Here is a 107,450-nt window from a genome sequence, read left to right on the forward strand (position 1 = left end):
CATACTGTACTTTAAACGTACTATGTTGTTTTGAGTTTCGCATTGTCGTTCTTCTTGTTCTCTGCGGCTTCCTCTAGAAGTCTCCGAGCGCTGTTGCGGGGTGAGACTCCGTGGAGACGCGGTTACTGCTCCGTGCTGCATCCTGGGAAATGTATTCATTCTTGAACCAGCTGACTGTCAGTTGCCGGGTAAAGGACTACAGTTCCCGGCGGCAACAGGCGCGTGGCGCATGCGTATTCAGCGGATGGCTGTTAAATAGCGGCTGAGATTGGAGCGGGAGAGTGAGTGGAGGTAAAGAAAACATTGTAAAAATAATTTAACAGCAAAACGTATAGTATTAAACATGTTACTTTCCGCGTTTTATAAGTGGTGATGAAGTACCAAGGGCTCAAAACAAAGATTATCATGACGCGACTCAAATCTGGAAATGCCAGGGTTAATCTGAATTGTATTGAGATTATTCATAAAAATATAATTTAATGTATAATTCACCGAGGGGTCAATTGCTGCTGAGTTGCTTGTGTTTAATTTCACCGTTTTGGGCATTGCCATTTTCATAGCTCCATGTTGAATCTGGGTCAATGTGTTACTCTTACATTGCAGGCGAAGCTTTACCAATTCATTTTCCACCTCTTCCTGTTCGAACCCCTCTCCTGCAGGCACTTCCAATCCTTAAGGGAAGACGGGAGCACGCAGAACTGGAGAGTGGCCATTTTTCGGGGAACCTATGTCACAACAAAGAATTCAATCTTTCCCAATAGGTACTCTAGAAAAATGAGGGGCTTGCTAAGCTGGTTCCATTGGCGATGGGATGAACCAGGTTAGAAATACCTCAAAAAGAAATGGTCTTAATTTGGTTTTTGGTAGGTGAGATCAAGTGAATTGGAATCTCCTTAGAGATGTTAGTACTGTCTTAAATGGAGATATGGTGATATATGTTAATGTATGCTTCAATTTAGCCTGGTCTTATTGTCTTTTCATCTGCCTGAATTCTTTGACAGTATCTGGGTGATGCTGGGTTAGCCTCTTGACCTCTGTTGCGGGCCCAGGAAGTATCTCACCGTTTTCTCAGATCTGCTTTTATCTGACCTTTTGTTGTTGATGTAAAATGTTAAACCTTTCTAAAGTGCCATGAAGAAATCAAAGCATTTGAATCCAATAGGTGAGGGCTTTTGGTTTTGGTAAGTATTGTTTATTCAAGCATTCAAGTCTGTCTCCCCACTTGTCTTTGCCCTGTGATTTGTCGTCTTCTTAGCCCATCACCCGCTGCTGGACCGTAGCTCACCAGAGTCCTTTGCCCTGGGCTAGTTTTTCAAATTGTTCCCAGGTGTAGCCCATCTTCGAAGACCCCTTCTCTCTCAGGTATGAGTTCTTTGGAGCTTCTGTTGGCATTTCTGTAGCATTGGTGTTTTTATGTGATGAAGTTGCTAGCCCTATGCCCAGCTCTCCTCCTTTCAAAGTGCATTAGTTATCAAACAGTGTATAAGTTATACAACCTTGAGATTTGTTTGCTTACAGGCAGTCAGACCTGGGACCGTCCATGGCATAGTTCTGTGATTTTTGTATTCATAGGTGTATACTTTGGACATAGAAAGAAGGGGGAAAAGAATGAGTTACATGGTAGTATTATGATGATAGTGACTGGATCTAATAGCAAATGGACAAATATTAATGCTAACAGAATGGCAAAGTCAACAGTGATCCAGAAGGAGCAATATTGACTGTAAATGAAGCACAATGCAATGGAAGCAGTGACACTGCTTCAACACTGCAAACAGGATTAATGCAATGCCATGCTGCAAAATAAATACTTGCCTTCTTGTGAAAATCATAGAATCAAAATAATCTAAGAGGTTACCAGGACAAAAATTGTGAAATAAAATAAATATTTTATTTTGGAATTGGCCAGCTGATATTGTCCACGCTTCTTTTGGAAAGAAGAGAGGAGGAAGACATAAGAGACTGTAGATTCTGGAATCTGGACCAAAATTTAAACTGCAAGAAGAACTCATCGGGTCAGGCACAATCTGTGGAGGCAAAGGGTCTTAACCTGAAGTGTCAACCATCCCTTTGTGTCTACAGATGCTGCTTGACCTCCTGACTTCTTTTTTTGAATACCTTGCTTTAATTAGTCTCACGGTGTCCTCCAAGTGAGATTTGCAAATATTTCCTCAGCCTCTAGTTACAACCATGGATCCACTAGCTTTGACACCCTCTCTTTACCTCTTACCACTCTATTACTAGGGTCAGATCTGAAACTCCACATCTTGAGCAAATGTAATACCAACCTATATTTCAAGCATGTCCGTGTTGGGGTGGATGCTGACTCCAAATAAGGAGTAATGTTTAACCATTAGATATATTCCAAAGATGTACCAGTTATTAGGTTAAAAGGTCGTTGTAAGTTGTCCTGTGATTAGGATAGGGTTAAATAGTTGCTTGCTGGTCAGAGCCACTTGTTGGGGTGGAAGGGCAGGTTCTGCACTGTATCCCTAAATAAAATAGAATTAATCCATAGTTTTATCACTATTTGTTATTTTATTTCTTGGTCATTGAGCTGATAATTTGTACTATTTAATGTAAAAGTAAAAAACTGCAGATTCTGTATTTTAAAATTTTATTCTAAGTATTATAACTTTAGGACATTAATAGCTAAACTGTCATCATTTCAGCTGCTGTTTCTTTATATAATGGTTGTCACACATTATGCTTTACATTTCAACTTGAGCTACCAAGTTTTCTGATTTTCTTTTGATGTAGAAGGAGGTCACTTGGCCTGTTAAATCTCTGCTAGTTCTCAGTGTAATCCCACCTACTTCCACGTCTCCCTGTATCCTGTTTTCTCCCATTTAGCCATCAACTGGCCTCTTCACCACCAATTTCCTTCCACCCACATGGACAATTAACAATTCACAGTAGCCAATTAACTCATCAGAACACTTGGAGGAAACCTGTGAGGCCACAAGGAGAATGTACAAACTCAACAAAAGTTGTACTTGGACTGCAAGAGCTGTGAGAAATTGGCTCCACTTTCTGTCACTGTGCTGTCCCTGTACAAATAACTCTACATTGGCCATCCTTCATAATATATCCGCTCAGTCTAGAACTAGAGGGCACAGATTTACGGTGACAGGGAACAAAATTTAAAGGAGGTAAGTGTGGTGAATATCTTGAACAAACTGCTGAGGTGGAGGAGGGGACAGATTCAATTACAAAGTTTAAGAGGCATACTTGGATAGAAAAGTCCTAGCGGGACATGGATCTAATGCAGGTAAATAGGTTTGTGTATCATGGTCAGTATAGACAAGATGGGCTGGAAAGTTTGTTTCTCTGCTTTTACTTCTGTAACCTGTCAGCAGTTGTAGTGTGTTACATCAGTTGAGAGATTATACTGAGATGTGCCTTCAGTGTTGTCCCGTGGCTGGTTTGGGGACGTGTGACATATCAGGTAGTTGAAGATCTCCACTTTTATGGTCTGGATTTTAAAAAGATGGAATTCATTCAAAAGACTGGGTATCTTGGTTTCTGTAGATGAATCAGACAGTGCATGTGAAGAGCAGATCTTGTTTTATTGATGAGCTTTAGTTCAGAAGAAACAATAGAGGTTTTATTTCCTCCATAACAATTAGTCATGTTAAGGTGAAATTTTAATGAGATCCTCATGGAATTCATTGTGTGAAGCCAGTGTCTGCTTGCTTCATGAGGTTGAAGTGCGAATATATAAGATCTATTCTTTCTTTTTACAACATTTTTATTCTGAAAACAAGATTTACAGAGTACAACACATAGATACATCTCAACATAACTTGTGTACATTCATATATTGTAATAAAATTGATCAAAATGTTATAGCATAACACATAAAGGTATACCACTCTGTAATCAAAAATTTAAAGATAAGTCATACATCATAAAAGAAATTTTTTATATAAAAAAGTCAACCCCCTACCAACTACCAAAGAAAAAAGCTGATGGATGACAATGGATAGTTAGAAAAAAAAACATATTCACTTAAGAAGAGAAGATAAAAATATACATAAAAGTATATGTAAACTTTATAAATTGGAAAAGTAATTTAGGAAAGGTCCCCAAATATCATAAAAAGATTGTTTCGAATTTAAGACTGAGCAGCGGATCTTTTCTAAATTTAAATAAGACATAATATCACGTAGCCATTGAAGATGTGTAGGAGGGGTAGACTCCCTCCATTTAAGCAAGATTGCTGTTCTTGCTAAAAGACAGTAAAAACTAAAACCTGTAGGTTAGCAGTATTTAAAGTTATATCTTCATTTGCTGTAATACCAAACAAGGCAGTAAGGGGATTTGGGTCAAATTGGACCCTAAAAAGTTGTGAGAAGGTATGAAATACTTCCCGCCAAAACTTTTCAATTGTAGGGCAAAACCAAAACATATGAATTAAAGAGGCATCAGCAGAGTTGCATTTATTACAAAGTGGAGAAACATTTGGGTATCTATTCTAACTGTGGACAGAACCTGGTTATTAGAGAATAAATGGATTTTGAATGCAGCTTGATTCAAGCCTGAAATAAGAACAAAATATGGATTGGAAGGATTTCTCATAGTCTGAGAAATTAGACATTCATTTGTTTTCTCTTTTGGGTAATGATGAAACCTGTGGTGTGTTTTCAGCATTTTTTAATTTTGAATATATATTCGAAATATCAGGTAGTACTAATAAAGATTCTCTCCCTCTTCCCTTGATTTATTTGTCTCACAACCAAAGCTGTTAAAAATATGACAAATCATATTCTTACCAGTGACGTTTCACTTGGCATATAGACCTAACTCAGAAGTTACAAAGTGACCGTTTCTGGTCATGTGATTACACTCCTCACTGCAGTCACACAAACTATTCTTGAGACTTTTGCCATTCAGAAGGCCTCCTTCTAAGTTGTGGTTTCTGTGTCTGATCCCTGTCCAGTAACTCTTATTGGGAAGATTGCGCATGCCGGTATTGTGTGAGGATAGCAAGTGTTATCCTCACATAAGCAATACTCTCTGTATCCTGCTAACACTTATTATTTGCAGTCACTTGTAAAATATTCTTTTTGGATGAAATACTGAAATATTGATCACTGAACATAACCTACCGGATCACTTTCAAGGACTATTCAACTCATGTTCTCAGTATTTATTTAATATTATTTTTGTATTTGCACAGTTTGTCTTCATTTTTTGATTGGTTTGGTTGCTTTTTTCATTGATCCTGTTGTATTTCTCGCTTCTATTGTGAATGCCTGCAAGAAAAAGAATCTCAGTATATTTTCTGGTGACATACATGTACTTAGATAATAAATTTACCTTAGAACATTAATAAGTTTTTGACAAGAACAAGCCATTTAGCCCAACAAAGTTTGCCAAGTTCCTATTCACATAGTGTGTTGAAATAACTATTGAGTTTCGATTTGAAAGTCTCTAAGGAACTATTCTCAACTACACAACTAGGTAGTTTGTTCCATGTGTCCACAACTGGCTGTGTAAAGAAACACTTCCTGGTGTTAATCTGAAATCTCCCCTTAACCAGTCTCCACCTATGGCCCCGTGCCCTTGATGATGGTATTCACTTATATCCTTATTAATTTTGAACACTTCTATCATGTTTCCTTTCATTCTGTGTTTACTTGGGCTAAAAAATTTAATTCTTTTCAATCTTTCTTCATAGCTCATACCCTACAGACCTAGAATGAGTCTAGTCGCCCTTCTCTGAACTCACTCCAGTGCCTTCATATCCCTCACAGAATATGGAGACCAAAATTGTACGCAGTACCCAAGGTGTGGCATCACAAGCGTATTGTACAGCTTGGGGAGAATGTCTCTAGACGTGAACTCCACAACTTTCTCTTAGCCTTCCTATTATCATTCCTGTGCATTGTCTGGATGTTGATAGTGATAAGTCTACCAGGACGCCCAGGTCCTTCCCATACAGTGCACTTTCTAACTTCAGACCAACGCCACCCCCCCAACTGAACTTTCAAATATAATGCTTCTCTACACCAAGGTGCTATAGATAAGGATGCAAGTCTGTGTGTAAATCCTAAGCAGGAATGAATACAAGTTTTTAGTTTACTTTTACTGTTTTTTGTCATTTTCTTCAGAGTGATTCTACGTCAATCAAGTTTAAACTAGATCTTTGAAAGGATGAAAAGTTGCTAGAAAATCGAAGGAGTTCTTCAATCGTTCAGCACAAAAGCCCAAGGGACCACTATAACAACAACTAAGACCCCAACTGCAAGGCTCTGCACATCATTGAACAAATGTTTATACCAGATTCTGTGGTTTGAGAGTGGCATACAAAGGATAGTGTTTCCTCACTAAAAAAGCAACACATATTTCCCTTTGTGCAGCACACATCAAATTAAATGGCTGCATTTTGTAATAAATTCATTGTCAGCTTCCTGTGCTGTATATGAGTTGGCTAGTGCTTATCGTCACTGCACATACAACAGGAACTCCAGCTGCACCTTCCTTAACTGTACAACCACTGAACAAGGCGACAGGAATTAATGCAGAAGACATTATATAAAAGGATCAAACTCCTTTCTTATGAGAGACTTGAGATCATTTGGCTATAAAGATGTGTAGGTTAATTTCTACACAAATCCAGATATCAGCTGTTGAAGAGTTTTGGTTTTGTCCTGTGCTGGTAAACTGCTACCCTGAATCCAAGGCACTTTGTTGAGAAGAGTTAAGAGATTCCTATTTTCAGCCTGTGCATAGGGAGCATATGGTTTGAAAACCTCTTCGGCATCCCTGAGCAGAAGCAACACCCATTGCCATAGGAACCTACAAAAAACAATGGACGGGGACCAGCTTTGTAGAACTGAGACGAGAGAGAAGGTATGTGAATCAAAGGGAGGGAATTGGACAGACACAGTACCTGACTTGGATCCAGCTGTGCAAATAATTACAGAATACTCATGGTAAAAATATCCTCTTAATAATTAATGCTGATCAAGAAGTAAATTGAGACAAGGTTACATTAGCCTACAATGCTACTGTGTGAGATAACTGGTGTAGTATCTCGTTGTTTGTAGATTTCACAGTGGTAGTGTATGCACTGTGAACACCAGTAAATCCTGTATTCTGCATGCATGTATTTCTGAGTGTAAGCATATTCATGCTATTGGGTAAAGCATGCATTATCAGATGCACACATTAATGTATCTAGGTTGTTGGTATAGTTCACATTGTTATGGCTCCTGATGCAACTTGCTGATATGATTTCAGGATTGAATAGCTTGGTATATGAAAAGCATCTGATGGCTCTGGGCCTGTATTCACTGGAATTCAGAAGAATGAAGGGTGACCTCATTGAATCCTATCAAATGGTGAAAGGCCTTGACAGAGTGGATGTGGAGAGGATGTTTCCTACGGTGGGAGAGTCTAAGAGCAGAGGGGGCAGCATCAGAATACAGGGACTCCTTTTACAACAGAGATGAGAAAGAATTTCTGTAGTTAGAGAGCAGTGAATTTGTGGAATTTGTTGCCACAGGCAGCCAAGTCTTTATGTATATTTAAGGCAGAGGTGGATAGATTCTTGGTCAGGGCATGAATGGATATGGTAGAGGTGGAGGGGGGTGGGGAAGGCAGGTGATTGGGGCTGAGAGGAAAAAAGGATCAGCAATGAAATGGTTGAGCAGACTTGATGGGCCAAATGGCCTAATTCTGCTCCTGTATCTTATGGTCTTGTATGGCAACTTGCATCAGTAGTACACACTTGTCCAAAGGTCATAAAGTTATGAATTGAAGTCTCCACCATCTTTCAGATGACTACACAGGACAAAAACTTTGTCTTCCTCTTTAAATCAAGTTGAGATATCCCAATTTCAATGGATAATGTGGGACTTTGAGATCTCTGGTTACCCATTATCTGTAGGCTCCAAGCTATTTCATTTCTGTGTGGGGCCCTTGAGGCTTTCATGCTTACCACTGTATTTTCCTACAGTACAAAATTAATTATATTTCAAAAGTCTTTCATTTTCTAAAGTGTCTTGTAATCTTTGAAATCTTATTGGCATAGAATGCTAGGGCTGAGTCTTGTAAATTGGGATTAGTATGGATGTGTACTCGATGACCAGTATAGGCAAGATGGGCCAAGACGTTTCTCTGTACTGTATGATTCTGATTCTAAATACAAATTCATTTTCTGTTACTACTTCCCACACTGATTCTAAATCCTATGCTTTCACTGTATACGTGATGTTACAGTATCTTACCTCATTATAGTATCCTTTTCTTAAAGCAGGGGCAAAGAGTGCGAATAAAGGAAGCCCTTTAGGTTGGCTGCTGGTGACCGGTGGTGTTCCGCAGCAGTTGGTGTTGAGATCACTTCCTTTAAATGTTATATGTCATGGAATTGATGACTAATATGAAGATAGGTGGAGGAGCAGGTAGCATTGAGAAAGCTGGGAGTCTGCAGAAGGACTAAGACAGATTGCCCAGTCTCCCAAAGAAGTGGCAGATAGACCACTGTGTTGGGAAGTGTACGGGCATTCACTTTGGTAGAAGGAATAAAGGTGTAGACTATCTAAACAGTGGTGGTAGGGGAGGGAATTCAAAAATCAGACATGCAAAAGGACTTGGGAATCTTCGTGCAGGATTCCTTGAAGGTTAACTTGGAAGGTTGAGTCAGTGGTGAGGAAGGCAAATGCAATGTTGGCATTCATTTCGAGAGGACTAGAATATAAAAGCAAGTATGTAATTCTGAGGCTTTATAAGGCATTGGTCAGATTGCACTTGGAGTAGTTTTGGGCCCTTTATCAAAGAAAAGATGTGCTGTCATTGGAGAGGGTCCAGAGAAGGTTCAGAAGAATGATTCGGGGAATGAAAGGATTACTGAGTGTTTGATGGCTCTGGGCCAGTACTCTCTGGTGTTTATAAGAATGAGGGAGGGATTTTCTTGAAACCTATCAAATATTGAAAAGACTGAATAGAGTGTTTCCTATAGTGGGGGATTCTAGGACCAGAGGGCATAGTCTCAGAATAGAGGGATGTCCATTTAGAACAGAAATGAAGAGGAATTTCTTTAGCCATAGGTTAGTGAGTCTGTGGAATTCATTGACACATACTCCTGTGGAGGACAAGCCATTGAGTATATTTAAAGTGGAAGTTGATAGGTTTGTGATTGGTCAGGATGTCAAAGGTTACCGGGAGAAGGCAGAAGAATGAGGTTGAGAGGGATAATAAATCTGCTGTGAAGGAATGGCGGAGCAGATTTGATGGGCTGAATGGCCTAATTCCACTCCTATGTCTCAGGGTCTTATTGTCTTCTCAACCATTTGCCCTGCTCCACTTTCTCTGCTACCTAGACTAACTTGTTTTCTCTCTTTCTCAGATCTAATGAAGGGTGTCAGACCCGAAGCATCAACTTGCTATAGATGCTGTCTGGCCTGCTGAGTTTTTCTTGGCATTTTCTGTTTTTTTTATTGCAATATTCTGTACTGCTTCTATATTCTCATTGTTTGCTGCACAGTTAAAGTTTATTATTTCTTCATTTCACCATAGATTCCCTGGGTTGTTCTGACCCTTATTTATGTAATATGATAGTCTCCTGCCAAGTTACATCCCGTTAACTATATCTTGTTCTTTTAACAGTGTTTCATACAGTAAACATTTCACATGTTGTTACTTGTAATCTCGCAAGTGTCAAGTATCTGACATCATCCATAGTTTCGCTACCTTGCACTGCTTGTATTCTGCTGTAGTGAGAACAGTATTTCAAATGAGAGCCATTTCAGTCTAAGCATCGAGCCTCACAGGCTTCTGCCCTTTAGGGGTGTTTAGGTTAGTATGATCATATGATTTCAGCATGAGCCTTTCCACCTATTTGCTGTTTTTTTGCTGCATTGTGCAATCTGAATATAATTTAGTTAAATTAGCTTGGCAAGGAGAGGTATTAGTCACCCACCCGCTTATACAAGTGCAAATGACTGTATAACTTGTTCTCTGCAGGTGTTGAATTTTCCTGGCATTGGGAATTGTGCCCCAGGCGCACTTCAAGAACAGCATGGTTACAAAAATGTACGTTTTTTTTTACTCGTAATGATGTTACTGCGAGTGGGGAGAGGATTGTCCAATGTTCAGTTGAGATTGGAATTAGGAATCGGTAGAGAGTAAGCATCAGAAATTAAATAGGATTTTGTGGTTATTGGCTTAGTATTCATTTGCCGCAGAAACAGAGGACTCAATTTACAATAGCCTAAAGATCTTCAGGTTTGGAAGTTAAGTGTTAAGCTTAACACCAGGGAGGGACTAAAATATAAAAATGATATTCAGTCATGGGAAAATGTGCATCATTAATATCAGGAGCTCAGTAGGATTCTGATTTATTACATATACATGAAAACATAAAGTGAAATGTGCCGTTTGCGTAACAACGAACACACCCAAGGATGTTCTGGGGGCAGCTTGCAAGTGTTGCCCCACATTCTGGTGTCAGCATAGCTTGCCCACCATTGCCAGGCAGAACAGCACAGAACAACAACAGCAAAACAACCCCGTTCATCCTGGCACACACTCAGTCCTGAAACTCCCAGGACTGGGTACATTCAGTCTCCAGTGGACTCAGACGTGCAGACATTGGGACTTCAACTTCTCCGCTGGGCTCGGGGCTCCAGCCATTGGGGCTCGACTTTCAGACTTCCGATTGACCTTCGGGGCACCCATCTTTGTTATCGACCCCAGGACGTGCCAGTGACGACAAATTAGAACCCAAACTCCGGGCCTTGAACTCTGGTCTCCCCAACTCGTGTACCTAAAGGTTCACCGGCCTCCGTGCCTCCTGCTCGTATGGGACTCCAATCCTGGAACCTGCCGGTGATTAGCTGCTCTGGGCGGGGGTGCAGGGGGTGGGGGGTACCAGCTCTTGTCTTCACTCATCTGCCAGCCCAACATCTGACCATGAATAGCCTTTGTCTCACATCCTGGCTGCTGGATAGACCGCAGAGCAGAGGCATAGGCTTCTACCTGACGTCTAACTCCTCTACATCCCTGCCCCTAAACCCTAACCTGACCCTTAATCCCCCTCTCTGCCCCCAAAACCATCCCTACAAGTCTAAAAATACAACTAAGTCAGTACCACCTTGGCTGTTGGGTTTAGAGGAGTACGGAGGCTGAGCTGAAAGAGGTGTTCAAAATTGTGAGCATGTTTGATGGGCTTAGACAGATTATTTCCATTTACAAGAGTATTCCAATTAGAGATCATAAATGCAACAAATAAATCTATGATTTCCTTAAACCAGTTGAGAAAATGTAAAAGTGCACATACACACACAACTGAGGGAGAAAGTGACAAAGTTTTTTTTTAAACTGGGTTAAATAAAGGAAAGGATGTTCATATTTAGTGTTTACAAAGTAACAGATCCATTTGGGCTGAATGGCCTAATACTGAATCATACATTTTATGAAAGGTGTGACAATGTTTTCAGCATTTTCCTTATGGCTTCTAAATTACTGACACATTTATCCACTTCTGTATCCTTTATTACACATCTATATTACTCAGCCACCACAAATTTAAAGAGTTCTGGTTTCAATAAACACAACCCTTAATTACGAAAACGTGTCAGCTATTCCTTACCTGGGCTGTCAATTAGCTGAACAAGAAACCAGTCAGCATTGAGCTATGGATGGAAGGTGAGAGTTGTGCTGTTTGATCTTGATGAAAATCTGTTTTCACTTCACTTTCACTTAGTTAGATCTTGAGATGTAATTCATCGGGACTCAGAGGCGCTAGCCAGCAGCTCCAACTTTGAACACGCTGTGTAAGGTCTGATCCTGACAAAGTGAAGTCCTTTCTCATTTACGTTTACAAAAGAAAGGCAATTAGTATTTTGTTAATTCACACTTCACTTCAAGATCATCCTCACTTCCTTTGTGCTTTCCATCTGTGAGTGCATAACATTTTTTCTTATGTACATTTCAGGGTCTGCTGGGTTTGTGTCTACGCCCACAGGTGACTGACGATGCGTGCAACGGGAAAGCAGTGCTGAAATCTATACCTGTGAGTAGAAAGAATTTTCCAGAATTAACAGCCAGATTGAAACTGAATCCATGCGATGGCTGCCCACTATCCGTTTTAGTGACTGGAGATTTATGAGATATTTGCTTTATGATTATTGTTGGTCTCATTCCAGATTTCTACATTGAAACACAATGGCCTTCTACAGTCTCTTACTGCAGGTGGCGATGAGCAGAAACACGATGGCAAGTCTTTAGTCCAAAGTCTAATATGAGCAATGAAAGTTGTTCTTTGTGAAGATAAATTTCATCAGAAATTTTGCTTCCCTAAAGTGCCAACCTGAGTTATGCTCTTTAGCATAAGCTCGGGAAAGATATTTTATCCTCGCTGGAATGGAAGCAAATTAGTTGGCGTGCAGGTAGTGAATTGAGAGAGATGGGTGAGTTATATTGTTTAATGTAAGTTAATGTATTACACATGGGAGTAGTGCTGAAGGAGTCAGAAAGGTTCTCTGGATTTTCTCCAGTTTACTTGCATTTTTCAGATAGTTTGTTGGTCCTCTGGAATATTACCTAGGTGGGGAGTATGACCATTGAAGTTCTTTGACCCAGGCTGGTTGGGCTTTATGGTCTATCATTGTCCTGTAATCTTGTGTATTATTGATATTATTTTATAAACATGAAAGAATTGAATAATGCAGAAATTATACTTGTAAATGTACTGATACAAGTTGGTTCAGGCAATGTGTTCGAAGTTATGTAGGGGAGATGTTTAAAAAAGCGCTTAGATTACCCATGAATTCTGAAGTGGGAAGAAATGGCTCTTGTGTACTCCAAAGGGATGGTTTTAACCAGTGAAAGGGAAGTGTTTACATTCACTGTGCCCTGATGCAGCGTTCCGAACAAGAATGTTGAAAATTCTGTCCCTTCCACAGAGGCTGCTTAACCCAGAGTTCTTCCAGCACATTGTTGCACCACGTTCCAGCATCTGCAGTCACTTGTGTCTCCCTAACTTTGATTCTTGCTGTTTTTATTTAGTGGAAGTGACGTTGGAGGTGCTGCAGGCAGAGGCTGAGTGGGAAGCTTTGGAAACAGCACAAAAAGGTGAGATGCCACTTTCTTCAGGTTGCACCTGTCTTCTATTACAATGGAAGCTGGTCTACATCACTGCAGTTCACAAGGGTTAGAACTTATCTCTTTAAATGTGTACTTAAAGGAAAAGTAACAGTTCTGTTTTAATCCCACAGCTCACAATAAATTGATCTATTTAAGAATATTTAAATGATTTTTAAAGCAGTTCATATTTGTGAGCTCAGAACTCACTAAATGATAGATGTGATGGAACTTCATTATATGTCTTCTACCAGCTCCGATGCAAAAGAGAAAATAAGCAAAGGAGCCTTGACCTCATAACTTTAATTGAACAAAAATGTTCAAATTCAGTCAAAATCCCTGTAACATGAAAAAATCTCAAACTTGTTTCTATTATAAACCTGAGAGAATGCACTTGGGAGTGGTGGAGGCACTGCCAGCAGTACTGTACATGTCGGCACAACTCCAGGATTATAGGAGTGATGCAGTCATAAATCCTGTTCATTTCCAGTCATCCAGTAAATGGGAAGCTTTTTGCTCAGTGGAATTTGATGTAGAAAAAATAAAGTCAACAGGAAACTCTTGGCAGAGATCACATCTTTCGTTGATTGGAAACCTAACTTATTAACAAAATATGTAGTTTTTTTTTGCTGTATTGACCATTTAACTGATTTAGTTTTTTACAGATACCACATTCACACAAGGTTGCTGGGTTAGTGAAGTTGTTTCTTCATCACAGTGGACCTTTAAGGATTATCCAATATTACTTTCATGGGCTAATTTTTTGCATTTGCAAATGCAGTTCCAAGTTTATTATCAAACCATATATTACTGTGAAATTTATTTTCTTGCAGCTTTTCACAGTAGAACAAAGAAATATAGTAGAACTAGTGAAATACTACACACACACGCAGACTGACAAACAACCAATACGCCGAGGAAGACAAATTGTGCAAATACATTTTTTAAAAAGTAAATAAATAATACTGAGAACATGAGTTGAAAGTGAGTTCATAGGTTGTAGAATCAGTTCAGTGTTGGGGTGAATGAAGCTATCCACACTGGTTCATGAGCCTGATGGTCGAAGGGTAATAACTGTTCCTGAACTTGTGTGACCTAAGGCTCCTGTATCTCCTTCCCGATGGCAGCAACAAGAGGAACATGACCTGGATGGTGAGGGTCCTTGATGATGGTTGCTACTTTCTTGTGGCTTTGCTCCTTTTAGATGTGTTCAGTGGTGCTGAGTCAAATAAATGTTGGTGGAGTGAATATTTCAATTCCCTGTTTTAAAAACTTTTACAATAGAAAGCTCGTATTGCACACATCAGTAGAATGCGGGGGAAAATACATCAACTCAGGAATGATTGCGCCTTTGCAGTATGCATGCAACAGTACACTTTTACTGGCTGAGTAATTTTTACTTTAATTTCAGAATTACCACTGGAGGAACGGGAAGGTAAGAATTTCCCTGCATAGATTCGTGCTGTTTTTATTCAGTATTAAGGCTAACTTGAATTTGGATTTGTGTGAAACATCAGTAGGTTTGTTGCAAATGTAGTCTGTCTTCTTTGTCCTGTAGGTCCAACTGACATCACAGGATCCACCCTGCTCATCTCCTTTAATGAAGCACTTCAGCATTTCCAAACAGCAGATCTCTATGAGTACAGGGTAAGCAGAAAGAGAAAAAGGGAAACTGAGTGCACAATACTTATTCCTTGATCTTGATGTTTCATTTAGTTAAGAAAGTTACTTTTTACTTTTATGCTGAGTTTTCTTTATTATAATAAAGCTTTGATAGAATACATGATGTGGCCAACATACCTCTTATCAACTATTCTGTACTGACAGGAGCAAGGCTGTTTTTAGGACATAGAAATCCATGAAATTGTGGAAGCATCTGTTGCGAGGTTTTTGCTGCTGCAGGTCATAAACGTTACCGAGAATGGTTGTTCTAGTCTAATGACAGTCGCTGAAGCCAAGCTATGTGTAAACAAAGTTGTATTTTCATACCCATGTTAAGACATATAACCATATAACAATTACAGCACGGAAACAGGCCATCTCAGCCCTTCTAGTCCATGCCGAACGCTTACTCTCACCTAGTCCCACTGGCCCGCACTCAGCCCATAACCCTCCATTCCTTTCCTGTCCATTTACCCATCCAATTTTAATTTAAATTACAATACCGAACCTGCCTCTACCACTTCTACTGGAAGCTCATTCCACACAGCTACCACTCTCTGAGTAAAGAAATTCCCCCTCGTGTTACCCTTAAACTTTTGCCCCCTAACTCTCAACTCGTGTCCTCTTGTTTGAATCTCCTCTACTCTCAATGGAAAAAGCCTATCCACGTCAACTCTGTCTATCCCCCTCATAATTTTAAATACCTCTATCAAGTCCCCCCTCAACCTTCTACGCTCCAAAGAATAAAGACCTAACTTATTCAGCCTTTCCCTGTAACTTAGGTGCTGAAACCCAGGTAACATTCTAGTAAATCTTCTCTGTACTCTCTCTATTGACATTGACCTGTCCTGATGTGCTTCATGGCCATTCATGCCTGAAGCATAGTAGTTATTGCTAAAATGAGAGAAAATGTGCTGTTCAGTTAGTGCACAGCAAGTACAGTATGACAACCAAATAATCTATGCTGATATGACACAGATTTTAGAATGTATCTTATTTATTTTCCAGTGGTTCTCTGGTGTGTTGGCCTTCATTAGTTGGGGGAACTGAGTACAAGAGCTGTATAAAACTCTGATTAGCCTGTACTTGGGAGTAGTGTGTTCAATTCTGGTGGCCTCATAGGAAGGATGTGGAAGCTTTAGAGATGGTGCAAAGGAGAGTTGCCTCGATTAGAGAGCATGTCTTATGAGGATATGTTCAAAGTTGAGTAAAGTTCAAAGTAAGTGTCAACGTACATACACATCACCATATACAACCCTGCAATTAATTTTGTGTGGGCATACTCAGTAAATCCAAGAACCATAATAGAATCAGTAAAAGACCACATCCAACAAGGTGGACAAGCAGCCAAAAGACAACAAACTGTACAAATACAGAAGAGGAAAAATCAGCAAGTTGTTTTGTTATGTCTCCCCTCTTGCTGTGAAATGAGGACACCTCTTTTTCCCTTATTAGGGAAACAGAGGGCCTGTGGTATGTTGAATTACTGGGTGAACGAGTAGTCTTTGGGGAACTGCAAGTCTGTATCTTTATTGATGCCTTGCTGCATGCTCGAGTGCCCAGTGGAGGGTGCCGATGCTTTTTTACTGGTGGTGGAGGGGTCGTTGCTTTGCTGCTTATGTGTGGGAGGGGGAGCGGGAGGGGGCTTTGATGTTATAACATTTAACTGTCATTCATTCTTTGGGGCACACCTCTGTTTTCGTGGATGTTTGCAAAGAGAAAGAATTTCAGGATGTATATTGTATATGTTTCTCTGACATTAAATGTACCTATTGAAAAACACAATATTGAGAACATGAGATGAAGAGTCCTTGAAAGTGAGTCCATAGGTTGTGGGAACAGTTCAGTGGTTGGGGTGAGAGAAGTTGAATGAAGTTATTCTCACTGGTTCATTCAACTTTACTTGTCTCATCACTGATCTACGTGTCTGTGGCAGTGCCTTCCGCAGATTCATCACCGTGCGGCTAAAGAAATTTTAAGGTGTTTGGACGAGTACAGTGAAGATGTTGGAGGTTTTTCTTTGGAAACAGATTTATAGGCCTGTACTCACAAACACAAGGAAATCTGCAGATGCTGGAAATGTAGGCCTGTACTGTTCTGTTTCATCTTTCTTCCTGGGGGTAAAGAGGGCTTCAGTTGAATGCCTCATCAAAAAGACAGTACTCTGACAGAGAAGCACACTGGCTAGATTATCGTGTCCTTTATTTGTTAATGTTCACAAGACAAACGGGTTGGTTTCAAGGTACATTAATATATATAATTAGGATAGAATTCAAATAAAGTGCAAAGTTGTGTTGACATGTTGAAGAGACATTATAGAAAGGGTGCTTATAGAATTTAATGTACAATACAAACAGGTTGGCAGATAAACTAATTGTTAGACAGAAAGTACATGTAATTTAAGAAGCTTTTATTTTAAGATTAAAAGCAGAAAAATCACTAGACACAGATCATGAATGCAGAAGACTTGGCAGAAGGTACAGACTTGAATTATAATTTGTTAAACATCTTTGAAAAATCTTTTAATTGTGCCATTGCAGGAAAAAGTTTGTGAACCCTGGTTTTCTGCATTATTTACTATTAAAATGTGGCCTGATCTTTATCTGGGTCACAATAATAGACAAACACTATGTGCCTAAATGAATAACACACAAACAATTGTACTACTTCTTGTCATACTGAGTACTCCATTTAAACAATCACAGTCTAGGTGCAAAAAAGTATGTGAACTTTGGGGTAATGCCTTCTACAAAAGTTATTTGGAGTCAGGTGTTCCATACAATGAGATGAGATTGGAAGTGTGCGTTGTAGAGGTGCCCTGCCCTATAAAAAAGGGCAGGCATACAAAGTCAGGTTACTGACAAATTGGTCTTCTCAAGAAAGATCTGTTTATACACACCATGCCTCAATCAAAACAACTTTCAGAGGACCTTAGAAGAATTGTAGAGATGTGTGTAGCTGGAAAAAGCTACAAAAGCATTTCTAAAGACCTGAGTATTAATCAGACCACAGGACACAGGAAGGAAAATTGTCTACAAATGGAGGAAATTCAGTACTGTTGTTACTCTCACTAGGAGTGGGCATCCTGGAACGATCACACCAAGAGCACAACGTGCAATGCTGAAGGGTAACAGCAAAAGACCTGCAGAAATCTCTAGAACTTGCTAAAGTTCATGTGTCCACTATCAGAAAAACACTGAACAAGAATGGTATTCATGTAAGGATACCATGGAGGAAACCACTGCTCTCCAAAAAAAATTGTTTTATATGGAGGAATAGTCTAAAATTCCTCCTTGCCATTGTGCAAGTCTGATTAGCAGCTACAGGAAACATTTGGTGGAGGTTATTGCAGCCAAATGAGGTTATTAAATACAAGGGTTCACATACTTTTTCCAGCCTGGACTGTGAATGATTAAACAACGTGTTTAATACAAACATGATAGGTACAGTTGCTTGTTTGTTATTAGTTTAGGCAGATTGTGTTTGTCTATTATTGTGACTTAGCTGAAGATTAGACCGCATTTAATGATTGATTAATGCAGAAAACCAGGCAATTGCAAAGTGTTCACGAACTTTTTCTTGCAACTGTAGTTCATTGGGTCTGTGGGTCTTTCTTCCCCACCCTTTTATGAATATTGGCCATTGGCCTATGGTATGGAAGTGTGCTACCCTTCCCAGATTGAGGAATAACACTAAATAAGATCATTAGTGTTATGAGAAGGAATGCAGGAGGCTGTGGCAGGATCTGCCCAGATATCTGACAGATAGTTCATTACTGAGAAATGTAGAATGTAAGGAAAGGGGGATTTAAAAAACAAGAATTATGGCTAAGGACATGTAGATTCAAGCAGAGCTTGCCTCTAACTAAGCTCACTCTACACAACATCCATTTAATCAGTTTTAAATTGGGAAATTGCAGGCACTGAACTTCATACTGATGTGCATGTCTGGAATTATCACCAATTTCTTTATCTGTTTGTAAAGGGTCTGAACTGACTAAGGCTGATCAGGCAAAGAGGATGAAATGAATCTGGGGGTCATCTTCAGTATTCAGTATATGGATGCCCTTAGGATCTCCCTCCCCTCTGAGGAAGAATACTCAAACATAAGTCAATAAAGAAACATTTAAATGCATTTAGTCTTGAGGGAGTTTGTTTCCGATTTCAGTTATCATTGTTCAGGGTAAGATTCAGCAGAGATGTGCCACGTGTTTATGGGGTTCGTAGAGTTTGGATTATTAGACTTTAATACTTGTAATACTTTGCAAAACTGGCAGGATCTGTAAGTTGTACGGGGGACTACCTGACCATTTTATCTGTAATTTACAGAAGAACATCCAGCCAACTGTACGCAGGACAGGATTTTCTGCCATCACCCATTTTCTCTTTGGCCCACCACGTTTGCACAAGGAGTTGCAGGAAGAGCGGGATCTGGTATTTGCAATTGGCCAGTGTGAGTACAGCCAGCAGTATATTTAATACAAAGCAAGATGGACTTTCCTCTGTTTCATTGAACACGTTAATATGATCATTCGGATTTATTTATCACGTGTACTCCTCGAAACATACACTGAAATGAGTTGTTTGCGTTAATAACCAAGAAACCTAGGGATGTGCTGGGGCAGCCTGCAAGTGTTGCCACGCATTCTGGTGCCGACATAGCATGCCCACAATATATACAATATCTTATGAGCCTCTTTTAAGAACTGGCTTGTGGGTAACCAGTGCTGGATTAGCAAGTGTCAGTGGGTATCAAGCTCTCGATGTATCTTGCATAACTGGATGATTAAGAAACTCAGACCTGTTCATGGGATCATTTGCTTCACAATGTAACCATCCAGAGATTTAAAAAATTTACTGAACTTTAAGTGATAAGTACCGTAGATTCCGGACTACAGAGCGCACCTGATTAAAAGCCGCTGGCTCTAATTTTAGAAATAAAATCAATTTTTTAATTGTAAAGGCCGCACCGGATTTTAGGCCGCACCGGATTTTCGGCCGCAGGTGTCCCACGTTGTAATATGAGATATTTACACAGAAAGATATTACACGTGAGGATTTTTTAACTTTTAATTAAATCCATATGGTAACAAAAACAAATACATATTGCAAATGCTTTTTTTCGAACCGTGCCCGTAACGCGGCTACTTTTAAATATACGTTGCGTATACTTCTTTACTGAACAACATTCCAATATCTCCTAACGACTGGTAAAAAATATATATACTGCAGCCTACCAGGAAAAGTTATTGTTCGCCTTTAACTTAAAAGTAGCGTTCGCTCCGCCGCTCGACCCCCTCCTTTCCGTTTATCGCAAACGGCATTTTTCCCACAAGACACCGCGAAACCGGGTGTGACGTCATAGCATCCCGCGATGTAGTACAGAAAACAAATATAGTTAAAACTCTTCTAACTTTAACTAGAAAATGAATTACTAAGCGAAAATATTATAAACTAAATAACTGCCATAAGGCAGCACAATGCTTCGAGTGTTTTCCATGTTGATGAGGGTGAGTACAAATGACTGATTTACAATAATTTAATTGTGAAAGTGCGCTTGATTTATCGTACAATTTCATTGGACCTCTGTGAACTACTCATCAATTTTATTGGTCTACTGTTACGAGGCAAAATGTTTACGAGGCGGCATGAAAAAAATCATGTATTAGCCGCTCCGTATTAAAGGCCGCAAAGTTCAAAGCTGTTCAAAATGTGGGAAAAAAGTAGCGGCTTAAAATCCGGAATCTACGGTACTAAATATTACATACATATTGTGTATTTTTAATGACTATTAACATTGTTAAACTGTACAAGGTACTGATGTGTTTTTACTGTGCAGGCTCCCTGGACAACAATCAGAAAGTTCACATTCGGGTTTTGCAGACAATTTACAAAAAACTGACAGGGGCAAAATTTGACTGTGCACGATATGGCACACACTGGGAGCAATTGGGATTTCAAGGTAAATGGAAGAAACAACTGCTTTAAATGGTGTAAATTACATTGTTTCCAATGAGATTTGGGCTGGTGTGTAATACACATCACTATGTATTAACCTGCGGTTTGGGTATATAGCAGTTTAAACTCCAGTAATATTTGGTCAGACAACATTTGGATTATCATGAGCAGTTTTAGGCTCCCTATTCAAGAAAGGATGTGCTGGCATTGGAGAGGGTCTTTAGGAAGTTTGAGAATGATCCCAAGAACGAAAGGATTAAAGAATGAGGAGTGTTTAATGGCTCTGACCCTGTACTCACTGGAGCTTAGAAGAATGAGGGGTCTGTTTCATGGAAATCTATTGAATATTGAAAGGCCGAGAGTGGACATGGAAAGGATGTTTCTAATAGTGCAGTAATCTAGGACCAGAGGACACCGTGTCGGAATAGAGGGATGTCCATTACAACAGAGATGAGATGACACATGATGGTAAATCTATGAATAGCTGTGGAGGCTGTCACTGGGTATATTTAAAGCGGAGAATTGATAGGTTCTTGATTAGTAAGGATGTCAAATGTTATAAGGAGAAGGCAGGAGAATGGGATTGAGAGGGAACGTAAATCAACCATGACTGAATGGTGGAGCAGACTTGATGGGATGAATGGCCTAAATTCTGCTTCTTTGTTCTATACTCGGCAAAGATGTGCAGCTGTGCATTTTGTTTGGCAGTAGTGTGTGTGATAAAGTACGTGATAGGAGAGACTGCAGTACTGGAACTGAGCAGTATAACAATGAGAGTATTGTAAACAGCAGCTTTAGGTGTGGACGTGCAATGTGCTTGGAATTTGTATTGAAGTTGGGTGTGTGACTGTGTAAAACCAGCTGTCTTATGAAAGTAGGTGTGCTGCTGCTTCAGAAATTCGATTCATTTCAAACTATGCCTAACTAAATTGTGGAAAACGCTTACACATGCAAAGTAGAATGGTGAAGAAGTTGATGTCCGTGATTTTTTTTTCTTTGCTGTAACTAGGTCGAGATCCAGGGACAGACCTACGTGGGACAGGGTTCCTTGGCCTGATGCACACATTATATATGGTGATGGACCTGAAGACTCTACCTTTGGCTCGGGACATTTACAAACTGTCACACCATCCGACACAAGTTAGTTAACATTCACACATTTTAACAGCTTAAAACTCGCGGATAATGAATTAGAATTGCAGTGCTCGTAAGAAATGCATGTCAAAGTTGCACAAGTTGCTCATTGGTGTGATACGATACCCAAACAAAACAGAGCAGGCTGTTTGTATGCTTAAATACACACAAAAACATTTCCTTTGCCCTCTCAGCACTGTGGAGATTGGAGATTGTGTTTTGGATGCTGGATTGGAGAGAAACTGCATCGGGAAGATCAGATGATTGGGAGTAGGAGAGAGCATGGCGGAAGGACCTTGGTGTAGGAATGTGGTAGCAGAGGAGCAGGTCTTGGTGGATGAAGGGGCTCGTTGTCCAGTATCAATGGACCCTAGTTTACCAAGACTAGTTCAGCAAATCCCTCTTCTCCATTTATGACCCTTTATTGTGTTTAAAGGCCCGTGCTGTTTGAGAAATTTGTATGTACTATAGAATTTTGTGTGAGTCATCAAAATAAGCCTGGATTGTATTCAGTGCACCAACTGAACACAATTTGCTTAAAATCTTAAAATATTCTATTGCAAAGCCCATAATATTGTTGGGCTAGAAAGATAGATAGATAGATAGATAGATACTTTATTCATCCCCATGGGGAAATTCAACTTTTTTCCAATATCCCATACACTTGCTGTAGCAAAACTAATTACATACAATACTTAACTCAGTAAAAAATATGATATGCATCTAAATCACCGTCTCAAAAAGCATTAATAGCTTTTAAAAAGTTCTTAAGTCCTGGAGGTAGAATTGTAAAGCCTAATGGCATTGGGCATTGGTACATGATACAAATCCTACAGCAGGGCCTGCAAGGTCTTGCAGTTTGCCTCAACATACATAAGCAAGCTTAATAAATGGAATGTGTTAGAGCTCTGTCAGCACGGTTTAAAAAGTCAGAAATAAAAGAAGTTGAAGAGTATAGAAGGGTTAGATTCTGTTACTGTATTAACTGAAACTGGGACTTGGATTTGGGCTCTTGCCCTGTGATGTTCTGAATCTCTGTAATGCTGCTGTGCAGTGATCTGTTGCTTATACATACTGAGAGAAATCTGGGCTGTTCACCTCCAGCCACAACATTTGCTTTATGATGTTGGTTGCTGAGGTATGTATCTGTGGACTTTTGTCTGGGTGTTCTAATTAGTTTGATGAATAATCTAGTTGGTACAGGCCATTCATCATTCATGGATAAGGTGTGGCAGTTTTATTTAAAAGTAACAACTTCTATATTACTTTCAAATAAATTTTTGCAAGTATATTTGTAACAGATCTGTACACTAAACTTAATGCACAAATACATTAGCAAATGAACCATTGATTTTAATTTCAACTCGGTGTGAATGATCTGTTACTCGCCAAATGTACCTCCATTATTCTTTTGTTAATGTTGTATTAGAACTGGAAGTTTTAGCAAACAGTTTTACAGAGTTGTGTGGCTCTGCTGTGACATTCCAGCTGGCCAATATTTCCAATCCTGGCTTGTGGAGAGTTGGCTAATATCAGGAGCGTAATTGTAAAAGTTGCTGCATATGGTTAGTGCTCAAGATCAGGGTAGGAACATTTTGCTCAAAATGTTTGCTCCCATTAAATGATTTCTGCTGGATTGTAACTGTGGCTATCAGGTGGGAAGACTGAGATTTGCCGTGGAGCTATACAGATAGTTCTATAAGCAGTTAGCAGGTAGGGTGAGGTGTTTCTCATTTCAAAAATATGTTATTCATAATATATGCACAGAAATTGTTTGGTAAATAAACATATGTTATTCTATCAATTCAATAGATTTATTTACAATGTGTCAATGCCACTTGCAGTTTCCTCCTGAGGCAAGGCTGTTAAGCAGAGCCCAGCTCCTCAGTATCCGTGAAGAAAGACAAATTGTTATGGTGAGGTGCTGGAGGGTGCTCAATGCCTGTGGGATTAAAGCCACAGAACAAACAGAGCAACTTTAGGAAATGAGAGAGTGAGAAAAGTTTTGAATTCCATACTTTCAAACTATTTATATTTAGTTGGAGTGACATGTTTGTTGTAGACGTGGTCAGTGGTAGAGTATTAAAACAATTCCAAATGTAATGTGTAGGAGCATGAGTATACCATCTGGTTCATCAAGCCCGCACTGCATTCAGTAAAATCATGGCTGACCTGATTTTAATCCTCAACCTTGTATCTCATTTACCCATAGTGACATTTTAACCCCTTGCTCATCAATAATCTATCTACCTCTGCCTTGAAAATACTCACTCTACTTGCACCACCTTTTGTGGAAAAATTGTAAAGACTCCGCGACCTTCTAAGGGAAAAGATTTTGTCTCGTGGGAAATCCTTTGTTTTAAAATAATTGCCACTTAGTTCTAGATTCTCTTTGAAGTAGAAACATTTCTATACACACCTGTTCTGTACTTCCCCGGGTATTCTATGTTTCAATTGAATTCTCTCTCATTCTTCTAATTCTTCCTGTCATTCCTGAAAAGGTGGTCTGACTTCTGGGTACTAATCTAGTAAGCGACCTTTGAACTGCTACTGCATTGTATTCTTCCTGTAGTAAGGAGATCACCTCTGCTCACAGTACTTAAGATGTAGTCTCACTGATGCCCTTTGTAACTGAAGCATAACCTTCCTGCTTTTGTATTCAATTTCCCTAGTATTAAACAATAATATTCTGTTAGCTTTCCTAATTATTTGCATATCAGCAACCTAGCCTTTTCTGAATTATGCCTCATTGTGTGTCATTGGCAATCTTAGCAATCATATTGTAACCCTTGCGCTCACCCAGTTGTGTTCGTCTAGGGGAAACAGCGCGTTTCACTACTTTTGGTACCAGCATCCAAATCAAATGAATTATAAAATGCTGAGGGCCCAGCATCCAATTCTATGGCATATTGCATATTACATTTGCCAACCAGATAAAAACCCATTTATAATCACAAGCGATTCTATGGATGCTGGAAATCCAGTGCAAAAATCCATTTATGCCTACTCTCTCTCCTATTAGCCAACTAATATTCTGTCCATGCCGATATGTTACCTCCAACACCATGAATTTTCACTTTCCACAACCGTACACACACTCAGAACTGGAAAACTATAGTAAAAAAAACAAAATAGTAGTTAAGTACAATGGAAGTTCTCCTACAATGAGTCTACATTTGAGTCATTTTGGGATTTCTTTTAGATGGTGAGTGTCTTGAATTTTTACTTAACATTAGGACTTTTAAAAAAATTACATACTTCTATTAGCTAAATAAAATTATAACATTTTGAATGTCATTCAGACTTATTTTGATCTTTATATTGATCATATTGCTTGCTCAGTCAATGTGTACAAACATGTTGGTCTGACAGTTTTATTTTTTATTACAGAATTTCCCTTTCTGTCTAATGTCCATTAATATCACCAGAATCGCTATCCAGGCTCTGAGGGAAGAATGTCTATCCAAGTAAGTGATTAGAATAACATGCTAATTTAACCTGGCCATTGATAGGTGGTTCAGAAGTCAAACTTCAGAAGGGAGAGAGATATTTCTTCAGGGAGTAAATTAACTTTTCTTGTCCTCCACATTATCCTAAACCACCAAGAACATAATCATTAAGATTTATAATTTGATAATTGTGTTAGCCATTTCTTAAGATTGATTATTTTTGTTTATTTTACTTGGAGAGAGGGCGTGGTAACGGGCTATTCTGGTCCACGCAGCCCAATTACATCAAAGTACCCAACCTACCTGCAAACTGTACATCTTTGGAATGTGGGAGGAAACCAGAGCACCCAGAGGCAAACCACATGTTCGTGGGGAGAACATAAGTTCCTTACAGACAGTGGTGGAATTGGCACCGTAATAGTGTTATCTAACCACTACAAAATCAACCATTAACTCTTCATTTGTCCATCGTTTATGAACTTTCTTTAACCAGTGAGGAATATATCTTGCATTTCCCACCCTCTGGGCATTCTGGCTGTAGAATGGCTCTCTTCAAAAACCAGATGATGAGGTGGGCAAATTTCAGAGTAGTTTCCGCCCTAGTAGTAAGGGTGGCTGGGTGCTTGACATTGGGAGTGATACAATGGTAAGAACTGGAGGCAAAAGGCAAAATATGTGGAAGATTCAGCTATACCATATTCTGAAAGAGGATCATTATAACACTGTAAAGTTTTGGGTGTGCTCTATCCAGTGTTTTTTTTGTGGCAGAGAATGTAATCGAAGACAGCAAGTGATTGGAGTCCTTAATGATTTCTATGTGGCAGCCTTCCTGCATCTTTATCAGATTTGGAAAACACAGCACAAAACCATCTCTGATTCAGGATTCGTTCTTAAAGGTGAGAAATTTTATACATTTTTGTTACATCTCTCCGAATCATATTTATACATAAAATGGTTTCAGAAGCATAAGATTGTAAAACAGTCAGCTGCCCATAAGAGGTGTGAGAAACTATGGCACAGATGAAAAACTGTCTTTAAAAAATATGTAAAATATTTTGTCCAATATACACTAGTGCATCAGAACTAACTTCAATTAAAATGCATTGGTATCTCTCTGACATTCCATGTTGACTTGCACAATTTTAAGAATACAAAATATCTTTCCTCTTTCTCTGCAGAGGTTGAAACATTTGCTAAAAAGAATCCAAAGCAACTGCTGAAAAAGTTGGAAATCTACTTGATGGAGCGACAGAACGGGATGGTCCTGTCCACGGACAAGGTGTCCCTAGCTACCAATCACGCTGGGGTGAGGCCAAAATCATCATCAGCTGCAAACACCAAAGAGATGAACTTTATGGGCGTGTGTGAGCTGGAGCCAGAGCCTGAGGCTGAGGTGCGGCTAATCTGAAACTAAGCGTGAGTGATGAAAATTGAGAAAGATCATCGACATCACCATGTGGCAGGGATGTGACATCTGAAAGTTTCACTATTACAGCATGCACTAAAGTACTGGACATTATGTAGGCTGGCATTAACCATACATAACAACATCAGTGCAGTAGAATCTTGGCTTCCCCAAATAACAGTGGCTTGCAAATGTGTAATTGTTGTAGGCTTGCTGTATTAGCTCATATATTCAGTGCTACTGTAGCTTGAACACTCAAGTGCTGTTTCCAGATAATGCTAGCACAAAGAAGCTTTCTGCCATCTTTCAAAACTGTTCCTCCATTGGAACTTTACCCTACTCAGGAGAGGAGAACATATATGTTCCTTTTAACAGTGATGCGGTCTGTGCTGGGCATAGTTTGAACTCTACTTTTTAAAGTGACACTAATTAGCTTTAATTCTGAATTAGTGCTGTCAGTAATGAAACAGAAAGCTGAAGGATGCAATAATATTGTATCTGTATTCTGGCTGGGCAAAATGATTGTGGTTCATATTCAGTTGAATGAGAGGATTCTTATTTCAAGGTGGCGCTCTCTCTCTCTTATCTTGATTTTTTATCTTAACCACACAAACTAGTTGACTGAAGTATTTGATGTAATGTAAGGACATGTGATACCTGACAGCCCTACATGGTTCTCCAGTTTCCTCATTCTGTAGCACTTGTTCAGACAGCAAGTCTTGGGCCAGGCACCAAACAGAAGACTGATTCTGAATGAGCTGAAAACTTGTTCAAACCCATGAATGTTTCAGAATTTCATATGAAGTCCATTTCATAGTTGCAAGTGACAGGCTAGTTGCATTTAGAAAATTCAGCAATGATCCAATCTTTGAGTAATTTTGCATCTTTATATTTCATAACTTCACATTTATTTAAAAGTAAGCTATTCAGCTGTGCAGTGTTGATCCTTGTTGTAGCATTTATCAATTTGTTTTTCGGTATAGTGTTCCCCTCCTCCAACACTTGTGAGTGCTAGATCAGACTTATGGTAACTCCACTATTCTGTGTCATTATTGATCAGTTTATGGTACCGGTAATGTTGGAACTTCCAAGAAATTTCATGTTAGCCTCATTTTTATTGTGTATGTATTTTAATATGTTTTAAATGTATTCTTAAACTGGACTGTTAGGCTATCAGAAACATATAATTGTTGCTTATTAAAAATTGTTAACTGAGGAACCTTCAATGACTTTGTACCTCTGGAGTGGTTGATGTTGAATTTCAGCTGTAGCTCATTTCATTTCTTCAGCATTTGGCAAGTTGCAGTACTTTCCTTGATTAGCAGTAAGCATGGCCCCTCAATACAGATTAGAGGTATGCAATATTTTGTTGAAATTTTTGTGAAATATTTGATGTTTTGAGGAAAAAAGAATTCTTGTCTAATTTTTTAGAATTTAGATTCAAAGTTTGTGGAGTATTTGTCCTTAAACACTGCAAGGTTTTTAAACATATCAGAGTCTGTTGTTTCCAACATGAAGTCATTCACAGGAAATTACAAGGTAGCAGACTGCTGTGTAAAATTTACCACCGCAAAGATTTGTGTTGCTAAAACTTGGTAAAGCCAGGCAAATTCTGCACATTACCGATTCTCAGTCTTAGGCTGCAAATTGAGGATCATCAGCAAGGATCATCAGGAGTAAGCTGAAGGAAAAGTAGGCATCACAAACTGGGGAAATGGAGTGAGACTGTGGGATCCCTCTGTTCTGGATATTAGTCAAGAGAGCAGGTCAAATTGCTGTTCCCCTGGTTGGATATACAAAGTGAATAACCATTTGTAGTTGCTGATTCTCAATAGGCCTACAGTGCATTCATTCCCTTTATAATAGTTTGAGCATTGGAAAATTGCTGTGTTTGTGATCATAAGTGCTCTTGTCCGACATTATAGTTGCAGTTTAATATTGTACCACAAGGTGCATGAGTTGCAGTTGACTAATGTGAACATGTATAGCTAGTGGTCAGCTTGGATATCTTTTAACTGTGCTTAAGACCTGGATATGCAGTTTTCTTCATTTTCATTCAGGAGAATGACATCATAGTAAGGTACTTAAAATTAGTTGTCATTGAACATGGCTGATCAATGTAGAAGGACAAACAATATAACCAGAGGGACTACTGTGCCCCTATAGCTCAGGAGTTGTTTTTCCAATCATCTCCAAGATATTTTGGTGTTGGAGGTAGTGAGGGAAAGAGCAATGAATCTGAACTTATTGCTGCAGTCAAACAGAGAAAATGCTAGAAATCATAAACACAAGATTCTGCAGAGACTAGGTGTGTTGAAATGCTGCAAGTGTTGTCAGGCAGTGGAGAGTGTTAAAAGATTGATAACTTTTAATCAAAACTGATATTGGAGATCTAAACGATGAAGAAAGGCTGAAGAAACAGTCATGTAGAGGGGAAAAAAAATCACTGTATGTAAATGATCAGTCCTAAGCTTGTGAACATTGAATAAGGGAACAGCATGAAGCTGGTAAAAGGCAGATTTGGAACTAGCCTGGATCACAGAAAGAGAGTGACATATAGAAGAACAGAATGAAAATAGCAGTGAGAGGTGACAATTGTCCAGGTGTTTAAGAAACTGGTATATGCTGCATTAAACATTTGAGGGTGACTCTGGATGAATGGCCCAAGATGGATCCAATGGCCTTCCTCACCAGCAGTGATCTTGGAATCAAATGGTACCTTTAGGTTAACAAGTTTCATTCAAATTGGACAGTCATATGAAATTTTGTGGAAGCTTCAATATTGTGACAAAAAGATATTTGGTGTCTTAGATGTATTGGACTAATATGCAAATCTTGATTAACGCAAGTATTTTTTAAACAAGGTAATGAAAATTTTAAGACCCTCTAGCATGTGAGAAAGGGTGGGTAGACCGTGGTGCTGATAACATCTTTACAGGTCAGCGCAAGTAAAACTTGTCCTCTAATACCAGCAGTACTGTACACATGCAAGTACCTTTGTGACTTATTGCATTGTAAGACACAAGTTTCATGTTTGCTTGCAGACCTCTGAGTTGTTGACTTAATGCATTCTGAACCACCTAATGTATTGTTATGTCACAATATTGTGGCTTGGTAATGAATCTAATGTTTTCCCAGTCGATCAAGAGATTTTTTTTTCACCAGAAATATGCTATTTCATAAATTTTTCTAAAAGGCCCAAGATCAAAGGAAAACTGAGGGATGTGAAAATCTAAAATAAAACCAACGTGCGATAGAAATTCACTATTGCTGTCAGTGTATATCGTTCACTTATAATAAGTAGGTGCAAGTTTAGGGATGTTTTAGATGTATAGTGATACAGCAGGGAAACGTCTCTTCAGCTCACCAATACCGTCCTGACCATCAGTCACCCACTTGCACTGATTCTACACTATACCTGTTTTGTTGTCCCCACATTCTCATTAACCCCCGCCCCCCACCCCAGATTCTATCATTCACCCACACACTAGGAGCAATGTCCAGCTGCCAACTTACCTACACCAAGCAGAATCCAGAACGTGGGGGAAACCGATGTGATCACAGGGAAAACATGCAAATTTCACTTGTGTAATGCCCAGGGTCAGGGACTCTAGTGCGGTGGGGCTCTGTCTCTCTGCTGCCCTAGTTATGCTCTATACAAAGTTTCTTTTGTCTTATCCTAACTTTTCATTTCTCTTCATTCTATTTCATCTGGACTTTTTACTGCATTGTTTTATTTTAGTTAGTGGCAGTTGAATTAAACGTATCCAATCTGGATTACAAACATCCAATTGCAATCCTGAAACATTTTGGATTCTTTGATATCGTTGGCTGTAACTAATTGGGGTTAAGTTGTACTTTCAAATGTTATGAAGTGATTCAGAACCATCCTATACATAAAGTATAATAAATTACTTCTGTTTTATTTCAGTAAATGACAATTGAATAACACATACTCGCGTATCCATCCTTAGAGCTTCGTTGCATTCTCCACACAGTATACTTTCCCACACAATTTTGTGGATATACAAATGTCTCCGTTTAGGATCTTACTCAAGTTGTAAGTACTCAAGCACTGAACACTGTGATATCCCACCAACTTTAGCAAGCCAAGCCAAAAACTACCCAATACTGTTTTCTTGCTGAAACCACTAGCTGTGTACCCATCTCTTTTTAAGCCCTTGCCTGTGGCACATTACATCAAGGAGCTTTGATGGCTATTAATTCCATTAATTTTTCCTCATCGGGCTTTGGAGAGGAGGCAGAGGAGAGGTTTTGAAATGGTAACACGCATGTGCTGCTTGCATTGTTTCTCTTGGAGTAGAGAAGGCCAGCAGTGTAGCTTCAGTAAAAATGTTGTAAACTCCGCAATTAGGTTTCTTCATTAATACAGCAATATTACAGCAGTTCTCAAAAATGCATTTTTGAATTTGTTTAAATGGGAAGTTTCCCTATAAAATGGGCAGGTAATCAAAAGCTTTAGCTGTGTGAAATTTAAAATGAGTGGGAGACTGTAAGATATTGTGCAATATAAGGCATCCACCTGGGTAAGAGAATGATTGAGAACTGCAGTAAAGTGGGCGTATGATGTGTTCAGAAACATTTAAATTACAGTTAAAGCTCATTATTTTTACGAATGTCGGCTCTCTCTAGTATGGATATTTAAGTTCTATAACATGGGTCTGAAGGGTAGAATGAGAACAAAACTCACTACAGAGTATAAAGCTTTCACTGGCGGTGTTGGTAGGGGAACAATGAACAAACAAACATACAAGATGCTTAACAGATAACATTATAGTGTATTAAAAAAGGCATGGTATTTTGTGAAGGCCTTTGTTACCAACATATATTAATCAAATTTGGTGACAACACTGGAAACAGCTGCACAGGAGATTGAGAGATGTTAGAATGCTAATGGCTCTGGTTTCCTGGAAGTGTGCCGCTCAGTTGTAGATCCAGTCTGCCTACATACTGCACACTTCTGCGCACTGGCCCCGGTTTGTGGTGAGCTTGGGGCAATTCATCGTTTGGGAATTGAGCCCTTGGCACTTTGGTATCAGAAATGGGTTCTGGATTTGAACAAGTTTGCAGATGGACCTATTGCTCCTTTACAACATTAAATGTTCTATATTAATTGTGCAGAAACGAGATGCATACTGAGGACCTGTGAAATGTCTGAAATTCTTTTTAAATGATCTTTGGGCTGTTGAGGTCACTGCAAGTAATGTGATCTTTGTTTCAAAGTTTAATATTTTATTGGCAAGTCTAATTTATCCTGTAGTTTTCCTTTGTTCAAATGCAGGTTAATTGATGTTTTATCTTTAAACAGGATTTCACTAATGAACACTGTGACTGGCTGTATTCAGGATGTAATATTAGCACTGTGGTTGTACTTGGGATGTCATGGAACATAAGCACTAAACATCTTTATTTTTGCATCCATTAAATTTTATGTTTTTAAAATAAAAAATCTATATGAACTGTTTCACAATCAGTAGCATTACTGTATCACAATAAAGAATAATTTTGGGAATGTTCTTCAGTGGTTATCTTGGAATGGACAGTTTCATCTTGGTTATACAAAGTATAGCTTCATGCATTCTTCACAATCTTACAACAGTGCATTATTTTAACTCGATATTAACAATTGCTCCCATTCTCAAGGGCATTTTGCCACCATTTTCAGCTTGCCTGGACCTAGATTTCATGTTTATAATTATCCATTTTGTCATTTAAACACTCCTGCCTTGCACCCGTGAAGACCTCCCTTTTCCTTTGCTCCCCACAGTCCACTTTACCTCAAGTTGTGTATGCTCCATCCCGAGCATTTTCTGGTTCTGATTCATGACATGAAACATTAGTTCTGTTTCTCATTCCATAGGTGTTGTCTGATCTTCTCGGTGTTCCTGGAATTTTCTGTTTTCTTTAAACATTTTACTTCAGCATCTGCAAAAAAAAATTATCTTTGTTTCTTGGATGCTTCTTTGTGACTTTGCCAAAATGAAGGATACATGTCATTTTAAAAAAATCATACAATATAATGTATAGCAGAGGAACAGGCCCATTACCCACCATGGCTGTGCTACCATGGTGTCAAATTGAATTTATCCCATCTGTTCTCATGTGGTTCATATCCCCCCCCCATTCCGTACATGTGCGTGTGTCTGTCTGAATGCCTCATACATTTTCGCTGCAGTATCTGCTTCTAACACCTCCCCTATTAGACAATTTCAAACACCGACCACTCACTCTGTTTAAAACACTGCCCCACAAATCTTTAAACTTTGTCCCTCTCACCTTCAAGCTGTACCCTGTTGTATTTGAAATTTCCAAATCCATGGGGTGGATTCTATGTAACTAATAATGCCTCTTCTAATTTTATAAACTTCTATGAGACCACCCTGCAGCTTCTAATGCTCAGGTGTACCAACTCTCCCTATGGTTAATGTACTCCAATCCAGGCAACATCCTAGTGAATCTCTTCAGTACTCTCTCCCAAAACCTACATATCATTTCTATCGTGTGGTGACCATAAATGAACAAAATTATTCAGATTTGGTCTAACTGAAGTTTGCAACACAACTTCCTGATGTTTGTACTCCATGCCCTGAAGGATCAAGGCACCAGAGTGTATACCTTCTTTATGACCGTTCTGTTGCCTCTTTCAGGGAGGTATGAACTTGCACCTAGGCCCTCTGAACATCCTGAGCGTGCTGCCATTTACTGTATTTGTTTCCCTTGCATTTGACGTACAGAAATGCAAAACCTCACACCATTAAACTCCATTTGGCATTTCTCTGCTCTAAATCTCAACTAATTTATGTTCTATAGTATCCTTTGACAAGTTTCCTATTGACAACTCCACCAGTGTTTGTGATCTGCAAACTTATGAATCACAGAACAGCGCTGGTCGCAGACCTCCAGGCAGAAAAAAATATTCCTCTACCACTACCCTCTGTCTTCTGTGACCAGGCTAATGAACTCTCTGTGGATTCTGTGCGGCTTAATCCGGACCAGCCTGCCATAAGAGATTTTGTCAAATGGTTTATTAAAGTCTATGGAGCCAACATCTTTCCTACCCTAATGAATCATCTTCATCACTTCCTCAAAGAACATGATATTTGTGACACATGGTCTCCCCCGCACAATGTGCCCTAATAAGATCATGCATTTTCAAATATCAGTATCCTCTGTCCCCAAGAATTTTCTCTGATATTTTCTCCACCACAGATGAAAGGCTCGCTGGTCTATTACTTCCTGCTTTGTCCCTGTTGCCCTGTAATACAAAGGAATAACACTGGTTATTCAAAATCAATTACTTCACCAGTGACTAAAGAGGATACAAATTATTCTGTCAAGGCTCCAGGAATCTTCTCCTTTGGAACCACCCAACAGGCCTTGGGTAGATTATCCCCTTTAATGCTTTTCAAGATACCCAGCAGCCATGCCCTAGGATATCAACATTCCCTGCCTATTCTCCTTGTCCTTCTCTATGATGAACATCAGTGTGAAGTTCTCATTAATGACTTAGCCCATTTCCTTTGGCTCCAGGTACTGGCTCCTTTGTCTATGAGTGGATCTACCCTTTCCCTAGTTACCCCTTGTTTCGAAGATGCCAGCACAACTTTCAGTAACGTCAGTGTACTTCATAAAAAGCTTTTGCAAAAAAAAATTAAGTAATTTCTTCCAACAGTGTGGTTAACCAAATTAGGTCCTCTGAGACTTTTGTTCCCACACATGGTTCAACACTTGCTCTCTTGGTCTGTTTTTATTTCTGTGCTTTTATGTTTATCTATCATTATATCTTGTCAGAAGCATGAGATAAGATGGCTTCTGTCAGTATTGCAATACTCTAGAATAAAGTGGTTTAAAAATGGATTTGATTCTGTTCCAACAAATCTGGATCCGTCACTGCAGAGATTCCCAGAATGATCAAGTGTGGCAGACCACCATAGAGCGTTTCCTGCAAATGGTTCAGCTTATTTTCTAAATAAATAACTGCTATCAATGGACAAACTTCTTTTACAATAGTCCAACCATGCACATTCAAATTGCACCATGACACTGAAAATTGATTTAGTCCAGTAGCCTGTAAGCTGGAAGCAGGAAAAAAAGTGATCATGAAAATTTTTTATTGTTACACAAATATAACTTGTCCTCTCAAGAGATTTTCCCACTTACTGTACTAACACTCCGACAGTTACACGGTTCCAGTCCCTAATCATAAATTTGACTTCTTGGTAACTATATCCCCTCCCACTACTTGTACTTCTTTATCGGTCCTGGAAAAAGCACTACCAAGATACAAGTATTCTCATCTTCCTGTAACACTGCAGGTGTTGAATTCTTCAATACCTCATTCATCTCAAAATCGGCTGCTGTGCTGACCATCTTTCTCAACAGGCCCAACCTTCCCTTCGGCCCTTGAGGTATTTGAAAACATGGGTGAAGATGATAACATTGATGTCTGCTTCCTTGATCCCCTTCCCACTAAACTCCTCGCCACCCAGCTTCTACTGCTTCCCTTTACAAAAGCTCTGCTTGCCAACATCAGCAACTGCCATGCTTCCCCGTTATCCTTCAGTGAACTTCTCACTAATGTCCATGTTCGATGTACAATGTACCTTTTGGGGTTGCTCAGGGAAGCTCTCTTGGTCCTTTACGCTTCTCCTTATACACGCTCACCCTAGGAGATGTCATTAGAGAGCATAAACAAGATTTCCACAGTTATGCTGACGACACACAATTGCCTACCTTGGTTAAGCCTGATGATGATAACACCTTATTTTCTCTTATTTCTGCAACAGACAAATGGATGAGCAATTAGAAGATAAAACTGAAATACTTCTGGTTGGTCCCAAAGCCAAAAGAGATCAACTTACCTTGTAAAATCAGAAGTAACTAGTCTGGGTGTTCTTCTTAATTCAGATTTGGATTTTAAATCCCTCATAAAGAAAGTGACCAGAGTAGCATTTCTACACTTGAGAAATATTGCAAAGGTACGTTAATTTCTATCACGTAATGATGCTGAGAAACTAAATCATGCCTTTATATCGAATGGACTAGATCACTGCAATTTACTTTTTACTGGCCTTCCAAAGCAATATATTGACAAACAACAACTCATTCAGAACACCACTGCTAGACTTTTAAACAAAACCAGGATGAGAGAATTTATCATTCCCATGCTAGCTACATTGGCTTCCTGTATTGAATCTTTTAGAACTGATTTTAAAGCTCTCTTACTTGCCTTTAAATCTCTCAATGGTCTGGGACTAGAGTACATCACAGAATTATTTTTGTTCTATAATCCTGCTCAAGCTCTTAGTTCTTCTTCCCTGGTCTCTTAGATCTAAATAATCTCCCTAAAAAGATTATTGGCAGGTCAGCTTTTTTGAACTATGCTCCTAAACTGTGGAATTCAATTGCTAAAATTATAAGGGATACAGACTCAGTTAACACTTTTAAATGCCAGCTCAAAACCAATTTGTTTAACCTGCTTTTAACTAACATCTTTTATTTTCATGTTTATTTTTATTCATGTTTGTACTTTTATCCCATTGTTAAAGCACTGTGAACTGCATTTGTATGAAAAGTTTTTCTTAATATCAAGTTACGGGAACAGAAGGTTGAACAATGCTGAAATACAAGTTCAAATCTCACCATGGTGTTCAGCAAATTTGTATTTTGAAATTTCATTAAATCATTTGTTCATAACCAGGTAGTCTCAGTAATATTGATCTGGCTTGGACGTGATACTGGACAGTCCTCTTTCAAACCCACTGAAGTGGCCTAGCAAGGCATTTAGTTTCATCAAAATCACCTTGGCAAAACAAAAAAGGCAGTATTATTTTAACATTGATTTCAAATAGCAAAGTTGATTTCAGCTCACTTAGATTTAGGAAGTTTCCCCTTGTAAACATAACATCTGAAGACAGGTGTCTAAATTGGAACAGTTATCCTGTGGACTAATCAGCCAACGGGACAACACTGCTATACTTTTAAAAATTAATGTCCCAGATTCCCTCAGTGTTATATCTGCATATGTCTTTTCCAAGGCAAGGTAGATTCACCAGAGCTGCTGGTGTAATGGGGTACAGGTGGGAGTGAATGGCCTTGAAAATCCTCAACATGTACTCCAGATCATATGATGGCAATAGGAAGATGGGGATATTAAGTTCCAGAGCTGTGAGGTAATGTTAAAGCTATATATGACCTTAGTTAGACCCCACTTGGAGTACTGTGTTCAGTTCTGGTCACCTCATTACAAAAAGGATGTGGATACTATAGAGAGAGTGCAGAGGAGATTTACAAGGATGTTGCCTGGATAGGAGAGTATGCCTTATGAGAATAGGTTCAGTGAACTTGACTTTTACTCCTTAGAATGATGGAGAATGAGAGGTGACCTGGTAGAGGTGTATAAGATGATGAGAGGCATTGATTGTGTGGATAGCCAGAGGCTTTTTCCCAGGGCTGAAATGGCTAACACGACAGGGTATAGTTTTAAGATGCTTAGAAGTAGGTACAGAGGGGATGTCAGGTAGGTTTTTCACACAAGAGAGTGATGGATATGTGGAATGCACTGCCAGCAATGGTGGTGGGGGTGGATACAATAGGGTATTTTAAGAGACTCTTAGATAGGTACACAGAGCTTAGAAAAATAGAGGGCCACATGGTAGGGAATTTATAGGTAGTTTCTAGAGTAGGTTACATGGTTGGTACAACATTGTGGGCTGAAGGGCCTATAATGTGCTGCAAATTTCTATATTCTATGGTCTATAAGGAATAAATGAGATTCTGCAGATGCTGAAAATCCAGCATGACTCACACAAAATGCTGGAGGAACTCAGCAGGTCAGGCAGCATCTGTGGAAATGAACAAATAGTCAATGTTTCAGGCTGAGACCCTTCTTCAGGATTGCAAAGAAAGGGGGAAGAAGGCAGAATAGGAAGGTAGGGGGAGGGAAGGAGTAAGAAGCTTGGAGATGGCAGGCAGTAAAGGTAAAGGGCTGGAAAAGAATCAGTCTGAGAGGAGAGCGGACCATGGGAGACAGGGAAGGAGGAGGGCACCAGGGGAAGGTGATAGGCAGGTGGGGAGAAGAGAAAAGGTAAGAGTGGGAGAAACTAAATCATGCCTTTATATCGAATGGACTAGATCACTGCAATTTACTTTTTACTGGCCTTCCAAAGCAATATATTGACAAACAACAACTCATTCAGAACACCACTGCTAGACTTTTAAACAAAACCAGGATGAGGGAATTTATCATTCCCATGCTAGCTACATTGGCTTCCTGTATTGAATCTTTTAGAACTGATTTTAAAGCTCTCTTACTTGCCTTTAAATCTCTCAATGGTCTGGGACTAGAGTACATCACAGAATTATTTTTGTTAGAATTATTTTCTGAAGAAAAGGGAAAGGGGAGGGGGGGAAAGTACTGAAGTTAGAGAAATCGATATTCATGTCATCAGACTGGGGATAGAGTATGAGGTGTTGCTCGTGCAACGTGAGGGTGGCCTTATTGTGGCAATAGAGGCAGCCATGGGCCAACTTGTTGGAATGGGAATGGGGATTGGAATTAAAATGTTTGGCCACTGGGACATCCTGCAGTCCCCCCAGATCTCACCAAAATAGAGGAGGCCACATCGAGAGCAGTGGATACAGTGGGCAACCCCAACAGATTGACAGGTGAAGTGTTGCCTCATCTGGAAATTTGGGGCCCTGAATGAAGCTGAGGGAGGAGATGAATGGGCAGTGTAGCACTTCTACCACTTGCAGGGTGAGAGATAAGTGCCAGGAGGTAGACTAGTGGGGGAGGGATGAATGGACAAGGGAATCATGGAGGGGACGATCCCTGCAAAATGCAGAGAGTGTGGTGGAGGTAAAGATGTGGTACAATCCCATTGAAGGTGGCAAAAATCATGGAAAATGATGAGCTGAATGCGGAGACTCATGAGGTGGTAGGAGAGGACAAGAGGATCTCTATCCTTGTTAAGGCAGTGGGAAGATAGATCAGGGGCATGTTCAAAAAATGGATGAGGAAGGGAAACTGTTTCTTTGAAGGAGTACGCCCTGGAAAGGAAAGCATCATCTCAGGTACAGGTGCAGGGAAGGAGACGAAGGAACTGAGGAAAGGGAATGGCATTTTTACAGGAAACAGGGTGGAAGGATGTATAGTCAAGATAGCCATGGGAGTATGTAGGTTTATAAAAGAGTAATGGTGGACAGTTTGTCTCCAGTGATGGAGACAGAGAGATCGAGAAAGGAAAGGGCAGTGTCATAAATGGACCAAGTGAATTTAAGGGCAGGGCGGAGGTTGAAAGCGAAGTTGATGAAAATGACAAGCTCAGCATGGGTGCATGAAGCAGCAGCAATGCAGGTATCAGAAAGTGCAGGAAGAGTTGGGGACATTACTGTGGAAAGCTTGGAATCTGGACTGTTCCACAGCCAACAAAAAGGCAAGTATAGCTGAGGCCCATGTTAGTGCCCATGGCTTCACCGTGAGTTTGGAGAAGTGGGAGGAGAGCCGAAAAAGAAACCAATTCCAGCAGATGGAGGAGGCTGGTGGTGGAGGGAAACTGGTTGAGTCTGTTGCCAAGAAAGAAGTGGCGAGCTTTAAGTGCTTAGGGACGAAGCATCCATGGTGAAAATGAGACCATCAGGGCCAGGGAATTGAAAGTTGTTGAGGAGATCGAGAGCATGCAACGTGTTGTGGACGGAGGTGGGAAAGGACTGAACCAAGGATGATAAAATGGAGTTTGAGGTACAGGGACATGATTTCAGTGGGGCAGACAGAAAGAGTGGGAGAAGGAAACCACCTCCTTCAGCTGCTGAGTTTGTCCTTCTCTATCGGAAAAAGTATCAAAGGCAAAGATGTACTCTGGATGGGACTTCAGTTGTTATAAATAAATTAGACTGATTCTTCAAAAATATGGCTGCCATACTGATGCACTGAAGAGTCCACTTGACCTGACTCTACTGATTTATCTACAACAAGAACATTCGTCCACGACAGGAATGGGAGGAATGACCAATTCGAAAGTCAACTGGGAGATCAATATCTATCTTTGCATAAAGGAGGGTCTCCATTGTGTTGTATGGCATTGATACCGTACTGAATTGATGCGATTCAAATCAGAAACAGTTGTATAAAACTGGTAATCCCTGGAAGCACCCTGGCTAACCAGTAGGAGCAGAAATGAATTCTCCCACAATAGGTAAAGTGCAATCTGCTCTGTTTATCACTACTATTACTATCAAGCCAGAAGACCAACCATTGAAGGTCCAAAGGCTTTCTGGAAGCAGCCTGGATCTCCCTGGAGAAACTCTACCATATGACTATATTGTTAATAAAGTCCACTGTAAATAGCTAGCATTGGTACTACGTTCCAACATATTCATCATCGCTATCTGCAACAAGCAGAGTTAAGGCTGAAATATTGGTCATCATTTTCAGCTAAAAATATCTTACGCCTTCAACAATCTGATGCACTCAACATTATATCAAAGAAATTAACCATCAGATATTGGTCATAGGGGTTCAACATTAAAAGACATTGTGTCTATGCTGCTGAAGACCTAGTTAGCTATATATACCGTATCTGGGAAATTTTCTACCTTGTAACCTCATGAATATCAAACCGTCTGTATAATTACAGTCCAATCACTCTTTTCTCAGTAAAGCAGATGATGTTAGCTTGTTAAGAGCGGCACTTGCTTATCGAAAATCATTTCACCAGTGTTCAGTTTAAGGTTAGTCAGAACGACTCTGCTTTAGACCTCCTTATAGCTTTTGTCCAAAGAAGGCCTTAACATCAAGTCTCCCAGTCCCGCTAGAGCTTTTCCTTGGAATCGTCCGTCTACAGTGTATGGCCTCTAACAAAAATTGTGAAATCCCTCACAGCAATGACTATAGAGAATTAGTTCTCAGCTCCTCTGTTAACAACTGATATAATCACCACCATCCTTTAACTTTTAATATCTATTTCTTTCACTGAGTATTTCCGTGCAATTGGCTATACTTGTCACGGTGAAATACTTTTTTCCAAACATATGCATAAATTCATGTTTTCCAAATAAAACTCACTCAAGCAGAAATTAAGCCATGAGTTTGTACTATGTGAAGTCATTGGTGTCACTGAGAAAGAAGTTCAAAATAAACTAATATCAAAGTACTTACAAGTCACCACGTACTACCTGAGATTTATTCTCTAGTGGGCATTTACAGTGAACAGAAAGAAACACAATGGAATCAATGACATGACAGAGATGGATAAACAACCAACGTGCAAAACAGCACGTTTATATATATGCAAATATAAAATGAAAAGAAAAAATAAATAAATGCTGTCTTGCCCTGCATCTCATCCATTTCCCAAACATCTGGGCTCACCCCATCTCCCAGCCACCTTAACAGTGGTTCTTCTTTGTCCTTAACCACCACCCCACGAGCCACATCATCCTCCACACCTTTCACCAAATCCATAGGGATCCTACTACCAAATATATCTTTACCTCCCTCCTCCACTTTCCAGTGATTTTCTTGTCCATTTGTCCCTGATCACTGGCTCTTAACCCTGCAAGCAGCCAAAATGCTACACCCACCCATTCACTTCCATTCTGAGCCCCGAACAGTCTTCCCAGATGAGACACTTCACCAGAGAATCTGCTGGGGATTCGCTCATTGTGTCCACTGTTCCTGATGTGGCCTTGTCTACATTGGTGGGACCCATCATAAAATTGGGGGACCACTTCATTGAGCACCCCCGCCAAACATTTTAATTTCCATTTCCATCTGACATGTCGGATCATGGGCTTTCCTCGTACCAAGATGAGGCCATCCTCAGGGTGGAAGAGCAACACCTAATATGTGGCCTAGGTAGCCTCCAACCTGAGGGTATACACATTGCTTTCTCCTTCCAGTAAAAAAATGTTCCTCCCCTTTCTTCTATTACCCACTCTGGCCACTCACCTCTTCTCACCTATCACCTTCTTGTGGATCCACTCTCCTCTCCTATCAGATTCCCTCCCCTCCGATCCTTCCTCTTACCCCTCCCGCCACCTTTTTTTTTATTCTGGCGTCTCCCCCCTTCCTTTCCAGTCGTAAAGCAGGGTCGCGGTCGGAAACGTCGACTGTTTATTCCCCCCAGCGTTTTGTGTGCTGCAATAATAAATAAGCAATAAATATCGAGTCCTTAAAAGGTTGTGGAATCAGTTCAGTGTTGGGAGTGAGTGAATTTATCCCCTCTGGTTGAGGGGTAATAACTGTTCCTTGTGGGACCTGAGGCTCCTGCACCTTCTTCCTGATCGCAGCAACGAGAAGGGAGCATGGCCTGGAAGGTGGGGGGCCTTGAGGATGGAAGCTGCCTTCCCGCGATGACGCTCCATATAAATGTGCGCAATGGTGGGGAGGGCCTTACCTGTGATGGACTGGGCTGTATCCACTACTTTTCATCGTTTTGTTTAGTTCAAGGGCATTGGTGTTTCCATACCAGGCCGTGCAGAAGTTTGTCAAAGTGATAGGTCATGTGTTTTGGATCGTAACTAACCCCCCCATTGGGGGCAAGACGTGTGAAAGTGATGGCGAGGCACTGGAACGGGCATCGCAACGGCGGTAACACTAATCACGAACCCCGTCCCGGAATCGGGGGGGGGTCAGGGTGGGGCCGGCGCACTGGCCAATCAGAGGGCGGGTCTGGCAGACTAGCCAATCAGAAGTTGGGGATCGCAGGCGGCCTGTCCAATGCGAGGGCAGCGCGGCCAGGTGTGGGAGTCCGCGTTGGCTGGAGGCGCCGGAGGTTCGCGCCCGGGAACGGTGCCGCCTGCCCTCTGGTATGAGTTAGCTTGGTGGCGGTGAGATGTGCCTGGCCTGGCCTGGCCTGGCCTGTGGGGGCCAGTGGCTCGCTTCGGGCCGAGGGGCTTGGGCTGGAGCGGAGAACGGGTTTGGGGCTTCGCTCTAAACGGCGAAGGGTTGGACATGGGGTGAAATGAGAGGTCGCCATTCGACATGTGAAAGGGTTGGGGGACTGTCCAGTGTTTGCTGTGAGGTGGGGCTGCAGCCAGAATCTGGGACTGACGGAGTGATTCTGGGATAAGATGCAGTGAAATGGGTGGGTGGGTGGATACATTCAAAACATTTTCAAAAAAATATTAAAAGCTAAGAATTTAGTTGAGAGTCATATTTTAAATATTACTTAATTTAAACCACAATATAGCAGTCGAATCGCTTGTTTGCCTGAGAGGCACTGTAAATGAAGAACCTTGGTGAGATATTAGTTGTCTGTTTTCCCAGGTTCGTCATTTTGTTTTGTGGAAGTGAGGTGTTTTAACTTCTGGCGGATGCAGTGCTATCCTATGAGGACATTACTTATGAGTAGTGCTTTTTTGAACAAAATAATTCAATTGAAAAGCAATTTTACTAAGCAAAACCTTCCTAAATGTTTCGCAGGAGAACTCTAATAAAACAATTTATGATTAACTCCATAAGCTTGGTAAAATGAGATGTTTTAATGAGTGACTAAAAAGCAGAGAATGAAAAGTTAGGGTGTGAATTCTGCACCTTAGGACTTTGGCATCTGAAAACAGTGGGGATGACATTCTGAGGGCAAGGCTGCCTCGGTGCCAGAGACTGAGGTCCATTCCTGACTCTGGATTTCACATTTTTTTCCTGTGGCTGCACGGAGTTCCTTGCATTGCAAAGATTGGGGCTCATGCTGTAACACACTGCCTAATTGTGGAACAGTTAAATTTAGGGACAGGAGCAATGCATCTTTTTGAAGATTAGATCTCTGAAGAAGACTAGAGGGAAGTGCATGGCCGTTGGTGGATTTGGAAAAGAAGATACAATTTTATAAATTATAACCATATAACAATTACAGCACGGAAACAGGCCATCTCGGCCCTTCTAGTCCGTGCAGACGCTTACACTCACCTAGTCCCACTGGCCCGCACTCAGCCCATAACCCTCCATTCCTTTCCTGTCCATATACCTATCCAATTTTACTTTAAATGATGATACCGAACCTGCCTCTACCACTTCTACTGGAAGCTCATTCCACACAGCTACCACTCTCTGAGTAAAGAAATTCCCCCTCATTGTACCTTTAAACTTTTGCCCCCTAAATCTCAAATCATGTCCTCTTGTTTGAATCTCCCCTACCCTCAATGGAAAAAGCCTATCCACGTCAACTCGATCTATCCCCCTCATAATTTTAAATACCTCTATCAAGTCCCCCCTCAACCTTCTACGCTCCAAAGAATAAAGACCTAACTTGTTCCACCTTTCCCTGTAACTTAGGTGCTGAAACCTAGGTAACATTCTAGTAAATCTTCTCTGTACTCTCTATTTTGTTGATATCTTTCCTATAATTCGGTGACCAGAACTGTACACAATAATCCAAATTCGGCCTTACCAATGCCTTGTACAATTTTAACATTACATCCCAACTCCTATACTCAATGCTCTGATTTATAAAGGCCAGCATACCAAAAGCTTTCTTCACCACCCTATACACATGAAATTCCACCTTCAGGGAACTATGCACCATTATTCCTAGATCTCTCTGTTCTACTGCATTCCTCAATGCCCTACCATTTACCATGTATGTCCTATTTGGATTATTCCTACCAAAATGTAGCACCTCACACTTATCAGCATTAAACTCCATCTGCCATTGTTCAGCCCACTCTTCTAACTGGCCTAAATCTCTCTGCAAGCTTTGAAAACCTACTTCATTATCCACAATGCCTCCAACCTTATTATCATCTGATCATTATTATATTGCTCATCTAGGAATCAATGTTGACCAGGAAGTATATGGTGCTGGATGAATGAATTTATGTATTTTAGGACACTGGCAGCTGAATTTTGGATGTTTTCAAGTCTACGGAGGCTGGATTGAAAGAAGTCAGTAAGTAAAATAATAAATCTTAAAGTAACAAAAGCATAGTTGAGTTTTAGCTGCAGGGATTAAAGTTCAAAGTAAATTTCTTATCAAAGCACACATATGTCACCATGACATATGTGGGCATACTCAATAAATTCATAACAGAATGACAGCCATAATAAAATCAATGAAAAACCACACCAACTTGGGCGTTTAACCAGAGTGCAAAGGACCTCAAACTGCAAATACAAAAACTAAGAAATAATGATAGTAATAAATAAATAAGCAATAAATGTCAAGAACATGAGGTGAAGAGGCTTGAAAGTGAGTCCATAGGCTTTGGGAACATTTCAATAATGGGGCAAGTGAAGTTATCCCCTTTGGTTCCTGAACCTGGTGGTGAGAGTCCTTTGGCTCCTGTACCTTGTTCCTGATGGCAGCAGTGAGAAGAGAGCATGGGTGGTGGGCGTCCCTGAAGATGGAGGCTGCCTTCCTGTGACAGTGCACTCAATGGTGGGGAGGGCTTTGGTCATGAAGGACTGGGCTGGTATCCACTGCTTTTTGTAGGATTTTCCATTCAGGGCATTGGTGTTTCCATAGCAGGCTGTGATACAGCCAGTCAATATACTCTCCACTACACATCCATAGAGGTTTGTCAAAGCTTTAGATGTCATGCTGAATCTTCAACTCCTAAGGCCTTGCTTACTTTGTAATTGCACCTATGTGCTGGGCCCAGGACAGGTCTTCCAAGATAATAACACAGAGGAACTTAAAGTTGCTGACCACCTCCACCTTCGATCCTCCGATGAGGACTGACTCATGGATCTCTGGTTTCCTTCTCCTGAAGTCAATAATCAGCTCCTTGGTCTCGCTGACATCACCAACCTCTCAAAACACTTCATCACTGTGGACGTAAGTGCTCCTGGATGATGGTCACTGAGGCAGGTTATCACATTCTTCCTTGGCACCGGTGTAATTGAAGCCTACTCGAAGCAGGTGGGTGCCTCAGACTGCCAAAGTGTGACGTTAAAAATCTCACTGAACGCTCCAGCCAGCTGATTGGCACGGGTCTTTAGCACTTGGCCAGGTACCCATCTGGGCTGGATGCTTTTTGTGGGTTCACCCTCGTACGTCGGCCTCAGGGACCGAAATCACAGGATCATTGGGAGGTGTGGAAGTTCATGATGGCTTCTCCATGCTTTGATGGTCACGAGCTCATCTGGAAGCAATATTAGTCAGGCCCTGCCACAACTGTCAAGTATCCTTCATTGATTCAAGTTTAGTCAGGAATTACCTCTTTGCCTGTGACTTTTCCAGAAATCATACTTGGACCACTTGTAACTTTCTTGGTCTCCAGACTTGAATGCCTCTGATCTGGCCCTCAGCAAGTTTCGGATCTCATGGCTCATCCGGGGCTTCTGACTGAGGAACAGTCTGACTGATTTTGTGGGGACACACTCATCTACAACTGCTTTAATAAAGTCTCTGACAACCATGGTATATTCATTCAGATCCACACAGGAGGTCTTGAACACTGATTTGAAGCAATCCCATTGCTGCTGCTCTTGCTTTTGCGACTGCCCCCTGTTGTCCAAATCTCTGGAGCTTTGCTCTTTAATGCCTGCCTGTCTGCAGTTTGGTCCATCCTGTGAATGGACTGTAGGGTAACCTTAGTCTATGGAAGTAGATGGCAGGATATGAAGTCGAAACCAAGTTTATTGTCGTAGGCAAGAGTATATGTCCTGATGTGGGTGCAGTGAAAAACTAACCTGAAGTTGCATCACAGACGCATGGCGACAGACACAATTTGCACGAGAGAAAAAACAAACGTGAATTACGCACAAGTTTTGCAAGAAAAACACAATTATAATTTTTTTTAAGTCCGTTGTAGTGCAAAGAGCTCATAGTGTTGTTATGAGGTAATCATTAAGGCTGGAAGGTTAGTTCTGGAGCCGAATGGTTGAAGAGAAGTAGCTGTTCCTAACCCGATGGTATAGGACTTCTGTGTCCTGCACCTCTTGCGTGGACCAGTTGGTGACGGTGGGTGGCAGTGCCTCCAGTAGATACTAGCAATGGTGGGCAGGGATGTGCTTGAGATGTATTGGTCTGAGTCCGAGACTCAGCTTCTTGTGTTCCTGCACGTTTGAATTGTTTTAAAACGCCATAATGCTATCAATCAGGATACCTAGATCATCTGTAGAAGCTTGTCAGAGTGTTCTGCAATGTGATGAACCTTCTAAGGAGGTAGAGGTGCCTTCTTTATGCCTCCTCTACGTTGATGAGACCCGCTGTAAATTGAGTGACCGCTTCACTGAGCACCATCCAGCACAAGCGGCACCTCCTGGTGGCCAGAACTTTAATTCCAATTCCCGTTCCTGCTCCGATGGGTTGGTCCGTGGCTGCCTCTTGTGTCAAGGTGAGGTCACCTTATGTTCCGTCTGCATAGCCTTCAGCCTGATGGCATGAATATTGATTTCTCCATCCGGTAAACAAATTTACCCCTCCCCCTTTTCCTCTATTCCCCACTCTGACCTTTTACCTCTTCTCACCTGCCTATTGCTTCCCCCTGCGTCCCCTCCTCCTCCCCTGACTCCAATGGTCCACTCCCCTCTCCTATCAGATTCCTCCTTCTCCAGTCTTTGACCTTTCCTAGCCACTGGTGTCACCGATCACCTTCCAGTTAGCCTCCTTCCCCTCTCCACTCCTTTTTATTCTGGCATCTACCCCCACCTTACTTCTCAGTCTCGGACAATCTACTCATTTCCATAGCTGCTGCCTGACCTGCTGAATTCCTCCAGCATTTTGTGTGTGTTGTTCTCGTTATGATTTTACATCTATGTGCTTGGCTCGTGACAGGCCATCTGATATATTAACCTCCAGGAAGTTAAAGCTGCAGACCATCTCTACAGCTGATTTTCCCTTCAAGTAGACCGGTGCATGTTTGGCTTCCCACTCCTTCCTGAGGTCAGCAATCAGTCCTTTAGCTTTACTGGTCCTGAGAGAGATGTGTTGTTGCCCCACACCGCTCAACGGTGTGCTATCTCCCTCCTTTATGCTGACTCACCACCAGATGCGATTTGTCTTACAACAGTGGTGTCACTGGTGAATTTGTATGTGGCTTTGGAAATGTTCTTAGCCGCCTGCTGTGTGTGTAGGCACACAGCCTTGAGATGCACCTGTGCTGATGAATTGTGGAAGACAAATCTGAACCCAGTAAGGTACCGAGGTTGGATACAGTTTGATACAGAGCAGAAAACATAACACGTAGTAGGCTGTTCGGCCCAAGGATGTTGTGCTGACCTTACATCCTGGTCTAAGGTCACTGCCTTTCCTCCTATGTAGCCCTCTATTTTTCATGTCGCCCCAAAGAGAAAAGCCCTAGCTTGCTCACCTGTTTTCATAAGGCATGCCCTCTAGTCCTGGTAGCATCCTTTTAAATCTCCTCTGGGCTATCTCTAAAGCTTTCACATTCTTCCCACAAGGAGACCAGGACTGAACGCAATATTCCAAGCAGGAGAAAATCTGCTGAGGCTGGAAATCAAAGTAACACACACAAAACGCTGGAGGAACTCAGCAGGGTAGGCAGCATCCATGGAAAAGAGTAAACAGTCAACGTTTCAGCCTGAGACCCTTCATCAGGACTGAAAAAGAGATTAGAAGTCAGAGTATGAAGGTAGGAGGAGGAGAGGGAAAGGTGCGGGTGTAGGTGATAGGTGGAACCAGGAGAAGGGCAGGGGTAAAATAAAAAGCTGGGAAGTTAATTGGTGAAAGATATAAGGTTGGAGAAGGGGGAATCTGATAGGAGAGGACAGAAGGCCATGGAAGAGAGGGGAAGGAGGAGCAGGCAAGGAGGAAAGGTGAGAACTAGGAATGAGGAATGGTGAAGGAAAGGGGGCAGTTACCCGGTTTGAGACATTGATGTTCATGCCATTATTTTGGAGGCTACCGAGATGGAATGTAAGGTGTTGTTGTCCCACCTTGAGTATGGCTTCATCGTGACAGAGGCGGCCATGGACTGACATGCTGAAATGGGAAGTGGCCACCAGGAGATCCCACTTTTGCTGGTGGATGGGCCGTTTGTGTTCGGCAGAACGGTCTCCCAATCTGCATCCGGTCTCACCGATATACAGGAGGCCACACTGGGTGCACCGGATACAGTAGGTGACCCCAACAAATCTCACAGGTGAAGGGTCGTCACACCTGGAAGGACCGTGTGGGGCCCTGAATGGTAGCGAAGGAGGAGGTGTAGGGGTGGGTGTGGCACTTATTCTGCTTGCAAGGATAATTGCCAGGAGGGGGATCAATGTGGGGCGATGAATGGGCAGGGGAGTTGCGTAGGGAGTGATTTCCTGCTGAAAATGGAAAGTTGTGGAGAGGGAGGGTAAGTTTGGTGGTGGGATCCTGTTGGAGATGGTGGAAGTTGCAGAGAATTATGAACTAGACGCAGAGGCCGAAGGGGTAGTCGGTGAGGACAAGAGGAACCTCATCCCTAGTGGGTTGGGTGGATGGAATGGTGGCAGACGTGTGAGAAATGGAACAGATGCAGGTGAGGGCAGCGTTGATGGTGGAGGAAGGAAGGCCCCTTTCTTTGAAGAAGGAAGATGTCTCATTAGTTGTGGAATGGAAAACGTCATCCTGAGAGCAATATTCCAAGTGTGGTCTAACCAGGATTTTGTAGAGCTCATGGCTCTTCAACTCCATCCCTCACTAATGAAGGCCAACACACCATATGCCTTCTTAACAACTCTATCAACTTGAGCGACAACTGTGAGGGGTGTGGGCGTGGACCCCCAAGACCTCTTTGTTCCCTCACACTGCCGTTAACCCTGTATCTTGCCTTCAAGTTTGAACATTTCCAAAATGAATCACTTCACACTTTTCCAAGTTGAACTCCCATCTGCCAGTTCTCTGCCCAGCTCTGCTTCCTTGCTTTGCTCACCTGTAAACACTTTTCAAGTGGAATAATCGAGTTGGTGCTATTATCGGGTCACGATGAGACTGTAAACGGTTGTTTTAAGTTTTCCTGCTTTGAGGGTCAACTACTGCACAGTCAGCTTCCCAATAATCCATAAAGCAGTAGAAACGGTCATTAGTTTTGTCATCTGGCAAGGACACCACTGCATTCACCAGCTTTGCAATGTTCAGTTTGGTTGAAATCACTCAAAGGTTCAAAGGACCTGTATTGTGCTATAGGTTTTCTATGCTTCTATTATCAAAGTATACAGCTCTGGTACTCATCTTCTCCAGATAGCCACAGACTCAAGGAAACACAGCCCCCAAATCCCCCTTGCCTGCCCAAAAGAAAAAGCAAAAGATTGGGCAAAGAACACAGAATATAGTAAACTAAAAGACTGAACAGCAAGTCCTTAGTGCAAGTCCATATCCATATCCAAAGTGCAGAAAAGCTCAGTAACATTCTTCGGGCACAGAGGCAGACCACGCAGTCTGCCCTCTCCGGTAGCGTAGCAGAGCGTTCCCACCAGCAATCAGAGCAAGGCAGCCTGCGTCACCTTGTGCATTTGCCACAATGTTTAAATCTCCCTCGTTGCTTTATTCGGTGAAATGGAGTCGAATATCTTGAACATTGGTTTCCCCCTCCAGGCAGCCTCCTCACCACAAGGTTCACACGCGCTGCCTCCTGGAATCCTCGAGAGGCAGCAAAGTGCCGGAGCACCCAAGCAATCTCCAGTCTCGGGCTCCAGTAGTTCCAGACACACATTCAAGATGAAAAACAGTCGTTAAAGACATGAAAGAAGTGACACAAATGGTTTTGTGATCTATCCAGAAGACGTCAACCTCGGGAGCGTTGTAGTTTAAGACATCATGACAGCTTTGATCTCGTTTTCAATCAAGATTAGGTTGAGGAATGAGATAAATGGTCCTCAGCTGATCCCACTGCAGAGCCTTCAGTAAAGATGGGCAAATGTTCACCTGACTTCTCTTTGAAAAGTCCACCATTAGTTCCTTGGTTTTATTGACATTGAGGGTAAGGTTGTTGTTACGCCACTATTCAGCCCCTCACTTCTGTATGCCATCTTGTCACCAACCGCAATGGTGTCATCAGTGAATTTGTAGATGGTGTTACAGCTATACTTTAGTCAAAACAGTTGTAGATACAGGGAAAGTGAAGTATTGGCTAGGCACTCAGTCCTGAGGTTAGTCTGTGTTGATGGTTTGGAAGGAGGAGATGAGTTTTCCAATCCATATTGATTATGGACGAAGCGAAAGGTCCAATTACAGAGGGAGTGCAGAAACCAAAATCTTGAGAATTGAATTAGGTTTCGAGGGGGCGGTGGTGCTGAATGGATATTGTCCGTGCTGCAATGAAAGTTGTGGATATTGAATTCAGTGGCAAAGGCAGTCTTTATGAAAATTGTTCTGGCTTGAATTGTATTATGCTGTCTGACTAGTGAGAGATTGGGAACAGGGAGGAATACAGTGAGCTCTATTATGTCCTTGCAAATCCATCACTGAAGCTGAGTGTTCAGATGCTGGATGTAAGATGGTATGTTGGCTGTCATTGAAACCAGAATTTAAGAACAGGAGCGAGGATGCCTCGCTGCAGTTGTACAGTGTCTTGGTGTGAGATTATTTGGAGTTCTGAGCACAATTTTAATCTCCTTATCTGGAGAAGATTGTCATGTCATTGAGTTCATTTGACTGATTGTCGGGGTGGCACGGCTGATACATGAACAGGCATTAGATTACCCAAGTCTGTACTCAGGAGAGTTCAGAAAAATGAGAAGCAATCTATGAAATTCGAACAGTATAGAATAGATGCAGGGAGAATATTGCCAGTAGCTGGGAGTTCCAGTACCCAAGATCCAGAGAAATGACTTTATCTAGAGGGTAATAAAGATGTAGAATTGTTGACCATGGAAGGGAGTGGAGGCCACATATACTGGCCCTGTAAAGCGATTGTGCTAAGTGCCAAGATAACATACCGCCTCAATCTTCTGAGATGAAAATTGAAAAGATTTACATCCCTTGTGTCTCCTCATCCAATCATTAAATTTATGACCATTTATCCTCCTCGTGTGAGAAGTGAAGATAAAGGGAATTGACAATAGACAATAGACAGTAGGTGCAGGAGTAGGCCATTCGGCCCTTCTAGCCAGCACCGCCATTCACTGTGATCATGGCTGATCATACACAATCAGTACCCCGTTCCTGCCCTCTCCCCATATCCCTTGTCAGCCACGGCTGCCCCTTACTCCCCTTAGGATCTTTCTTCCTCTTTGGTAAAGAATTGCTAAAGAAGGGAGGGACTGGAGAGGTTAGGGTTGTTTTCCCTGGAGAAGAAAAGGCTGCAGAATTATCTTTAGAAAATCACGAGGGCTGTGGATAAGACTATGAATAGTCAGTCTTTTTCCCAGGGTAGGGGAGTCTAAAACTAGAGGGTGTAGATTTAATGTGAGAGGGGAATGATTTAGAAGGGACTTGAGCAAGTTTTTCATATTGAGGATGCTTGGTGGTGAACTGCCAGTGGAAATGGTAGAGGCGGGTACACTGGCAAAGTTTAAAAGACATTAGAACATGTACGTAGATTGGAAAGGTTTAGAGGGATATGGGACAAATGCAGGCTAATGGGACTAGGTAGGCACCTTGGTCAGTGTCGATGACATGGACTGAAAAGCCAGTGAGATACAATTCTATGACTGCAGACTCAACGGTTAGAGGAAAGGCTTCTGATCATCCGTTGTGTCAGTGCTTCTCTCCACCTTCTCCAGCTGGTGAAGAGGACAGGCAGTCCACCATCTTTGTAGCACCTGTAATGGAGTTTAGAGGTATTACTGAAGTCCTACAAAAGGTTTAGAATCTTTTCGCTTATTATTATCAACACTTACTGGTTTATTACCGTTTAAAATACCCTCTTTACATATTCTGCTGCAAATGAAATAATTCCATTGTTTACTTGTCTGTTTATTCAAGGTTTTCTGTATCCGCTTACCAGATTCTGTATTTTTCTCACAGCTTTCATTCCCACCAAGAATACGAGGGAAATAGCAGTAGGTTTTGAGTTATTATTTATATAATACAGATTTATAACCGTAATCGACTATCTTAAGTAAATTTTCCTGAGGTTTCAGCTGATACCATGGCTTTGAAGCACGATAAGGGTGATGGAAATGTTCCAATGAAATCCACTGAATTCTTCGAGAAAGTAAGTCGCTCTTTTTCTTTGTGCTAAAGAACATGTTGCTGTTTTCCAGCATTACATGTCATGTCATCAAATATTTCATATGAGCAAGAATTACAAAAGGGCTAAAGTGGGAAAATCTGTGACTGTTGGAATTGAGTTTGGGGAAGAAAGTTTGATATTTTACTAATGGATAGAGACTAGGTGCTGTGGAGATGATGAGTGTATGTATGTAACTCTACATATAAAAATCATAAGGACCATTAGCATTTATCACAAGGCAATTAGAAGATGGAGGAGGGGAAGTGGTGCTTCAGTTATAGAAAGTCAAAGTGAAATTATTATCAAAGGCTGTACATGTTACCATGTACTACTGTGAGGTTTATTTCCAGAATTTTAAGTAACTTTGTTATCAAAGTACATACACCATATACAACCCTGAGGTTCATTTTTATAATAGAATGATAATCATAATAGAATAAATGAATGACTGCACCAACTGGGCGTTCAACAGCCAAAAAACTGTACAGATACAAAAGGAAATAATAAATAAATAAATAAATAATGAGGACGTGAGATGAAGAGTCTTTGAAAGTGAGTCCATAGGTTGTGGGAATGTTTCAGTGGTGGGGCGAGTGAAGTTACCCCTTTGGTTCAAGAGCCTGAACCAAAAGCCCTTCCTGAATCTGGTGGTGAGAGTCCTGAGGCTTCTGTGCCACCTTCCTGATGGCAGCAACGAGAAGAGAGCTTGACCTGGGTGGTGGGGGCCTCTGATGATGGATGCTGCTTACCTGTGACAACACACTCCGTGTAGATGTGCTCAGTGGTGGGGAGGGCTTTACTCATGATGAGCTGGGCCAGATCCACTACTTTTTGAGGGTTTTCCATTCAAGGGCATTGGTGTTCCCATATCAGGCTGTGATACAGCCAGTCAGTATACTCTCCACTACACATCTATAAAAGTTTGTCAAAGTTTTAGATGTCAAATCTTGGCAAACTCTTAAATACGTAAGTAGAGGTACTGCTGTGCTTTTTTCCATAATTGCACAGATAATTGCCTTGAAGGAAATATTAGCTTCAAAAGACGTACAGGATAGTGTACAAAGGTTTGACAGTTAAATACTGATGACAAGTTACACAGAGCTGTTTTTCATTTCTTTCCGTTTAACTGCTAACCTCACTAGAATTTCAAAATGCTTTCCTTCTTACTAACCAACATGACGTATGTTGGGAGATGAAGTTACAAGTACTATCCCATTTTGAATTTGAACATAACATAAGAACATAAGAGATAGGAGCAGGAGCAGGAGTAGGCCAATCGGCCCCTCAAGCCTGCTCCGCCATTCAACAAGATCATGGCTGATCCAATCTTAACTCTAGTTTTCACCGAATCCCACAAGGCAACAGTGCCAACCAACAGGGCACCATGCCGCCCATTTTATTTTATTATTCATCCCGCCCAAACCCATGTGATCAGCCGGGGGGGGGGGGAAACCGAGTTGCCAATTGAGGAGAAAAAATCTGGAAAATTCCTCTCCGACCCATCCAGGCTATCGAAAACTGGTCCAGGAGATCACATGGCTGATCTAAACTTAGCCTCATGTCCACTTACCTGCTCGCTCACCGTATCCCCTAATGCCATTTTTATCCAGGAAAATGTCTATCTCCGTTTTGAATTTATTGAGTGTAGTAGCTTCCATAGCACTCTGGGGCAGTAAATTCCACAGCCCCACTACCCTCTGAGTGAAGAAATTTCTCCGCATCTCAGTCCTGGAACGGCATCCCCTTATTTTAAGATTATGCCCCCTAGTCCTAGTTTCACCCATCATTGGGAACATTCTCCCCGCATCCACCCGATCAAGCCCCTTCACAATCTTATATGTTTCAATAAGATTGCCTCTCATTCTTCGGAACTCCAATGAGTAGAGTCCCAGTCTACTCAACCTCTCATCATACATCAACCCACCCATCCCCGGAATTAACCTAGTGAACCTTCTCTGTACTGCCTCCAGAGCCAGTATGTCCTTTCTTAAATATGGACACCAGAACTGCACACAGTACTCCAGGTGTGGTCTCACCAATACCCGGTACAACTGCAGTAAGACCTCCCTGTTCTTATACTCCATCCCCCTAGTAATAAAAGCCAGCATTCCATTGGCCTTCTTGACCACCTGCTGCACTTGCATACTAACTTTTTGTGTTTCCTGCACCAGGACCCCCAGATCCCTTTGCACAGAAGCACTTTCCAGTTTCTCTTCATTTAGATAATAACTTGCTCTATTACTTTTCCTGCCAAAGTGCAAGACCTCACATTTGTCAGTATTATATTTCATCTGCCAAATGTTTGCCCAATCATTCAGCCTATCTATGACCCCTGCAGGGTTTCAGTGTCCTCCGCACTCATTACACTCCGTCCCATCTTTGTGTCATCAGCAAACCTCGATACGTTGCACTTAGTCCCTTTCTCCAAATCATTAATATAGATTGTAAAGAGTTGGGGTCCCAACACTGACCCCTGCGGAACACCACTAGTCACCAACTGCCAGTCTGAGAATAAACCATTTATCCCAACTCTCTGTTTTCTGTTAGAAAGCCAATCCTCCACCCATGCCAGAATATTATCCCCAATCCCATGATTTTTTACTTTAAGTAATAATCTTTAGTGTGGCACCTTGTCAAATGCCTTTTGGAAGTCCAAATACTCCACATCCACTGGTTTCCCTTTATCTACCCTATATGTTATGTCCTCAAAGAACTCCAACAAATTTGTCAAACATGACTTCCCTTTTGTAAAGCCATGCTGACTTTGTCCTATTAAGCTATGTTTATCCAAATGCCCTGTTACTGTTTCCTTAATTATCGATTCCAACATTTTGCCAACCACAGATGTTAGGCTAACTGGCCTATAATTCCCAGCCTTCTGTCTATTGCCCTTTTTAAATAAAGGAGTTACATTAGCATTTTTCCAATCTGCCGGGACCATTGCCGAGTCCAGCGAGTTTTGAAAAATTATCACTAATGCATCCACAATCCCGGCCGCCACTTCCCTTAAGACCCTAGGATGCAAGCCATCCGGTCCAGGGGATTTATCCACCTTCAGTCCCATTAATTTATCAAGTACCATTTCCTTGGTGATTTGAATCGTAGTTAGCTTCTCTCCCCCTAGAGCCCCCGTTTATCCAGTGTTGGGATATTTTGAGTGTCCTCTACCGTAAAAACTGATACAAAATATTTGTTCAGCATTTCCGCCATCTCCATGTCCCCTACCATTAATTTCCCGGTCTCATCTTCTAGGGGACCAACATTTACTTTAGCCACCCTTTTTCTTTTTATGTAACTATAAAAACTCTTACTATCTGCTTTTATGTTTTTCGCCAATTTACTTTCATAATCTATCTTCCCCTTCTTAATCAATCTTTTTGTTATTTGCTGCTGATCTTTAAAAGCTTCTCGATCTTCAATCTTCTCACTAGATTTAGCTACCTTATATAACTTTCTTTTTAGTCGTATACTTTGCTTTATTTCTTTACTTAGCCACGGATAACTATTTTTTCTTTTACACCCTTTTTTCTTCAGTGGAATATATTTTTCTTGATAGTTGTAAAATAACTCCTTAAATATACACCACTGATCAAGTACCGATCTACCCTTTAATCTATTTTCCCAATCCATCTTAAGCAATTCCGCTCTCATACCATCATAGTCCCCTTTATTTAAGCTCAGTACGCTTGTTTGAGATCCAACCCTCTCATCCTCTAATTGAATATGGAATTCGACCATGTTATGGTCACTCATTCCAAGGGGATCCTTTACTAGGACATTTTTTATTAGTCCTGTCTCATTACACAGGACCAGATCTAAGACTGCTTGCCCCCTTGTCGGCTCAGTAACGTTCAAGGAACCCATCCCGAATACACTCAATAAACTCTTCTTCAAGGCTGCCGTGTCCGACTTGATTAGTCCAGTCAATATGAAAGTTAAAATCCCCCATAATTATAGCTGTTCCCTTATTACAAGCCCCAACTATTTCCTGATTTATGCTCCGACCAACTGAGTTACAGCTGTTTGGAGGCCTATAGACTACTCCCACCACTGCTTTTTTCCCTTTACTATTTCTTATTTCTACCCAAATTGTTTTGTTATCCTGATCCTTTGAGCCAATATCATTTCGCTTTATTGCAGTGATTTCTTGCTTTATTAACATAGCCACCCCACCTCCTTTTCCTTCTTGCCTGTCTCTCCTAATTGTCGAATACCCTTGTATGTTTAATTCCCAGTCCTGGTCACCCTGCAGCCATGTTTCCGTAATTGCCACAATATCATGACCATACCATATCATAATCATAACCATTTGGATCAAAGGATAACACATTTGATTTGAGGTGTTCTTTCTATGTAAGTATTGATCATGCCAATTTGGGAGATAGTATTTTGTCAGGTTTTTTTCCACATGGCTCAAGTATTGTAGTTCAGTAGCAGCCTTCACTGAGGCTTTCTCAAGGAGCTGAAATAATTGGGATGAAGCTGTTCGGAAATGTCCTTTAATATTTTAAAACGATTCTTTACATCGTTTTTGAAGGGACTCCTCAAAGGTACCAGAGTGCGCACAAGGAAAGCATAACACATCCCCTTAACAAAGGACATTTTCTAATCTTGTAATACTACAAATAAACTGTTGATCTTTAAAGACTAAAGCTCTCTTCTTTTCCTCAGGTGAATTACAGAGGTGTGTTGTCCTCTGGAGGGGTCAGTCTCCTCTTGGGGAACACTCGACCATTCGTAGGCCGATGTTGCTACGTCTGTGCACCCCAAAGCTGGGTAATGGAAATGTATATGCTCACAGGATACTGCAGTTCATTCTAGCGATCGCATTTTGAGCTCATTGGTCTTCAGTAGATTGTGTGGCACAGAGAGATTTAAGATGGGTGTGCTTAGTGCTGGAGGGTGGTTGGTGAATTAGGGTTGTGACTAGCAGGGTGAGAGCAGATAGTGAGCTGGGGTTCATGGTATTGGCTAGAACAACTAATTCTGACCAATATCAAAGATAATGAAATGCCCTTAATAAAAGTTGCACTATTAGAAACATAGAAAACCTACAGCACAATACAGGCCTTTGGCCCACAGAGCTGTGCGGAACATGTCCTTACCTTAGGCTTACCCATAGCCCTCTATTTTTCTAAGCTCCATGTATCTGTCCAGGAGCCTCTTAAAAGACCCTATCGTTTCCGCCTCCACCACCGCCACTGGCAGTCCATTCCACGCACTCACCACTCTCTGTGTAAAAATAAACTTACCACTGACATCTTCTCTGTACCTACTTCCAAGCACCTTAAAACTATGCCCCCTCATGCTAGCCATTTCAGCCCTGGGGAAAAGCCTCTGACTATCCACACGATCAATGCCTCTCATTATCTTGTACACCTCTATCAGGTCATCTCTCATCCTCTGTTACTTACTATTGATGAAGTAAGTTTCTAGAATATGGTAGAATATTTAACTTTGAATTCAGCATTCTAGTTTCATTGTTGCATTCTGGATTTTGCCCTTAAAGGCTTTTTCTAATTTTAATTTCTGCCTTATTCCCTCTAGCTTCCTGCTGTGGCATTTACATGGTTTTCATATAGGAGCATCTAGCTCTTGCAGCTTTTCCTTCATATCCTATAGTAAAGTTCTCTTATTATTTCAGGGCATGCTGTTCCATAATTACTTAACCTTGTTGGGATTTCGAAATGCTATCCTTGTCACTGAGAAAGAAACACGGTATGTTGATAAATGATGTCACAGACAATTTGCTGTTTTTGACTTTAGCAGCGATAAAAGCAGTGACATATGGAACAAAAGGAAAATGGGTGAGAAATTTAGTTTTGAAGGTGCCACGTCACCGAGCTTCTATTGATATCTGTGTGGCTTGCAGTGTGTCTCTCATGAAATTTACCCAGGGTCAGTTCCAGGATTAGACTGTGAAAATCATGGTTACGCGACATATGTAGTTCTCACATATGTATAACGCTGGCATTGTATAACATGAGAGGTCCATCTTCATTGCACAAATAGACTGCTCTAATACGAGGCATCCTCTCCATAGTGCTAAGCTCTAGGATGGTGATAAATGTTGTTGCTGATGTCCAAAAATATAATGCAACTCCTCTGTGTTCGGGGAATTCTTTTGGTAGGTTAGTATAATTTCATTTCAATAATAGACTACATGAGCTACTGCTGAGTAACTGGGCAGTGAAGCTAGTGTTGGTAATTAAAACTTGTTTTTGACATTTTACTGGTGCTTATTTTACATTCACATTTTACTGTGAATTGGACGCATGTGGCACTTTGTCAATGTGCTATAGATTTCTTAACTTGGTGCACGATGGGAAAGAGTAGTGACCAAATAATACTGTTCTCTGTAAAATGAAGGATTGTGTAGAGTGGACGACACAACTTTGCTATCTTGCGATGGTGAATCAAACAGAATGAATTGGAATCTTTAGCTCGAGGTATTTGTATCCTAATACTAACCATGCCAATATTGTTAGTTACATTTTACATTATTGCATGATTCTCTGTGTGTTTTCACCCGAAGTTGTACACCAGGCTCTTCCTTCCCACATATCTTACACTAAGCTGAAGATGGATAGGAATTATAGGGAGAGAGCAGGGAAGCAGTCCTCTCAGCTGTCAGGACCCACCCGACCATCAACTGCCCATGTTGTATTAATCCAATTTTATTTTAAAAATCCTCCATGTTCTCTTTGCCCCCCCCCCCCCCGATTCTACCCATGTTACACTAATCATACATTGATCCCAATTTTTCAAAAGTTTCCTCCATATTCACCGTAGCTCTCCCCCTACCCTCAGAACCTGCCCATTTTACACTAATCCTAATTAGTCTTTTATTTTCCCCACATTCTCCTCAACCCTTCCCTCCAGGTTCCCGCCTATATTCACCTTTATACTTGGGGGAAGGGGGGTAATTTATTGTGGCCAGTTAACCTACTAACTCACGGGCCTCTGGCACGTCAGACGGACTAGGAGCGAGTGGAGATATCCCACACAGACAGACACCCGAGGTCAGATTGGACGCCAGTCTCTGCAGCTCTCTCGGCTGCCCGCCGTGGCACTGTGAATTGAATTTACTTAACTCTTGCATCCGTCCCACGACGTGAGGGGGTAAAAACCTTTGCATTATGACTCTGTCACAATGTGCAGGCATGTGAATTTATGAAAGAAGCTGTCCCGTAGCCTGTTGGTCCTGGCTTTAATGCTGTGGTACCGTTTGCCAGACGGAAGCAGCTGAAGCAGTTTATGGTCGGGGTACCTGGTGTCCCCGATGATCTTCCAGGCCTCCTTTATACACCTGCTGCTGTTAATGCGCACATCCACAGATGCGCAGGGCTGTCTGTACCACTATCCAGGTTGCTGCAGTTCCCATACCAGGCAGTGATAGAGCCAGTCAGGATGCTCTCAATGGTGCCCCTGTAGAAGGGCTTGAGGATTTGGGTGCTCATGCTGAACTTCTATAGTCGCCTGAGGTGGAAGAGATGCTGTTGTGCTTTTCTTGCCACACAGCTGGTGTATGTAGGTCTTCGGTGATGTGTATACTGAGGAACTTGAAGCTACTCAGCCTCCCAACTGCAGACCCATTGATGGGGCAAACCCGTCTCCGTTCCTCCTGTAATCCACGATCAGCTCTTTTGTTCTTTGGTCATTGAGTGATGCTATAAAATAGTGTTTCTGCAGGTACCGAGGTTGGCTAGCTCGTCGTCTCTGCCATATCCTGTTTGTTGCAGAGTGTACGGTTCATCCAGATGCACCTCTTCTGGAACACAAAATTAACAGTGCCAGGTGAGAGCTAATGGTACACAGAATATTGATCTATGATCTAGTGTGTCAGATCTGCATCTTGAATCTGATAAATACAGTAAAGCAAAGTAAAGCGGGGTTTAAGGGTTGGCACAACATTGTGGGCTGAAGGGCCTGTACTGTGCTGTACTTATTCTATGTTCTGTGTTCATACTTTTTGTCCAGAATGCAGGAGGCTCTGAAGAATGTATCTGACACGCCTGTATCTGATCAGAAATTACCTTGCAATGTGAAGAAAGTGACCACAATCTTGCATCAAATCCACGCTACGATCTCGCCCCTGGTACTCAGGTATGGTAGGAGTTTTTGACGATATATTGTCTGTGTACCATTTGATGAAATGGCATGGTACACTGCTGCTCGAAACATGCCTGAGATTATGTGTTCCTCGCTGTGCTCGCATTTGGACCCACGTGAACCAGAGTGAAAGTGGAGACTCAAAAAAAAAAATCGAGATATGGTTTGTCATCGAATCATCCAGCACAGGAGCAGACTCTGCAACAACCGTGTCTATTGTATATCGATTCTTTTCTGTACCAACCCCACGTACCAGCACACGGCCTTCTGTGCATCGGTAATTCAAGTGCTTGTCCAGATACTGAAATATTGTGCGGGTAACTGTCTCCGTCACCCACTCACGGAGTGTGTTCTGCATTCCAACAACCGTCTGAATACAAGTGCTTTTCCTTAGAACTCCTCTCAGTATTGTATCTTGTAACCTAAACTTTTTGAGTTTTGGGTACTTTGGCTATGGGAACGGTTTTTTTTAATGTTCTAGATCAATTTTAGAGATTTCTTTTGAGTCCTCAGCTTTCTTTGCTTTAAAGGGAAAAAACTCATTCCATGTAGGTAGGCCTCCGTTAGTCTTGATCGACCATGGATTTGCACCTTGGAAAGTTTCCAGGGCGCAAGCCTGGGCAAGGTTTTTTTTTTATGGAAGACCGGGAGTTGCCCAAGCTGCAATTCTCCCCTCTCCACACCACCGATGTTGTCCAAGGGAAGGGCATTAGGACCCATACAGCTTGGCACCGATGTCATCGCAGAGCAATGTGTGGTTAAGTGCCTTGCTCAAGGACACACATGCAAGCCTCAGCCAAGGCTCAAACTAGTGACCTTCAGATGACTAGACGAGCGCCTCAATCACTTGGCCAAGAATCATTCCATGTAAGCTCTACTCTTGACAACTCTCCATCCTGGGCAATGTTCAGGTGAATATACTCTTCTGCATCTCTATTGCATGTTGTTCCTATAGTGGGTCCATCAGAATTGTATACACTACTAGAACATTTTTCCAACTAGTGCTTTATAAAGTTCTACTAAAACTTCCTTGCTCCTGTGTTCTCCCCCAGCTCAAGGACAGATGTGCAATGCGCTGCCTGCAGCTTATTTACCTCTGCTGCTGTTTGATTTTTATTTATTTAGAGAGTAGCCCTTCCAGCCCAGTGGGTCTGCACCACCCAATTAAACCCATGTGACCAATTAACCTACTAACCTGTACTTTGGAATTTGGAAGGAAACCAGAGCACCCAGAGGAAACCTATGCGGCCGTGGGGAGAACGTACAAACTTCTTACGGACAGTGGTGGAACCTGAACCTGGGTTGCTGACGCATAACACTATCTACACCACACTACAATGTCACCGTATCTATCTTTAGAGATCCCTGTTCTTGTACACCAAAATCCCTCAGCACTTTCTTGGGCCCTTCCATTTGTTGTCTAATTCCTGTCCTCATTTGTCTCCCCAAAGTGCTTCACCTCGCAATTGTGGTTCAAATTCCATTTACCATTGCTTTGCTCATGTTATTATCTGATCAATATCACCCTGTAGCTCCTGACTAACCTCACTTTCAACGAAACTTTTCAGGCCTTCTTCAAACTTTCTAATCATGCCTTCTGCGTTCATATCCGGTTTTACAATTTATAGAACAAGTAGGAAAGGTCCCAACACTGGTATCTGTGATACATCACTGGTCACAGTATCCCAGAGCCAGTGTCACCTGCACCTGCTCCCTTTTTATTGTCATGTCAACACTGGATCCAGTTTGCCTCTTGAATTTGCACCATTTGGCAATATGCGGCAGCTCATAAAACTACTAGATATGCTGTATGTCTTCTGAACTGTTATCGCTGCAATTTCCTTTAAAGCATATGTGTCAAACTCAGGGCCCGCAGTGGAATTATCTTTGGCCCGTGAGATAATATCTAATTACTATTAAAACTGGCCCCAGTAATCGAAGCGCCTATGGCGTATGATATGGCTAATGCTGAGTTTATTCAGGTACCAGGTTTTCAGGGTTTTTAGTGTTTATTCGGCAGTCTTGCTCGGCAGTCTTCTTCATAAGAAACGGAATTTGTAAAGTGAAACACTTTGTAGTTATAGCAGAGACTGAGACACATGAGAGCAGGCTGAAAAAACGGAGGCAACGAAAGCTGCGTTCGCACGCGTCCGACTGATCCGGCCCGCATGAAGCTGCATTTTGCTCAATCCGGCCCGTGACCTAAAATGAGTTTGACACCCCTGCTTTAAAGGAACGCACTTCTGAAATGTCTAAACGCCCTAGTGATTTTACGATCTCCTGAAAGGCTTGGTGAACTTGACTGTCAGGAATTCAGATATGGCAGCTGGAAGCAGATGGGTGGTGGCTCGCGCCGGGGATCGTAACCCCCCCCCCCCACCCCCACTCCCTACCCTGCTCCTTGCCATTTACGGTCATCAGAGAGCAAGGTAGTTTGCTGTGTCAGCGGAAAATAGAGGATTGCTGCGTTCTGTTGAACTGAGTCGTGGTCCCGCTATTGCGCCACAGTCCGAGGAGTCCTCAATTCACCAGAAAGGGAAGAGGCGTTGGCATCTGCTTCATTGTGGTGCTCAGACGTACTTCTCTCGTCTCACTCCTGTTCCCCCGACCTGGAGCATCTAATGGTTAAGTGTTGGCCATTCTTCTTACTGAGAGAGTTTGCCGCTGTGATCCTGACTCCAGTTTACGTACTGCCGAAGGCAGATATTAAGCAAGCACTTGATGCACTGAGTGCCCTGAGTAATCCTGCTCTGACACCTTTCACATCTTTGCTGGAGACTGCACTCAGTCTAGCTTGAAGAAATGTCTGCCCAGCTACCATCAGTACATCACCTACAGCACCAGAGGACTGCGACACCACCTTCGAGAATCCCTACCGTTCCATAGACCATATTCTGGGGATTCTGTTCACCTAGTTGTCCTCCTCCACCTGCATATAAGCAGAGAATAAAGAGCAAGGCAGGAGGGTTAAGGACATCAAAGAGGTGGCCATGGAGGATGGAGGAGTGCCTACAGGATCACTTCAAGTCAGTGAACTGGGACCATACTCAAAGACTCATTAAAGAACTGAATAAAAATGCCACAGTTGTCTTGGACGCTCACAAATGAGTGTGTGTTCTCAAAATCATTCAAAACCTTCCCCAGCCAGAGGCCTGGGGTGAACCAAGCGACCCGTCGTTTGCTGAAGGTCAGACTGGTGGCGCTCAAGACAGGCGATGCAAGAGGTCCGGGTACGGCCTCTGGAAAGCCACCTCGCATGTGAAGTGGCAATTCCGGACCAAAGGTGAATTACAGAAGGACGCTTGACACCTGTGGCAGGACTTGAATGCCATCGCCTCCGGCAAAGCATAGCCAAGCAACATAAGTAATAAGGTTTCGCTCCCAGGTGAGCTCAGTGCCCGTGACCGATAGAACATGTAGATATCTTCACAATCCCCAACAGCCCCCGATGACCCTGTGTTTCCAGTCTCTGAAGCTGACATCAGAGCATTCTTCAAGAAGGTAAACCACAGAAAGCATCTGACCCAGACGGTGTATCTGGCTGAATACTGAAGATCTGTGTTGATCAACTGGCTGAACGTCGTCAGCCACTTGACATCTTCAACCTTTCGCTTTGGCATTCTCGAGGTACCCACCTGCTTCAAGCGGGCTTGGATCGTACCGGTGTCCAAGAAGAATGTGGTAACGTGCTTCAATGACTTATCGTCCAGTAGCACTTGCATCCATTGTGATGAAGTTTTTTGAGATTGGTCATGAAGCTTATCGACTTCTGCCTGAGGAGTGACTGGATTTGCTGCAATCTGCCTACCTCCAAAACAGGTGAACAACAGTTGCCATTTCATTGGCTCTTCACTCAACTCTGGGACATCTGGAGAGTGAAGGTGCGTACATCAGGATGATCTTCATTGACTGCAGCTAGCATTCAACCCTATCATCCCCTTGAAACTAATCACCAAGTCCCAGACCTCTGTACCTCCTTGTGTAACTGAATCCTCTGTCTTGTAGACCCTAGACAGCTTGGTTTGGCAACAGCATCTCCTCCACGATCTCCATCAGCACAGGGGCACTACAGTGCTGTGAGCTTAGCCCCCTGCTCTACTCGCTTTATACCCATGACTGAGAGGCTGGGTACAGATCCAGCGCCATATTTAAGTTGGTCGAATCAAAAGTGGTGACGGATTGGCGTTGTTTGTGAAAAGCTGGGGGTGTTCTTACAGTGAAAGTGTTAGCCCTGTGTTGTTGATCTTGTAACTATAGCACATTGTATGCATGGTACAAGTCTGCATGTCATCTACATGTTTTAATTGCTGCCAGAGTAAATTGAAAGGACAATCAGTGGTCCAAACGGTCAATTTCCAAATAAACTGGAGTCCAGTTGAGACTAGAGCCATAAACTGCCACTTTATTTTGAGATTTATTTTGAGTGCTTTGCTCTTCACAGGATGACCAGCTGGGTGTTGCTGAAAGTATTTAATTGGGTTTTTGTCAATCTGCAAGTTCACCGAGGGCAAATTGAGATGCTCCGGAAAGCAAGAGAACGGGTAAGGTGTTGACTGTCTGTTAGGAAAACTGTAGAAGAATACTTTTTCTGTTTAAGGTTGAAAAGATGTGTCGCTCCTGAAAAGTGCATACGGCGCCATTTCCTTTTGCTGCATTTTCATTGCCGGCTGTTGCTTAGTTTGATTGCCTTGTAGATGTGTGCAAATAATTCATCAGTGGATTACCTGACCCTGCGGTCAGCTCCTGCAGATCCACACAGCCCTGCACTGTTAAATATTTGCAGTTAATGGAAATATTCTGGAGCAAAGTAACCCATTGGATTCATGAGACTGGTTCTTTCAAACAGAACTGATTGAAATGTCTTAGGATTGTAAATGTTAGTCCATACAATAAAGCAAATGTGCTTGTTAGCTATGGCCCTGTATGAATATTATTGCAGTGACTTTAGTGTGTGTTTTCAGATTGAGGTTAAAATGTAGCAAATGATAATGCGTGGAATTATTTGTGTAATACGATGGACTATGTTTGTATTTTTGGCAGTATGATGGTCCATTCATCTTCTTCCCTGTACGCAAATCTCGTCTGGATTACCTACTGGTTACCTTTGTCCTTTTCTGCCACAGTATCAGAGTCCCATACATTACTTGTGGGGAAGACGTCCAGCTTCCATTTTTCAGGTGATGTCACTTAAGTCCTCAAGCCATTAATAAGGAATGGGATACGTTGTACCGAAAAAAAAAAAATTAGCTCTTGGACTAGAGAATCTTGTGTATTATTGTGACATGTATGGAGGTCATGCTCCCTGTGTAATTACATGAGAATAGAGGTGTTGTTTTGTGTCCTGCCTACTGTTTTATGCTTCATTCTATATTGAATTTACTTATATTGACAAAACAAACAACTAGGAATTTCTTTGTTTGAATGTCATCCACTTGGACATATTTGTCACATGTGTATCTGTGATCTAAAAGTAATACTTATCCTCAGTTTGTTGGTGCTGGGATGAATGGGCCCTTCTAGATTCTAATTTTTTCTGCTATGCTGGTATGAAATAGTTAGCTAGTTGCTGTTTGGTTTAGATCATCCAGTCAACTAGTCAGCACAGTTGATGCTAGGGAGAAAGTTGCGTCCTGACCCCGTTTCTTCATCAGATCAAAATCTGGTCACAGTATAAACAGGAGTTAAGGTTGAAAAATTATTTGTAAAGCTGAACAAAGCTAGTCCATGCAACTAGCATAAATGCTGGACTTCTTTGGAACTTCTTTCCTCTTCCCAGGTCCTATGCAACCTACCACTCAAAGAATTATAAACCAGAGAAAATCTGCAGATGCTGTAAATCAAAGTAACACACACAAAATGCCTGAGGATCTCAGCAGGCCAGGCAGCATCTATGGAAAAGGAGTAAACAGTCGATGTTTCAGGTCTCGGCCCAAAACGTTGACTGTTTACTCTTTTCCATAGTTGCTGCCTGGCCTGCTGAGTTCCTCTGGCATTTTGTGTGTGTACCCAAAGAATTGTGTTTGCTGTGTTTCAGCAATGCAGAAGCATACTTCAACCATGTCCGGTCTTATTTCATTGTGAGCAGCCAAGGAGCGGAGGTCACGTTTTCAGAATCAGAGTCAGCTGCTCGCACGAGTCGCTTCCTTCGTGGCCCCCCCAGAAGGCGCCACATTTTTCTGGTAAATGTCGTAGGGCAATGTCCAAAGTTTGTGAATGTAGCAACAGCCCTGGGAGAACTGTGACAAAATACCTTTTGAAAGTGACCCTGTGTGGATATATGATGTTTTTTGTTTTGGTTCTTTTCAATTGGCCAGGACTCTGCTGCGGAGATTGGGAGGAATCTTCACTCCACCAGCACCACATGGAACTAAGCTAACTCCAGGGAAGAATTTGTATAAGACGGTCTTAAATTTGGTTAGTCAAAGTACTGTTTTGATTTTTGTATTGTCACACTTCATAAAGAAAAATCTGTATTGCATCTTGTATCAGAGCCAACTTTAGTTCAAGCAACACAAGATATGAACTTAGTTGGCACTTTCAATAGCTAGAAAACTAAACACTCTAAAATTCAAGTGATCAGGAAAAAGTCTCATTGTGAGAATTAAATAGCTTTGCCCTCTTTCACGCTGCCCCACCCCTTTAATATATAACGTAACTTCAGCTAGTCAATGCCATATGAACGTTTTCTACTTCAAGTGACATGGAGATTTCTTACCGGAGTACTTTCCAGCGTTTTGAATGACTTTGGTCTACAGAAAGTGTTTAATAAGTACTGTGGTTTTATAGCAGTTTCCAACCTATGAATAGTTGCCAAGAATGTTTCTATTAAGTTTGTTTCTCTGTTAGTTTTCAAAAAGAGTCGAGCCTTAGAGCTGCACAAAAAAAGTTCGGGAAGGGGTTGTAATTTGTTTAAAGAGGAGAGGAATTTGGACTTAAACAGATGAAACCTCAAGAATTTAGTTGAGATAAATTCCTCTGACGGCTTCTCAGCTTAACATGCAAACATACTTAATTAGTTCACTCACCCCCACACAGCTAACAATACAAGCACACCCTGTTAACTGTGAACACTATGCTATTGAAGTCCAGAAGCTAGACAAGCACAAACTTCCTTCCTCTAAAGTTGAAACACACATGGCACAGATGGATCTATTGACCCATTCCTGAAATGCTTTAAAAACCAGACATTACCACGTTTTCTTAGTCTTGCAACTGAGAAATACTGAACGAAATCCACAGTTGAATCAAAACCTCCGGCCAGAAATTCACCCAGACCAGCCGCGTAAATACTGTTTGCTGGGAACCCTCGGAAGGTTTGTGAACTTAAGGAAAAGGGTAATATTTTTAGCTGAGCTGCATCATCTATTCATCACTGTAATTGATACCAGTTTTGATCATTTGTGTAATTTTTTCCCCCTTGTTTGGAGTGGAGTTGAGTGGATGAGGCAAGAGTGCCAAAAATTCGAGCATATGCAAAATAAACATTAGAATCGCAGCTCCTTAGCAAATGAGGTATCGAGTCATACAACCCAGAAAAGTCACCTCAGCCCACTACACTATTGCTACCTATCCATACTATTGCTGTTTGCCAGTACCTGGTCCATAGTTGAAGTAGCCCATGCTTGCGCGCAGGTAGGCATGGGCTGATAGGTGTCAAGTAACATTCATTCCATAAATACTATCAGGGAATGACCATAAGTATAGGAGCAGAATTAGGCCATTTGGCCCATCGAGTCTGCTCTACCATTTCATCATGGATGATCTGTTTTCCTTCTCAGTCCCAGCCTCCTGCCTTCTCCCCATATCCCTTCATGCCCTAATAAATCAGGAATTTATCAGCCTCTGCCTTAAATATGCCCAATGACTTGGCCTCCACAGCCGCCTGCGGCAACCAATTCCACACATTCACCGCTCTCCGACTGGAGAAGTTCCTCCTCATTTCCGTTCTACGTCCCTCTAATCTGAGGCTGTGCCCTCAGGTCTTAGACTCCCCCCACCATAGGAAACGTGCTCTCCACATCCACTCTATCAAAGCCTTTCACCATTCAATAGGTTTCAATGAGGTCCCCCCCCCCCCCCCCCCCCCCATTCTTCTGAATTCTAGTGAGTAGAGGCTCGGAGCCATCGAACGCTAAGCCTTTGAATCCATCCTGGACTAGAGAGAGTTTAATCAACACCTTCCCCCCCCCCCCCCCCCCATCCTTGATGTTCATCTGCACTAATGCCATTGCTTAATGCCCCATCATTAAAACTTAATGGCTCGTCCTTGATGGGAAACGCAAAAGACCGGCCACGTAAGTCCTGTGTGTTCCACCCATTTAACCAACTAATCGTTCTGTACTACATAATACTATTCTCCGAGCCTCGATACTGTTTTGCCCTCCGTCAACCCATCCAGAGAGGTAGATTTCAACAATGCAGGAAATAACCTCGGCTGTGAAGAGTGGCAGGTTCCGACGCTGCAAAGCTTTGCTGACTGCAAGGCATAAGTCAGGAGCTAACGGAATGCTGTCCACACCTAGATGATTATAGCTCTATGTAGGTTCCTCTCCATACTGACATGGAAATGTGTATCTGCGCTTCCAGCATCAGCGACATCCTGGGGCTCACTAGACAGCCAACACTGGATTACTTTCACCAGCAGTTCACGAAGGTGGTTTTCACCTTTTTTTCTCAAGGTGCACTTAAGATTGGGCAGTAATTACTGGCCTTGCTGCAACCTTTGTATTCTAGCTTCTAATGAAGGGTTTCAGCCCAAAACGTCAACTGTTCATTCCTTTCCATAGAGGCCGCCTGGCCTGCTGAGCTCTGCCAGCATCTTTTATGTGTTACTGCTTTGATTATTGAACAATACTTTGTGAATATTAACCTATTTGATGGCTGGGCTGTGGGGAATTCTATCTTCTTGTCTGTGTCCAATATTGCAGTACGTTGAGAAATTGCTGAGCGAGCAGCAGAGTCTGGCGGTGTATCTGGAAGACCCAGTTCCGTCTGGCGGGCGTCCTTGTTGCACAGGATTGGAATGGCTAGCACGGGTGTTCGATGCTTTTCATAACCAGTTGATATCAGATGCTGTACTGATACCTGTGGGTGTCTCTTACGATCGTATTGTCAAGGAAAACCACTATGAACAGATGGTAAGAGTATTTCTTAGCTTCCGACTAGAATAAGTAGAGTGGTTTTTGCGTTTTATGTTATAAACCCTGCTTTCTTGCTCATCCTTGAATCCAATTTTTGGGAGAAGTGAGCTTTTGTAATCATCTAAACTGTGCATAAAGCATAGGAGTACAGTGAACAAACAGGCATTGTCTGTTTCAAACATGGTAAACCAAATTCTCCTGCTGCATATGAACCACATCCCTTTGTTCCCTGTTATTTATGTGCTGATACTAAAAACCTCAAACAAATCTGTGGCAGCTGTTGGGAGGGTTGAATTAAGTAATTTTAAAAGTTTATTTGGAAATTCTCTAACAGGCCCTTCTGGCCCAGTGAGCCCTCACTGCCCAATAACACCTAACTTACTAATGGTTCAAAGGTTAATTTATTACCAAAGTACGTGTGCGATCCGTCTTCTCCAGGTAGCCACAAAACAAAGAAAGCCATGGAAGTTGTTCAGAAAAGTGTTCAAATCCACCCTCCAGACAAAACAAAAGACAACACAACCCCCAAACCCTGCACAAAAAAATTAGCAAAACCTGCCAAGCAGCAACAAGAATGGCAACCCCTAAACTCCCTTTGCCTTGCACAAAACCCCCCAGCAGACTGCACCACAGGGCAACCCCCAAGCCCTCTCCCCTTCGCACAGAGACCTAACAAAAATGCACCGTGGCAACAAGAACATCAACCCTAACCCCCTCCCCTCATGCACAAAAACTAACAACACAGCAACAAGGGAGAGCGGGCAACAACGCAGAATATAAAAACCACAAGACTGAAAAAGACCAGGGCCCAGAATCCAATCCCTAAACGCAGATCTTCGGGAACACCCTCTGATGGCAGCAAGGAAGAGAGAGAAAGCTGCCCTCCGGAGCAGCGATGGGTCATCACGCAGACTCCTTCAGCAGCAAGAGATCCGTTCGCAGCAGCGATCAAAAAGGCAGGGATTCGGCACTGGATTCTTCCTCGCCTGGATGTTTCAATCTGCCTCGACTCTTTAATCAGCAATTTAATGGACGCCTCTGCTGGCGAAGGGGAGATGATCCCCTGGGTGAAGCCTGCCCGGTCATGGGGAGAACGTGCAAACTCCTTACAGACAGCAGCAGAATTGAACACGGGTGACTGGTACTGTAATAGCGTTACCTTAACCGCTGAGCCACTGTGCCATACCACAGCAGGGCTCGTCTGGAACTTAATTGTGACACGATTAAGCAGGATCTTGGGAGTGTAAATTGGGAGCAGATGTTCTCAAAGAAATGTACAACGGAAACGTGGAGGTTGTTTCGTGGTGCAATTGCATGGGCTGCTGGATAAGTTTGCCCCGTTTGAGGCAGGGAAGGGATGATAGGGTGAAGGAACTTTAGTTGACAAGGGGATAGATAGATAAATGGAACATTTAGTCAAGAGGAAGCATACTGAAGGTTTAGGAAACAATGATCATACAGGGCTCTAGAGAGTTACAAGGTAACTAGTGAGGAGCTTAAGAGACTTAGGAGAGCTAGAAGGGGGCATGAAAAGGCCTTGATGCATTGGATTAAGGAAAGCCCCAAGGAGTTCTATGTGTACATGAAGAACGAGGATGAATAAAGTGAAAAAAGGACCGGCCAAGGATAAAGGAAGAAAAATGCTTGGAGTCAGGGGAAATGGGGTATAGCAACACACACAAAATGCTGGTAGAACGCAGCAGGCCAGGCAGCATCTGTAGGGAGAAGCGCTGTCGACGTTTCGGGCCGAGACCCTTCGTCAGGACGAAGATGGGGGATACTTTGCTGGACCTGGATGCAAGTGAGGTCAGCGTGGAGCATGCTAATATGCTGGAACATGTTGCAGTTAAGAATGAGGCAATGTTGGAACTTTTGAAAAGTATTAATTTAGATAATATTTCTATGGATAATGTTAATGTTTCTATGGATACGATAGGATCTTTTAAGAGACTTTTGGATAGTTACATGGAGCTTAGTAAAATAGAGGGCTATAGGTAAGCCTAGTAATTTCTAAGGTAGGGACGTGTTCGGCACAACTTTGTGGGCTGAAGGGCTTGTATCGTGCTGTAGGTTTTCTATGTTTCTATAAGTCCCCGGGGGCCAGTTGGAGTATAACACGGGTTACTATGGGATGTGAGGGAAGAGATTGCTGTGCCGTTGGTGATGGTCTTGCTGTCATCACTGGCCACAGGAGTAGTGAGTGAGTGGCAAAGTGTTATTTCTTTGTTTGAGAATGATCATGGGAAATAATCCTGGGACAGCGAGCCTTACACCAGTGGTGGGCAAGCTATGGAGAGGATTCTTAAAGGCAGGGTTTACAAGCATTTGGAGAAGCACAGGGATCGTCGGCATAGCTTTGTGAGCAGCAAGTAACAAAACAAATTGAAGGTAGAGCGGTAGACATGTTGTATATGGATTTTAGTAAGGTATTCAACGAGGTTCCTATGGTAGGTTCAATGGACCACTCTACAAGAGCAACTGTGTTTCTCAGCTCGCCCGACTTTTACACTTTCCCCACACAAAAAGAAATAAACTCTTTGAGAAAAGTAATAACCAGGGAACCTAGTGAATTTCCTGCTCTTCAAACAGTCACTTAGGTCATTTTCTATTCACCCAACCAGCCATATAGTCTCACACATCTTTATCTTCATTCAATTTATAGTGCCTTTCCTCCTTAGTATTATGTTCAAGTGTTTAGTAATTTTACGTGCTCCAGTCCTGCATCAGCGAAACCAAGCTGACAGTGTGACAATGGCCAGAATCAGTTTGATCATGTCAATGCTTTAATAACTTGCTTAACCGGCCAGTGGCAACTGAGATGCACTATATTTAGTTCAAGTGTTCTTTGAAATAAAGCGAGGAACATTTGGAGTGACTTTTCTGCTTGTGGTCAGCATTCTGGCGTTTGGAAGGTATATTTTGCCTGTGGAATTTGTGTGATCATTCCCTACAACAAAACATTGATCATTTGCACTCCAGACTGACTTGAAAAATGGCCAAGGCTGAGAGGTACTCTGTAGCAATTTCCCAAGCAAAAGTTGGTTGATAATCAAAAGCATTTTCACCCTATTAGTTTAAATAAAAGCATGGAGCAAACTTACTTTTAATATGTTATGCCACTTTGTTTTGCAATTACCTTGTCAGAAACAAGATCCTTCTGGTAACTTTAACATTCTGCCTGCACAAGTTCTCATGGGTTCCTTTGCATTGTGAGACCTGGAGATGTTTGGTGTCAGTATCTTTTTAGTTTTATGTCTGCGTTTCAAGCCAAAGCCAGACCCTTTATTAAATTGCTCAGGGCTTTAAGGTGAAAATCATTCATACTCTCAAAGTAAGTGACCTAATGGTTTACAGTGACGTTTTGAAGGGAATTTGGAGCTGGAATCTCTGTGAGAGGATGGAAGAAAAAGCATGTAACTGTCAGTGAGGATGTGTGTTCTCCAACATTCAGAATCTCAACCCAGTCCGTTAACTGACATGCTGGTTCTTGGTCTGTGTACATGCAGGAGTGTCTTTAGCGGCAATTAAAACTTAAAATTTGTTGCACTGTGCAGGGTAACAGAAGGACTACAGTCTTTGCAGTAATCTGTTGGATGTTCAGATTTCTACAAAAGAGATACGGCTGCATTCGGGTGGATTTTGGACAACCATTTTCATTGAAGGTAGGGTCTAGGTTAATTCATATAACCATATAACCATATAACAATCACAGCACGGAAACAGGCCATTCCGGCCCTCCTAGTCCGTGCCGAACTCTTAATCTCACCTAGTCCCACCTACCCGCACTCAGCCCATAACCCTCCACTCCTTTCCTATCCATATACCTATCCAATTTTACCTTAAATGACACAACTGATCTGGCCTCTACTACTTCTACAGGAAGCTCATTCCACACAGCTATCACTCTCTGAGTAAAGAAATACCCCCTCGTGTTTCCCTTAAACTTTTGCCCCCTAACTCTCAAATCATGTCCTCTCGTTTGAATCTCCCCTACTCTCAATGGAAACAGCCTATTCACGTCAACTCTATCTATCCCTCTCAACATTTTAAATACCTCGATCAAATCCCCCCTCAACCTTCTACGCTCCAATGAATAGAGACCTAACTTGTTCAACCATATCTGTATGTGTTGCTCTGTGTTAAAAATGGGCTCCAAATTTTACTTTGTTTTGCTGATCATCCAGTGAAATAGACTGATTTCAGACTCGTATGCATTATGTGGTGTAGCTAAAAACAGTAACCTTCGATACTGCTGACCAATGTGTATTTGCAAAATCTATCGTAGAAGTTTTGAAATTTGCAACTTAGTCCATTGCTCTTCAGGCCAATTGAAAAGCTACAATTTAGCTTGATCCTGTTTTGAAGTTCTTGCCTGAAACCTGTAGTTCTTGTAGGTACTTTGTAAAACTGTGCAAATAATTTCTGCCCTTGCCTTCTTTCGAGCAATGGGTTCCAGACCCCTCACCTCATCATCTTCTAGGTCAGGGGTTCCCAACCTGAGGTTCACAAGTTCCTTGGTTAATGGTAGGGGACTATGGGAATCCTGCTCTGGGTGAAGAAATTGTCCTTGATTCCTCTCATTAGAAAGGAATGTGCAAGTTCAAAGGTTGATTGGTTCATTTATTTTCAAACTATGTGTGCAGTATCCAACTTGGAGATTCATCTTCTCCAGGCAGCCACAAAACTAAGAAGACTATGGAAATTGTTCAAAGAGAAACCTCAACCTGCCCTCCCCCGGAGAAAAAAATTGGATCAATGAAATGGCAAATTCGACCCCCCCCCCCCCGCACGCAGTAAAACAAATAATGCAAACAGCAAGAACATCAACTCCTCCCCCACCCCCATGCACGAAAAAAACAAATTGAGGAAAAGGCAACATTAACCCCTCCCCCCTTTGCACGCAGAAAAACAAATCATGCAAACAGCAAGAACATCAAACCACCCACACAAAAAGCGCCAAATCGTGCCTCGTGGCGACAGGAAGGAACAGAACGTGATCATCAACACCCCCCCCCCCACGTGAAAAAATATCGCAAATGGCAACAAGAACATGAAGCCTCCTCTCCACGCAGATAAGGAAATCGTGCAAATGGCAAGAACATGAAACCCCCAATCCCCTCCACGCAGAAAAATCTAGCAAATTGCACCAAATAGCAACAGGAAAGAACAGGTGAAAACACTGAATGTAGACGTAAACTGAAAGAGTCCACTCCAGTCCATAACGCTCAGAACTTTGGTAACTTTCTCCAACAGCATCGAGGGAGACGGAGAGAGACCACTCAAACGAGGCACACCAGTGAGCGCTAGGCCATCACACGCGCAGGCACCTTCCCTCAGCAGCCTATACATATTGCCTGAGATTATTGAACTTCTCTGTTAAGGGAAGTAAATATTTCACACCCTCATGATTTTGCACACAGGTATTTTGCAGCGGTTTGGTGAGCCAGCTGAGTAAATGGGCATGAGATGAGATGTAACATAATATCGAGGTGAAGTTACTTCAGTGGGCAAACAGAAAGGGAGGATATTTTATTCTTGATCACAAGTCACTGACACGTACGAGCGGGGCAAATGATAAGGAAAGCAAATGGTATGTTGGTCCCTATAATGAGTACAGGAGTAAGATGACTTCAATTGTGTAGGACTGACGAGATCACCCGTAGAGCACTGTGTTTTGGCCACCTTTTCTTCGAATAAGGACACACACCATGGAGGCCCAGCAAAGATTCACCGTATTGGTTTGGCACATGAGGAGTGATAGAGTAGATTAGGCTTGTATCTCTAGAGTTGAAACGCTTGCAAGGAGATCTCACAGACACAAAACTTTTATAACGCCAGACAGGCTGGTTGCCAGGAGTTTATTTTCCCTGTCTGAGGAATAATAATCTCAATAAGCAATAGGTCATTTGTGACTGAGATGAGGGGAAATTTCTTTATACAGAGCTTTGGCAATCCCTAACCTCTAGAGGCTTAGTCATTGGGTTCAGTCAAAGCAGGCTAACAGATTTCTAGATGTGAAGGGAATCAAACTCTTATGATAGTATAAGAAATAGTGAGCTACAGGAAGAATGGAGACAGGCTAGCCCCTATTGACATGAATGGATTTGGGATTGAGAGGGTGAACAGCTTTAAGTTCCTCGGCATAAAACATCGCCAAAGATCTCTAGTGGTCTGTACGTACCGGCTGTGTGGTGAAAAATACACAACAGCACCTCTTTCACCTCAGACAGTTGAGGAAGTTTGGGATGAGCCCCCAAATCCTAAGAACTTTCTATAGGGGCACAGTTGAGAGCAACCTGACTGGTTGCATCACTGCCTGCTGTGGGAACTGTACCTCGCTCAATTGTAGGACTCTGCAGAGACTGGTACGGACAGTGGTGTGGATGTGAACTTCCCACTGTTCAGGACATTTACAAAGACAGGTGTGTTTTAAAAAAAAAGGCCTGAAGGATCGTTAGGGTTGATGCAACCACAGACTGTTCCAGCTGCTACCATCTGGGAAATGGTACCGCTGTATAAAAGCCAGGATCAACCAGCTCCGGGACAGCTTCTTCCACCAGGCCATCAGACTGCTTAACTCATGCTAATGTAACTGTATTTCTATGTTATATTGTTGTACATACTATTTATTATAAATTACTATAAATTGCGCATTTGAATAGAGACATAACGTAAAGATTTTTACTCATGTATATGAAGGATATAAGTAATAAAGTCAATTGAATTGAATTGATGTCAATAGAAAGTCAGTGACAATGAACAATTAGAACAATCCCAAAGTATCAAATTGCCTGTTTATTTCTTATTTGAGGTACCTGGAGAGATTGGTAGTTTCTTCTGAATGATTCATTAGTTATTTTTGGGAAGGGGGCCCAGTATGATGGCTGTTCATATTATGTTGTGTTTTTTTGTTTTTCTGTGCTCCAGGATTACTTCGAAAATGAAGGTCTCCATTTCTATACTTCTGCAGTGCCACTGCAGAAAATCCTGCTACCATGCATACTTGAGTACAGGTGAGAGATAGTGAGTGAGTTAACCATTAAGTAAGTGAGTTGATTATAATGGATCTTCGTAGTAACAATATCTTGGAGTTTATGCAATCTGTTAAGTAATTGGGGGGGTGGTGTGTGTGCGCCCTGGTGCTGGTCCTGACTCCTGGTGGAGTCATTGGGGCACAGTCACGACAAGCTTTTTGCACCAATCCTTTTGGTAATTCTTCGTTGTACAGCGTGTCTTGGGCATCTGAAACCTGGCAGAGCCCATCCCACTCCAGGTTTTTTTTTACGAGGTCAAGTTGCTAGTTCGACACTCAACCCAGGCACGGATGGAGAGTGTGCAAGGGAGCCGGCTGGATTTGAACTCGGGACCTCTTGTCCCGAAGTCCAGCGCTGATGCCACTATGCCACCGACCGGCTTAATTGGGTAATTGTGGAATAAATGAAAGCACAACTTTTTTTAAAACTTTTCCTGTTTGTGATGCATTATTTATTATTCCATTCCACATTGGGTGGCAATCCTGCCATTTCTTTTAGTATTTTTGGTTTTTTTTTGTGAAGCCGAGTTGTTAGCTCAACGCTCAACTCAGCACAGATGGAAAAGGTGCAAGGAGCCAGCCAGATTCGAACCAGGGACCACTCGCCTCAAAGTCCAGTACAGATGCCACTACACCACCAGATGACTTGAGACGCATATTAGCCAAATATGGTATTAAATGTCCAAAGGTATCTTGCTGAAACGTGGTCTGTTTCAGGTATTTCTTGTGGTCACAGAAACAGCTCACTGAGAGACTGTGAAAGATTATATTTCATGTGAAAGAGAACATTGAGTACTGAGATAATTGAAACTTGTTTCCCCTGCACAAGAACAAGAGTGAAGTTTTTCAACGCTATTAAAGCTTTAACAGAGTCGATTGTAGAAGATTGCTTAATCTTTAAGCTGGGGGAATTGTCTTGGGGATTAGTGTTGCAAAACTAAAGAGGGAAACTAGAAATATGTTTCAATAAAATATGATAAGATAGAAAATTTAATCACTAGAGATTTTTGAGTAGATAATGTAATGTGTTTTAACAACAAAATAAAAGAACATTAAGTGACCCCAAACTAAAGAAAACTGGAATTTAAAATTGAAATTGGCTACACTCACTTTTTCCAAATTGACTGTGTGGCTGTGTGAAAATGTGGGTCCAAGCTATGCCTGGCCGAATGTGAGATGTGTGGAGTACTCTATCACCTCCTTAAGGGCTGATCCAATACATCAATAACTTCATTGCTACAGTCACGTATCCTTTCTGGATGAACACCGATTTCTCAAACTTCTGATAATTGCCCTCCCCCATCCCTTCACCATTTCCTATTCTCATTTCTTCTTCTCCAGCCCTTTATCTCTTTCACCCATTAACTTACCAGCTCTTTACTTCACCCCTCCCCCTCTCACCTATCACCTTGCACTTCTTCCTCCCCTCCCCTCAACTTCTTACTCTGACTACTCATCTCTGTTTTTTTCCCAGTCCCGATGAAGGGTCTCGGCCTGAAACATTGCCTCTTTACTCTTTTCTATAGACGCTGCCTCCAGCATTTTGTGTGTATTACTTTGATTTCCAGCATCTACAGATTTTCTCTTGTATTCATACATAACTTTAATATATATCCTCCTTCGCTGGCAATTTCCACCCTACTCCCACCTTCACGTTCTCTATCTCAGACTTATCTTCCATTTCTAAATCTCTCCATCGGCATCTTGAGGGTAGGCTGGCTCTGGCCATCTATTGCGTGCTCACAGTCTCCCACAGCTGCCTTGACTGTGGCTGCTCTCACCTTTCCTGCCATGGACTCCATTCTGTTCTCCCAGTTCTACCATCTTCATTGTACTTGCTCTGATGACTAGGGATTCGCACATGTACGTCTGAGATATCTTCATTTTTACTGAACCATAGTTGACGAAGCCTTGACCTCGTTTCATCCATTTTCCACACTTCTTTGTTCTCCCTCGCACTCTGTCTCGCTCTCACAGACACACCCCCTGTCTTGCACAAGTCAAAGTTCTCCATGGCCACCTTCAGTGAAATTCTATAACCAAACCCACCTTCCCTTGCTGCATTTAGAATGGGTTGTCCGCTTTGCAGCTCTGTAGCCCGAGGTTCTGCTTCACCCAGCTCCTCCCTTTCCCCTTCGTATGGCTCTTTACCATAGGAAATGCAGTACCTGTCCTCTCACCTCTTCCCTTCCCACCACTTCAGGGAACAATCCTTCCTGGTGAAGCAGCAATTCACTTACACATCTTCTCACCTAGTGAGAAACACTGTGTTCAACTGCTGTATCCTCAGCGTTGGAGAAGCCAAATGCAGATGAGGTGCTGTTCTGTGCTCACTCTGCCGAGGTGACTCTTGTAGCCTCCCACCAATTCTACTTCATTCCACTTTCACTCTGATCTGGTCTCCTGCGCTATTATACTGGAACTGCTCTTGAGGTTGAGTGCTACAGCGTCCTTTCTCTGCCTGTGTTGGAACTGTGATGTTGGCTGTGATAGGGGAATTGAGGATTGTGGGGAAAAGGCAGGTAGGCAGAGATGAGTCTGTGGCCAGATCAGCCATGATCTTATTGAATGGCGGAGCAGGTTCGACGGGCCAGATGGCCGACTCCTGCTCCTATTTCTCATGTTCTCAGCTTTTCACTCTCAACTATGCTCATTCTACAGCTCTGTATCTTGCCCTCTCACTATAATAGCTTTGTGTCCATCTGCTCAGGATCTGTTCCATTCATTCCCTGTTGAGATGACCTTGCTTACGGCTGATTTCCCATGACAGCCTTGGCCTCACCTTATCGAAGATAAGGTCCTATCCTTCTGCCACCTCCTTTTCAACTTAAAATCAACTTGTTATTTTTCTTCCCCAGTTTTGAAGGAAGGTCTTCGACCTGAAATGTTTTCCCTGTTTCTCTGTCTACTTGCCACCTGACCCACGAGTGTGTCCAACACTTTGTTTTTATATCGGCCCCAGCAGTTCTTCTTTTACATTTCCATTTGCCAAAGGAGCTACAGGAAAAGTATTTGCTAAGAATTATCTGATGTAAAAACATTTTTAATTAAGTGCATTACAGAATAAGCATTAATGTGATGGGATTTTATTCAACCTGTGACATTGGAAATACTTGAGCAATTCCCTTCAGATGACTTGGCAATACCAGTGCTCTCAATCCTATTCCCACTCCCACTCTGATCTATCTGTTTGTGGTTTCCTGTACTGTTATCGCGAGACTCAGTGCCAGCTTGAGGAACAAGGCGGTTAGGATAGCAGCCTCTGGCTGCTTGTTGTGTACTCTTCTGAAACCCAGTGAGGCTAACATGGGTAAGGAACTGAACATCGAGGTTCAAAAAAATGTCAAGTGAAACCGATTAGTTTAACGTTGTAGATGTGCCCACCACTAACCGCACCTACAAGGACAGTTGCCACAAGAAAGCAGCATCCATCATCAAGGACCCCCACCACCCAGGCCATGCTCTCTTCTCACTGCTGCCATCGGGAAGGAGGTACAGGAGCCTCAGGACTCAGATTGCCCCTCAACCAAAGGGAATAAAGTCACTCACCTCAACACAGAACTGATCCCACAACCCATGGACTGACTTTCAAGTCTCTGCAGCTCATGTCCTCAGTATTATTTATTTATATAATTGTTTATTCTAATTTGTTTTTTTTTAAGTTGCATAGTTTGTCTTTTGCACATTGATCGATTGGTTGCCTGTCTTTGTGTCTTTTTCACTGATTTCGTTGTATTTTTCTATACCTACCATGAATGCCCACAAGAAAATGAATCTCGGGGTAATATATTGTGGCATGTATGTGCTTTGACAATAAATTTACTTTGAACTTTGGTGCTATTTTGCTAAATGGAGATGAGTTCCCTGTTTGTTGATTATAAAATAAACTTGGGAAAACTAGAGTTGTGCAGGACAAAGTCCTTAATGTCTTCATAAAAGACATTCCATTTCAGCTCGAAATCTGTGTACCAAGAAAAGTCTGTGAATAATGAAGGTTGGAGTGGTCTCAGCAAGCATCACGAAACTCTAGTGGCTAATCTGGGAAAGCACGTGCTTCACAGTAAGTCTGACACTTGGCATGGTTATTTGAGGGCACTAACATTGTCATATGTTCTTTCATCTATCCAGTTATTGCCCTGAATTTGTTGCTAGCTTCACTTAATGTCGAAGTCATAGAGTCTTAGAAGAGCTGCCTGTAATTTGTGTGTGAAGCACAAGCAAGCCATTCAGCCCATGCCAAATGGGATCTATGTGAATCACAGTTGCCAGCATTAAATCTATATGGTGTACTTGTGTGAGAGATTCATTATTTGTTAGGTGGTCGGGAAATCCTGTAGGGAAACTCAGCTGTGGTGAAAAATCCTGTATTCTCTGCTTGTGCTTCCATGGAAGCAATGTGGTTAAAATTATTGCCAGAGCTTTAACAGAGGAAGGCAGTGGCCTATATGTTGGAAATAGGAGCACTGATGACAGAAGCATGTGGGTCATATTAATCCTCCTCGATGTCTTGGGTGGGAACTGGGGTTTACTGCAGCATCTCGGGTACGAGCCTTTCGAGAAAATGTTCCAAAACTTTGCAGGGGATGATCAGGGTTGGAGCTGCGTGATAAAATTACGTTGTTTTCCCTTGGTTGTGGAAGGTTAAAGGGGAAAACCTAAAAGTCCATTAATGCATAAGAAACTAAGAGTGGGAATAAAGAGGGGGCTTTTCCGGTTGCCTGCCGGTGACAAGTGGTGTTCGGCGTGTGTGCTGTTTGGGCCATTTCTTTTCAGGTTATATGTTAATGATCCGGGTGATGGAATTGAGGGCTTTGTGGTCAAGTTTGTGGAAGATACAAAGATTGATGGAGAGGCAGGTCGTGCTGAGGAACCAGGGAGTTTGCAGAAGGACTTGGACAGATTAGGAAAATGAGTAAACGTGAAATACATCGGAGGGAAGTGTATGGTTGTACACTTTGGTAGAAGGAATAAAGGCATCAGCAGGGGGCAAATTCAAAATCCAGAGGTGCAAAGGGACTTGGGAGTCCTTGTCTAGGATTCCCTAAAGGTTAACTTGCAGGTTGAGTTGATGGTAAGGCTGGCAAATGCAATGTTTCGAGAGGACTTTAATTTCAGAGCAAGGATATAATACTGAGGCATTGGTCAAACCACACTTGGAGTATTATGAGCAGCTTTGGGCCCCTTTTGGAAGGATGTGCTGGGGTTGGAGGAGGTCCAGAGGAGATTTGCAAAAGTGAGCCAGGAATGAAAGGCTTAATGTATGAGGTGTATTTGACAGCTCTAGGCCTGTACTCACTCGAGTTTAGAAGAATGAGAGGGGATCTTATTGAATATTGAAAAGCCTAGATATAGTGGACATGGTGAGGAAGGTTTCCTGTGGTAGGGGTGTCTGGGACCAGAGGGCATAACCTCAGAATACAAAGATGTCCTTTTAGAATAGCGATGAGGCGAAATTTATTCAGCCAGAAGGTGGTGAATCTGCAGAACTCATCGCCACGGATGGCAGTGGAGGCAAAGTCATTGGGTGTATTTAAAGCGGAGTTAGACAGGTTCTTGATTAGTCATCGTCACCATTATCTGCTGTATCATATGATGTAGGCGATCATGGTGACCATGATTGTCCATAGCAGATTTTTCTCCAGAAGTGGTTTGCCATTGCCTTCTGGGCGGTGTCTTTACAAGACGGGTGACCTCAGCCATTATCAATACTCTTCAGAAATAGTCTGCTTGGCGTCAGTGGTCGCATAACCAGGGTTTGTGATGTGCACCATCTGCTCATGCGACCATCCAACGCCTGCTCCCGTGTCTTCATGTGACCCTGATCAAGGGTGGTGGGGAGGGGGAGCTAAGCAGGTGCTACACCTTGCCCAGGGGTGACCTGCAGGCTAGAGGAGGGAAGGAGGCACCTTACACCTCCTTTGGTAGAGACATATCTCCACCCAGCCCCACTTTCCGATTAGTAAGGGTGTCAAAGGTTGTGAGAAGGTAGGAGAATGGCATTGAGAGGGATAATAAATCAGCCTTTATGGAATGGCAGAGCAGTTTCTATGAACTGAATGGTCTAATTCTGCTCCTATGTATTATAGACTTTCCCTTGTCCTACCCGTCCCGTCGTCCTGTCCCCTGTCCGTCCCGTCGCTCTGCCCCCTGTCCGGCCCAGCCCGTCGCTCCGCCCCCTGTCCGGCCCAGCCCGTCGCTCCGCCCCCTATCCGTCCCGTCGCTCCGCCCCCTGTTCGACCCGTCCCGTCGCTCCGCCCCCTGTCTGGCCCGTCCCATCGCTCCGCCCCTTTCCACTTTCTCCAGCCTTTCAGTCTGCCCATCACCTGCATTCCTCTCTGTAATTCTGCTCTCCTCCTCCTGTTCATTCCTCGCTCCTCTGTCATCTTCCATCTTCAGCCATTTGCTACTTCCACCTGTCACCCTGCAGCTTCCCACTCTGCTCCCTCCCTCACCTGTCAAACCCACCCCATCTAGATCCACCTATGACCTGCCTGCTCTTGCTCTGCCATTCACTCTTTTCTACCAGCGCTCTCTCCTTCAGCTGTGATGAAGAGACAGCACCTTAGTGTAGCAGTTATGACGCCTTTACCGTGCAAATGGTCAGCCGTCGGGGTTCAGTTCCCACCGCTGACTGTGAGAAGTTCGTACGTTCTCCCTGTGATTTGCTGAAACTAACGTCCAATCTTTTCTCTGGAAAGCTGCGACTTGCTGCTCGGCGGTCATGTCCACCACCCTCGTGGCCTGCCTCCTGCTCCACAAGCACCAGCAGGTAGGTAGTCTTTTCCATTGTTGCACTAAGTACACAAGCCCTGGGAGTGTGTGGCTGTAATATTCCTCCTTACCTGAGTGAGCAATTGGCAAAATATGACCAACAGAGCTTGTACTGATGCCCTGTTATCGCTTCAAGAGCAATATGACTACAGTCGGCCCTCCTTATTCTGCATGTGCGGATTCAACCAGCCGCAGATCGGGAAAACCCGGAAGTTCTCTCTCCAGCACTCGTTGTTTGAGCATGTACAGACTTTTTTTCTTGTCATTATTCTCTAAACAATACAGTACAACGACTATTTACATAGCATTTACATTGTATTAGGTATTATAAGTAATCTAGAGATGATTTAAAAGTACAGGCAGTCCCCGGTTATGAACGAGTACCGTTCCCGAGTCCATCTTTAAATCGGATTTGAAGTTGGAACAGGTACATCTGGTATTATTTAGCGTCAGTTAGTCAAACGTTTGTCTTAGTACATAATATATATTTTACCTTTCTGTGCATATAAAAGACTTGAGAGATGTATGTATTTCAATAATTAAACCACTGCGTTGCTTAGTAATAATTGTAGCTTTCATCAGGGCAGGGCCTTCCACATGCTCTATTAAAATTATTCCAATCGTTGACCAACTGTAGCCTAACGCTTTTCCAACGACCGGTGGTGTTTCACCTCTTTCCGATCACTTTATTACTTCCACTTTATTTTCAATCGTGATTATTTTAGTGAACAGAAACACTGCGGATTCAGAGCTGCGCTGGGTCCTAAAGCCCACCACACTGATACAGGTTAAATAAGGTCTGGGGTTCCGCTGGGTCCTGTTAGGGTTAATGTTAGGGTTAATTCGAGACTGCCACTACAGGTCAGGAGTGGCTCACGTGATATTAGGAGACAGGAATGCAAGGGAGGGGGGAAGCGAAACTGGGGATTCCGCTACACCGAAACTGCTAGTGTCACGCGATTCAGTAAACAAAAGAAACAGGTAACTCGTGAGTGAATGGCATCGGGCCAATAAGGAGGACACAAGTGCCCGATATTACCTAATTTGTACAACAAAGTTCGGCCTTACCAAATATGTGTAGCGAGGGGTTGGAATGGGGAAAAGGGGTATAAATAAGCGTAGAATGTAAGGGGAGGGCAGAACGCGCCTTCTCCAGCGACTCTGTGTATTCGCTGTGCCAGTTACGATTCACCATTAAAGCCAAGTTTTGTAATATTCCGGTGTTGGTTGTCTCTCTTCCTAAACGAACACAGGGCAGAATTTCAAGCCCAACAGTCCTAAAGACCACTGCACTGAGACAGGTTAAATAAGGGACTTGAGCATCTGCATTTTTTGGTATCCGTGGGGGGTCCCGGAACCAATCCCCCACAGAGAAGGAGGGCCGACTGTATATCCATTCATCCACACTTCTTTGTGGTCTTTTCCCATGCAGTTGCTCTTTGAAAGTTACAATTTTGAATATTAATTCCTCTTTATGACCACTTTATTTTTTGCTGTTAGATACTTCCTACCTATTGTGCATTTAATATAACCAAGTGCTTTTTTTGCAGGGTGCCTTCCTTACCACATTGGCAAAGGATTTCTATTGGCTAATGAATGAAGTTCTTGCGAGGCATTTCGACGTGGGTTTTTCGGGGCAACTCCACGATATACTGCTGCACGCCCTTTTCTTGCTGAGGGACTGTGTGACAATCAGGAGATTTTCACCGACCAATTGCATTGTGATAACCAAGACAAGCAAAGAGGCTGTAGAGGAGCTTAGTCTCTGCAGCAGTGCTGTCCTCCCCGTCTTTATCTGTGAAGCTGTGGCCGGTAAGTGACTCGAATCTGAATTCAGTGAGACCCAAAGGCCAGAATTTTCAACAGGTTGTTCTGGTTCAGGCTTTTACAGCAGTTTACAGCTTTTTTTTGTGCCACATGGAGGTCCATGGAACCCCTGGTTTAGAGTGATGTTTTGAGAAAGCCTTCATTCTGTTGTCCTACCAAAAGTTTATACCAAGAACATTGTGGCTCCTGGTGCTAACTGACCAATTAATTTTATATTTGCAATATTGTAGTTTACTTGTTCGATTATTGTCAGGTTTTGAATTTGTCTGGAGAGCACTGTTGGATTTTTATGTTGAGCCATAATTTTGCTGTGTTTTGTTATTCTGTTTGTTTATTGAAGGTGCTGTGTGGGAGTGGAAAAGGACAAAATGTAAAGCTTTAGTTGATTATATTGTTGCCTGATTACAGAGAGTTGCTGCTTGATAAGGAGGATGTGCTGGTTAACGCAGCGGTTTAGGAACTATAACCCTGACTGGACTGGATTGTGCATGGATTGTTTCTGTATTTAAATTGTTTTTCATATTCCTTCTCAGCCTGTGCTCTAAATTCCCTCCTAAGAGAAGTGGCAAAATACTTGATGGACTGGGATTCCAATGTGGAGGTTGTAATCAGCCAGGAAGAACTTACCTGCAAAACTCTTCAGTTGTGCCACTTGCTGCCCAGTGAAGTCCTACTTTTACCAGTAAGAGCAGAACTTGTTTCACTAATTTTCAAATATAACATCTTGCTTTGAAAGATTGGCCTTATTAAGTGAAGTCAATTGGCAACATCAATCTTTGATGTCACTATGAAATTGAAAATAACTGAAGCGACACTACGTGGAAGGTGCATTGTTTGTATAAGATTTTTTTAAATTTACTACACCAGATGGGGGAAGTCAATGATATAATGTACCCAGCAACACACACAAAATGCTGGAGGAGCTCAGCAGGCCAGGCAGCATCCAAGAAAGAGTCTATCAGCAGGAAGGGTCTCGGCCCGAAAGGTTGACTGTACTCTTTTCCATAGATGCTGCCTGGTCTGCTGATTTCCTCCAGCATTTTGTGTGTTGTTTGGATTTCTGCAGATTTTCTCTTGTTAGTGATGTGATGCGCCTAGAGGCTGAAAACAAATATCACCTAGGAAATGTCTAGAAAATTAAAGCATATGAAAGTAGGTGGATGACAACAACAAAAAATTAGTATATGGACAAATGGGCTTGGGTGTTCAGCTTAGAACCAGGTATTGGTGGTTTCATTAATAGAACATCTCCATTGACTATACAGCAATGATTTGTTCATAATCAAATTCTTTGTTATTGAAATCAGTTAAAAGGATCAATTAAGAAATTGATTTGCAGTAGGTGATTTATCATCTGGTGTCTCAACCCTTTTCAACCATCTACAAGAAATGAGTCAGGAGAGTGACAAAATGCACTCCACCTGCCTGGTTGAGTGAAGTTCATAGAGTAATCTCCAAGCACTCAAGAAGCTCAACTTCCAGGTAGCCCATCAACTTCCCCAAGCATTCGTTAGGTCTTCCGCTGGTGCACAGTGTCTCCAGTGTGTCCCATCTACAAAATGCAGTAAAGACACTCACATGGGTTTCTCTGATACCACCAAGCAATCTGGGAGCATTGGAACTCCAAGTCACACCATCCTGACCTGTAAATGTATCACCGTTCCTTCCCGGCAACTTAGATTTAAAATCTCGAGCTCCAACCACAGTAGAACTAGACTGCAGCAGTTCCAGGCAACTGGTCACCATCGTCTTCTATGTAACATTTTGGCAGCAGGAGCAATAAGAGCCGGACTTGTCGGTAATGTCCATATCTCCCCAGAGATAAAAATATTTATAAAACTCACGAGTGAATAGACTTCCTCTGTTCTTAGTGATGGAAGGTTTTTGATGAACCAGTATAAGATGGTTGGACCTAAACAACTGTCCTGAGAAATCCTACATTGATTTGGGGATAGGATGTTTGATTTCCTTAGCTATGATAATAAAGGACACTATAGCAGTGTAGTGGTTAGCGCACCGCGATCACAGCTCAGGCCATCAGAGTTCAATCCCAGCGTCTTCTGTAAGGAGACTTTACGCCCTCCCTGTGCATTTTGGGTTTTCCCTGGGTGCTGTGATTTTTTCCCACAGTCCAAAGACATACCCAGCTATGTTAATTGGTCTTTGTAAATTGTCCTGTGATTAGGTAATGGTTAATCGAGGTTAGCGGAGTTGCTAGGGTGACATGGCTCAACTGGCCAGAAGAGCCTACTCCTCACTGTACCGTTAACCAAAATAAATTTTCCCTTCTGCAAAGTGTGATTCCAACCATGGTAATGCTCCCTTGATGACCATTGACATATTTTTTACCACACGTTGTTAATTTACCAGAGCTACTTGATCAAACGCTGCCTTGATGTCAATGGCAGTCACTCTTGCCTTGCTCAAGCCAAATCCCAGAATTATAACATCCTTAGTCTTGTGTGGGTCGCTTCTTTGCCTTGTCTCTGTCTATTCTCCTCCGGTACTCCAGCTCTTCAAACTGGGCTGCTTCTGCAGCCTCCACTTCTCTCGACTCATCTGTGGTAGCTACAGCTTCAGCAGTTCAGCTTCTGGACATCTGGAATGTTCTACACATTCCTTTTCTTTATGAAGATTCTTTAAACTCAATGTGCTTGTCCAAGTCAAACCTGATTTTCTTTACAATAAAACTGATTTCTTGTCTGATTGTACTTCCATAATTTAAAAAAAAACTTAAGGACATTTTTGCCTGTGTAACCTGTTATATATGTTCTATGTTACCTGTTAACCATGTTCTATATGGTATAGAGTGAATCTCTTTTTACCCTGAAAAAATCAGAGCAGAATATTTTGCACTTTGGTAAAATAGCAGCAGCCTTGTTAGGACTAATGGTCTTTGTCTGTTTATAACGATCTCAAAAACAAGAATTGATTTCAGTTGTTGTACCGTTATTGCTCTAGCCCTCCATGAATTGTTTGACTTCCTTTCAGCCTTGCCAATCGGTGTACCGGTTTGCACAGGATGCAGTGGACAAACTCACCTACTGCGAGGTTCTCGTTCTGAGGGAGGTGAGAACTTACTGCAGAGCTTGTCAAGGCTTGGTGGGTGGATGTGGAAGCAGATTGAAATTCCGTTTTTGTTTCCTGTTGGTAGAATGAGAACAGCCATCCTGCATGTGACTTTTGGAGTGAGCACCTTGCTAAGCAACTGGCGTGGAAGGGGATGGATGATTTTGATGGCTCTGACAGTGATTGTGAAGAAGATACCTTAAAATATTATTTCAAGGTATGTTGTCTCCTTTATAAATGTAGTTTCAATAATACTTCGAGGGTGCAGAAACTCTTCTTGGGCTTCCAGCCGAGTACAGGTATCGATTTTAACAGTTTCGATGACAAACTCTGTCGTCTTCGTCAGGGGTGATGCCTGGTGGTATTTATACCCTCGACGTCCATCCCTCCTGATTGGCTAGTCCTCATCCAATCAGGTTTCCACTGCCGCACCTTGTTTACAATCAAATTCCAGTCCTTGCTTAGAGCGAGACCTTCATCTTTGTTACCCGGAGAAACTGGCGGCAATAGAACATTGCATTCACAATGGCCCTAGGATTGACTTCATTGGCACAAAACTACTGTGCAGCGCCAATGGCTTTTGGGACTAGCTGGTGAAGGAAGCCATTGTAATAAAACAAGAGAAAAGGAATTTTAGCAAAGACGGAGGTTTTCGTAAAGGACATGCCTAGGCATCATCCCTGATGAAGATAGCAGAGTTTGTCATTGATATGTCGGTTATAGTCAATATCTGTACCCAGCTGGAAGCCTGAGAAGAGTTTATTTGTCCTAAACACTGGAAAAACATGAGAACCTCTTTCACTTTGAGTGTGTTGGTCTCAGTAAGAGTATTACAGTGAAAAGAACAGGGGTTTCTGATCAAGATAATTCAGAATATTCAGGTACAAGGACAGCGCTAGATGAAGGGAAGTTGATCAATTGTGACTGGCTTCACTGAGCTGACTGACAGATTATCGAATGACCTTAACAACACACACAAAATGCTGGAGGAACTCAGCAGGTTAGGCAGCATCTATGGAAAGGAATAAACAGCCAATGCTCTGGGCTGAGACCCTTCATCAGGATTGGAAAGGAAGGGGGAAGAAACCAGAAAAAGGTGAGGGGATGAAGGGAAGGTGTTACAAGCCGGCAGGTGATAGGTGAAACCAGGTGGGGAGGGGGGGAGAATGAAGTGAGATGAGTGACCATCTCTCCCATCGCTCCTCCTCTGTGATCTCTGCTGCTCTCTGACTCTGACCACGTGCTTGCTCACTTCAACCCCCACACCCCCCCCCAAACACACACACACACACACACACACACTCACACTCACACACACACTCACACTCACACCTACCTTACCCTCACCTGGTCACACCTATCAGCTGCCAGGTCTTCCACCTCCCCCTCTCCCCAACTTCCTATTCCGGCTTCTTCTCCACCACCCTGACGAAGGGTCTTGGCCTGCAATGTTGACTCTTTAACTCACACTTTGCCATAGATGCTGCCTGACCTGCTGAGTTCCTCCAGCACTGTGTGTGTGTTGCTCAGTGTTTCCAGCATCTGCAGAATCTCTTGTGTAATGGATACACTGAATAGAAGTTGCTGTGGTAAAAAGGCTATGTAAGTTTTCATCAGCCTATTTTTATCTTTTGACCTCGAGGACATTAATAAATCCTTGAGTTTTACAGAAATAATGGATGTAGAGAGGATGTTTCCATAGTGAGGGAGTCTGGGATCTGAGGGCATTGTCTCAGAATTCAAGCACGTCCCTTTAGAACAGAGATGAGGAGGAATTTCTTTAGACAGAAGGTGGAGAATCTGGAGTTCGTTGTCACTGAGGGCTGTGGTGGCCAAGTCATTGGGTATATTTAAAGCGGAAATTGTTAGGTTCTTGATTAGCAAAGGCTACAGGGAGAATGGGGTTGAGAGGGATCAGCCATGATGGAATGGCAGAGCAGACTTGATGGGCCGAATGGCCTAATTCTGCTCGCATGTCTTATGGTTATGGTCTAAGTAACCCGTAGTCTTTCACTGTAGTTGTGTTTACCATCATGTGCCGTCATGTTCTAATCTTTTCTAGCTTGGACAGACCGCTGAGAGCCACGCATTCTTCCTCTTCCTCTGTAATTTGCTGCGGCCTGTGTTGAAGGCCTATGAGATGGTAGCAGGCCAGCTCCACCAACTTGACTTTCCAATGGAAGGTACGTTAGTAGCACGCCAAACTGACCAGATGATGTGTAAATTACAGTAATCCCGATGAAGGGATTTTGGCCTGAAACATCAACTCTTTATTCCTTTCCATAGACACTGCCTGACCTGCAGCGTTCCTCCAGCATGCAGTGTGTATGTTGTAGTGGTTAAGAACTTCAGCTTTTGTATGTGATGTTACTCTTTGTTGTGAACCATGATGCGTATTCTGGATATAATTAGAGGTGTATGAATGAAATTCCTTTTGCACTTCTCTGTCACACCAGTAGGTGGCGATATTACATTGCCAGTCTAATCTGCAGAATGTGGAACGTTCAACGCCATTTCGCCCAAAAAAAACAGTTTGAAAATTAGCAAAGTTTATTTGTAAAACTGCCGAAGTGGGTAAATTGGGCATGTAATATCTGGAAATGAAAGGTGGATCTGGTAAACAATGGAATGAGTTGATAAAGCAAATAAAGGTTTCCAATTATTTAAAGGTTAATGAACAAAGAATCAGTGAAGATTGTTATCTGAGGTTACAACAGGATTGAGATTAGCTGGGAATGGGAGCAAGGGAATGGTGTAAGATGACGTAAGATTTGCTGGTCTTTAAGTATATTTAAGTATGCTTGAGTATACTTTAAGTATATTTGAGTATATTTAAAGCGAAAGCTAATAGGTTGATTAGTCAGGGCTTCAAAGGTTATAGGGAGAAGGCAGGACAGTGGAGTTGAGAGGGATAATAAATCAGCCATGATGGAATGGCGGAGCAGACTCAATGGGCTGAATGGTCTAATTCTGCTCTTCTGTCTTGTGTTATTATAATGTTACCGTTGCAGTAGTAATGACTGTAGTGTTGTATAAATTGTGGAGTATTCTGCAGAGTTGCAATTATGCTGGTGAAAATGCAGAAAAGGTTCACAAGCATCAAAGGGCTTAAGTTGTAAAGAAAGTTTTGATAGACTGGTCTGTTTATCCCAAAGCAAAGGTAACTGAGAAATGGCCACTTTATTAGATACACCTGTAGACCTGCTTGTTAATGCAAATATCTGATCAGCCAATCGTGTGGCAACTCAATGCATAAAACATGGTCAAGGAGTTCAGTTGTTGTTCAGAGCAAACTTCAGAATGGGGTAGAAATGTGGTCTAAGTGACTTTGACTGTGGAATGATTGTTGGTGCCAGACAGGGTGGTGTGAGTATCTCCCAAACTGCTGATCTCCTGGGATTTTGGTGCACAGCGGTGTGAGAAACCAACAACATTCAGTGAGCAGCAGTTCTGTGGACAAGAATATCTTGTTAATGAGAGGGATTGGAGGAGAATGGCTAGCTGACAGGAAGGCAACAGTAACTCAAATAACCGTACCATCCAACAGTGCTGAACATCTCTGAACATGTCGAGCTCTGCTGTGGATTGGCTACAGCAGCAGAAGCCCAAACCGGGTTCCATTCCTGTATCAGTGTGAGGGGTGATGTCCACTTCCCATGGTAGGAGTGCCTGAAGCTAGAGGTGAGAGGGAGGAGGTTTATAGCGGATTTCAGGGGCCAGCGTTTCACACAGTTGGTATCTGGAATGATTTGGCAGAGGTGTTAGAGGAATATTAACGATGTTTAAGAGCAATAAGAAGTGTGAAATTAATGCGGACAGCTTGGATTAGCATAGGGAGGGGCCTGATGGTTGGCATGCTTATTTTCATCCATGCCGATGTAAGTTCAGAAGCTGGCTTTTCGAACTGGTCACGCTGTTAATGCAGCCATGCAGACTGAAAGCTGTCCCTCAGAATCCTGCTTTGTGACGCACAGGACTCGGCTCACCTGCCGTACTACACGTGGGGCTGAGCCCACCCTGCCCTACTTAAAGGAAATTGCTGACTTTGGTTAATTTTATTCTGCAGATCAGTGTAAGGAGGTAATGCTAACATATTCCTTCAAAACTGTTATTTCCATTCATTAAAAATTAGCGGCAGAGTTGCAGGTGTACTCCAGCCTTTTCCTGTTCTTCTGTCTTCAAAATTTTTAATATACTCAATGGGCTCTGGGTGGGAAATTATGGAGATGATTTCTTCTCACCATTTATCAGTTCAGTGCTGTGGAAGATCAAAGTGTGAGGACCTGAGTCTCGTTGCACTGAGTGAATCAATCAGTGTGCCAGTCGGACATTTGTCAGTAACAGCCAAATATGCTGCACTTGTCTCCCCGAATTGAAATTTACAGAGAAAAATCCTTCCGCTCCTGTTAGGATGATATGATGTCCATGCTTTTTCTTTCAGAGTCGCAGTGTGTGCTGAGGGTGTTTAAGTTCTTACAGACGCAGGTGGAGGAGTGCCCTGGTAAGTCAGTTGAGGCAGCTGAACGATTTTAATCAGCGGCCATTTCAAAGGCCAAAGCAGAGATAAGGGATGAATATTGGGGAAGACATTAACAATGTGATTGAAAGGACATGGACGTGCCCACTCTGGGTGTATTGGGGCTGTAGCTAAAAATGTAAAACATGATCGTCTTAATGACATATCTCTGAGTTGCAGATCTCAGGAGGAATGCTTGGAAAAGTTGTTCCTGGCATTTATATATAATCTAAGGATTATACAAACTGTTAGATGATGAAACATTTTGTAAATTAAAAAGTAACTTTGAATGCAGAGATGAATTTGACTTGGGCTATGTTACCTTACAGGAAGTGCCTCACTGTACTTTGCTAACAGTGCCATAAAGACCTTCAAGGAGTTAGGGGTGAGTGCCAAGTTCTGTAAGTGAGGGAACTCCCTACCGCTGCCTGGATTCTGAGTGTATTTAGCAGATCAATAAGCCGTATACAGACGTGGCTATCACAAATGTGTTGAGTTAGACTCTGATGACTTTGGAACAGGCTTGCAGTAGAAGTGTTTGAGAGCAGGAAACCGTTGCTGCCAGTGGAAGGGTTGGCCATTAACTGAGATTGCTTTTATATGACGTGCACTCCTCCACGCGTCTGAACAGGCAGCCCGAACTTGGCACCTGGGGTCACACGCAGTTAATATCCGCAGAGGTCACCCTCTCCCATAATCTCAGGCCAGTGACCATTGGATATTACTTCCTCTGACATGCCGATAGTCGTACTTAGTTTGCCTCAGATGTTACACAGTGGAGACATGAATATGTTTGCCAGTAAACCTGGCAAACGGGAAAGTTTGTGTACGCAAAGAGCGTGCAGGGGCAGGACCCCGGTGAGATTAAGGGGATTGTGGGGAGTAGTCGGGGGTGGGGGGTGATGTTTAGGGGAGAGTGCAAAATGTGGTCCAGATGAGTTTGAATGGAGTGCAAGGAATGAATCTTCTGGGAAAACGGCCTGAGTGAGTGAGTAAGGAATGTGGGCAAATAGAGCTCTGGTGAGCTTAAAGGAAGCAGGAGTAAGTCAGATGAACTATCAAGATTTCCAGATAACTGGATGGAGGATTACCTGAGTTGTACTGTGCTCTATGACTGTGGCTAAGCGCAGCTCCAATGCCATTTTCAAGTTTGCTGATGAATTCACTGTCGCACACCGAATCAAAGGTGGTGATGAATCTGCATACAGGAGGGAGTTTGAAAATCTGGCTGAGTGATGCCACAACGACAACCTCTCACTCGGTGTCAGCAAGACCGAAGAGCTGATCATTGAGTTCAGGAGGAGGAAACCAGAGATCCATGAGCCAGTCCTCTCTGGGGGATCAGAGGTGGAGAGGGTCAGCAACGTTAAATCCCTCGGTGTTATTATTTTGGAGGACCTGTCCTGGGCCCAGCACATAAGTGAAATTACAGCAGTGCCTCTACTTCCCGAGGAGTTTGCAAAGATTCAGCATGACATCTAAAACCTTGGCAAGCTTCTGTAGATGTGCAGTGGAGAGTATACTGACTGGCTGCGTCACAGCCTGGTATGGACACACCAATGCCTTTGAATGGAAAATCCTACAAAAAGTAGTGGATGTGGCCCAGTTCAATGTGGGTAAAGCCCTTCCTACCACTGAGCACATCTACACAGAACACTGTTTCAGGAAACAGCATCCAGCATCAGGGACTCCCACCACCCAGGACATGCTGCCATCAGGAAGAAGGTACAGGAGCTTCAGGACTCTCAGCGCGGTTATTAACTGCTCGACCATCGGGCTCTTGAACCAAAGGGGATAATTTCACTCAGCTTTACTTGACCATCATTGAAATGTTCTCACAACCTATGGAATCACTTTCAAAGACTTTTCGTCTCATGTTCTCAATATTCATTGCTTATTTATTTATTATTTTTGTATTTGCACACTTTATGTATTTTGTACACTGGTTCAACACCCAAGTTGGTGTCTTTATTATGGCTATTATTCTATAATAGATTTACTGAGTATGCCTGTAAGAAAATGAATCTCAGGGTTGTGTATAGTGTCGTGTATGTACTTTGATAATAAATTTACTTTGAACTTTGAACTCTTGCTGAACTTTTGAGTTGCCCTTTCAGTCCACAACTCATGACCATTAATCATGAGACCAGCTACAAAGCATGTTGCCTAGAAAAGTGAAAACCAGCTGAGATTGGTGACTTGGAAAGAAGGAAGGTTTGACTTTTAAGGCAACACGAGTGAATCTGCAGATGCTGGAAATAAATAAAACCACAAAATGCTGGCAGAACTCAGCAGGCCAGACAGCATCTATGGGAGGTGGTAGTGAAACCCTTCATCAGGAGTAGGGTTTCGGCCCGAAACGTCATCACTACCTCCTTCCATAGATGCTGTCTGGCCTGCTGAGTTCTGCCAGCATTTTGTGTCTTTAAGGTTTGACTTTTAATTTCTTTGGATACATTATGAGTGTCATGTGGTTAGACTGAAATTGTTTCAGCTGCACTTATTGGAGTGTGTATATTTTAAATGAAACTCAGTGGTTGTGTTTGTTTTGAGTGAATTTATTTGTAATTTTAGTTTTATTTTCACATGTTGATGTGTTACGTTCTGGTGCACATGTGAAGGCAGCACTTAACACAAATAGATTCTGAAACAAGATCTACAGAACTAATAAAACATTTAAAATGCTGCTCAGGCAGCATCTGGGGGAAAGAGAAGGTGAACATTTCGGGCCCTTGAAGCTTGATGAGAGCCACAGGCCAGAAACATTAGGTCTAATTCTCTTTGCAAAGATGCTGCCTGACTGCAGAGTGCTTCCAGCAGTTTTTTTTTTACTTGTATATGATTTTCTTTCCCTTGTAGGTTTTTGAAGTGGAGACAGGAGTGACAGGGTCATTGCTGGAACTCAGTGAAACTTTCCAACGGGCTGAGAGTAGGCAGAAGCTCCAGCAGTACATTCAACAATTCTGTTGACTTGCTCCAAAATCGGGTGACATTTCTGACTCTATGTCAGACCACACAGCTCCGTGCTGTCTCATCTGGTGCAGAACCCAAATTGGTCCCCGTTTGCGGATTCTTGTTATACTGGAAGAAGGGTAAAGGTGCTTTCTGTTGTTTCAGTGTTTGAATAAAGCAAGCTGAATTGTAATTGGTAAAACCAACCCTCGTTGCATGCACAATAAAGTTGACAGTTTCATTTGGAGCTCGGCTTTACTTTATGTTGAGTTTTTACACTTAGTGTTAAGAGCAACAAATTAAAGTTGTGCAACCAGTCATTTGCTTTTCAAAGGGCAGATACAATCTGTCATAGTTATACGAGAGGTGATTGATAAGTTCGTGGCCTAAGGTAGGAGTCAATTTTAGAAAACCTAGCACATTAATTTTCAACATAGTCCCCTCCTACATTTACACACTTAGTCCAGCGGCCGTGGAGCATAACGATCTTGGACCTCCAGAAAGTGTCCACAGCAGGGGTGATTGATAAGTTTGTGGTTTAAGGTAGAAGGAGATGAGTTATACAGCTCTCGTTAAATGCACGTGCAGTTCAACTCTTTGAGTGATTAGGCAGTAAGTATGAAGTTAATAACTCATCTCCTTCTACCGTAGACCATGAACCTATCAATCACCCCGATGAGTTATTAACTTCAAACTTTCTGCATAATCACAAAGAGTTGAACTGTGCACATAACGAGAGCTGTATAACTCATCTCTTTCTACCTTAGGCCACGAACTTACCAATCACCCATCTGTGGACACTTCCTGGAGGTCCAAGATCCATATGCTCCACGGCCGCTGGACTAAGTGTATAAATGTAGGAGGGGACTATGTTGAAAAATAAATGTGCTAGGTTTTCTAAAATTGGCTTCTTTCTTAGACCACGAACTTATCAATCACCCCGATACAATATAGAAACTGGTCCTTCAGCTCAGCTCCTACAAGACAACCAAGTTGCCTTCCTCAGCTGCTCTCATGTGCCTGTATTAGTCCTATATCCCCTTTAAACCTTTCCTATCCATATACCTGTCCAGATGTCTCAAAGATTTGAAATTGTACCTGTCTACCACTTGATCTGTGTACTCAGCACCCCCTGTGTGGAAAGACTTGTCCCTCACTCCCTTTTAAATCATTCCTCTCACCTTGGGGACTCTCTTACCCTGGGGGAAAACACTGTAGCAATCCATTTTATCTGTGTTGCACAGGACTTCTGTCATCTGCAAGGTTGGCTTTTAGGGTTGCTTTGGATTTCCAGCATCTGCGGAATCTCTTGTGTTTATGATGTACACCACACATCCAGGCTGCTTTCCTGGTCATTACGATTTCTGTAGGTGTACGGTGAGGAGTATTCTGACAGGTTGCTGCAATGCACAGGATGAGTCAGAAACAGCTTCTTCCCCCTCCACTATCATACTTCTGAACTGTCCATGGACTCTGCCTCGTTACTCCTTTGCAGACTATTTATCTTGTTATTCAGAATCAGGTTTAGCATCGCTGGCAAATGGGAAATTTGTTAATTTTGCAGCAGCAATGCAATACATAATAGAGAAAAAGCTGAATTAGTTTGTATGTATATATGTATATACTGTGTATGTGTGTGTGTAAGGGGTTTCTTATGTTACTGCTAAGTAATAAAATGGCTTTGTTAAAAGTAAAAATGCTTCTTTGTTATGCTAACTGGTGAGAGTGCTTTCTCTCGCAGCTTGTTTGGGTTATAACTACTGATAATGAGGTTTGTATTCATTTGTTAACCAATTGGGATAGACGTTATTCTTTCTTATGGGTCTGTAAGCTAGTGTTGCACGGACTTTTGGAGAGACGGTGCAAGGGGGTTACAGGGAGAAGACGCAATGTTGTAAGCTGGGCGACGGGACAGACCCCGAGTGGGGGTCCGAGGCCCAGGGTTTCCGGTGAGGAGAGGAGACGAAGACAGATTCGTGTGGAGAATCTGGTCGACCACCGTTGTTGGTCCCAGGTGGCGGGTCGAGGAGGTCTGAGGGGATCGAATGGTGGCAAGAAGACTTCGTTAACTGAGCTCCAACGGTTGTGCACGAAGTGGTTTGGACTTTGATAAGTCTGGCGCCTTTTACTTTTCCTTTTATATTGTATCTCTATTAAGTACATAAAGATACTTAAAGTGATCATTTAATCGCACATGGTATACTGTCTGTTATTTGGCAGGGTGGGGACATCACACAACATCCACACAGGTTGATTACCCAGTTTGATGGGGCCAAAGGCTGCTCCCCCTAGACGAGAGCAAACTGAGTGAGCCTGAGGCTTACCAGGGGGCTACATATATACGCACACACTAATATACAAATAAAATATATACAGGTATATTTATTTATATATTAAGTTAAACAAAATAACGTTAAATAAAATAGTGGAAAAGAAAAAAAAATAGTGAAGCTAGTGAGGTGATGTTCATTGGTTCAATGTCCATTCAGAAATTGGATGGCAGAGGGGCAGAAGCTGTTCCTGAATCGTAGAGTGTGTAATTTTCTGTCTGCACCTTACCACTGCCACAAACAACAACTTTCATTTCATATAAGGCAGTGGTTGTAATACTAAGATACTGGAATAAACCTGCGATCTTCCTGATGTGTAAAAGCTTCACGACTTCAATATACTGCAACATTTTACTTGGAAAAGGGTAAAGATAAAAATGTGTTGTGTCACTTTGAGGTCATTCTTGAATGCCTGCCATTCATGTGGTTAGAACTGCTGCACCTTATTTGTACAGCTGCTGTCCGATTGCTCTCAATAAGGTAGAAACCCCAGAGGCTCTTGTGTTCAGTGATCTGAATTTGATTGTGTAACCATTAGGGATGCCTCGACGATAAAAGGTGTGTAAAATTTTGTAGAGTAGCTTTTCCTTCATTGATCTAAAATAGGCGACCGAGGGTTGAAAGTTATACCAGAGGATTTGGAATTCTGAAGATAATAAGTGACTATTGTTGATCGGGTTATGCTTTCAGGATTCTTGAACTTGGAGCGGCTTTAAATCGTGATTCTAAAATCTCACATCTTTCTGTATTCTGCTGCTTTGTGGCGTCTTTAGGTAAAGATCCAGTGGAAATGGTTCAGGTTGAAAACACAGCAGATGTTGCTGAGGTGTGTAGAATGGAGATCCCAAGTTACTCAGAGAGCCAAGAAATGAGATTGCTGGGGCTTGACCATGATCTTTCTGTCCTTTATTCAGGAAGGGAAATGGGGATAATCCTGGAAACTGTAGACTGATTCTCACGTCAGTGGTAGGGAAGGTATTGGAGAAGATCCTTGGGGATAGGATATATGAGCATTTGGAGAAGTATGGCTTTGTGTGAGGCAGGTTGTGTCTTACTTTAGAGATCAGCATTGCTTCTCCAAGACTTCACCTTTCATCTCATGTAGCCTCCAAACTTGCAGCATGAAGATTGGTTTGTATAATTTCTGGTAATTATTTACCCCATCCTCTTCTCTCTTTCCATTTCCCATTCTGGCTCCCTCTTCTCACCTGCCTATCACCTCTCTTTGGTACCCTTCATCCTTCCCTTTCTCTTATGGTCAACTCTCCTAACAAATTCCTTCTTTAGCTATTTACATTTTCCACCAAACACCTTGCAGCTTCTCACTAAATACCCCCCCCACCCACTTTCCCCTCACATGGCTTCACTTGCCATCTTGTGCTCCCTTCATTGTCCCCTCCTTATTCTTTTCCAGTCCTGATGGAGGGTCTCAGACTAGAATGTCAACTCTTTAATCCTCTCCATAATGCTGCTAGACCTGCTGAGTTCCTCTAGTATTTTGTGTGTGTTGCTCTGAATCTCCAGCATCTGCAGAATCTCGTGTTCAAGTCTTATTAACTTGATTGATCTTTTTTTGAGGAGGTAACTGATGGAGGTAGAGCTGTGGATATTGTCTACATTTGACAAGGTCCCTCATGGTAGGGTCACCTAGAAGGTGAAGGCGCATGGTAACTTCACTGGTTGGATTTAATATTTGCCCATAGAAGACAGTAGTGGTCAAATGGGACCTATTCTGCCTGGTCTTCCACAGGGATGTGTACTGGGGCTGTTGCTGTTTGTGATGTATGTGCATGATCTGGATGAAAGTGTGGATGGGTGTTTACAGTCAATACAAACACTGGTGGTGTGGATAGTGTAGAAGATTGCCAAAGAATACAGCAGGATATCGATCATTTGCAGATGTGGGTGGAGAAATGGCAGATGGAGTTTAATCTGGCCAAGTGAGAGGTGGTGCACTTTGGGAGATCAAATATAAAGGGACAGTATACTGTTAATGCCAGGAATCTTAAGAAGAACGTGGTAACATGCCTTAATGACCGTCATCCACCAGTACCTTGCATCCACTATGATGGAGTGCTTTGGGAGTTTGGTAATGAAACATATCAACTTCTGCCTGAGAAGCAACTTGGATCTGTTCCAATTGGTCTACTGGCTCAACAGGTCCACAGCAGATGCCATCTCATCGGCTCTTCACTCAACCCTGGAACATCTGGACAGCAAAGATGCATACATCGGGATGCTCTTCAATTGGATACTCATTTTATTTACACAGTTTGTTGTCTTTTGCACATTGGTTGTTTGTCCACCCTGTTGGGTGTGATCTTTCATTGATTTTTGGACTTACTGTGAATGCCAGCAAGAAGACATAACTCAGTGTTGTATATGGTGACATATATGTACTTTGATAATAAATTTACTTTAAAACGAGTATTTATGTGCAGATGGATCTTGAGTTCCAAGTCCATAGTTCCTTGAAAATAGCTGCACAGGTTGATAAAAGTGTATGGCATTCTTGCCTTTCTTAGTTGAAGTACTGAGCATTCCAGTCAGACAGGTACGGTAGGTATATTGCAGTTTTATAAGACTGGTTAGGCTGCATCTGGAATATTGCCCCATTATAGAAAGGATGTGGGGGCTTTGGAGAGAGTGCAGAAAAGGTTTACCAGGATGCTGCCTGGATTAGAGGGCAGCTGCCGTTAGTTGGTTGGACAAACTTGGGTTGTCTTCTCTAAGGTGTCAGAGGAAGAGCAGACCTGATGGAAGTTTATGTTATGAAAAGCGTAGATATATATTTGCTATATCTTCCACATGGTTGAAATAGCTAATACTAGAGATGTATATTTAGGGTGGGAAGGAGAAAGCTGAAAGGAGATGTGGGGCAGGTTTTTTACAGTCTGGTGGGGACACTCATTGTGGACAAGTGTCCGGACAGAGCGGCATGGAGGGAAATCGTCCACCAACTGGAAATTCCAGATGCAACCTAACAACAACGGGGGTCTTGAACGTGCTGCCAGGCTGGAGGATGCAGATACGATAGAAGATCTCTCCCCATCTTCTATCTTAGATGGGCACATGAATGGGCAGAGAACAGGAGAATTATGTAGGCAAAAGAGATCAGATTTGTTAGGCACTTACTGTGATTAGTTTGGCCAATACGGAGGAGGACATGCTACGAGCACAGATACAATGGACTGGATTGGAGCAGGTGAATCTCTGCCTCACCTGGAAGGACTGTTTAGATCTCTGGATGGTGGTGAGGGAGGGGGTGTGTGGACAGGTGATATACCTGTCGTTGCAGGAATAAGTGCCTGGGGAGTTGGAGGGCTGGGTGAGAACCAGGGAATCGTAGAGAGAGTAGTCTGTGCAGACATTCTGAGTTGTGAACTGTCCACGGTAACGGAGCCTTGCTGTAACCTTTGGAGGACCTGCAATATCCTCTCACTGTAGCCTCGTCCTTTGTGTTAGGTATAGAAGAGAAAATAGTGGAATTTATTTTTAAAGAGGTGGTAACAAACTACTTCGTAAATAATAGGACTGAAACAGACAGTGCAAACTTCTGAAAGGGAAATCATGTTTGTCAAATCATTTTGAGGTTGTAACTAGCACAATAAATCATTGTAAAACGAAGGAATTGGTTGTTGACTTCAGAAGGAGTAGCGGACCGCACGACCCCATCTACATCGGTGGTGCACAGGTGGAACAGGTCAAAAGCTTTAAGTTCCTCGGTGTGAATATCACAAATAACCTGACTTGGTCTAACCAAGCAGAGTCCACTGTCAAGAGGGCCCACCAGTGCCTTTACTTCCTAAGGAAGCTGAAGAAATTTGGCCTGTCCCCTAAAACCCTCACTAATTTTTATACATGCACCGTAGAAAGCATTCTTCTAGGGTGCATCACAACCTGGTATGGAAGTTGTCCTGTCCAAGACCGGAAGAAGCTGCAGAAGATCATGAACACAACCCAGCACATCTCACAAACCAATCTTCTATCCTTGGACTCACTTTACACCGCACGCTGTTGGAGCAGTGCTGCCAGGATAATCAAGGACACGACCCACCCAGCCAACACACTTTTTGTCCCTCTTCCCTCCAAGAAAGGACATCTTCAACATCTCCCTGAGCAGCGCCACCATTCCAACGTGCTTCAAGGCTGCCACCATCGTCCCCGTGCCAAAGAAGTCTTCAGTGTCCTGCCTAAATGACTACCGTCCCGTTGCACTTACATCCATCATCATGAAGTGTTTCGAGAGGCTCATCATGAGGTATATCAAGGCATATATGCCACTCCTGCTGTTTGCATACTGTCCCAACCACTCAACAGGTGACACCATTGCCACTACCCTCCACCTGGCCCTAACCCACCTGGACAAAAAAGACACATATGTTTGGATGCTGTTCATAGACTTCAGTTCAGCATTCAACACAATCATCCCTCAGAAACTGATTGGAAAGCTGAGCCTACTGGGCCTGAAAACCTCCCTCTGCAACTGGATCCTAGACTTCCTGACTGGGAGATCTCAGTCAGTCGGGATTGGGAGCAGCATGACCAACACCATCACACTGAGCACGGGGGTTCCCCAGGGCTGTGTGCTCAGTCCACTGCTGTTCACTCTGCTGACCCACGACTGTGCTGCAACACACAGCTCGAACCACATCATCAAGTTCGCCGATGACACGACCGTGGTGGGTCTCATCAGCAAGAATGACGAACTAGTGCAGAACCAACAACCTGTCTCTTAATGTGAACAAAAGAGATGGTTGTTGACTTCAGGAGGGCATGGAGCCACCACTCCCCGTTGAACATTTGACGGCTCCTCGGTAGAGATCGGTAAGAGCACCAGATTTCTTGGTGTTCACCTGACGGAGAATCTCACCTGGTCCCTCAACTCCAGCTCCATAGCAAAGAAAGCCTAGCAGCGTCTCTACTTTCTGCAAAGGCTGAGGAAAGTCCATCTCCCACCCCACATCCTCATCACATTCTACAGAGGTTGTATTGAGAGCATCCTGAGCAGCTGCATCACTGCCTGGTTCGAAAATTGTACCATCTCGGATCGCAAGACCCTGCAGCGGATAATGAGGTCAGCTGAGAAGATCATCGGGGTCTCTCTTCCCGCCATCACGGACATTTACACTACACGCTGCATCCGCAAAGCAAACAGCATTATGAAGGACCCCACACACCCCTCATACAAACTCTTCTCCCTCCTGCCATCTGAGAAAAGGCTCCGAAGCATTCGAGCTCTCACGACCAGACTATGTAACAGTTTCTTACCCCAGGCCATCAGACTCCTCAATACCCAAAGCCTGGACTGACACCTTGCCCTATTGTCCTGTTTATTATTTATTGTAATGCCTGCACTGTTTTTGTGCAGTCCTGTGTAGGTCTGTAGTCTAGTGTAGCTTTCTCTGTTTTTTTTTACGTAGTTCAGTCTAGTTTTTGTACTGTGTCATGTAACACCATGGTCCTGAAAAACGTTGTCTCATTTTTACTAAGTACCAGCAATTATGGTCAAAATCACAATAAAAGTGACTTGACTTGACTTGAGAAGGTTCAGGAGCTTAAAGACTCGTACGGCCAGATTTGGGGACAGCTTCTTTCCAACTGTGATAAGACTGCTGAACGGATCCTGACCCAGATCTGGGCCATACCTTCCAAATATCTGGACCTGTCTCTCGGGGGGGGTTTTTTGCACTACCTTACTCTCCCTTTTCTATTTTCTATTTATGATTTATAATTTTAAATCAAGAATCAGGGGTAGGCCATTTAGAACGGAGTTCAGGAAAAGCCTTTTCACCCAGAGAGTTGTGGATCTATGGAATGCTCTGCCTCAGAAGGCAGTGGAGGCCAATTCTCTGGATGCTTTCAAAAAAGAGTTGGATAGAGCTCTTAAAGATAGCGGAGTCAGGGGATATGGGGAGAAGGCAGAAACGGGGTACTGATTGTGGATGATCAGCCATGATCACATTGAATGGCGGTGCTGGCTCAAAGGGCCGAATGGCCTACTCCTGCACCTATTGTCTATTGTCTATTTTTATTATATTTACTCTAGGGAGCGTGAAGCGCAGAATCAAATATCGCTGTGATGATTGTACGCTCTAGTATCAATTGGTGACAAAGTATGAAGTAATAAAGGAAATGCTTGATTTTAGTAGACTTTCAGAAGGACTTTGGTAAGTTGTCAAACAAGAGATTAACGAAAATCTCCACATTACGGTGTGGACTGGGAACTGGTTAGGGGCAGAAATCAGAGAAGGAAGAAATGTGTCAGTTTTGAACTGGACAGCTGAGGCCTCTGCACCAATCCCTTTGGCACCCAACCAGTCACATTCAACATCAGTCATTTAGAATTCCAGTCTGCCAATGATACAAGGTAAGGTGGCAGTGAGGACTGTGACAAGAATGCAGAGTGGATTTGGGGAGAAGTAGAATGCTGAGGGATAAGGACAGCAAGGATGGAATATAATTTTGAAAAAGTGAAGTCATTCACTTTGGCAGAGAAATAGAAAGGTGAAGTGTTTATTAGAGGAGATTTTGAATGGTATTTACATAGACCTACTGTATGTGTCCCTATATGAAAATCACTGGAAGTTAACATGAAACTTTAGGAAGGTGAACAATATTTTCCCCTTAATTCCAAGAGTAAGGTTGCTGCAGTTATATAGGGTGCTGGTCAGACCATGTTGGAAATATTTTGCACAGATCTGGTCTCCTGGATATAGTTGTAAGAGAGAGAAAAACAGATTGGGTTAATCCTTTAGTAAGATTAGAAGAATAGAAAATCTCATTGAAACGCACAACATTTTTACAGGCCTTGATAACGTGGACGCAGAGTTGGTGCTTTCACTGGCTGGAGAGTTCTGAACCAGGGTCACACAATTGGGACATTTTTTTATCCAGAGACACTCAGTTGCTGATTACATTTAAGAAAAACCAACATATATTTAAATGTTAAAGGAATGTATTTATTTATGTATTTATTGAGATATAGTACGGAGTCGGCCCTTCTGAAACTTCAAGCTGCACCGTCTTGTAACCCCTGATTTAACAGCCTAATTATGGGGCAATTTACAATGACTAATTAACCTACCAACCAGTATGTCTTTGAACCTTAGGAGGAAGCCAGAGCGCCCAGAGGAAACCCACATGGTCACAGGTAGAACGTACAAGCTCCTTACCAATAGTGGCGGGACATGGGGTTAGTGCATTAGAGAGGTGCTGAGGTTAACCAGCTCTGCCTTCATTGAAAGTGGGAGCAGATACAAGAAGCGAAATAGCTCAGTACTCCAGTTTCTGTCCCTTATGTTGGAAAAGTACTACTGGATCTTCTCAGTAAATACAGAGCCAGTTGCCTGACTAGCTTTACAATGTCTTCCCTACCTTTGGAAAGAAGCTCTTGGAAAGAATATCCCCTTTGCCAGTTAACATTTCGTTGGACCCCTCCAGTTTCAATGTCCTACTCTGGCAGAGTGGACACATTTCCACAAAATCTAAAGCTCTGATGATCGACTGGCTCCTCTTGTTCACAGAGCAGTTTAAAATCAAATTCTTATTCCCCAACTAAATTTAGTGCCAGCTTGCCCTGGCATCCTGTCCTGTCTGACTTCCACCTTACTTTGTTCCATGTCAGAACAACAAGAAGCTTATTTATTATTTTAGCAAGCTATCACAGACTGGAAACTGGATTGTAATCTCTATCCCTTTGGCTAAAAATTCCCAGATTTGAAATAGAACCCTATTCTGCAATAATGTTTTCAATAATTATGTCAAAGATCCCTCTTGGCCCAGGAATAGATAGAATCCTATTCTCTGAGGATTCTAGCTGTCAAAGCAAAAGCTGATATAGCCCAGTATACATAGTATTGGCTGATTCAATGTTCAAACACTGATAAAATTATCCATGTTCCTGCCAGCTGTCTTTCCTTCTGATTTATGAAATACTTGTACTGGTATAGATCCAAAAGATAGAGGGAAGTTTAAATGCAGCTTGACAGAATTGAATTCAAGAAAACTCTCTAGGTTCCTAAAAATATGTTAATTATTTACTTTAGTGGCAAGAAGTTGTTGGCCTTTCCAGTGAATGGAGCCAGAAAAGAGACTATCTAACTTCAAAGCTTTAGAAAGAAATAGTTTTCCTGGTAGTCAACCATTTTAATTCCTATCTCCATTCCCATTCTGATTTGTCAGTCTTATGGCCTTCTCTTCCGCTGTGATGAAGCTACTCTCAGGGTGGAGGATCTACACCCTCATATTGTGTTTATGTAGCCTCCAACCTGATGGCATGAATATCAACTTCTCCTTCAAATAATTTTTCCCTCCCCACCTTGGCCTCTTACTGCTTCTTCTCACGTGTCTATCACTTGTCCCTGTGCTCCCTCTCCTCCTCCCCTTTCTCCCATGGTCCACTCTCATCTCCAATCAGAATTCTTCTTCTCCAGGCCCTTTGCCTTTTCCAGCAATCACCTCCCAGCTTCTTACTTCATCTCTGCCACCACCCCCCTCCCACCAACCTGACTTTACCTAGTTTGCTCTCCTTCCCCTCTCAACTTTTTTATTTTGACATCTTTCTCCCTTCCTCTCCAGTCTTGATCAAGGGTCTTAGCCCAAAATTATACTTATTCATGTCTATTGATGGTGCCCAACTTTCAGCATTTGGTGCTCTGGATTTCCAGCATCTGCAGAATCTCTTGAGTTTTAAGTTTAAGATTCAACTTTTGATTAAGAAAAACGGTAACAATAGCTTTGAAAATCCATCTAGTAGTGGGAGAGGTTCTGAAGCAGTTAGCGTATAAGTGGAATCAAAAACCCTACTGAAGAACCACTGGTAGAGTGTCTTTTGGGGTTAGCACATAAAGCAAATAACTTCAGCAAAATTGAGTTCAGCCACCTGTCTTCAGATGCAAAACTAACAGGCTGTCAGCTTACTTGTGAGTAAAA

The 107,450-nt window shown here is 42.4% G+C and overlaps 2 protein-coding genes and 1 long non-coding RNA gene across 13 annotated transcripts; 2 read left to right on the forward strand and 1 right to left on the reverse strand.

The window, feature by feature from the left end:
- Positions 1-212: 212 nt before the first annotated feature.
- Positions 213-32,236, forward strand: elmod3 (ELMO/CED-12 domain containing 3). 5 transcript variants are annotated; one of them, XM_073057337.1, is made up of 16 exons: positions 227-291; positions 660-820; positions 1,256-1,362; positions 6,117-6,858; positions 9,973-10,041; positions 11,945-12,022; positions 12,156-12,225; positions 13,018-13,083; positions 14,504-14,527; positions 14,651-14,739; positions 19,083-19,206; positions 20,593-20,715; positions 21,721-21,851; positions 25,236-25,312; positions 26,063-26,190; positions 26,473-32,236. In XM_073057337.1, the coding sequence occupies exons 4-16, from the start codon at positions 6,817-6,819 to the stop codon at positions 26,700-26,702; spliced, it is 1,251 nt and encodes a 416-aa protein (XP_072913438.1). In that variant the 5' UTR covers positions 227-291; positions 660-820; positions 1,256-1,362; positions 6,117-6,816; the 3' UTR covers positions 26,703-32,236. The 5 variants fall into 5 exon arrangements, with proteins under 5 accessions (XP_072913433.1, XP_072913438.1, XP_072913447.1 ...); XM_073057346.1 differs by having other exon boundaries at positions 660-761; XM_073057321.1 differs by lacking the exon at positions 1,256-1,362.
- Positions 32,237-32,359: 123 nt separating this feature from the next.
- LOC140733682 (uncharacterized) lies at positions 32,360-42,312 on the reverse strand. The gene is made up of 3 exons (XR_012100333.1): positions 42,119-42,312; positions 35,454-35,497; positions 32,360-32,645 (listed from the first exon to the last, which is right to left on the reverse strand). It is a non-coding gene; the product is annotated as an uncharacterized lncRNA (long non-coding RNA).
- Positions 42,313-42,422: 110 nt separating this feature from the next.
- On the forward strand, positions 42,423-96,433 carry gpat2 (glycerol-3-phosphate acyltransferase 2, mitochondrial). Of its 7 annotated transcripts, XM_073057376.1 has the most exons (23): positions 42,423-42,530; positions 44,548-44,608; positions 52,559-52,748; positions 57,438-57,542; positions 58,411-58,484; positions 60,459-60,563; positions 60,747-60,872; positions 65,320-65,419; positions 65,919-66,055; positions 67,193-67,292; positions 69,806-70,015; positions 73,573-73,680; positions 76,946-77,031; positions 81,005-81,111; positions 83,750-83,820; positions 85,373-85,634; positions 86,183-86,331; positions 88,641-88,718; positions 88,804-88,935; positions 90,781-90,901; positions 93,160-93,219; positions 93,564-93,619; positions 96,094-96,433. In XM_073057376.1, exons 3-23 carry the CDS (start codon positions 52,683-52,685, stop codon positions 96,202-96,204), a joined length of 2,364 nt encoding a protein of 787 aa, XP_072913477.1. In that variant the 5' UTR covers positions 42,423-42,530; positions 44,548-44,608; positions 52,559-52,682; the 3' UTR covers positions 96,205-96,433. The 7 variants fall into 7 exon arrangements, with proteins under 7 accessions (XP_072913477.1, XP_072913512.1, XP_072913520.1 ...); XM_073057411.1 differs by lacking the exon at positions 93,564-93,619; XM_073057384.1 differs by lacking the exon at positions 44,548-44,608 and having other exon boundaries at positions 42,471-42,530.
- Positions 96,434-107,450: the final 11,017 nt, after the last annotated feature.

The sequence above is a fragment of the Hemitrygon akajei genome, chromosome 1 (assembly GCF_048418815.1).
Source record: "Hemitrygon akajei chromosome 1, sHemAka1.3, whole genome shotgun sequence".
Lineage (NCBI taxonomy): Eukaryota > Metazoa > Chordata > Chondrichthyes > Myliobatiformes > Dasyatidae > Hemitrygon > Hemitrygon akajei.

Excerpts from the sequence above, each read along its gene's own strand:
- elmod3 (XM_073057332.1), top strand. The coding sequence starts at position 6,817 with ATGGACGGGGACCAGCTTTGTAGAACTGAGACGAGAGAGAAG. Across the intron at positions 13,084-14,503 it reads TTTGGAAACAGCACAAAAAG|AATTACCACTGGAGGAACGG; the intron begins GTGAGATGCCAC and ends CTTTAATTTCAG. Across the intron at positions 14,740-19,082 it reads CAGATCTCTATGAGTACAGG|AAGAACATCCAGCCAACTGT; the intron begins GTAAGCAGAAAG and ends TGTAATTTACAG.
- gpat2 (XM_073057376.1), top strand. The coding sequence starts at position 52,683 with ATGGCTTTGAAGCACGATAAGGGTGATGGAAATGTTCCAATGAAATCC. Across the intron at positions 58,485-60,458 it reads GTCACTGAGAAAGAAACACG|GTACCGAGGTTGGCTAGCTC; the intron begins GTATGTTGATAA and ends GTGTTTCTGCAG. Across the intron at positions 67,293-69,805 it reads ATAAGACGGTCTTAAATTTG|TACGTTGAGAAATTGCTGAG; the intron begins GTTAGTCAAAGT and ends CCAATATTGCAG.